Source organism: Manis pentadactyla, chromosome 4 (assembly GCF_030020395.1).
Source record: "Manis pentadactyla isolate mManPen7 chromosome 4, mManPen7.hap1, whole genome shotgun sequence".
Classification (NCBI taxonomy): Eukaryota; Metazoa; Chordata; class Mammalia; order Pholidota; family Manidae; genus Manis; species Manis pentadactyla.
The window spans coordinates 15,409,398-15,553,161 of NC_080022.1; the positions used below are offsets into that span (position 1 = coordinate 15,409,398).

Below are 143,764 nucleotides of genomic sequence, written 5' to 3' on the forward strand. Positions count from 1 at the left end.
TTCTTCTGCCAAGTTTTTGGTACTTTGTTATTGCAGCCCTGGCACTAATACACTCTGGTAGGAGAGGGAAACCTATGTGAGCCCACCTGACCGGGACTGGAGGTGAGGTCAGTAATGGCTTCCTAGAGGAGGTGATGCCAAACTGAGCATTGAAGGATGGATAAGAGTTTATCACACAGAGAAGTCAGGAAAGAGCATTCTGAGCAGAGGGAAGAATATATGCAAAACTCAGGAGGCGGCAGGAGTGTATGTCAGTCACTCATCCTTTGACTTCCTTGAATTTCCCTACTGCCCAGTCTGCCGGAGCACCTGAGGCCTGGAAACCCATGCTAACATCCTTTGCTCCAAGACAATAGAAAAATAATTTTTACCAGGAGGCCCCATGGGCTCAGGCGGTAACATGCATCATTCTCATCAGCAGGGGGTGCTCACATAGTCATACCTACAAAAGAAGGGTGGCTGGGAAGGCAGCTCTGTGCTGGTGGGGGGCCTACAGGACACACACCATCCAGGGAGGACAGTCACTCGGTACAAGTACTTTATTTCAATACAATAGTGCCACACCAAAACTACAGTAGCACAAAACATAATAATACAAAAAATAGATTCCCTGCCCCAAGCCCCATGTCCACGTACCCACGGAGAAGCCAGCCCTACGGCTCTGCGGGCCTGAGGGGAGGGGGGTCTCTTGGAGGGCAGCTGCCCATCTCCTCAGCCTTCTTTGAAGTTCTGGAGGAGAACTGGGATACTTTGCTTCCACCCCTGCAGGGCCCAAGCCTCCCCCAGCACGCCCTGAACCAGTGAGTGCACTCCCTCTGGCTGGACCCTCAGCCCTAGGACAGGTGCTTCTGGCTGGGAGGGAATAGGCGTCCTGCCGACTGACACTTGAGGGAGGTGGCCCTCCATAGGGACGGCAGAGAGGCGAGGGTCCGGGAGAGGAGGTGCATGGAGGGCAGCAGGTGGGGAAAGCTTACCTCCATGCAGCAGGTGTGGTGGGCTGGTGGCTCTAGCTCCTTCAGCTCCTGTCTGACCTTCCCTTGGAAGAACTACCAGGCCTGCCACTTGGGGACCAGGGGCCACACCTGGAGGTCACTCCCCACACTCCTGTCCTGGCTCTGGAGCTGAGCTGCACTGGTGAGGCAGTTGCTGAGCTGTAAGGATTATGGCTTCCCGGGCAAGGCAGGTGCAGGTGGGAGTGGGGCCTGGCCAGATGGCCTGGATAGCCGGGATGGGAGAGCAGGTGGGCCCTGGCTGCTCTTGATCGGTCACAGGGGCCTGCTTCCCCAGAGGCCTCGAGTGGGCTACAATTAGCTCCATCCTCTAGTATTGTCCTGATTCAACCCAAGGGGCTGGGGGTGGATGGAGCCCAGGGCAAGTTCAGGGGTTCCTCAGCCTCCTGACCTCAAGGCCACTGACCTGCAGGCCAGAGCTCTGGGCTGCACCATGGGGCAGCTCTGTGGGCACTGGGCGCAGGGTTATGGCCTTGCGTTCCAGTCAGGACATCTGAAAGCCTCATGGCGAGGCCCTGCAGCCCCTGGTGGCAGCGGGGAGGAGCTGTCTCCTTGGGGTGGAGCTTGGGGCTGAAGCCTCAGATAAGGCACTAGAGAATGGAGGGTGGGGCTGGCTGCCGTCCTGGGAGCCAGGCCCAGCAGGTGGCAGAGGACCACTCCGAGCTCAGAGGGAGGATTGGGGCCCTATGGGAGGGGAGAGCTATTTTCTCTTTCCTCCTTCCCTTGGGGAAGAGAATTGGCAAGGCAGGCCCCGAAGTGGCTGGGATGGGAGAATCACTGCAGCGAGGCAACAGCCCCCAGGACAGACACTGGCAGCCAGAAGGGGGACGTTAGGAGGACAGCTACAGCACAGCAGAGAACATCTGGTGGGGGCGGCCTCGCAGGCCTCCTGTGCTCTGGATCCGGGGAGTGTGGGTGCCCCCAGATGGGGTCTGAAGGCCCCAACCTGGCCTCGTTCTGCTGCAGCCCTCAGTCCCCTGCTGCCACTTTGGGGATCAGACCTTCCTTGCTGGGGTTCCCGCCGTTGGACTCTGGGGTCAGAGGCAGGCAAGCTGCAAGGGGAGGTGCCGTGGGCTGGCCCTCCCGGAGCTGCCCCCCTCTCTGCCGGGAACCCGTTCAGTAGCTGGGGATGGCTGCCTTAGCCCGAGTGAGGAAGAGGGATGGGTAAATCCAGGGGGCTTCCCTTGTCCACAGGTTATTTAGAAAAACAGAACATAATAAATATACCAATCTTTTCCCTTAAAAATAAGTTTTAAATGCATTATTTCCCTGAAGATTTCCAGTGTATTCCACAATGTTTAAAAAATAGTTTCCCCAAAAATATATCTTTAAAGCATTTGACACAGTGGCATTTGTGGTGTATCTGGCGCTGGATGTGGGTGGGGGCTGTGTCCCTTTACCTTTGTTGGTACGGGGCCCAGAGCTGGTGAGCAACCAGCCTGACACCCAAATGCCCATTAGAGTTGACACACGTGTGCTGGGACGGCAGGGTCTTCACAGGGGATCGAACCTCGGACTACGTTGAGAGCACACACAGTAGGCTCGGTTCCAGCTGAAAACCCTCGGGTGTGGGGTGGGGAGGCCCTGGGGGGCCAGGGGGCAGCCTTGTTCCCGCCCCAGGGGCTCGTCCTCAGCGCCGCCCCCTCCTCTGTCTTGGCTCTTGGTGCCCCGCCCCTCACCAGACTTCACACTTGTGCTGAGGGTTCATGGGCGAGCCAGGAGGGCACTGGAAGTGCTCGGAGAACTCCTTGGAGTTGGAGACAGAGCCGATGACCCGGAAGCGGGAGGGGCTGTGAGGGTCAGTGATGAGGCCTTCGTGGGAGCTCTCGGGCGTGCGGACCGAGCACCAGACCTTTGTGAGGCAACAAAGTAGGGGCCGGGTCACTGGGGGGCCCTGCGGCGGCCAGGCTGCCCCGTCCACGCGCCCCCACCCGGTTCTGAGACGCCCGGGAGTCAGGAAGATCTGCCCAGCAGGTAAGGAAGAGACAGTGGGCGGCAGTGTTCCCCACCCCTGCCTCCACTGTGGCAGTCGGCCCTGTCAGTCAGTCGGCCCTGTCGGTCGGCCCTGTCAGTCAGTCGGCCCTGTCGGTCAGCCCTGTCAGTCCCAGGCATCTGCATTAAATTTCACCTGAACAAAGGATTCTGCCCCCAAACCAGTTTGAAGACCTCAGCCTGAGTGCAGACCACTCACTTCCTGGGCAAGAGAAACCGGCTAAGGGCCTGGCAGCTCTGGACACCAACAGAAGGCTGTACACTGAACACCAACTCAAAGGATAACTTGGGGCATCTTGAGTTTAAGAAATTTTTAGAACCTTAGGAAAAGAAGGGTCCTTAATGATTACCTTGTCCTCTCATCTACCTGATGTGGAAACCTTTTTAATAGCATTTTTGGCCCTTCCTCGACTCTAATGACAGGAAGCTCGGATTCTCACAGGGTGGATGACCTGTGGACGGTCCATGGAGCTGCAAGGTTCTCAAACAGGGGGAACTTGCCGCTTGGCCCTCAGAGCCCTGGAACATCAAGATGGCAGCATGCATCTAGGTTTGGCGTTGTTTCCTATAATGAACTCACCTGTGCAAACCCCAGGAAGAAGAGCTGGTTATTGGTGAGACCCAAGGTGGGCAAAGTCTGCTCAGCCCCGTTCTTCTTCACCCAGTTCTGGTAGGCCTGGCAGGAGAGAAAGCAAAGCCCGGGGTTCCCGTGATGTAGGAGCAAACAGGGCTGCAGTGGGGGACTGGCGTGGGAGAGATCGGGAAGCTCTGTTGGGGCAGAGACTGGTTTCTGGGGTCCGGGCCTCAGCTCTCTGATGGCCCAGCTCAGCCTGGAGGAACCGTCTTCTTTACTACACTCATTCTTCATTTTATCCGCACCTCAAATTGTCTTATCTGTTTAACTACGTAGGGACTTCCTTTCCCCTCCCCTGCCCGCTGACACTATGATGTGAGCTTTATGAGAGCAGGACCCCCATCTATCCTGTCACAGAGACTCCAGTGCCTAAAACGGTACATGGTGGGGAGAAGGCCTGCAGTATATTTTCACTTACTAATGGACTCTAGGCAAGTCACAGAATGTTTCTGGGCTCAGTTTCCTCATCTGTGAAATGGGGGTGGTGACCCCTAATTGTAAGGTGGGTGGGGGTCCTGAGCACAGAGCCTGGCACGTAAGGCCTCAATAAATGGCACCCCATGGCACCCCTGCTCTCCCCACCACCACGAGGAAGCTCTGTGCTGCTCTGAGAGCGGCCTCCCTCTGTTCTCTCGCAGCCTCTGTTTCCTCTCCTTCCAACTCAGCCAACATTTCTGAGGGCCACTCCGGCTCAGGCCTACGCCCACATTGTCTGTGCCATTGTGCTAACACCCCAGTGATGCCGGGGTTAGGAAGTCACAGCCAGGCACACCGAGGCCCAGTTCAGCTGAGTGACTCACTCCAGAGCCAGGACTGGAGCGCAGAACTGACTCGGACCAGTGGCCCTCTTTGCTCCTTCCTGAACTAGCATGGCCTCCCCTGCAAAATGCAAGCACAGGCTGGTCTTCAGGTGGGTCCAACCCAGGCCCGCTCCTGTGCCTCAGTCAGGCCGGACTCGAGCGGAAAGCCTGCGTGTGCCGGGCCCTGGGCGAGGTGCTCTCGCAGACACACAGCCTCAACCTGAACTCGCTGCCCCTGTTCATGCAGGAAGAAGCTGGAGCTCACAGAGCAGCTGCAGCTGGCCCCAGCTTGTCTGTACCGACGCTTTCCCGAGAGGGCATCTGGACAGACCCAGGCCTGGGCCCGGCTGTGGTGGGGAGTGGACCTCTCACCCGATAGGCCGCCTTGAGGCCCCCGTTATCGGCAATGTTCTCCCCAAGGGTGTGCCGGCCGTTCACCGGCTCCCCGTTGACGCTGTAGTTGCTGTACTGGCCCACCATGCACTCGGTCTGCTGCTTGAAAGCCTCCACCGACGAGTTCTTCCACCAGGGCCGCAGGTTGCCGTCCTTGTCGTACTCGCGTCCTGCAGGGTCAGAGGAGGCGCCGGGTCAAGGGGAAGAAGAGGCAAAGCCAGAACCTGGTGCTGCTTATGCGCCTCTCCTCCCAGTGGGCAGTGGGTTCGCATGTCTATCGTCCACCTACCCACCGGCTCTGGGGAGATGCTGCCGGTCCGAGTGCTAAGCAGCCAACACAGGCATAGGGGCTGGGTGGGCGGGGGAGAGAGGACGGCGGACGGTGGTGCAGGCAAGGATGTGCGGGTTTCGGTGGAGCGGGGTCCCTGTGAGGCTGACTGAGGGCCTGCGACTGAGCCCAGAAGGGCTAATGGAGTCAGCAGCTCTGCGGTCACAGGACAGGCCTCAGCCTCTAAGGTCCTGCCTCTCCCTCTTGGGTCTTGGGGTCCGCAGGCAGGAGGGAATGAGGAGGATTCTGGACGTTTGTTGGTGAGGAGGGGACTGACTGCAACTCCCCTGAGTGTGTGTGGCCAGACCAGAGAAGTCTGCTCTCCCTGCTGAACACTAATACCCACCCCGAGTCCTGGACAACCCCAGGGGCAGGGTGCCCACTGATCTGATGCAGTCCTCAAAATCACCAGGTGAGGCTGGAATCATCAAGCCCATTTTACAGACAAGGAAATGGAGGCTTGGAGAAATGGTGGGACTTGCAAAACCATATAATCGGCAGGAGGCAGAGGCAGGATTTGAACCGAGTTCCATCTGTCCCCAAGGCTAAGACACTTGGAAGGGAGTGGAGCAGAAGCAGAAGCAGTGGGGCCAGGAAGCTGATGGGCCCTGTCGAAAGGGGACTCCATGGAACCCATACCTTGGTCATCGAAAGCATGAGTCAGCTCATGGCCCACGACGACGCCAATGCCACCAAAGTTTAAGGCCCTGGAGGGGAGGACACAAAAGTGAGGGCAGTGCCACAAGGGGCCGTCACTTCTCGGCCCAGAGACACAGAGGGGTCCCGTGGGGCTCTGTGGGATGTGACTGCAGTCTGGGTCTCCAGCCAGGCCCCGGAAGCCAGCCGGAGGCTGAGCGAATCGGCTGTGGTCAGCCTGTGTCCGAGGCTCACCACGCACTATGCTGGGTGCTCCACAGGGCCGCTCTGTTCCCTTGGGTCATCTCAGAAGAGTTAGGTACTAGTAACTAACTCAGCATCTGAGCAAAACACGGCTTGGAGGGGGTCCAATCCCTTTGTCCAAGGGCCCCAGAGTCAGCAAAGGGCAGACCTGGGATTTAAACCAAGGACCACGTGGATTTCCTTTATGAGACAGTGCCCTCACACTCCCTGCTCCCCAGCTGCGACTGCTGTACAACACTGATAGAGGGGCACTCCCCTATGCAGGGCTCCGGACAAACGCCATGCCCCTACGTTCCCACTGTGTAGGGACTTCCAGATCCCAGAGACCCCTGGAGGGAAGCAGAGAGAGGAAGGACCTTTGCGATTTCTGTGCAAATCCCAAGCTACCTGGGCCAGTGGGGCACAGAGCACCCAGGGATACTGGCTGGAACGTGGTCAGCTGTGGGCCACAGGGCTGGGCTGAGTGGGGGTCCACTGAGGGGCAGGGGGAGATGGGGCGAGAGTACCAGCAGCATCCTACTTGGGGGAGGAGCGGGTGTAGAATGGTGCCTGCAGGATCCCAGCTGGAAACACAATCTCGTTCTTGGTGGGTGAATAGTAGGCGTTCACCATGGGTGGGGTCATGCTCCACCTACAAGCAACACACATGTGAGAGCTCAGGCACGCTGGTGGGACAGTCCATCCAGAGGCATCAAGAGCCTTAAAAATGTGGATTCCCCTTGACCCCATGCCCAAGGACATCCACAGAAGGGTTGTTTTTGAGAGGGGAAAACCAGAAAACACCCAAATGTCTACAAGGAAGGGATCATTTAAATCTGACATCATACCACACAGTGGAACACTTAGGTTCTTACAAAAAGCCACATGGATCACATGGAGCTATATGGTCATCGGTGATTAAGCTCGAAATGTATCTATGAGCAGTTACCAAAGTGTGATCTATGGACACCTGGTGGGGGCGGGTTCTCAATTCCCTTCTAGGGAGTCTGTGAGGTCAAAACTATTTTCATAATAATATGAAGATGTTATTTGCCTTTCCCTGAGTTGACATTTGCACTGACGATGTAAAAGCAACAGTGGTAAAACTGCTGGAGCCTTAATAGGAATCAAGACACTGGCACTAGGTGTTCAAATGGCCACTGTGTTCTTCACAAGAAAGAAAAAAACCATTTCACTGAAGAACATTCTTGATGAAGTAGCATAATTATTGATTCATGACATCTAGAGCCTTGAGTGCAAGTGGGGCCAAAAGGGAAGCACACAGAGGCCCACTCCCCACCGCACGGAACAGAGACCCACTCCATGGACCACCATTTGAGCTGGAGAGAGTGACTGACAACATATGGCACTTCAGACTTGGGGATCTGGCAGATACTGTCTTGGAAATGAATAAAGGTAGCTCATCACCTCAAGGAAAACAAATGACACCACTTGTTACCAATGATAAAAATGCAAGGTTTCAAAAAGAAAGTGACGTTTCTAGCAAAAGTTAAAATTTTGAGGAACCTCTGTTGGCCACTGTAAACCTGACAGGTTCCCAACACTTCAAGACTCTTCTCATTAGGTTAGCAGTGAAAGGAACAAATACTTATTTCTGGGCATACTGTATAATGAATGTATCACTGTTTGGAAGGTAAGTACAACTTGGTGGACCATTGTTCTCCAAATGACCAATGCGTGATGTTACAAAATTGTGCACGAGTAAAAGATCCATTCTATGAGTAGGACAGACTGACTGATTTTAGTGTAACGGAGTATGAAAAGTTCAAGGATATGGTTTCAGATTCTACAGGCAATGAACCTTTAAGAAATTACCACTTGTTGAGTTTTTGATAGAGTATCAATGAAGAATGTGTTTAAGTGTCAGAAAACACTATTGAGATATCCTTCCCTCTTCCAGCTATAAATCTGTGTAAGGCTAGATTTTCTTTATATATTTCAAAACAATACACGGTAACAGATTGAATGCAGAAACAGATATGAGAACCCAGCTGTCTTCTATTAAGCCAGACTTGAAAGAAATCTGCAGGAAGTAAAACAATACCTCTCTTCTCACTAAACTTAAAAAAAAAAAATTTCTTTTTATAAAATTTGCATAAGAAATGATATAACCTCCACAAACAAAAAAAGCTCTTTGGGGTCTAACAGTTTTTCACAGTGTAGAAGGGACCCTGATGGTACATTAGCAATAAAATATTTGGCCTCTCAATGATTTTTCTTGTGTGGAAGAGAAGGACCAGTAAGGAGTAGAGAGAGACAGAAACTAGACAGCCACTCTGCCTCCTCCAGGGAGCCCTCAGAGATATATTAAGGGGTGCCTGAAGCCACAGAATGAGAAATTGAAAACATTTATATTCTAATAAGCATGGATATGTCAATGAGTAGGAGACAATATTTAAATAAAAAATTGTAAGCGACATTAAAAGACTTTAGATAAATTCGGAACCTTGTGGCAGTACCTATGCCATATTCTGGAGATAGAAGACTGCCTTCCTATGCGTTGAAGGGATACCCTGGTGGAAGATGGGAAACTTAACAGGAAACAGAGATGTTCAGACCCCTGTTGTCCACAAGAGGGCACCAGAGGCAAGGAGAAGTTGCATTAACCTTTTGGTTAGATTTATTCTGTGGTTTTAAGGGCATGGTGGGAGCTTAGCCTGAGAACTAGTACTAGGCGGACTATATCTTAGACTGTCAAAAAAACCAGATACTAAGTCTCACTCCAGATTATTTTAAGAAGGTCTGGGGGACAGGCCAGGAAACTAAATGTTAAAAGTTCTGATGTGCAGTGAGGTTGGGAACCACAGCTGTTGGGGGTCCACCCAGCATCTTCCCTAGCCGAGGGCCTCTTCTGTGCCAGACACTCCCCAGAAATTCTCAAACTTGACTGTCACACTAGCTCCTCCCATTCTATCTGTTTACAATGAAGCTAAAGCTCCAAATGCTGAAGTGGAGGAGCTGGCATGTGATGCCAAGTCCACTCAACTCCGGAGGCCAGGTACTCTGCCAAGGGGCTGGGTGCTGGGCGCACACAGACTAGGGGCGAATCCCAGCCCCTGGCTGGGCAACACTTCCTGGGCCCTTGGTTCTTACCTGAAAAGTGGAATAACAACAACCCACTCCTTAAACAGTTATATCTGGCACATGGTATGTGTGCGAGCTCAGCCCAGGGCACCCCTGTGTGCTGGGAGCCGGCACCTTCCCAGCAGAGGCCCAGGGACTCACTGGTCTCTGTTGGGAGCTTTCCTGAGCTGGTCAGCAGTGACCCTCCACGAGAAGTTGAAAAACCGCATAGCGTTCTCGAAGTAGAGGTCTGGAACGGCGGTGTACTGGGCAAGAGAAAGCAAAGCCACAGGATCAGAACGCGACCAGGATGGGAGACATCTCTGCTCCTCAAATGCCAACTGAGAAACTGAGGCCCTACATGGTAAAGGGGTCGGTCTGCAGGTCAGCGGCTAGAAGGGAGGCTCGGGGCTGCAGGCTTGGGCTTTGCCCTCGGCCCTCGCTCCGCTGGGGCCTGGCACTCTCTCCTCAAGAACACACTGAGAGCTTCACCCACAGCCTCCCAGCACCCGGCAGTGTCACGGGGCTAAAGGAGGCCCCTGGGCCTTCAGCAGGAAGTAGCCCCAGTACTGTCCAGCAGAACTCTCTGTGGTGATGGACATGTCCTGTGCCTGCGTGGTCCAATAGGGTGGGTGTTACCCACATGTGGCTACTGAGCAGTTCAAATGTGGCCAGTGAGGCTTTTAGATTTAATTTTAATTGATTTAGAGTACTTAAATAGCCATCTGTGGCTAGGAACTACCAGAGTAGACAGCACAGATCTACCGATCATAAATCAAGCTAGGATCTATGTGAAATGTCAGGGGACAGGCATTATTGAAAATGGTCCTCACCACTCAGCCCAGCCTGTCAGCTCTCTTCAGGTGCAAGGCTCTCCCTTAGATCGGCTCCAGAGCTTTCTGGCTTCTGTCAGGGCTCTGGTAAAATGCTGGGCCCGTGGGGGCAGGACTGATCCTGTGCGCTCTGCCTGGGCTGTCTCCAGGAGGCCCAGGATCTTGAATCAAGACACCCTGGAGCATCTTAAATTACTCTCAAGGAAAAAGGCTGCAGAATGAGTCCCATATATTCAGAAGTAATTTTCTTAGGTTTTAAATATAAACATGATAAGAAGTTGTCATAATTGCATAGATATCTGAAGTCACAAATTTCAATCACAAGAAGATATGAAACTTCATCTTTCAGGGCAGAAGCACAATCCATTTAAAGAGTGATCTGCCAAATGATCTAACCTCCAGGGATTTGTCAACTAGCCTTGTTGCCTAAATTAAGCTTAAACGTGCATTTGGGATTTAGGTTACTTGTTTTCCATTAGCATTTCAAGGACCAAGTGAAAAGTCCAGGTTTCTCAGGGAAGGTAGGGGGAGGACCCAAGAATTGGAGGCAACTCAGGGGACTAGGAGGAGGAGTAGGGCTCCACTCTTCTCCCCACCCCCACTGATGTTTTAGGGACACCACTTCTCTGTGCACCTCATAGGAGCTGCTTGCCTTCATTGTTTCCCACTCTTTAAATGGAGCTAACCACTTTCAACAGGGCACATGGTCTCTGGCTGGCCCAGGAGAGGGAGACCAGGGAATAGCTTCCTTTTGCCTGATCCATCTCCAGACCCCACACACCAGCATCTTGAGCCATGCTGACCATTGTGGTGCCCCACAAAATCCCATCAGACTCAGCCTGCCTCTGTTCTTTCCAAGTGGGGCCTCCCAGGGGCATTTGGGAATGCAAAGGGGCAGGGTGGGAGCCACTCACGTCATTGAACACTTTGTCGAGCTCCTTGGGTTCCATGATAAAGTTGGGGTAGCCTATCATGTTGTAGATTGCATCTGCCTGGACAGGAGAGATACAGAGGACAATGAGCACCCAGCAATGCTGGCCAGTATCAGCGTCTAGGCCAGGCTCTTCCCCACTCAGGGTGGTCACATGTCTTTCTGGAAAGATTCCTCTCTTACTTAACCTCTGCTTATCCTTTGGATCTCTGCTTAAATATCACTTTCCAGGGGAAGTTTTTCCTGACCAACACCGACTGGATTGCATGTGATCCTTTACTGTCTGTTAGACATGTCATGTTTCCCAGCATTTTCCCTGGTACCCTTAGTCATTAATGCAATCGTGTTCAAGGCAGTCCCTCCATCCTGCTGAACTGTTCACTTCCCGTGGCAGGTCAGCACCCGTGCCGTGCTCTTCAGATAACACTTGTCTCTCCTCAATCCACCCTCCACTGTCTGGCTGCTGCCCTCTGCACATGAAGCCTCTATAGCTCCCTTCAACCACCTGGCCAGCCTTACCTTTTCCTTGGCTGATTTACGAGTGTCTTCATCCATCCACTTCAGGGTGCTCAAGCTTTCCTCAAATGCCTTCTTGATCTCCAGGATTATCTCGCTGGCCTGAGGAGACAGAAGCTGAACCAGTAAGGTCTGGGCCCTGGGCAGGCACCACAAGCAGAAGAACGATGCTGGTCCGGGGACTAAACTCAGGTCTCGGCTCAAAGCTCCTAGGTGCTGGGCTGGGAAGGGCAGCCTTAGCCATGCTTCCCCCACCTTGCTCCTCAGACACTAAAATCCTGTAAGACAAGACTGGACCTTCATAAACAGGGCTCCAGGGTCAAATATGCTTAGCACAAGCTTTGGGAAAGCTGTAAATATCTCTTTGCTTTGGTACTTTCCAGAGTCTTAAATATATAACATGCACTGTGATTCCTTCTGGAGAGTGCTTGAAAATGTAGCCTTTCAGACATATTGGACAGAATTCCTTTTTGATAGATTGGGCTTTAAAATCTGAAGAGCTTGAGCTTCTGAGAAGCTGCCCTTAGGCTCTAGATGAATGGCCATTCCTGAGGACAAGTACGTCACAGGAAGACCTGGAGGCAGAAGATTCTAGAGCAGGGAAGGTGGAGTCTTGAAGCAGAAAGAGCAGAGGGGCTGACGGGCAGCCAGAGCTCACCACACAGGTTCTGCATCAGCTGCTCAAAGGCAAGTCACGTAATAGATTTGAGTCACTGTTTGCCATCCTTTGGAGATAATATCTACATAATTAATAATAGTAATAAAAACCATTACATAGAAGAAATGGACAACTTTCTAGAAAAATGCAGCCTTCTAAGACTGACTCAGGAAGAAACAGAAAATTTGAACAGACCAATTACCAGCAATGAAATTGAATCGGTAATCAAAAAACTACCCAAGAACAAAACTCCCGGGCTAGATGGATTCACCACTGAATTTTACCAGACAATTTAGAGAAGACATAATAGCCATTCTCCTTAAAGTTTTCGAAAAAATAGAAGAGGAGGGGATACTCCCAAACTCATTCAATGAAGCCAGCATCACTATAATACCAAAACCAGGCAAAGACACCACAAAAAAAGAAAATTACAGACCAATATCCCTGATGAACATAGATGTAAAAATACTCAACAAAATATTAGCAAACCGAGTTCAAAAATACATCAAGAGGATCATACACCATGATCAAGTGGGATTCATCCCAGGGATGCAAGGATGGTACAACATTTGAAAATCCATCAACATCATCCACTGTATCAATAAAAAGAAGGACAAAAATCACATGATCATCTCCACAAATGCTGAAAAAGCATTTGACAAAATTCAACACCCATTCATGATAGAAACTCTCAACAAAATGGGTTTGGAGGGCAAGTACCTCAACATAATAAAGGCCATACATGACAAACCCACTGCCAACATTATACTTAACAGAGAGAGGCTGAGAGCCTTTCCCTTAAGATCGGGAACAAGACAAGGATGCCCACTCTCTCTGCTTTTATTCAACATAGTACTGGAGGTCCTAGCCATGGCAATCAGACAACACAAAGAGATAAAAGGCATCCAGATTGCTAAGAAAGAAGTCAAACTGTCACTGTTTGCAGATGACATGATACTACAGATAAAAAACCCTAAAGAATCCACTCCAAAACTACTAGAATATCTGAATTCAGCAAAGTTGCAGGATACAAAATTAATACACAGAAATCTGAGGCTTTCCTATACACTAACAATGAACTAATAGACAGAAATATCAGGAAAACAATTCCATTCACAATTGCATCAAAAAGAATAAAATACTTAGGAATAAACCTAACCAAGGAAGTGAAAGACCAATACTCTGAAAACTACAAGACACTCAAGAGAAATTAAAGAGGACACTAACAAATGGAAACTCATCCCATACTCTTGGCTGGGAATAATTAACATTGTCAAAATGGCCATCCTGCCTAAAGCAATCTATAGATACAGTGCAATCCCTATCAAAATACCAACAGCATTCTTCAACGAACTGGAACAAATAGTCTAAAATTCATATGGAACCACAAAAGACCCTGAATAGCCAAAGCAATCCTGAGAAGGAAGAATAAAGCAGGGGGGATCTCACTTACCAACTTCAAGCTCTACTACAAAGCCATAGTAATTAAGACAATTTGGTAGTGACATAAGAACAGACCCACAGACCAATGAAACAGAACAGAGAGTCCAGATATTAACCCAAGCATATATGGTCAATTAATATATGATAAAGAAGCCATGGATATACAATGGGGAAATGACAGCCTCTTCAACAGCTGGTGTTGGCAAAACTGGACAGCTACATGTAAGAGAATGAAACTGAATTACTGTTTAACTCCATACAAAAAAGTAAACTCAAAATGGATCAAAGACCTGAATGTAAGTCATGAAACTATAAAGCTCTTAGAAGAAAACATAGGCAAAACTCTCTTGAATATAAACATGAACAACTCCTTCATGAACATATCTCCCCAGGCTAGGGAAAAAAAAGCAAAAATGAACAAGTGGGACTATATTAAGCTGAAAAGCTTCTGTACAGCAAAGGACAACATCAGCAGAACAAAAAGGCATCCTACAGTATGGGAGAATATATTCATAAATGAGATATCCAATAAGGGGTTGACATCCAAAATATATAAAGAGCTCATGCACCTCAACAAACAAAAAGCAAATAATCCAATTAAAAAATGGTCAGAGGAGCTGAACAGACAGTTCTCCAAAGAAGAAATTCAGATTACCAACAGACACATGAGAAGATGTTCCATACTCCTAATCATCAGATAAATGCAAATTAAAACCACAATGAGATTTCACATCATACCAGTTAGGATGACCACCATCCAAAAGACAAACAACAACAAATGCCGGCGATGATGTGGAGAAAGGGGAACCCTCCTACACTGCTGGTGGGAATGTAAATTAGTTTAACCATTGTGGAAAGCAGTATGGAGGTTCCTCAAAAAACTCAAAATAGAAATACCATTTGATCCAGGAATTCCACTTCTAGGAATTTACCCTAAGAATGCAGGATCCCAGTTTCAAAAAGACATATGCACCCCTATGTTTATCACAGCACTATTTACAATAGCCAAGAAATGGAAGCAACCTAAGTGTCCATCAGTAGATGAGTGGATAAAGAAGATGTGGTACATATACACAATGAATATTATTCAGCCATAAGAAGAAAACAAATCCTACCATTTGCAACAACATGGATGGAGTTAGAGGGTATTATGCTCAGTGAGATAAGCCAGGCAGAGAAAGACAGGTATCAAATAATTTCACTCATCTGTGGAGTATAAGAACAAAGCAAAAACTGAAGGAACAAAACAGCAGCAGAATTACAGAACCCAAGAAAGGACTAACAGTTACCAAAGGGAAAGGGACTGTGGAGGGTGGGAGGGAAGAGAGGGATAAGGGGATTAAGGGGCATTACGATTAGCACACATAATGTAGCGGGGGCACGGGGAAGGCAGTATAGCAGAGAGAAGACAAGTAGTGACTCTATAGCATCTTACTATGCTGATGGACAGTGACTGTAATGGGGTATGTGGTGGAGACTTGATAATGGGGGGAATCTAGTAACCACAATGTTGCTCGTGTGATTGTATATTAATGATACCATAAAAAATTACAATAATATAATAGCTACCATTTAATGAGCCTTATTTTGTGTCAGGTGCTCTTTATGTGTGGTATCTCATCTGATCTCCCTCTATGGGATGGGCACTGCCTCCTCCAGGTGGAGGGTGATGTGAGGATACTGTCCCAAGTCGCCCACCCAACCAGGAAGTGCTGGATCCGGGGTCTGAGCTGGGGTCTGGCCATCTGTGTGCACTTAGCCTGTCACCCTCCGGGCCAGAGCTGTTCTGCTAACATTACCTCGCCGGGTCCTTTATAGCCCATGGGGTTAGAGATAGGAACAAGTTCTCTGTGTGGCCATGAGGGTTAAGCCGGATGATACAGATAAGGTACCTAGCTGTCAAGTTCACCAGGGGCCCTCGTGTGCGTGAGGTCATAGTCTCTGTCCAAGGGGGGCACTTACTATGTTCTTGCTGTCCTCGGCGAAGGTCGCTTTGACAAACATGGGGCCCAGCGCGAAGCCTAAGTTGTTTTCCGTGTCGCTCACACAGAACTTCCAGCGAGGAAGACATGTCTAGAAAACACAGGACGGAAGTTACTTAGCCCCAGTCCTTTTTCTTCCCACCCTGTTTGGGAGGTCACACCAGCTGGGGCCTGTGCTTCCTTCCAGAACTTCAGAGAGACCTCTTCCGACCCAGTGGAAGTTATTTTAGGCACTGGACCAAGAGGCCACAGAATATCCCTCAACGCCACATTCACTATTTCCCGAATGTCGGGCTCTGTGCACAGCGCTTCCCAAACAGCACCCCATCGAGCCGTCAGAACGAACCTGGGAGGCAGGGATGACAGGCCTGACAGATGAGGAGACAGAAACCAGCAAGGGGAAGTCACTGGTCCCTGGCCCCGTGGTGAGGAGTGTTACTGCGGCTGAACTCCACCAAGCCCGACCCCACGCCCATCCCGTCTTGCCCTGCCTCCTCGAGGAGCCTTGGAATCCTGGTCACAGAGAACCTTGGGAAGTTCCCTGCCCAGCCTGAGCACAGAGAGACCTTCCCAAAAGGCCAGGACCCCAACCCCACAGGAAGCCTCCTAGCGAAGAACGGGCACAGTGACACTGCAGGGCTTTACATGTTCACCTGTCCTTGGCCTCACCCACAAGCCCACTGGCCCTGGAACAGGCGCCCCGGGGGGCTGCAGCCTCAGGGAGTCTGTGCCCCTGCCCCAGCAGCTCTCTGGGAACAGAGACAAGTGGTGGCCCTGCTCCTGTCAACCCCCCATGCTGCACAGGAAGTGGAGTCCTCTGAACTCTGAAGAACAGGTGGTAAAAACCAGCCGGGCTCAAGAAAGCCTGCTTTCTAATAGCCTTCAACTAAAAAACAGCCCAAATGCCCATCAGCAGGCAGGTGGATAAATAAAATATGGTATTTTTATACAACAGCACGCGACTTGGCAACAAAAAGGAATGAATTACTGATATACACAACCTAGATGAACCCCACAGCCATCATCTGAGCAAAAGAAGCCAGCCACAAAAGACAGAGCATATGGTCCCCTCTACACCCACCTGGGGGTGCGGGACTGGGGAGAGGATGGAAAGGGGGAGGAGGGAGCTTTCTGCTCAGAGGACACTGGAAAAATAAATGGCTGATGTGATGTTCTCTATCTTGATCGGGTGGTAGTCACACAGGTGACTTCATCTGTCAAAACTCACTGCACTGTGTACTTACTGTATGTTATTACTGTATATGTATGTACTTACTGTGTATTATTACATTATAATGTATGTAAATGATACCTCAGTTACAGAAATTTCTTCTAGGCAAGAAGGATGAAAGGAAGTAATAGGTGCCAGCCTTCTCCAACTTTAGCAGCCCAGATTCCTAAGCTTTCACACTCATGTGTCCATTCAGATGCCTTCCCCACCCCCAACCCCATGTCCACCCCTCCTCAACTTCAAGGCCAAGGGCTGGATACAGGCTGTGCTTAGACCTGGCTAAGGCTGAGCAAGTAGGGGGTCAGGAGCAGGCGGAGGCCCCAGGCTGTGGGGGCTGAACCGTGGCCAATTCCTACTCACCGTCTTCTCAGGAGATTCTTGGCATAACCCATTCATTCATGCGTGCATTCATGAACTGATTCCCAGAGATCCCTGAGCAGCTACTCTACACCCTGAATGTGCTAGGCCTTTGGGACCAAGAGATGATGGCCAGGACCCTTAGGGGGCTCAGTTGAAGCGTCCAGAACAGCCAGGGGGAGAGACAGACCCACACCAAGAATAGGCGCAGCAGCTATGATAGCAAATGCTTCTCGAGTGTTTGCTGGCCACTGGGCTCTATCCCGTATGATCCTCATAACAGCCCACAAGGTGGGTATTCTGCGTGCTCCTTTTACAGATAAAGAACGTGGTGTGGAATGCTTTAGCCTTTAGAACAGATTTTGTGGGGATCCCCTTATGTGATCCCAGACAATCCTCTGGTAAGCAGAGCAGGGATACACTCCCCCTTTGCACAGATGGGAAGATCGAGCCCCCTCCTCCAAGGCCATGTGGTATTTCAAACTCAGATCTTCTCATCCAGAGTTTGGTGCTGCTTCCTTATGCCACGTTCCCTCTCTGTAAGGATGGACAACTGGACACTCTACCCAGTTCACAGTTTGAAAGTGTTTTGTCAAATGGTGGAAGTCAGGAATGATCTTAAACAACAGATGAGAAAACTGAGGCTCAGAGAGGTACAAGGTCTCCCCGAGGTCACACAGCTGGGATGTGGCTTTGAGTTGTGCTGGACACAAGCTGGACAGACCTGGCCTGGACCCAGAAGGAGCTACAGTCGGGGTGGGGAAGACTGAAGAATGAAACATGAATGAGCAGCACTCTCAGCCCCTCAGCCCTGGGGCACCTAGCGAAGCCCCACCTCCCCTGGCAGAGCCCCTCACCTCCAGGGTCTCCCAGCTGCCCTGGATTCTGCCAAGGCCTCTCTGTGCCCCGATGGCCCTCGGCGCCCATGGTTAGAGCTGCACTCTGCACTTTGAGCCTGGCCCAGGGAAGCTCACTTGTTCCAGTTATCTATTTATAATTGTGGTAAAATACACATACGATTTACCTTCCTAAACCACTGTAAGTGTACAGTGTCCAGTAGTGTTAAGTATATTCACATAGCTGTAAAACCAATCTCCAGAAATTTTCATCTTGCGACTCTGACACTATCCCTTAAACAGCTCCCCATTCCGCCCTCACTGCTCCCAGCCCCTGGCCAGCACCAGGAAGCTCTGTTTTCAGTGTTGGTTCTCACAGGTCAGAGACTGAGCAGTGCAGAGCTGCGAGGAGTGCGCTGTGGAGTCAGAGAGCCCGCTCCCCACTTAAGAGCAACAAGTCCCTTCCCCTCGCTGAGCCTTGGTTTCTGCATCTGTAAAATGGGATGGTGATAACAGTTCCTAACACACACAGCTGCTGTAGGAACTTGGCAAGGTAATGCCTATAAAAGGCAAACATCCAGTAATTATATACTTATTATTATTATTATTAGCGAGTAGCTGAAGCTGCTGGAAAGTTGCAGTCATCTATACCTGGATGTGAATTTGAGCTTGGCTGCTTCCTTGTTGGGTGACTTGGGAAATCCCTTTGCTTCCCTGAGCCTCAGTTTCCTCATCTGTATCCTAGGGGGTGAGCCACAATGCAGGTATATACTCCACACAGAGCTGTCACCCTGCTTATCGTCCTGGTCACAGACGAGTGCTCATGAGGACAGAGTCCATGCCTTGTCACATCTGTGACCCAGCAGCTCACACCTGCAGGTGGGGCAGGAAGGCGGGTCAACAGGCAGGGCGGCCAACTCTTCCCCGTGTCCTTCTCTGCGGGGCAGGGCTGGCTCTCATGGCTGAGGCCCCAGCGTGTCTGGGAAGCCCCTTGTCAGGAGCTGGACTTGTTCGCAGCCACCCTCTCCCTCAGTTCCTCCTTCCTGACAGAGGTGGAGGTATGTGGAGATGGGACAGAAAAGGAACTTTTCCCAGGGTGAACCCAGGGCTGGAGGCAGGCGCCCACCCGCTGCCACCCTCCACCAGTCCTTATCAGATGGCCCACTCCCTGACCACTGGGAAGGGCCAGGGGGCAGGGTCCAGCTGGAGCTGCTGCCAGTCCTCTGGGGTCTTGCGAGCTGCTGTGCTGGGTGGGGCCAGCAGCATGTGCTGGGGGGACTTGGCACCCCAGTCTCTACTGCTCTGTAGCTGGGGCCCTGGCTTGGTGTATTACACCAGCACATAAGGGGTCTGATGAGTGTCTGCCACCTCCCTCAGCAGATGCAGGCTCTTGGGCACAGACCCCATCTCACCTGTACCAGTATCCCCACTCTGGGCTCAGAGCCTGGCGTATGGTGGCAGATGGTCACTGAACACACACCTGTGGGCTGCCGAATGAGTGACTGCTACTTTCTTGAGGAGGAGCTGGAGGTGGCTGGCTGGGGAGCCTTCCATGGATGGAGGTGGGGGTCGGGGAGAGGGGAGCCCTGGGGCTTCTGAAAGAACAGATCCTCAGGGGTTATGGTGGGGCATCTGAAGGTGCGAGACCACCTGGCCTGGGCCTGGGTGAATAAGGTCAGTGAGCACTCCTGTAGTCTTCACCATGAGTGGGTGCAGAGCTTAATGTTTACAGGGAAGAAGTAGCACTATTGGGGTCCCCTGTGTAAAGCGGGATGGTACTCAAACCCACCTTACAGGGATGTGAAGATCACATGAGTTACACAAGGAAAGTGCTTATTGTCATCACCACTGAGGAGTAGGAAGAGGAAAGAAGCCGACTTTTGCTGTAAATTAGCTAAATTGCTAAGACTCTACCCTTTAAGATTTATTGTAGTCACCACCTTCTAGAAACTTCTGTCCACCCCCAGCTGGCTAGGTCCCATCCTATGCACCAGGGACACCAGGGCAGACCCCTTCAATAGCCTTCTTCATTCTCTGCCTGCCACCTACCACCCTCAGGAGTTCCCGGGCCCTGGCAGGGACCATGGTCAGGGAACACGGTAGGCGCTCAGCACGTGAATGAGAATGTACAGCCAGCAGGCTCACCTTCTTGGTCCCGTACATGACTTCCATGAACTTCTCATCAGCATCCTGAAAGCGCTGATCAAGGAAGGAACTTGTCTTCCGCACCAGGTTCCAGATCATGTAGTTGTTCAGCAGGCTGGGGCAAGAGGACACCAGGCAGGCTCAGAAGCACGGGGGTGGGGTGGGGGAGGGGGCTGTAAGCGCCGCAGCACCTCCCCCACTAACCTCCTGGGGGTGCTCAGACCCGGCCTTCTGATTCCAGGCTCCTTCCCCACCTGCCCCAGTTTGGCTGGTTACTGCTCTCTGAGCACATGCAATGTCAGCTCTTCAAGAAGGGCCTGGGTCTTCTGTTGAAAACCCCTTAGTGTCTAGTGCAGTGACTTGTACAGTGCAAACGCTCAATAAATGTTTGTTACTTAGCTGCTTTTTATCTGGAAGCTGTAAGCAGCAGCTTGGAGACTTACCTGGGTGGTGTGTGCTACTGGGCTGCAGCCAGGAGAGGGAAATTAAGAATATGGAGGGCAGCTTTTTAGGAAAAGCTCTGGGCAGCCAGGCCCAGGTCTCTTTGAACGAGAGCCCTCGCTGCCCTTCCCCAGACACACAGAACCAACCGTCTTTGGCTGTGCTCCCCTTTGCAAGGAAGTCACCTTAGCCCAAAGAGATCACTCCAGTTGAGTATCTAGCCTCAAACTGGAACCAACCTAAATGCCTGGCAACGGGGGAAGGGGTGATAAATAATCTTATATGTACTCATGGAATACTATGTAGCCATTTTCCTCATCCACCACATGGGGACACAGCCCTTACCATGTAGGGCTGTTGTAGAAAAATGAGATCTGCAGAGGGTTGATATAGGATATGGGGAAAATGCTTATGATGAAGGTCAAGTGAAAAGTAGACTCTACATGTAGTCTCAGGGATGGGAAAAAAGGAACCATGTATTAGAAAATTCATCTCTCTCTTCTATACATGCTTTCTTTACAAATACACCCCCCCCCCCATAAAATCAGTAATAGTGTTTTGGGTACTTCTGACTTTTTCTCTATTTCTTTGGTAGTTTTTAAAAGTTTGTACAACAAATCTTTAAAAAAAAAAATCATAAAAATGAACTACAAACATTAGCTCACATTTACTGAGCCCCATCCCACATCCAGACACTATGTTGAAGCCCCTCACCAGGGTGCTGCACGCAGCCAATACCCTCACAGCCCCACACGGCAGGGGCGGAGCCCTCATGTGACCGACATGGAGAGCGGGCCTGAGGAAGGCTCAGAAACTCGTCCATGGTTTCCAGGCGGTGTGCGAGGAGCTGACATCTGAACTGCCTCTTGTAAAAGGCAGCCCCCGGGTCCCTCTCCCTGGGTCAGGGTGTCAGCTGCTGCCCCGCCCGTCCTGCCTCCCTGGGCACCCTTACCATCTGTCAGTGCTGTTGATGAGGGTGGACACCTGGCCGAGGTACTCTTTGTCATAGACAACGACAGGCTCAGATTCATTGATCTCCACAGGGTAGAAGATGGTGTTGAGAAAGGGCAGCCAGTTGATGGCGGGCGCCAAGGCCTGGAAGGGAAGCGACAATGTAACTGGCTGGGCTGCTCCTCCTCAGGGCCTTGGTCTCCGGGGTATTGTTCTGAAGGCGGCGCCATCATGCCTTCTGCCCGTGGACAAAGCAGAGCGCTGGGCGCTGCCTGACGGTGCCCTGGGAAGATGTCAAACTAAGGCTGGCTGGCTTTTGTCAGATATGCTGGAGACAGAATTCTAAGGCGCCAAACACCAGACTTGAGCACGACGCAGAACTAGGTGGGTACGGGGAGCCGTGGTCTCGGGACTTCAAGCCCTGCTTGTGCTCTGCTCCCAGGTGCCACTGCAAATGACCCACATGTCTTCTCTCAACTGGACTCATGCCAGGCCCAGGCGGTTGGTATATTATGCCCCCTTTATTGATGAAGAAACTGAGCCCAGACAGGGCCGCCACAGAAAAGTGTGTCAAATCAGGAGCTAAACTGCCTTGGTTCATCTGCCAGCTCTCTAACTAGCTGTGGGACCTTCAGTACACTGGTGAGCCCCACTGTGTCTTGGGGTCTCATCTGAAAAGTATCATCACACAATAGAACCCACCTCATGGGATTAGTGTGAGGATCAAACAAGGAAAGACTGTTCTACACACATGGCCTTCTGTAATGGCAACTAGCATCCAAATGACCGGTCTATACGGTTGGCAAATTCAAGGCAGCACTGTAATGTGTAAAGTACTTTGGTCCACAGGTGATTCTTCTCAGGCATGGGATCTGGGAAAGCAAGCTGAGGATGAAAACCCTCAACAGGAAAGGAGAAGCCCTCACCTCAGCTGATGCACACCCAGGAAGCCAGTCAGCTTTATTTTAAAATAAATTAACACAAGCACCAGCCACCAGGGCTCCCTTCCCAGAAGGCATACAGGCCTTGCATAGCTCAGCTCCAGGCCCACCCTGACCGCAGCGGCTGTCCACAGGGTCTCAGTGTCCACACCCAGCCTTTCCACTGCCCCCCAGGCAGCCTCCAGCCGTGCCTGCTGAGCTCTCTCTCCGGGTTCCAATGATTGTTTTGTTAGTGTTTTGATTTCAAAGTTACAAAATTTTGAAAACAATTAATGGTAAAATACACATGACATAAAATTTACCATCTTCACCATTTTCAGTGTACCATTCAGTGGCATTAAGTATGTTCCACATTGCTGTGCAGCCAGCACCACCATCCAGCCACAGAGTGCCTCTTGCAAACCTGAAACTCTGTACCTATTAAACGTAAATCCCCCTCAGGGAAGCCTCCTCCCCCAGGCCTAGATAGCCACCACTCTCCTTTCTGTCTCTAAGAGATGACTACTCCAGCCACCTCAGCTAAATGAACCACACAGTATGGCCCTTTTATGAGTGGCTTGTATCACTTAGCGTAACGTCCTTAAGCAAAGTTACACAGCTTTTGAACAGTCTGCCCTAGTCCCACTTTCCCCGGGTCTTGTTATTTGTAGTTATTTTTTGCTGTATAATTTTAAAGAAGGCAACATTTTTCAGGATTACATAAGCTGTGTTACAGCGGAAATGCCTGCATCAATCACTTAGAACGGTATCTGGCTCTTAGCAAGTGCTCCGTCAATATTAGTTACTGTAATCAGTGGCAAGATCTGAGAAGGGGTCTGAGCGTCTCTGACTCCAAATTCTGTTCTCTGTTCCCTTGAAAAGGGGCAAAATGCAAGACAAATAAAGGAAGTGAGAGATGCATTACAAATGGCCTTCATGTGGGAGGATCAATCAGTAATGTAAAATCAATATATAACATCAGATGAATCTATAACCTGTTGGCAAATACCTATAATGCCCTCAGTGAGGGGAAGTCAAAAAATCTTTAACTTGACAGCTGCTGAATTTGTAGATGAGCTACGGTGACTTTCCTGAGGCCACATAGTGAACTAGTGACCGTGCAGGTTTATTACTTATTTTGGGGGGGCACTGTGTCTGTTTTTGGATTATAGTTGATATACTGTGTAGGTTTAAAACCCAGTCTCGCTCATGTATTTTAAGGGCAGCTTGGTGGCTGGGAAACAAGGACCTCAAAGGACAGGAGAGGGCAGCTCCTGCAGGCAGTGGTGTGCTGGTAAATGTTAACAACTAGCTCTCAGTTGGGGGTTGATTTGTACTCCCACCATGACCCACTGCAAACTACCTGCAGAGTTGGGAAGGGCTGTGCCCAGTGGCAGACACATCCCTGCCCACCTGGCAACAAGATAAGCTGGGAAGATAAGAGTGAGCCCTGGATTGGAGCCCCCACCACAAAGGAGAACCAGTTCTGGGCCCTCGAGCCATTTTGTCATCTTTCTGTAAAATGGGGAAAACAATCCCACTTCCCTGCCCAAGGCTGACAGCTCAGTGTCTCGTGGAGACAGCTTGCTCAACCAACCAGTTTCCTTTCTCCCTGGCTGGTCTGTTCTGCTCTCTCCTCCTGGCACGAGGGCCTCAGGCAGGTGACCTCTGGGGCTTCTCTTTAACATTTCTCTGGCCACAAAACTTGGAGGTATCCACGTGAGATGGTCAAACAGGGCTCAACACTTACAGCTACCTACCTGCATGACCTACTGGCAAAGACTGCTGGGGAATTCACCAAGTTTACAAAATGTCATTGTTTATACAGTCAATGAGACCTTCATAGTCGGCAGGCAACTGGAACTCTCTGATCAGGGTACAGATATCAGGTGGTGACAAATCCCTATGTACTTAACACAAGCCTGCTCCTTTAGGGAGAGCAGGTGCTCTGTGCAGGTAAATTCCGGTAACTCTGAGGTCAGGTGTGTGCTGAACACCAGGGTATTCACATTTTCAGTCTTGCCATCGTGAATGCCTAAACTCATGTGCCTAGGTCCGTCTCCATGGACTGGGCTGTTTCAACTGGAGAGGACATTCCATTTGTGACTCACATCCTCTGGGGCACATGGATGAGCTCCATTTTCCACACCCACGGCCAAGGAGTACTGCTGGTTGCCACCAGCTCCAGAAGGCTTGCAATATGGGAGGAAAAGGAAGATGCCATCAGGCTTTACCTCCACTGGGGAACTTAGAGCAGAGGCTGGGGCTCATTCCCAGACAACTTTTGGTGTGGAAAGTCCTAGAAAGGAATTTTCAGGTTCTCAGGCCCTTGGAGAAGCAAGGGAAGGATGTTTGATTCATGGCTCTGAATTCAAACTCTGCTGGGTCTAGCCTGGATCCACTCTTTACTTCAGCAGGGCTGGCCTAGAGCCACACTGTGAAGGCTGAGTGCCTTTCCCCGAGTCACCTGTAATATGGAAAGAAAATCAAGCTTCCAGATACCAGGGAACAAGACAATCTCTGTCAAGGGCAGAGTGAATCAACTTGGTTTAGTGCTGGAGTCGTGGGCTGGCATCACCAAGAATAAAGGAAGAATGTAATGCTGATCACTACCATCCATGTGAATTGCACATGTCAATTTACAAAGTGAAATCTCACCCTTTGCCTCATCTCTCCCTCTCTCAACCCTGTGGGCAGGCCAGGACACTGGGCTTCCAGAGTCCAGAACTTCTTTAAATGCTAGACATATTATTTTATATGTACATAGGCCCACTTCTTCTGGGAGATATTCCATTGGTTTCAACCTGTTCTCAAAGAACTCTGTGACTCAGAGTTAAGAACCACGATACCTTGTGAGGGCAGGGGCTGCCTCTAACTTTCCATTCTGGAATGGAGGTGTGAATGAGCAGGCAAGGCCCCATTTTACAAGGAAGGAAACCAAGGCTCAAAGATGGAGATACATGACTTGCCCAAGGTCACACAGTTCACGATGGGGCTGGGCTGGAGTAGTCTTCCCACTCCAAGCCTGGGACTCGCACTGTTCCAGGCCGCTGCCTCTACTGAAACCCTCCCCTGCAGAGGGGAGGGAGCTCTGCAGCAGGGAGGGAGGAAAAGCTTTTCCTTTCTTGCACAGAGGAACAGAACAAAAGCACTGGTGAGAAGGCACCCAGGGGGAGCCTGGAAGCCACGCTCAGGGCTACTGTGCCTTCTGTGGCTGAGACGTGGGCAGCTGCAGCAAACATGCAAACAACATCTCCCTCAGCCTCCTGGCCTCAGAGCGGAAAAACAGTGCCAGCTGGTGTGCACACAGGCTGCTGATCTCCGTAACAACCCACCTGCACCACGTACCGTCATGTCAATGTCTCTGGGGACCTAACAGGCAGCTGGTGCCCAGAAGGAGGCTGTCTCTCCTCATCCCTAGCCTTCGCCTGGGCTGCATCTCCACCTGGGCCACCTGGTCTGCCTGGCTGTAGCGCGTGCATTCGTTAGACGCACCTTCCCTGGCTTCCCCCTACTCTGTTCCTAGTGACCTGCTTCTCCAAGCGCTCAGCAGGGAGTTTGGGAGATTGTTTCCTCCTCAGTGTCCCCCCCTGGCCTGAAGCACCATCGGCAGCCCATCAGCACTTCTCAGAGGGAGGAATGAAGGAAGAAAGAGGAAGGCACCTGGGTGTGCTTCGAAGGAAGAAAGAGGAAGGCACCTGGGTGTGCTTCCTGAAAGGGGAGGAAAGGAGCCAGACTCTGAGGGATGGGCAGGACTCGGCTGATCAGAAGGTGGAGAAGGGAGGGGACATCTTGGTAGAGTCCCAGTACAAGTGCCCAGACATTCTCCCCAGTGGGGGAGCAAGGCCGAGCCAAGTATTCCTAGGTGATGCTTGGCCAAGGTCACTCTGCTGATTCTCCTGTGATCCCAGGGGTCTGGGATAAGACCGGACACCAACACCCCGTGGACAGGAAAGACGGACCTGGCACACGATCAACTCACCTCCTGCAAGTCCCAAGCAGACACCAGGGGGCAGCCTCTGGCAGAGGCTGAGCTACAGAGGGGGCATCAGCTCCTCAGTGGGGGAGCACTGTTACAGAGAGTAACCCCACTACACCTCCAGGAGGCTGCCAGGGGTCAAGGTCAAGAGCAGAGCTTCTACGAGCCAAGCCTGACTCCAATGCTCAGCTCCCCAGCTATTTAGGCAGTCTTGAGGCCTTGACCGTGTCACTTAAACCCCTTAGCTTGGAAAAGGAACAAGTGACCATAGAGGCTACCCTTCACATTTACCGTTTGCGGCATCCCAGCCTCTATGCGCTTGGTGCACGAGAGGCCGCAAACTCACAACCCATGGGAGCTACTCTCACGGCCAGTCTCCCCAGGTAAATGCTGTTACAGAAAAGCAGCTTGGTGTGGGCAAGAGGCTAGTTTTGGAGTCACTAGCCTTATGGTTTCAGCAGCAACTTAACCTCCCTGAGCCTCAGTTTCCCTATCTGTGAACTGGGTTGTACCATCGGGTTGTTCTAAGGTTCTGATAGGTGGGTGTAAACCCCCCAGCCCAGTGTCCTATGTCCTGAAGCCCTGTGGCTGCCCCAGCCTCCCCATCAGTCAGAATTCAAGTTACCTGCAGCTCGGCCGCCGTCACCTTGTGGTAGATGAGCTCCTCGTCCCGGCGCTTCTCCTGGGGGATGGTGATATTGGCCAGTGCCGTCTCAAAGTCCAGGATCTGCTGCATCTGTGGCCGGATGGAGTCCTCATCCCCTCCACCCAGCAGCTTCCCCAGCTGGACCATGTAGTTCAGGTATCCTGTCAGCACCTGGGGGACCCAGCACCCCCAGTCTGTCAGTGGCTGCCACCCACTGCCCACCGAATAGGGTGGCAGGGCAGGGCACGGCCAGCTGTGACCCAGTGCAGAGAGAGAGGGGGCTAAGTGCTGTGCCCAGGAATCCCGCCAGAAACGAGCTTCGGGAGCCACTTCGGCACTGCATCTCTTTGCAGTTCCCCACGGCACTCAGGGGAAGCCCACGGGTCCCTCCTGGGTTGGTCCCTGCTGTTCCGGCCCACACGCCGTCCTCAACACAATGAAAGCAGCCAACGGAACCATCCTTCAGTCCCTGGATCGCACCTTCTGAGCTGCCCTGCTCTACCATGTCCCCAGGTCCGAACTGGTTACAGTGTTAAATTTTCTTAACTCACCCTTCTCTTTCCATCTTGTCCACTCTAACTGGGTGGTTGGTTAATTAGCACCTACTTCTGCTACTGGACACTAAGCTCTGTGGGGGCAGGGACCAAGTCCATCTTATTCACCATCTCCCCCCATCAGGCACTTAGTAGGTACCTGCTCAATACAAGTGGGGGGAATAATGCACAGACAGATAATGAACCTCAGGCAAGGTGTCCCAAGCTCATTGTGAGAGGCAGCCAGGGTTGGGGGGAACAGGCATGGGATTTCAAGTCAGTGGATCTAGATGTGAATCTCAGCCTCACACTTAGTGGCTGTGTGACCTTCAGTAAGTCACTTAATGTCTCTGAACCTTATTCCCCACTCTGTAAAAGGCAAGGTAAAACTAACACCCAGGTGACAGCTGTGGCAAATGAAGTTCAGAGATGTCCAGTATCTGTAGGGTTACTGGGTGGGCCAGATGTGATGTGTATAAAAGGCCTAGTGCCCACAGATGATAGTGGGTGTCACCACTCCCTCACTTTAGAATGGGGACAAATGACACACGTATTCCCTGCCTACTGTGCCCATAATGCCTGAATGTGAAATAGCCAGCCTGGGGGGTCCCTCTTCTGCAGGGACTGCCTAACACCCATCAGGTAAGTGACATCTTTATGTAACTCTAGTTTCAAAGACGCCTGCAGGTGGGGACACTGAGGGGACACCAAGGGGGTGAAAGGCCGTGAGGGGTGGGCTGGGGGTGGGAATTGCTCTCTCTGAAGAGACACACTCACCTTCTCATTTTCAGTTTTGTTCAGATAATAGTCCCTTGAGGGTAGGCCCAGGCCAGACTGGTCCACCTGGAGAGAAAGGCCAGCGTGAGAAGGAATCTCCCATTACACACACACACTGCCTGCCCTAGGGGCAGCCGGCACATGGCCACAGAGCCCCAGCTTGGGTCTCCACGGGAACACAAGCTGGTAAGCGGAGGCTACCCCTCGGATGGGTCCCCCAGGAGGGGAACAGACACTGGGGCTGCATCCTGCCCATACGCCCGGTCAGCTACAGGGATGCCGGGCCCTTCTGAAGGGCCAGATGGAGCCACCCTCCTCCTTAGACATGTCTTAGGCTCGGCAGAACACCTCTATTTCACTGAACACTTCCCAGAATGGCGCAGTGGCTAAGAGACACTCACAAGCTGTGTCACTTTGGTCAAATTCATGAACCTTTCTGATCCTCAGGTTCTTCATGTGGACAATAGGGGAAATAATATCTAATCCTCAGAGCTGGAATGAGAATTCAAGGAGACAGTGCCAGTAAAGGGCTTGTTGAGTGCTGGGCAGACAGGGCAGGGGTCAGGTTCTCACAGCTACTATCAGAGCCTCATGGCCACACCTTGACATACCTACAGTAGATGTTATTATAGTTCATTTGATTGATAAGGAAACTGCAGGACAGGACAGGGCTCTTGCCCAAGGTCACACAGTGACTGGGTGACAGAGATAGTTGGGAACACAGTCTTCATGATTCCCAGCCTGGGTGTCTCACTTCTGTCTTTGAGGGTGAGCAGACCAGTGCTGGGGCTCCCCTGGGTGTGTTGGTGCTCAGTCTGGGCCAGGCTCGGACAGGAGCTGCTAGACTCAAAGCCATCCCCAGCAGGGCTGCAAAGGCCAGAGGACAAGGCGGTGGCTCCAACTGTGCCAGGAGTTGACATCACTCCTGGGGCACACAGTGACCAGTCAGAACCCTGAAGCACATCTATGCACAGTGACCCCACCTACCCAAGGACAACAGCCTGTTGCTCTTTCAAAGCTGTTCACCTGCAAAAATCCAACAGATGGGAGTTTCCAGAACTAACCCAAGCTCAGAAACCAGAAGTGGGCCGCCCCCGGCAAGTGTGCCCCAACCTTGGGCATTTGCTAAATTCACAGCGGGCCACGAGGTAATGCCCCTTCCTCTTCCCGGGGTCCCAGGCCAGCTCACCTGGATCACATTACTATTGGAATTCTTGGAGTCAGCACTGACATAGACGGAGAAGAAGGGTGAGGTGCGGTAGTGGGAGGTGACCACCTGCAGCGTATCCTGGAAGTTGTTCTTGTCCCACGGCCCTGTGATGTTCCAGCCCCCAAGCTGTGGGGGGAGAGAAGGAATGGGGAGGTGATAATTTGACAGGAAGACCTGGGTATGAACTCTGCACCTGTGCTGACTTGCCCTGTGAGCTTGGAGCAGTCATCTGATCTCTCTGAGCCTCAAGAGCAAATGAAAGAGGGGGTCTTCATTAGGGGTTTCTACCCAGTGAGCAGGAGATGGAGATGGAGCAAAGGCTTATCCTGGACAAGTGAGCCACAGATCCATATGGTGGCTGCTCCCTGGGTGGCTGTGGGGACGGAGATGGGAATCTTCCTATGCATGCTTCACTTTTTGAATACTTTAATTAGGCGAATGTAATTCCTGTGAAAGCATAAATTCAATCGTGCCTATGGGGGGAAAAGGCTCCATTTTTCTTTAATAAAATGTTAAGTTGTGGTCTCTAGTTTCTCTCAGAGTTGGGATTTTCTAAATCTCCTTGATCCTCTCTGGCTCAGCACATGTTGGCATGTGGGGCATGAGCTAGAGAGGAGGGACTGTACCATCCCCAGTGCCCATACTCCCAACTGTGCTGCAATGCCTTCTCAGAGCTGAGCTAGCAGGCAGGGCCTGGAGGGAGCACGGGACAGCCAGAAACCTCCATGGCCACCCTTCTGTGGGCACCAGGCAGCCCGGCCAGCCTTGGGCGGCCTCCTGAAAGGCAGACTTCCCCCGCAGGAGGATGGGGAGAGCCCAGGTCAGTGGGGCCCTCCTCACAGGGAGGGCTCTGCTTCTGGTCCAAGACTTTCTGTTGGTCCTTCAGGTGCACATGCATCCTGACCCAGAAATATGCCCTCTGAGGAGAGGGAAGCGGCAATGTAGAGGAATCACTGGGAGTCCAGCTGGGAGAATTGCTGAGGGTGCGAGATGGCCAGGCCCAGTGGTATCTGAGAGCTGGGGTGGCATCAGAGGGGCAGGCAGGTACAAGGGCAGGGGAGATCAGGAGAGTCTGCTCCAGGAACCCACCTTCTCAATCAGCTCCATCAGGGGCTTGGCCTTGAGCTCCTCAATCCTAGTTTCATTCATACATGAACGGTAATATACTTGGGCCTTCCTTTCTGCCTCACTCACACTGGCCGTGGAATTTTCTGGAATGACAAGAGACAGCAGTTTGCAACTTGCTCCCATTTGCACACTGGGTGGCCTTGGGTGAGTCCTCAGATCTTGGTGCTCTCAGTTCTAGAAAGAGCTAGACTTCTGCCTGTCAGGGCAAGTGGGAAACTCAGTCACAGTGGGTACGTATCTGCTCCTGGGCAGAGCCTGGCAAGCTAGAGTTGTTCCCTAATTTTAGCTGACTGCAAATCAGAGTATACCTGCCACCTTCCCCTCTGCCGGGTGGGTCCGCAGACATGTCCCTGAGCTGTGGCACGGCCACCCACCAAGAGGAGTCTGCTTTCCCTGCCAGCCAACTTGTGGCCCAATCATCCCTGCTTGATGGTGGGGCACAGACCTGTCTTGATTTTCAGATCTTAGATGACCCACCTGTCTTGTGATAAAGACCAGAGCTGGGGAGAAACTTTAAAGATCTTGCTGTGAATTTACTTCTTCCTCCTCCTCAGAGGGGCCAGGCATGTTCACAGCCTCACTGCTGACAGTACCGGCTGCCATACCCCTTCCCTCCCCTAGCAGTCAGTGTTCCAAGCCCTCACACTGGGACACTGGGACACTGGGAGACTGTTTCGCTTCTGTCTATCCTCAGCGTCCTGGTCTGGATGCCACCTGCTGAGGGCTGTGGCACTTCTGTATGTGCACAAGCAGGGTCAGGGGCCCATGGGCACCCAGTGAGGCAACCACTTCCTGCTGTCCAGGTCACGGAGGACCTACTATGTGCCAGGGCTCCTGTGCTTCAGCCTTTGTCTCAGAGCCCTGCCCCAGACCACTCCTGGGTCCCTGACTGCTCAATTCCATCTGTCCACCTTGCTCCCACCCTGGGACACTCCTCACTGCTCCGGCAGCTTTTGTTCATTTTCCAATTTGTTTCTCATGACCCTGAAACTCCTTCCTTTGCTTTCTTCAAAGACTCCCGCAAACCCCAACTCCTCCATGAAGACTTTTCTGCAAAACTTTACCCATTTTACCCAGTAAACAGATACTAGATGTTTACCGTGTGCTAGATATTGTGCAAGCTCTGAGGACACAAAAGACAATGTCCCTGTCCTCATAGAGCTTCCTTTCCAGTGTGAGGACACAGACAAATGAGTAAACATAAAGCAAAAGCTCACCCTGGCCCTTCTGCACGGGACACTGTCAAAACCCTAGAGCCTTCAAGGCCTCTCTCAGAGGCCATCTTTCCTATGCAGCCTCTTCTGAGATGCTCATACATGAAGGCCCTCAACATAGGGCACCTACAGCCTGGACAGGGCACTAAGTTTTACAGACAGACAAATGCTCATGTCCCATCCCCAAGGTGCTCGTGGTGTAACGGAGAACACAGACAGGCAAAGAAATGACCTGGTGTCACAAAAGTGCTTTGATTCATGCAAATGGTTTTGGTTCAGAGAAAAGCCACACACACCCATTGGTGGGGTGCGGGCAGGGGACTCCAGAGGACAGTCTATGTGAGTAGGTTCTTAAAGTTGCCAAGTTGTTCCCCAGGTAGAAATGAGGGGAAAGGGCACTGGTTAGGGGGAGATGGAGAGTGGGAAGAAAAGCAAGGAAGCATAGGAGGGCTTGCCGTTTGGGGAAAAGAAATCCTTCTGGCCCAGCCAGTTGCTGCAGAGGGCATGAGTCACCTCCTGGCCAGGGCAGTCAGCTGTCCCGGCCCTGGCCCCAGGAGCTCTGCTGCCTCCCAACTCTCACCATAAACAGCATCAGGGCTTTCACTGCTCAGAGAGCATCAATCCCTGTCCTGTTGAAGTCGGAGCGACAGCCCTGAAAAGGGTGTGGGACCAGCCTGGGCTAGTTTGAAGGGAGATGTAGCAATAGGAGAACCCTGAGAGAGACAGGGGAACAGGGGTGTGCATGACAAGGGGCTATGGAGGGTACACACAGTCCTGGAGACCACGGGAGAAACACCTGCACGTCCCTCATGCCCCACTGGAGTGCGAGCAGAGGTGCCCCCGAGGGGAGGGCAGATGCGGGGAGGCTGGGACTTCTCCCTGCCCCACAGACCCATCAGGGACAGCAACAGGGGAGCTCCCCATCCCTCTCCCAGGGGCCCTGTTTCTATGACAACATTTCCCAGCAGCTGGGCTCTTGGAAGGGAAAGGACAAGGATCATCATTGCTCTCCAGGCCCTGGAAGCAGCATCTCACTGTCCATATCTGGCTCTGGCCACGACTCTGAAATGCTAGGCCCATTGCAGGGGGAGGTGCACTGTGTGCTCTGGCCCATCAGAGGGCCTGGCTCTCCTTCCCGGGCAGCTCCAAGGCCACCGAGATAAGAGGCCCAGGGAAAAACTCCCGAGGAACAGCCTGTGCTCATTACAACGAGTTCCACGTGCTCCTCCCCACTTTCCCAACACCTATACCCAGTCCCCTAATCATCACTGGTAGGAGAAGGAGCGCGTCCTTCAAGCACACCTTTCCTCTCTCCTTTGCCGAGAGGCTACCCCCGATGAGATCAAACTTCCCTTCTCCACGTTCCACACCCTGGGTGTCACGTCTACTTGTTTTGCCACAAATGTTTATTAAGTTTCTGTGGTTTGGTGGTTGCTGGGCTGGGTGTGGAGGATGCAGTGGGCAGCAGGAGGTGGGTCTGTCTGCATAAGGCCTACAGGCTTGGGGGCAAGACAGACAGCAATGAGGCTACCACAAGGCATCTGACTGCCGGGGGGCGGGGGAATGCTCTGAGGAGGAAGACCAGGAGGCCCTGAGAGGATGGCAGGGGGTGGCCCTGGGGAGTCCTTGGCTGAACTCTGGGGTGAACACTGAGTTCAGTGTGGACTGGACACGGGGGCTGTGCCCAGGCTGCCTCATTCACTGGTCTGTGTCCTATTGTCCCTGTTTTCCAGCAACAGGCAGGGACACAGCAGCCCCCAGGAATATCTGCTGAAAGAACTGAGCCCAGTGTTTGCTTCTGATGAGGAAGGATGCCATATCTGGGAGCCGAGAGGGTGGTGAGGCTGGGTCCTGCCCGAGCCTTGCATGGGAGGAAGCGGCAGGTGGGACAGGAAGGGACAGAAGTGGGGGCCCCACTAGGAGTTAGCAGTCATAAACCCTGCATTCCCACGTTGATGCTGGCTGGGGTAGGGGCCCTAGGAGAAGATAAAGCTCCTCCACTGCTCCACCTGCCTCCCTCTGGTTTACGGAACCCACTAAGATGCTTGCAGCACCTTCTCCCACCTCCTCTCCTTCATCCTCACTCACAGGGCACCTACTACCTGGCAGGCACTGGAGGGACAATAGCTGATGCCAGGAAGTCAGGTGGGAGGCTACTGCAATGGACCAGGTGAGTGATGACATGGGCCCGGGGCAGGGTGGCAGCAGAGAAGAGGCAAGAAGCAGCTGGAGTGTAAGAGAAAGAAGTCAAGATTACTGCCAAGTCTCCCTGGCCTGAGGAAGTTTCCTTGCTGCTGACTGAGATGTAGAGGACTGGGAATGGGCTGAGGGGAAGCAGGTTTGGGGAGCGGCACGAGCTGTTCAGTTTTAGACATTTTAAGTTGGAGATGTCTATTAGACATTCAAGTGGGACCCTGGGTGGGGAGTTTTAGAGCTGTGGTCTTGAGCTGCTTTGAGTTCAATTAGGCTCTAGAATATACCTTAAATTTAAGGACTAGAATATAGTCCTTAAAATTGCCTATAAGTCCCTATACCATACATACTCAAAGGGGTAATACTGCCTTTGAAGGGGAAGAGAACTGATTCTTAGAGGGATAGAAACACCTCACTCTTTTTACAGTACACTAAACAGGTATACAGTATATCTGTGGTATTAATTTTTTGGCAAGCAAAATGAAGAAAAGAGGATTATGTTCCAAATAAAGAACAAGATAAAATATCAGAAAAAAACCTGAATGAAATGGAGATAAGTAATTTACCTGATAAAGAGTTTGAAGTGATGGTCATATAGATGCTCACTGAACTGGGGAGAAGACTGGATGAACAAAGGAAGTTCAGCAAAAAGATGGAAAATATAAGAAAGTACCAAACAGAAGTCACAGGGCTGAAGAATTTAACTGAAATGAAAAATACACTAGAGGGGTTCAATAACAGACTAGATTAAGAAGAAGAAAGGATCAGTCAATACAAAGACAAGGCAGTGGACCTCACCCAAGAAGAGCAGCAGTAAGAAAAAAGAATGAAAAAAAAGTGAAGATAGCTTAAGAGACATATAGGACAATGTCAAATGGACTAATATTGCATGACAGGGCTCTCAGAAGGAGAAGAGAGAGAGAAAGGGGAAGAAATCTTATTTGAAGCAATAATGGCTGGAAACTTTCCTAATCTGGGGAAGGAAACAGACATCCAGGTCCAGGAAGCCTAGAATTCCAAATAAGAGGAACCCAAAGAGACCAATACCAAGACAAATTTTAATTAAAATGTCCAAAGTTAAGGACAATGGGAGAACATTAAAAGCAACAAAAGAAGAACAACTTGTTACATACAAAAGAACCCCAAAAGACCATTGGTAGATTTTTCAGCAGAAACTTTAGAAGCCCAAAGGGAGTGGCACAATTTATTCAGAGTGTTAAAAAAATAAATTGCAACTAAGAATACTCTACTGGCCAATACTCAACAAATTTATCACTCAGGATTGAAAGAGCAATGAAGAGTTTTCCAGACAAGCAAAAGCTTAAAAGAGTTCATCACCACTAAACCTGTCTTATATGAAATGTTTAAGGGACTTCTTTAAGCTGAAAAGAAATGGCACTGATTAGTAACAAGAACACACAGGAAAGAATAAATCACACTGGAAAAGTAAATATATAGTAAAGGTAGCAGATTAATCACTTATAAAGCTAGTATGAAGGTTAAAAGATAAAAGTAGTAAAAATAACTATGATTAAAACAATTAGTTAAGGGATACACAGGACAAAAAGATGACATCAAAGACAAAAGGTGGGGGAGTAATAATATTGAGCTTTACTATAAAACTGAAGTTGTTATCAACTTAAAATAGATAGACCGTTATAGATATGTTGTTATATGGAAGCCTCATGGTAACCACAAAACAAAAACCTATAGTAAATACATAAAAGATAAAGAGAAAGAACTATAAGCATAGTACTAGAGAAAGTCTTCAAACCACAAAGGAAGAGAACAGGAGAAGAAAAAGGAACAGAGAGGAACAACCAGAAAACAGTCAACAAAATGGCAATAAGTACATACCTATCAATAATTAATCTAAATGTAAATGGAATAAATTCTCCAATCAAAAGACATAGAACAGATAAGTAGATAAAAAACCAAAAACTGTCTATACGTTGCCTATAAGAGACTCATTTTAGATATGAGGACATACACAGACTGAAAGTGAAGGGTTGGAAAAAGAAAGTCCATGCAAATGGAGACCAAAAGAAAGCTGGAATAACTATGCTTATATCAGACAAAACAGACTTTAAAACAAAGATTATAATAAAGACAAAAAAGGGCATTACATATGATAAAGGGGTCAATCCAACAAGAAGATGATACATTTGTGAATATTTATGCACCCAACATAGGAGCACCTAAATATATAAAGCAAATATTAACAGACCTAAAGGGAGAAGGAGACAGAAAGACAATACTACTAGGGCACTTTGTATTCCACTTATATCAATGGATAAATCATCCAGACAGAAAATCAAGAAAGAAACATAGGCCTTGAATGATACATTAGACCAGATAGGCTTAAGAGATTTATAGAACATTCCATCTATAAACAACAGAACACACGTTCTTTTCACATGGACATGGAACATTTTTCAAGATAGAGCATGTGTTAGACCACAAAAGCAGTCTCAGTAAATTTAAGAGGAGTGAATCATATCAAGCATCTTTTCCTACCACAATGATAGTAAACTAGAAATTACTTACACCAAGAAAACTGGAAAATTCACTAAATGTGAATATTAAACAATATGCTACTGAACAACCAATGGGCCAAAGAAGAAATCAAAAGAGAAAAAACACCTTGAGACAAATGAAAATGGAAAGGTAAAATACCAAAATTTTGGGGATGCAGCAAAAGCTGTTCTAAGAGGGATGTTCATAGTGATAAATGGTTTCTGCAAGAAACAAGAGAAATCTCTAACAAACTACCAGCATTTCCACCTCAAGAAACTAAAAAAGAAGAATAAATGAAGCCCAAAGTTAGTAGAAAAAAGGAAATAACAAAGATGAAAGCAGAAATAAATGAAATAGAGTCTCAAAAGACGATAGAAAAGATCAATGAAACTAGAGCTGATTCTTTGAAAAGATAAACAAAACCGACAAACCTTTAGCTAGGCTCACCAAGAAAAAAGGACTCAGATAAAATCAGAAATGAAAGATATGTCACAACTGATACAACCGAAATACAAAGGATCATAAGAGACTACTAACAACAATTATATGTCAACACAATGGACAATATAGAAGAAATGGATAAATTCCTAAAATATACAATCTAGCATGTATCATGATGAAATAGAAAACATGAACAGACTGATTACTACTAAGGATACTGAATCAGTAATCAAAAACCTCCCAATAAATAAAAGTCCAGGACCAAATGCCTTCACTGGTGAGTTCTACCAAACAGTCAAACGATTAATATCAATTCTTCTCAAACTCTTCCAAAAAGTGAAAGAGGAAGGAACTCTTCCAAACTCATTTTATGAAGTCAGCATTACCTTGATACCAAATCCAGATAAGGATGACACAAGGAAAGAAAATTACAGGCCAATATTCCTGATGAACACAGATGTAAAACTACTCCACCAAATAATTGCAAACTGAATTCAGCAATATATTAAAAGGATCATACACCATAATCAAGTGATATTTATTCCAGGGATGCAAGGATGGTTCAACACTGACAAATCAGTCAACATGATATATATAACATACCACATTAAAAAAAATGAAGGATAAAAACCATATGAACATCACAATAGATTCAGAAAAAGCATTTGACAAAATTCAACATCCATTTATGATAAAAACCTCAGCAAAACTGGTATAGAGGGAATATACCTGAATAAGAGCCATATGTGACAAACCCACAACTAACATCATACTCAATGATGAAAAGCTGAAAACTGTTCCTCTAAGATCAGGAACAAGACAAGTGTGCCCACTCTTGCCACTTTTATTCAGCATAGTATTGGAAGACCTAGCTAGAGCAATTAGGCAAGAAAAAGAAATAAAAGTATTTAAATTAGAAAAGAAGAAGTAAAACTGTCACTATTTGCAGATGATATGAAGCTATATACAAAAAACACTAAAGACTCCTTCAAAAAGCTACTAGAACTAATAAAGAATTCAGTAAAGTAGCAGGATACAAAATCAATACACAAAAGTCTGTTGTATTTCTATACACTAATAATGAACTATTAGACTGGGAAACAATCCCATTTACAATTGCAACAAAAAGAATAAAATATATAAGAATAAATTTAACCAAATGGAGACCTGTATATAGAAAACTACAGGAAATTAATGAAAGAAGTTGAAGTCACAAATAAATGGAAAGATATTCTATGCTCACGGATTAGAAGAATTAATATTGTTAAAATGTCCATAGTACCCAAAGTAATACACAGATTCAGGGCAATTCCTATAAAAATCCTAATGGCATTTTTCACAGAAATAGAACAATCATAAAATTTGTATGAAACTAAAGACCGCAAATAGCCAAAGCAATCTAGAGGAAGAATAACAAAGCTGGAAGCATCAAGCTTTCTGTTTTCAAGATCAAAGCTACAGTAATTAACTTGGTATGGAATTGGCATAAAAACAGATATATAGATCAATGGAACAGGACAGAGAGTGCCAGAACAAACCCATGCATATATCATCAATTAATTAGTGACAAGGGGGGCCAAGAATACACACTCAGGAAAAGACAGTCTCTTCAACAAATGGTGCTGGCAAACTTGGACAGCCACATGCAAAAGAATGAAACTGGACCACTATCTTACGACATACACAAAAATTTACTCAAAATGGATTAAAAACTTGAATGTAGAGGGGCGGAAGATGGCGGCGTGAGTAGAGCAGCGGAAATCTCCTCCCAAAACAACATATATCTATGAAAATATAACAAAGACAACCCTTCTTAGAATAAAGACCAGAGGACACAGGACACTATCCAGACCACATCCGCACCTGAGAGAACCCAGCGCCTAGCAAAGGGGGTAAGATACAAGCCCCGGCCCCACGGGAGCCGAGCGCCCATCCCCCCAACTCCCGGCGGGAGAAGAGCAGGCAGAGCGGGAGGGAGACGGAGCCCAGGACTGCCGAACACCCAGCCCCAGCCATCCAGGCCAGAGTGCAGGGCCCTCGATACTAGGAAAACAGGGCAGCAAGAACAGTGAGCAGGCACTGGAGGCCGGGCGCCAGAGGACATAAGAAAAGCGCGCGACCATTTTTTTTTTTTTTTTGCTTTTTTGCTGTTTTGTTTTGGCGAGCGCTTTTTGGTAGTCTTAAAGGGATACGGGCCCCAATACTAGGGAAACAGGGCAGAAAGACCGGTGAGCAGAGGCCTGAGGATGGCACCGGAGAATAAAGAAAAACGAGCGACCACCTTTTTTTTTTTTTTTAATTAAAAACATTTTTTTTTTTTAATTTAAAAATTTTTTTTTTTTTTTTTTTTTTGTGGTCGTCGTTTTGTTTTGGCAGGTGCTTTTTCGAAGTCTTAAAGGGGCAGGGCAGGTCACTTAATCCAGAGGTAGGGAATCCGGGGATCTCTGGGCACCCTAACCCCTGGGCTGCAGGGAGCACCGAGGCCCCTTACGGAGATAAATAGTCTCCCAGCAGCTCCTGCTCCAACGCGACTCCACCAATTTGGAGTAGCTGCCCGAGCCAGGCCACGCCCACAGCAGCAGCGGAGATTAACTCCATAGCAGCCGGGCAGGAAGCAGAAACCCTGTCTGCACACAGCTGCGCAGCACAAGCCACTAGAGGTCGCTGTTCTCCCAGGAGAGGAGGGCCACAAACCAACAAGAAAGGAAGTCCTTCCAGCCGTCACTCATCCCAGCTCTGCAGACTATTCCTATCACCATGAAAAGGCAAAGCTACAGGCAGACAAAGATCACAGAGACAACACCAGAGAAGGAGACAGACCTAACCAGTCTTCCTGAAAAAGAATTCAAAATAAGAATCATAAACATGCTGACAGAGATGCAGAGAAATACGCAAGAGAAATGGGATGAAGTCCGGAGGGAGATCACAGATGCCAGAAAGGAGATCGCAGAAATGATACAAACTCTGGAAGGGTTTATAAGCAGAATGGATAGAATGCAAGAGGCCATTGATGGAATTGAAATCAGAGAACAGGAACGCATAGAAGCTGACATAGAGAGAGACAAAAGGATCTCCAGGAATGAAACAATATTAAGAGAACTGTGTGACCAATCCAAAAGGAACAATATCCGTATTATAGGGGTCCCAGAAGAAGAAGAGAGAGGCAAAGAGATGGAAAGTATCTTAGAAGAAATAATTGCTGAAAAGTTCCCCACACTGGGGGAGGAAATAATCGAACAGACCACGGAAATACACAGAACCCCCAACAGAAAGGATCCAAGAAGGGCAACACCAAGACACATAATAATTAAAATGGCAAAGATCAAGGACAAGGAAAGAGTGTTAAAGGCAGCTAGAGAGAAAAAGGTCACCTATAAAGGGAAACCCATCAGGCTAACATCAGATTTCTCAACAGAAACCCTACAGGCCAGAAGAGAATGGCAGGATATATTTAATACAATGAAACAGAGGGGCCTTGAACCAAGGATACTGTATCCAGCACGACTATCATTCAAATATGACGGTGGGATTAAACAATTCCCAGACAAACAAAAGCTGAGGGAATTTGCTTCCCACAAACCACCTCTACAGAACATCTTACAGGGACTGCTCTAGATGGGAGCACTCCTAGAAAGAGCACAGCACAAAACACCCAACATATGAAGAATCGAGGAGGAGGAACAAGAAGGGAGAGAAGAAAAGAATCTCCAGACAGTGTATATAACAGCTCAATAAGCGAGCTAAGTTAGGCAGTAAGATACTAAAGAGGCTAACCTTGAACCTTTGGTAACCACGAATTTAAAGCCTGCAATGGCAATAAGTACATATCTTTCAATAGTCACCCTAAATGTTAATGGGTTGAATGCACCAATCAAAAGACACAGAGTAACAGAATGGATAAAAAAGCAAGACCCATCTATATGCTGCTTACAAGAAACTCACCTCAAACCCAAAGACATGTACAGACTAAAAGTCAAGGGATGGAAAAACATATTTCAAGCAAACAACAGTGAGAAGAAAGCTGGGGTTGCAGTACTAATATCAGACAAAATAGACTTCAAAACAAAGAAAGTAACAAGAGATAGAGAAGGACACTACATAATGATAAAGGGCTCAGTCCAACAAGAGGATATAACCATTCTAAATATATATGCACCCAACGCAGGAGCACCAGCATATGTGAAACAAATACTAACAGAACTAAAGGGGGAAATAGACTGCAATGCATTCATTCTAGGAGACTTCAACACACCACTCACCCCAAAGGAGAGATCCACCGGGCAGAAAATAAGTAAGGACACGGAAGCACTGAACAACACAGTAGAGCAGATGGACCTAATAGACATCTACAGAACTCTACATCCAAAAGCAGCGGGATATACACTCTTCTCAAGTGCACATGGAACATTCTCCAGAATAGACCACATACTAGGCCACAAAAAGAGCCTCAGAAAATTCCAAAAGATTGAAATCCTACCAACCAACTTTTCAGACCACAAAGGCATAAAACTAGAAATAAACTGTACAAAGAAAGCAAAGAGGCTCACAAACACATGGAGGCTTAACAACACGCTCCTAAATAATCAATGGATCAATGACCAAATCAAAATGGAGATCCAGCAATATATGGAAACAAATGACAAAAACAACACTAAGCCACAGCTTCTGTGGGACACAGCAAAAGCAGTCTTAAGAGGAAAGTATATAGCAATCCAAGCATATTTAAAAAAGGAAGAGCAATCCCAAATGAATGGTCTAATGTCACAATTCTCGAAATTGGAAAAAGAAGAACAGATGAGGCCTAAGGTCAGCAGAAGGAGGGACATAATAAAGATCAGAGAAGAAATAAATAAAATTGAGAAGAATAAAACAATAGCAAAAATCAATGAAACCAAGAGCTGGTTCTTTGAGAAAATAAACAAAATAGATAAGCCTCTAGCCAGACTTATTAAGAAGAAAAGAGAGTCAACACAAATCAACAGTATCAGAAATGAGAAAGGAAAAATTACGACAGACCCCACAGAAATACAAAGAATTATTAGAGAATACTATGAAAACCTATATGCTAACAAGCTGGGAAACCTAGGAGAAATGGACAACTTCCTAGAAAAATACAACCTTCCAAGATTGACCCAGGAGGAAACAGAAAATCTAAACAGACCAATTACCAGCAACGAAATTGAAGCGGTAATCAAAAATCTACCAAAGAACAAAACCCCCGGGCCAGATGGATTTACCTCGGAATTTTATCTGACATACAGGGAAGACGTAATACCCATTCTCCTTAAAGTTTTCCAAAAAATAGAGGAGGAGGGGATACTCCCAAACTCATTCTATGAAGCTAACATCACCCTAATACCAAAACCAGGCAAAAACCCCACCAAAAAAGAAAACTACAGACCAATATACCTGATGAACATAGATGCAAAAATACACAACAAAATATTAGCAAATCGAATTCAAAAATACATCAAAAGGATCATACACCATGACCAAGTGGGATTCATCCCAGGGATGCAAGGATGGTACAACATTCAAAAGTCCATCAACATCATTCACCACATCAACAAAAAGAAAGACAAAAACCACATGATCATCTCCATAGATGCTGAAAAAGCATTTGACAAAGTTCAACATCCATTCATGTTAAAAACTCTCAGCAAAATGGGAATAGAGGGCAAGTACCTCAACATAATAAAGGCCATCTATGATAAACCGACAGCCAACATTATATTGAACAGTGAGAAGCTGAAAGCATTTCCTCTGAGATTGGGAACTAGACAGGGATGCCCACTCTCTCCACTGTTATTTAACATAGTACTGGAGGTCCTAGCCACGGCAATCAGACAAAACAAAGAAATACAAGGAATCCAGATTGGTAAAGAAGAAGTTAAACTGTCACTATTTGCAGATGACATGATACTGTACATAAAAAACCCTAAAGACTCCACCCCAAAACTACTAGAACTGATATCGGAATACAGCAAAGTTGCAGGATACAAAATCAACACACAGAAATCTGTGGCTTTCCTATATACTAACAATGAACCAACAGAAAGAGAAATCAGGAAAACAACTCCATTCACAATTGCATCAAAAAAAAAAAAAAACCTAGGAATAAACCTAACCAAAGAAGTGAAAGACTTATACTCTGAAAACTACAAGTCACTCTTAAAAGAAATTCAAGGGGACACTAACAGATGGAAACTCATCCCATGCTCGTGGCTAGGAAGAATTGATATTGTCAAAATGGCCATCCTGCCCAAAGCAATATACAGATTTGATGCAATCCCTATGAAACTACCAGCAACATTCTTCAATGAACTGGAACAAATAATTCAAAAATTCATATGGAAACACCAAAGACCCCGAATAGCCAAAGCAATCCTGAGAAAGAAGAATAAAGTAGGGGGGATCTCACTCCCCAACTTCAAGCTTTACTATAAAGCCATAGTAATCAAGACAATTTGGTACTGGCACAAGAGCAGAGCCACAGACCAATGGAACAGACTAGAGAATCCAGACATTAACCCAGACATACATGGTCAATTAATATTTGATAAAGGAGCCATGGACATACAATGGCGAAATCACAGTCTCTTCAACAGGTGGTGCTGGCAAAACTGGACAGCTACATGTAGGAGAATGAAACTGGACCATTGTCTAACCCCATATACAAAAGTAAACTCAAAATGGATCAAAGACCTGAATGTAAGCCATGAAACCATTAAACTCTTGGAAGAAAACATAGGCAAAAACCTCTTAGACATAAACATGAGTGACCTCTTCTTGAACATATCTCCCCGGGCAAGGAAAACAACAGCAAAAATGAGTAAGTGGGACTATATTAAGCTGAAAAGCTTCTGTACAGCAAAAGACACCATCAATAGAACAAAAAGGATCCCTACAGTATGGGAGAATATATTTGAAAATGACACATCCGATAAAGGCTTGACATCCAGAATATATAAAGAGCTCACACGCCTCAACAAACAAAAAACAAATAACCCAATTAAAAAATGGGCAGAGGAACTGAAAAGACAGTTCTCCAAAAAAGAAATACAGATGGCCAACAGACACATGAAAAGATGCTCCACATCGCTAATTATCAGAGAAATGCAAATTAAAACTACAATGAGGTATCACCTCACACCAGTAAGGATGGCTGCCATCCAAAAGACAAACAACAACAAATGTTGGCGAGGCTGTGGAGAAAGGGGAACCCTCCTACACTGCTGGTGGGAATGTAAGTTAGTTCAACCATTGTGGAAAGCGGTGTGGAGGTACATCAAAATGCTCAAAACAGACTTACCATTTGACCCAGGAATTCCACTCCTAGGAATTTACCCTAAGAACCAGCAATCAAGTTTGAGAAAGACAGATGCACCCCTATGTTTATCGCAGCACTATTTACAATAGCCAAGAATTGGAAGCAACCTAAATGTCCATCAATAGATGAATGGATAAAGAAGATGTGGTACATATACACAATGGAATACTACTCAGCCATAAGAAAAGGGCAAATCCAATCATTTGCAGCAACATGGATGGAGCTGGAGGGTATTATGCTCAGTGAAACAAGCCAAGTGGAGAAAGAGAAATACCAAATGATTTCACTTATCTGTAGAATATAAGAACAAAGGAAAAACTGAAGGAACAAAACAGCACCAGAATCACAGAACTCAAGAATGGACTAACAGGTACCAAAGGGAAAGGGACTGGGGAGGATGGGTGGGTAGGGAGGGATAAGGGGGGGAGAAGTAGGGGGGTATTAAGATTAACATGCATGGGGGGGTAGGAGAAAAGGGAGGGCTGTACAACACAGACAAGGCAAGTAGTGATTCTACAACATTTTGCTATGCTGATGGACAGTGACTGTAAAGGGGTTTATAGGGGAGACCTGGTATAGGGGAGAGCCTAGTAAACATAATATTCGTCATGTAAGTGTAGATTAGTGATACCAAAAACAAAGCAAAACAAAACAAAACAAAACAAAAAGGGCAGTTCCTGTGTGGTAACCTCCAATGAGTTCTACACAAGGGTATAAAGGGCATATAAAAGTGTAGGCAAACGGTCTGTTTGCGTCTATACAGAAGATCAAAGCCTAATTGGGCTACCCCGAAAATGAACTAAGATACGATATGAAAGAGAACTTCCAACATCAGCACTCTCTGGAAGACTCATGCCAGAAGATGATCATCAAAAAACCCCAACAAAGATCCACACACTGCTACAGCTGTAGATGCACTCATCCCACCAGTTCCTGGACTTGCCATGGGAATGAGGAAGGAGATATTTAAGCTGGCCTGTGCATACAGTAAAACAACAAATTTGACTGGATCTATACTGTTGGAATTCAACCAAGAATTAGGAGAAGTGCAAATTGTAGCGCTCCAAAATCTTACAACTACAGACTATTTACTGTTAAAAGAACATAAGGGATGTGAACATTCCCCAGGAATGGGTTGTTTTAATTTGTCTGATTTCTCTCAGACTGTTCAAGTTCAGTTGGACAATATCCACCATATCATAGATAAGTTTTCACAAATGCCTAAGGTGCCTAACTGGTTTTCTTGGTTTCACTGGAGATGGCTGGTAATTACAGATATGCTTTGGTTATGTAACTATACTCCTGTTATGTTAATGTGTGTGCGCAATTTAAGTAGTAGCTTAAAACCTATACATGCTGAAGTTACTCTACAAGAAGATATGTCAAAGAAATAATCAATCTTCCCATGTTTTCTTCCGCCTGCTACTTCTATAGCTTTTCTTCTTCCTTCCTAATTACAACCCTTAAATAGAATTCGTGCCTCATATCAAATTTACCGAGTATCATAATTCTTCCAAGTGGTAAAGATACCTCAAGACAAATGCTGGGCATAGAAGCCACAGGGCATAAATATGCAAAGAAGTAAAAAGCTAACCTTTTCAAACAATAAGGCTTCCCTCTCACTTACCAACTTCACATTTCCCTGTATGGCCCCGGAAGATGACTGGTTAGCCAGAGACGGGTAAGATTCCTCAAGGGAGGAACAACCTAAGACAGGCACAGTCGCAGGGGGGCCATCAGGTGAGAAATTGGGGATCAACAGAGGTGAGGCTTAGAACCTCACCCCCCCTGTTCTGAGAGAAATCTTCTGCATACGTGGATGTTTTATTGCCCTGGTCTAGCTTGGATTAACACATAGTCTACAGGCACACACCTGATCATCTACATTTGCTCTCTTACAACACTAAACTATGTTTTCTACCTTTATCTTGTATCTACCTACCACTTCAGCATTTTATTAAAAATAATAATAATAAAGAGAGAAATGTAGTATCCACATATAAATCAAGTATAAAAACCAAATGAGTATTCATATTTGATCTGACTGTTTATAGTTCATAATGCATGAGCAAAACCGAAAGTTTCTGTGATGACTGCCCTTGTACTGTTCACTATGTAACTTATTCATTATGTAAGAATTTGTTCTACATGTAAGAACTTGTTTGTTATGCCTCAGAAGATTGGAGACTGACGAAAATTAGGCTTGGGGTGGATTAATGATTGTGCGTTGAGCATTGACTCCCCTATACAGAATTTTATTGTCATTAACAACCATTTGATCAATAAATATGAGAGATGCCCTCACAAAAAAAAAAAAAAAAAAAAAAAAAGGACAGACTTCCAATGGTAAAATAAATAAGTAACCGGGATGTAATGTATAGCATAAGGAATATAGTCAAGATATTGTAACAGCTTGGTAGGCTGATAGCTGGAACCTAGAATTATGTATATAAATGTTCTACCACTGTGTTGTACACTTGAAACTAATGTAATGCAATACTGTGCGTCAACTACCCTTCAATAAAAAATAATTATTTAAAAAAAAAAAAAACAAAAAAAAAACTTGAATGTAAAACTTGAAACCATAAAAGTCCTAGAAGAAAACATAGGTGGTAAACTCCTTGACATAGATTTTGACAATGACTTTGAATATGACACCAATAGCAAAAGGAACAAAAGCAAAAATAAACAAGTAGACTACATCAAACTAAAAAGCTTCTGTGCAGCAAAAGAAATTATTAACAAATGAAGGAGCAACCTACTGAATGAGAGAAGATTTTTGACTGTGTGGGGTTTGACATCCCTAACCCTCACATTTTTCAAGGGTCAACTGTTAATGTACAATGGAATATTATTTAGCCATAAAAAAAAGAAAGAAACCTGGCCAATTGCAACATGGATGAACCTCAGAGGATATTGTACAAGTGAAATAAGTCAGACAGAGAAAGACAAACATCATATGACCTCTCTTATATGTGAAATCTAAAAAATACATATATGTAAGAAAAACCAAGCTCACAGAACTGATTAGTGGTTGTCAGAGGCAGGTGGTGGGGATAGAAGAAATAAGTGAATTTTTTTTTTAGTTTAAATAAATTGAATACAAAAATAAAATTAAACAGAAAAAGAAATGTCAAGGAGGGTACAATAATGGAAAAATTTTGAGAAATACTGCCCTGGATGACCTGGGCCTTGTGGTGGCCCAGATGCCACCATCCTAGCCTCCACCTCTTGCCTGTCTCCTGCTTCTTCCCATCTTGCTTCCACACCCCTGCTTCAGGGACAATGGCCTCACTGTTCTTCCTGCCTTGCACACCCTCCCTCACATCCATGTGCTCTCACTTAATTCAAGTTTCTGCTCAAATGTCCCTCCTCTGAAACTTTTTCCCTCCCTGACTGCTGTAGCTACAATCACCTCTTCCTTTTCTGGCCCTGCTTCCTACCTGGTTTTTTTCAAAGCCCTAACTCTTCACAACGGTATTATTTATTTACTCACAAATTTGTTTATTGTCTGTCTCTCCAGCTGAAATATTAGTTCCAAAGAAAAGGCTGTCTTATTCCTGACACAATCCCCAGCACCTAGTGATGTCTGGCATACAGTCAGTGTACAATAAATAATTGTTGAATGAGTGTTCTGGGAGCTCCACAGAGAAAGATGCTGATCACTCCAGCCTGACAGAGAAGGCTTGGTTTCAAAGTTAAATCAGCCACAGACAGTTTCTTGTAAAGAAAAGCTTGGTTTCCTTTAAGGCACCCCTGCTTGTGTTTACTTCCCAGAAGGTTCCACAGGAACAGGCTAGCAGGAATCAATAGGGCAGTTCCCAGGCCTGAGCTGGGGGCCACATTTTGGAGATGGTGACACTTCTAGGGCCTCAATGGTACAGAAATAATCTGGGAACCTGGGGCCAGACAACAGGACTCCCAGCTGCCTGGGTACTTCCTTCCAGGGACTCCGAGTTCCAGAAACTTCCCCAGTCACTTCTCCAAACTCCCAGAGAGGAAAGAGAGCACACCATTTAATCAGTCCACTTCTTCCTCTGGGAGTTTTTATTGGAACACCCACTCTCCTATCATTCCCTGGGAGGAAACTAATGCTCAGGCTGCCGGGCAGGCTGCAGGGATGGGATTTACTAGGAATTCTGTAGCCCCTGTGCTGCAGCAGGACCATCTGGCCAAGAGCATGTGGGCCCCAACTCCACATCAGGGAAAGACCAGAGTTTGTTTCAGATAAAACCATGGATTCAGTTAAGACAGTTACAAGCCTCAGGAGCCCCATCCTGTGAGGGGAAGTGGGGGAGCTGATAAAGGAGACGCCTTTTTCTGCAGAAAATCAAAATAACAGTAACACCATTACCATTTACTGGGCTCCACTGCAGGCCAGGCCTGTGCTGAGATCTCTTTTCATCACCACGCCGATGACCTGGGGTGGATATTATCACCCCATTTCATAGAGAAGGAAAATGAGGCCGAGGGAGATGAAGAAATTTGCCTAGGGGGCAGAGCTAATCCTCGGCACACTGGAATTTGAATCCAGGTATTCTTAAGCCTCCCTGAGAAAATGAACAGCTTCCTCTGTGCGTGGGTGTGGCTATGTGTGTACAACTTGTCATAACAGTTTCCACTAGTGGGTGTTATCAGTATCACTCCCAGTTTATAGGCAAGAGGCACAGTAACTTGTCTGAGGTCATACAAGTGAGAGGCTGAGGCCAGGCCAGCTTTCCTTTCCGTCCCTGCAGGGAAAGCCAGGTTGACCTGAAGCAGCCAGTCCAGCCACCCCAAAGCAGCCCTGGACACCCACTCCCATAATCAGATCAATTCATTAATCAGTCCACTTAACCATTCCCCATTGCAGCAGGCACAATACTGGATGGAAAGCATTTCAGAGGCAGATCTTGTCCATACAGTTTCCAATATGTATAGGAAGATGAAACTAAATTAGACAGTGAATATTGGAAAAACAAATCAAAATAAAACTACAGAGATGTCACAGGGTAACATAATTAACTGTCAAGTCACTGACATGGACAAATTTAATGCTAATGGAATGTTTCTGTCTGGTTTCTTAGGGAGACTGGCATTGGCATAGAAGGAAGGGAAACTATTGTTTCTTCATGGAATCTGTGTTGCTGGAATTGTTACAACAAGCAGGCATTAAATATTTTTGCATGCATTAATCATATAATGTAAAATATAGTACATATGAAAGGCACATAAAAGATACTTGCAGCTCAAGCCCAGAGAAACCCTTTGCCTGCCATGGAAGACATAACAGAGGAAGCAGGTTTTGAGAAAAGCCTTGCAGGATTGGGAGGGGGTGAGGTAGGCATTCCAGATGGCAGAAATCTGTGCTAAAAGCACAAGCTGGACAGTCTAAGGCAAGGCCCAGTCTAAGGGGTGGTCCAGCTGCATCCTTCTCCTGATGAAGCCAGGCCACACTCTCTTCTCCCCAAAGCCTGTGAGGACAGCACAAGCTGGCAGCTTGGGCGAGTGGCAGAGCATCTCTTGTGTGAGGCCTCTCTGTCTCATATCACCCCTCCCCAGCCAGTAGGCTGCAAGGATATGCCGCGGTGGCACTTGTGCTAGTTCAACCATCTGCTACACATCTGCCTGGATTTCCTCTGAGGGGCCAGAGTGAATTCGCCATCCAGAGAAAGGGGCAGCTCTCCTGAGGTCACACGGCAAGCTGATATAATAGCTATTCTGCCTGGTCAGCTGACAATCCTCGCCCGCACTTCATTCCTTCTCCTAGGGAGGCCCACCCCGGGCCAGCTTGGACAGCCTGGGCAGCCGCCTGCATGCTCCAATCCCCATCAGCTCCAGCTCCCTCTGGAGGCCTGCTGGCTGACCCCTTTGTCTCAGGGAAGCCGAAACCAACCTGGCCTTAAGCCCAAGGATGCAGGGCCCATGTTCCTGCCTTTTTGGTCACCCACTTACCTGCTTCCTGCATTCAGGGGTGTCCAGGTATCAAAACTCCAGCTCACCGACTGAGGGGGGCACTTACAGACTGTTCCCAGGAGTGAGCTGGAGGGAGGGAACCCCAGGATGTCCCTTTTGGGGAAGCTCCTGGTCAGTATGACCTGGGGGTGACACCAACTACCACATTCATCAGGCCTGGGTTAGGTCTTCCCCAGCCTGCAGAGATCCATCCAGCAGCCACTGAGGAAAGGAGGTCAATGAGACACACTTCTAGGCCACTCTGTGGCCTCCGTGGGGCAAATCTGACTCAGAGGTATCAGTAAAAAAGAATGCAGGTTTGAGGACCCAGAGGTCTTGGGCTGAATCGCAGCCCCGCCATTTCCTAGGAATCATATTTCCTTTGTATCTGTGAGTCTCATCTGTAAAATGGGATTTATATCCATGGCTTAAATAAAATAAACAAGTAAACAACCCAGCATGGTCATGGGTATGTGCCTCCCTCCCTGGTCACTGGATCCACATCAGTGCTTCTGTAAGAAATAAAATAAGCGATAATTAATCTTTCTTTCACTACCCAATTAATCCTTAGAACATCCCTACCAATGCTGAGTTAGTTCCCACTTTGTAGGTGAGGCATGGAGGCCCTGAGAGGCTCACACAGCTCGTTAGAGACAGATCTGCACTAGAATTCACCCAATACTCCCAAGTAGGGCAGCTCTGCTTTGCTGAGCACTTCCTAGGTGCCAGGGTCTGTGCTAAGCACTCTAACCCATCACATGCAAGACAATACTCACAGCAACCTTGTGTGTTAGATGGCATCATTATTCCCATTTGACACATAATAACACTAAGCGGGAGGGGACCTGGGTCACTCGTCCAAGGCCACACAAGGATAAGCTAGCATGCCAGGGCTGCCTGCCTCCTGATACACCAGACCCTGGCCCCGGGCTCAGGGGCAGGAACACATGGTTCTGGATGTTCTGCACCCAGCTCAGGGCAGCTCCCCCACTCCACCTTGATCCCTAGCAATGGTGTGGCTGTAAGGCCAGAGCCCCGAAAACTGGAGGCCACTCTTAGGCCCTGCTGTCTGGGGGTGGAGTCAGGGATGGACTCACTCCTGGCACAGACTCAAGGTCCTTCTGATAAGAACCAGCAGGATCAGGTCCCACAGGCAACAATACAAGGGCCAGTTCTGAGCCTCTAGTGGAGAGAGAACCCATCTGCCTGTCTTCCCTGTCCCCTCTTGGTGCTAACTGCTCCCCAGGGCTGGCAGCACTTACTTGACAAAGTTAGTTAACTTCCCTGAGCCTCAGTCTCCTCATCTATAAAATGGGAGCAATAGTCCCCAAGTCCCAAGGTGGCTGTGAGGACAAAGGAGGCAGTGGATATGAAGAGCCTGGTACAGAGCACAGCTGATAGCAGACATTCAACGTCAGTCTTTCCCTCTTGCCTTCAGACCCCTCAGTGCAGTGCTTCCTGCAGGCTCTCTCCAACACTATGTGAAGGGAGCCGGGCCTGCCCGTTGTACTTGAAGGAGGAGGTGCGGGCCAGGAGAAAGGGCACCAGGAGTCAGGCAAGTCCCATATCTGCCACCTGCTGGCATGTCTTGAGGATCCCTCTGAACTTCAGTTTCTTCATCTATCAAATGGGGTGAATAATACCTTCCTAACTCCCACCCGACAGGAACAAATAGGATGGCATATACAAAAGAGCCCTGTAAACTGTAAAGTACTGTGCAAAGGTCAAAGGTGAATAGTGACAGAACACTAACATAAACAGCAACCACCATAACGTGCCATGCCTAGGCAAAATGCTTTAAATATATTTTCCCACTTAGTGTTCATAACCTGGAGAAGACATGGTTCCATTGTACTCATGAGAGAAGCCCAGAGAGGTTATGTAACTGACTCAAGATCACACAGTAAGTGGCAGAGACAGATCTGCACCCAGGTCCTGGTGACTGAAGCAGAGGCTCCAGACCCTCTTGTTACCCTGCTTGGACTATTGATCTGCGTTGGTTGATGGTTCCTGCCAAGTCCCCGCCTGTGTCTTTAGGTGCTATGGAAGGGACATCCCTGAGCTCCAGTCTGGCTACCAAAGACATATTTGCCTTTTATGCTTCTAGTTCTGAAATGAAAGGCTGTGTCCCCTTTCAAAGGCACTTGGGTGGGTAAAGCAGGCAGGGGGCTCTGCTGTTCCTCGTATGGGGATTTCTCTCAGCCCCACCTCCACCCACCACCCTGCTCTGATCCTCAGGGAGACCAGCAGGAGGCTATGCTGTCAAGGAGCAATGGTGGGTGGGTTCCACCCAGCAGCAGCCGCACCCCCTGGGTCCAGGAAGAAAGGAAAGGTCTCCTTAACCCAGTTTGCTTTTTTCCACTTTTATCTAAAAGACGCAGTTGCCTGAAATTCATAGTTGTCAAATAGAATCTTTTCCTATCTCATAGGAAGGTTTCTGTCTTTTGGAGATTTGTCCCCTTTAGGTGTCCTCTATTTGACCTATGTCTGAATATCTTCAGGGTTTTATAAAAACTTGATTTAAAAAGTATTTGTCAAATCTATGCTCTGTCATTGATCAATTGGGTAGTTTTTCATGACCTAGTTTCTTTCAGCATTTAGGGTCCCAGGATGGGGCAAGTGTCAGCAGGAGAGAGGTATGGCAAAGGTCCTGCCTACTAAGGGGTTCAGGTCAGGGCCTCTCTCTGCTACAGCTCGGGTGTTGTGATTTTACATGGAGGAGGACCCCAGTGGGCAGATGCTAATTCAACAAACATTCCCTAGGGATACACCTGCAAACAAGACGACATGGGATTCTAATCTAAGGATAAAACTACAATACCAAGGTCATCTAGAGGTGCTAAAGGTATAACAGGTACAAAAAGAAATTTGGTTAGATGGCTTATCATGCAAGCTGCATTAGCATGTGGCCAAGGATGATTCCTGCCTGCAATGAATAACTCAGCTACTAACAGTTGTTCTAACTTGTATCTGCCCACAACCTTAAATCTGATCTAGTGCACTCAGCCTTGAGTCCTTCTACTCACTACTTTCAAGACTCATAGACAATATCAGTCAAAAAGTATGAACCTACTATGTGCCACACATGCCATGCTAACACTTAACATGTGTGCTCTATAGTTCTCAAAAGTCTGCAGTTGGGGTCTTATTAGTTCCATTTTGTTGATGAAGGTAACTTGCAGGAGCGACAGGCAGACATTCTTCCCCTGTTCCATCTGCTCTGAAGCCTCTGGTCTCCCCATTTTGCCAAGCTCTTCCTTTAACTGGGCCTGGCTGGGTAGGTCCAGCTGAGAGCCCTTCTCTGCAGCCCGTTCATTGGCCCTGCCCGGTTCTTACCAAGGAGGTGCTTGATGATGGCTTGGTTGTGTTCCCAGAGGTTGCTGAAGGTCCCCCAGCGGGAGTGGCCATCAGGTACCGGGTTGGCCTTGATCCATCCTCCACAGGCATAGGTGAAGAAGTCCTGGCAGGGGTCCACCGTGGGGTCCATGGAACTCAAGATGGAGCTGGTCACTGAGATGCAGGCCTCACTTAGGCACACGGGAGGGTTTCCTGCAGGGGTCAAGGACAAGTGGCCAGTGAAGGGCAGGCAGGGAGGAGGCTGTGGGAATACAGATTCGGAACTGCGTGGTCTCTAGACCCCGACAGAGAAATGATTCCAGTAGATTTACAGTCTCCTGACTTATAAAATAAGACTTCTGTTGGCTGCCTCAAATCCTTTCTGCAGCTTAAAAAGTACTCAGGACCAATGTTTTTCTTAATCAGCCCTTCCTTCCACAAGTATTCACTGATTTTTATTATCCAATTCTCAGCAAATTCATTCACTCATTCATACATCCATTTATTTAACAAAATATTTACTGAGTTTTCTAGGTTCTTCACTGAGTGAAGGGTGTGTGTATGTGAGGTGGGGGGGATATAACAGGCATTGTCCTTCCCTTCAAGAGCTAATGATTTAGTTAGGAACACACATTATATAAGAAAAACCAAAAGACAACAGTGGGAGAAATGTATGTCGTGTATACTGCAAACATAAACTGAGTATTTTGGTCCTTGCCAAATGGGGGAGGCAGACAATAAGGTGCCAGGAGTCAGCAAGAAGGAAAGACCATCAGGAACAGAGGGAACTATTAAAACAGAGGCATGGGTTAGAGTTAGGGCAGGGTTATAAGCACAAGGCACGAGAGTCATCTCATTGCAATTTCAAAGAAACAAAAACGAGACAACCGGAAGAGATCACTTTGCTTAAGGCCATTTTTATATACAAGGAAAGTGAGGCATAGACAGGCCACATATTGTGCTCAATAGCCAGTGGGATCTGACCACCCCCTCCTTCCACTATGCCTGCTGTGAGCCTGGAAGGGAACTGACAGCCCCACGCTGCCAGGAGGCAGGGCAGCCCTACCTGCCAGGTGCTGCCCTAAGGAGGGACAGCAGTTGGTGCAGGTAGGCAATGGGCAGGGCTGCCAAGTCCTACCAGGGCCTCCAAAACACAATGAGCAGAGAGGTCAGCTTTCTCCGAGCTGGTTTGCACAGGACACAGGGCAGAAGTAAAAGCAGGGGCTAGACCCCTGCCTCAAGATTGGTCGGCAGGCTCAGCAAAAGAACCAAACCGTGGGCACCTTAGCAGTGGCCCTGCCCGAGCTGGCAGGATGAACCACCACCCGCAGGAGATGGACGCAGGAGATCCAGACCCAGGCTAAGGACACAGGCCCAGTCAAATCGCTGCTGACACGAGCTACAGTGGCAGCAAGAGACACTTCAAAGACATTGGTGACCTTGCTTAGGCCTCACTACAGGCATCAGACACAGGTGACACCCCTGTTTAAAGAGAAGGGAATGGAGGCTCTGAGTGAGCCACGGGGACAAGGCCATATGGCTGCGTGGGAGAGCTGACATATCGCGGCAGCTCCCAGGTGGGGTTTCTCCTGATTCCCCCCCCACCTCCTTGCCGGGCACGCAGCGGGCTGGTACATCCCTTTGGCAAGTTCAGTTTCCCCAGTGCACTGGGCAGGGTAGGTGTTGAGGTTCTTAGACATGGGTCCAAATCCTAGCTTTCTGCTTCTGACTGTAGGCCTTGCACAAGTGACCTCATCTCTTTGAGCCTCAGTTTCTCTCTCTAGAGTTAAGGAAGAACAGTAGGACCCATCTCACAATGATGATAAACACCTTCATGGCTGAGCATGGGGGCTCAGCGCTCTCCGGTCTTAGCCTGATGTCCCCAGGCCAATCGTTAGAGAGCAGAAAAGGATGCATGGGCTGGCACGGGCAGGCATCACCTCACTCAGAAATATAATGCCAGCCGGGGCAGGTGTGGCCTGTGGGCTTATAACATCAATGACAAATACAAAGTTCGGCAGGCTGACAAAGAGCTCAGAGGAGCCACACGACAGTGCAAAAATCAGGGTGACTCAATTTTTTTTTTTAGGGTGACTATTTTTAAAGGTTATTACTTGTTCTGGGATGACTATCCAACAACTAATTAGAGAAAGGAAATGGTAGCAGATATGGTGCCATTTTAAATATCCCTAGATCAGATCATTTTAATCAGAGTTGTATGCCCCACTCCTCAACTTGAGGAATGTACCAGAATTTTTTTGGGGGGGTAGGGGTTGGGGAAGAGAATTTCTGTCGTTTGAAAAAGACTATTCATTATTATAACTTTGTATTTGGAAAAGAGAAGAATACCTATTGTTTTTACACAACAAACTGCCGGAAGTAAAGCTTGATGCAATCTTGGCTGGTGGAAATGCCCAGCAGACCAGGAGAGGGTCTGTCTCACAGAGCAAGTTACATCAGAGTTGGTGTGATTTTTGTAATTATCATAAGGGAACTTGGGTTTGAAAACAAACTAAGAATCCAGTCCCCAGAAACTATTCAGAGAGGTTTGAATTCTTCACTAAACACCCACTTTGCTAGGCACAGCACAAGGTACACCTAGGTGGAACTTCAGCAATAATTGTTCGGTTATTTAACTATTTAATGGTTTATAGATTCTTTACCAACTATTCCTGACCCAGGAGGTGCTTAACACATAATTGATCAATTAATTGTTTCCAGGACCCCCTCATCTAATACCAAGGTCAACAATATCTTCAAAACCCAACTGAGGTTCCCTTTCATGATGGGTCCCTTGCTTATCTACCTAGGTGTCCACTATTCAAGCACAGATTATGATGTATCGTGGCCATCTCCCCGTCTACCTCCTCCACTAGAATGTGAGCTTGAGAGTAGGGCCATCTTACTTGCATTCATGTTTCCTTTGCCCAGCATTGTATTTGGCACCTAGTAGCTGTCCAATACATGCTTGTTGAATGACTGAGTGAAATGAATGAGTGAATCTAAGGGCTTTGTCCAGCATTCAGTCACCACCTGCAGAGGCAGAAAAGATTTCTTCCCTTTAGGACATGCATGATACAGCTGAGAAAGGGGAAGCAAGTCCCAGATCTAGTTCACAGACACTCATCTGGACAGTGGCAGGCCTCAACACTGAGTAATAAACGTTGGAATATTTTCTGGGAAAATGTATTGTTTGTCTTGCTGCTGTTGTTTACAAAGCACCTGTAAGTTTTTGGAAAGGATGGTGCAGCAGGAAAGTGGATAAATATTTAGTTAAGTGCCCAGACATAACTTAGAGGTGAATCTATCAGAAGCATTAGAGAATTTGCTTTGACTGGCCTGATGTTTGCTCAGAGTAGCCAATGCCAGCTCCTGCTGCTGGGAAATGAGGTTACTGTCAACACCCAGGGTGGCCACTGGTTTCCCAAGCTAAGGCAGCTGATGAAGATACATGGGCTGGCTCACAGGTCACCTGATCCTCAGCCCAGCTTCACACTTTGGAGAAGAGTTCTTTTCACCCAGGTCCAGGCTGGGGAAAACTCTTCTGCAGTCTTGGGGGCTAAGATAGAGGCAAGAGCGGATTCCTCCCAAGGGCACCCTTGTGGGTCCAACCACTAGGAGCCAGTCCTGGGGCTCCATTCTAGTTTCCAAGGGAAAAAAATCTTGAGAACTCCTGGGGCAGTCTCAGAGCAACTCTGGCTGCTAGAGTGTCACCTGTTCCCCATGCACAGGGCCAGGAGCTGGGCAGATAAGGCGGGCCAGGGTCCACACTGCCCAGCAGGGTGTTCTGAACTGAAGTGATTTATGATAAGGTAGATGGAGGCTGCAGGCCAAAGGTGATCAGCAGAGAAAGGCTGGTCCCAGCTTAGTCCTCCTCTTTGCTCCTTTGTCCATTCAATCATTTATTTATTCACTTTGCAAACTATTTGCACACCTGTGGCATGTAGACACTGTACTAAACACATACAATTAAGAGGCTGGAATAATTAATTACACAAAAATACATTTAGCCCCTGTTGGGCCAGGTACATTTGACAAAACATCCACAAACCACTAAATAGTTAAATAATCAAGCAATTATTTCTTAAACACCATCTAGGTGTCTGACTTAGAGTAAGCATTCATTAAATGTTTGTGGAATGAATGAATAGGTACTTGATACAGGAGGGATGGAAGGGTGACTCAGGTGAAGTCCTGCCCTCTCTCCAGGCCCCCAAACTCCTTCCCCAGCCCTGTCCAGCAAGGCTGCCCACTCAGGCCAGCGACCTCACAGCAGGAAGGCTAATGCAGCCTGGGGTGGATGTGCCTAAATGTGATGAAGGTTCACAATCCCTCTGATCGGATGAGTGGCCAGGTGGCCAAATTGGTGGTGTTGGACCCTGAGCAAACACCCCAGAAGCTGCTCAACTAGGTGGACTATCTGCCTCTGGAAAGCAAAATGTCAGGCCCAGTGCAGTGAGACAGCCTGGAACTAGCTGGAACCCCCATCCTCATTTTTAATTTGGATCCGCCCTTTCAAGTTTCATAAATGCTGACTGAACATCGGCTCTGCGTGAGGGACTCGGCTAGACACTCAGCCAGACATAGAGAACCAGCCTTAGACCCCTGATGGCAGGATCAGAGGGGCCAGATCATATCACTATACAAGGTATAGTGACTATAGAGGCATACGCAGGGCCACTGGACCATGGAAGGACAGCTTTTCTGGGGGAACTGATACACACTGGGCACGCTGTGATTATTAAAAAGGGAGGCAGAGCCTTGCTCTGGGCCTTCCAGCCTGTGGCTGAACTTCAGCTTTCCCATTGCCTTCCACTCCAGCCATATAACTTTGGGCAAGTCACCTAGTCTTACTGCCTCAGTTTCCTCATGTGTAAAATGGGGCCAAAGGTATCCACACCCCATAGGGTTGCTATGAGGAGGAAATGAGAATACAGCGGCAAAGAGCTGCAGTTATTTGGTCTGTGGACAGTATTAACTAAACGGAAGCCATTACTGTTATTTTGTCGGAACTAAGGATGGCAGACAGTGCCAGTCGTGTGTCCACCCAGCCCACATACTAACACCAGCAGAACCCAGAGCTAAGGTTAGGGAAGCCTCATAGGTGCCAGGTATGTGATATACATTATCTCTAATCCTCAGAGCCATCCCCAAACTAGGTACCATTTTCCCCATTTAAATTAGAAAAGACACAGGTTCTGTGACATTAAGTGATTTGTCCCAAGTAACACAGACAATACATTGCTAGGCCAGGATTCGGACTCATGTTCTTCTGACTCCAAAACCTCCCCGTGACCTACCACCCAGGTCTCGGTCTGTCAGCACCTGAGCCCTCCAGACCTAGCTGTCTCCCTGGCCTTGGAGGCCAGTCCTGGCTTGAGCAGGGAAGCCCCCCTGCACAAGTGGACTGAGCTGAGGGCAGGTACGCGCCGAGCCCATGACGAAACCCCGAAGTACCTACTTGTCCGGTACTGGATGCCCAGCGCTGCCAAGCAGGCCACCAGTCCTGCCGCCAAAAGTGCCGCCAGTACCACCAGCCGCTTCTCCACCTGGGTCCGCGTGGACCAGCACCGCTGGCCGTTCCTGGGGCTGCGGAAGTTCACCTGCAGGGAAGGAGGCAGGTGGGGTGGGGAGGATGTGAGCCCAGGGCCCTCCTTCCTCAGGAGGAAGGGGCTCTGAGGCAGGCCCAGGCCTCGAGGAGACATCAGGGCCCCCCCACTCCTGCCTCAGGGGTGGTCTGCTTCCCACGAATCAGTCCTAATCCAGGAAAGAGCTGCTACCCTGCTTAGCAGCTCCGAATTACTCCTAAACGTCAGAGAGTCAAGGAGCTCAATCCAGCCGGGCTTAGGTTTTTTGTGTCACCCGATACGGGTAGAAGAAAAACAAAGAAGAGCCTTTCCCTGTCTCTGCAGTAAGAAGTCTAAAAAAGAACAGGATGTTTGGACTTGCAGGCATCCAGTGAGCGTGCAGCTGGGCCCTCCTGGAAGGCCCCACAATCAGTGGACCGGGATGACACAGCCCCAGCTCCCACTTCCCAGCAGCACGGACATCCTTAGCTCATTAAACCTCACGTCCCCTGAGGGTTGTGTTATTAGTTCTCATTTTTTAGATGAGGAAACAAGTCTAGAGAGGTGAGACCCTGGCCTCTCGTCACATAGCTACATGGGCAGAGCTGGGATTTGAACCCAAGTCTGTTGACCCAGCAGGGGGTCAGAGATTTGAGTCTTGGGAGACATCTGGGGAGATGCAATGGAGAAATAGCTCCATTCAGGCAGGTCATCAAAGGGAGGGGAAAATGTCCCCAGCCTAACAGTCTAGCTAAACAGGAAGGGAGGCACAATGAGAGGAAGTGGAGGGCATGGCAGGGCCCTTGGGGCTGAGGAGGGCCATACAGCCAGGCACTCAGCCCTCAGCCCAGGCCCTCACACCCAAGGCCAGCTTGGGGCTCCCCTCTGCTCCAAGAGGGCTTCCTGCAAAAGCTGGGGCCACAGGACAGGAGGGGTCTCCTAAAGGTGGGGCCTGGGTCCGTGAGATTGCAGCCATTGTGCACACAGCCGAGTACCAGCTTTGGGTGACACTGGAAATACTTGAGAGAAAGACTCCCTCACTGTCAGAGGGAGGCTGCTCAGAGACCAGCAGGGAGGCAGATAAACCGACTAGGGTGGGCAGGGATGCAGTCAGGGAAGGCCTCCTGGAGATGGAAATGCTTGGGCTGGGTCTTGAAGAGTTAAGAAGGAGCTGGCCAGGTGGAATGGGGAAGGGGAGAGGGAGGCAGGGCTGGATCCTAAGGGGCACTGGAAGCCAGTTTAAGGAATGTGGACTTCTTCCTGAGGTCTGGGGTGACATGATTAGATTTGCCCTTTGGAAAGGCCAAGGTGGAAGGAGTAAGACTTGGAGGTGAGCAGGCATGGCAGCAGGGGGGCCCACAGCCTGCCAGGAGATGGAGAAAAGGAGGGAGCTGCCGGACACATCCCCTGGCAGGGGAGATGAGGAGATGAGGAGATGAGGGGGGATGAGGGGACCCAGACTCTGATCTGCAAGTGCCTCACCAACAGGTGAAGAGGTGGCTGCCCCAGGAGCCAGGTCACAGCCCTCAGGGAGCCTCACACTGGCCCTTGGGGATCTGAGCCTGGTTACCTTAGAGAAGGAAACCAAGTGGCCTTGTGGTCATCACTGGGCATTTCCTGGGCAGGAAATGACTGGGAATTGCCACATCAGAGAAGGGGGAACACAAGAACTTTTCGCGGAAGAAAAATTGAGTTCTAAAACCAAGAAAAGGAACTTGGGACCTAGTCATATTTCCATGGAAGTGCAGGAAGCTGGGACACTGAAGCAGCCGCATCAGGTAGAGGGAGGTAAGCCGCCTCCTGAAATCCTTTCAGAACCTTTTTTAATGTGAGAAGTAAAGACTGTGACCATATGCTGCCGCCAGTAAATTAAAACTTTGGGCTGGGAGGGCCTGGGGCAGAGCGAAGGAGCCTGGGACAATGCCTGCGTGTTCACAGGGATGGTTTACAGAGTGCTTTTTCTGAGGCATCATTCTCTCATGCAGCTCACGTTGGGGACTGGTATTCAGAGGGGTCCCAAAGGGTTTCAAGCAAGTACTGCCTTGCCTGGGGGCACTGTCCTGCCTCTGGACTTGTCTTATCTTCTGCCTCCTCCTCTAGGCCTCCCAGTGGCCCCACTATCCTGGCTTAGCTGGTGGGCGGAGACGCTCAAAGACAAAGAGGCAGGTTGACCTTGGTTTCCAAGGCACCCCTCTGCCTGGTGCTGGCTTTTGGAAGCCAGGGCGCCCAGCCCTCAGACTTGGGGGAGCAGGAAACCTCACCTTATGTGGACAGAGTAAGACCGAGGTGTGGGCAATTAGAGGAGGTGAAAGTAGATGAAAGGCAGGGAGAAGATGAAAAGAACAGAGGGAAGGAGGGAAGGATAAAAGAGTAATAATGGCAGCTAGTATTCAAGAGCTTCCCACGTGCCTGGTGTCACGTTAATTGTTTTGTTTCCAGATGATGCTATTCAATCTTCACAACATCCTTAAGAGTAGGTACTAGTATTAGCTCCAGAAGAAACAAAGGAAGTGGCGGTGGGGAGAGATCGGTGAGAAAACCTGTGTGCCTCCAGACCCGCAGCCTCAGCCCTACGGCCGTGTTGCCCCCAAGAAGCAGAAAGTCGAGCTAAGCCTCGTTGTTTGATGTCAAGCAAACAGATGGTGTTCCCTGCAAAATTTAATTAGAATTGTCAGAATTAAATTAGAAGCTCATAGTTCCAGGCAGAAATGGTGAACAGAATTTGAAAATAGGGTTTTTAAACCTTGGTAATGTTCTTTGCTCCGCCCGTGTTACCTAGCTGAGGGCCTCTCAGTTTCTGGACAAGCCTTATCTCTGGGGCAGAAAGAATCCAGAGGCATTCCCCTGGGGAGGAGCAGTCCCCTGGAGGCACTGTGCTGGGATCAAGAAGCCTCTCCAGGAGCGGCTGTCCATTCCTGGTGCAGGAGACAGGGCTGGGGCTACCAGTCCCTTCTCTTCTTTGAGCCCCTGTGGTCCCAGCCCTGCCTCTTTCAGGATTCTCACTTTCCTTTTGGAAATGAGGGTACGTTGATCACCAGAGATGGTGTGCAGCGACTCAGAGGGCTGAAGCATAGTAATGGGGAGCACGCTCGGTCTTGGAAGAGATCGCTGGGAAGTGGCCACTAGCCAGGGAGCGGCACTGAGGCTTGGAACATGGAGTCGGGAATTACTGCAATTGCTCAGCTCACTAGTGGGCCTCCTATCTTATTTATTTTCATGTGAGACAGAAAGAAAAGGATGCCTGTGAAAGAGAGGTGGAAAGGGAGGCAGAGACGGAAAGAGAGAGGCAGAGAAACAATTGAATTGTCCAGCCTGAGTTCCCACAGCCAAGCGAACAAAGCCCTAAAGTGGGATAAATATTCAGTTACAGAAGTAAGTGCTCGGCTCGCCTAGGCTTACAGCAAGAACGAGTTCTACAGGCAAGCACAGGATACCACTGCCTGGGGCCCAGGAGACAAACCAGCAGGAGAAGGGGTAGGGAGGCAGGCAAAACCTGGTTTCCAGAGGAAGCAGGGGGTCGGACAGGAAGGTAGGGACTTTTCCAGAGCCATTGCCAGGTCCCCTGAAGACCTGGGCTGTGTGGAGCAGCAAACAGCAGTCTGGCCAAGGGTTTGGCGTGGAGCCCACCCCCTACAGTCCAAGAAGCTGCTTCGGAATCAGCCTTTCAGAGCAGACAGACCACGAGAGCCTGGCCTAGGGAGACACCTTGCCTCTGTGAAGGTGTTAGCTTGGGGAAGTTTCTTCCAGCGAAGTTTCCATATGGTGGACTTCCGGCTGAGACCACTGGGGCCTGCCCATAGCAAACTCTAATGTCCTCTTGTCCTCCCCCTCTCTTCCCTACCTGCTCCTCTAGCCCCATGTCTGACTCTCTTCCAATGACTGATAACAGGTTAAATTAGTACCTGTTGTGGGGAAGGGACTCTCTGCACCTAAATAGGAACCAAAGTCTAATATTTAGAAGAAGCACTTGCCAGCAGCTCTTTGCTTCCCAGAAGGAATACCCAGCTGCCTATGGCACAGGAGAAAGGACACAAACCAGAGAAGTCAAAGGTCGGCCTTGACTGTATCAAGACCCTGTGTGTGTCACTGGGCAGCCTCTGGGCCTCAGTCTCCTATCTTTAAAGTGAGGAAGCTGGATGAGGTTCCAGGTCTGACAGATTCTAGAACAACTCTAAGGCCAAGAGTATAAAGCTCTAATGGGTGGATGGAGTTGGGAGGACCTCCTGGTAAGCAGAGAGGCCTTTTTAAAGTATGAGTAGGACTGTCCTAGAAGTCACCCTCAAAGGACAGCCCTGGGCATAGTGGAGAAAATGAGAAAACCACCACTAAGAATGAAATATCTCAGCTTTCTTTTTTCTTAAAAAAAAAAAAGGTCGGGGGGGGGTGGAGATTTTTAGAAGTAACAGGATGAGTTTCAAAGGTTTTAGTGAACAGCCATGGCCCTCTGCTCCCATTTAGAGAACAGGTGTGACTTTAGCTATTTCCCCTTGAGCCACTGAATGGTATGTGGTGGGGTGTAGGGAGGCCAGGCAGCTGGTTTGAGCAGAGGAGAGGCTTCCAAGGAGAGCTATTATATTTAGGGTACCACTGAGATCTCATGCCTGGTGAGTTTTGATTATAATCCTGATAACAACTAAATCCATTTTTTTGTGCACTATGCAAAATGCTTTCACTTGTATTGTCTCATTTCAATCTTTGCAACTGCTCTGAGAGCTGGATTAAAAATATTAATCCCATTTCACAGAAAAACTGTTTACATGAGTTGCTTTCAAGTCTCACAGCCCATGAGAGGCAAGCTGGGCTCCACATTAGAGCTATCGGGCACTCAATCAGTAGTGACTAATTTTTATGGATCACAATTAACTTGCGCCCAAAATATAAGAAAAAAGGGGAAAAAAACTCTTTCAGGTCAGGTAAAGGTAGAACTTTGCTCCAGCTGCATTCAACATTTTCTCAACATATTCAAAAATAAAGGTGGCAAGTCTAGCTGAAAGATAGAAGTTCTCACTTATTAGTATTGGTATCGGTAACTCCTAGAACCAATGGGCTTCAAAATCTTCAAAAATCAAGTAGCTTATTTTTATAACTGACCATCAAGAGAGGAAGATTTACGGGGCCTGGATCCATTTTTAAGCCTAAAATTGAAGAAGCAATTGTGTTTCTTGGATCAGCTCATAGGAAATTAACTGAAAGGATAAGAGATGGTCACCTATACGGTTACAATTATTGGACCTATTGTCTAACTATAGCAGATTGAATAAATATGTTTTTACATATTGGTGCCATGAGGTGTTGGCTTTTAATGGCATCATGTTATAGACGTTTTTAACAACCTAGAAAAATGCTGATGAAGTGGCAGTAAGTGAAAACAGCAAGACCCAACATTGTGTACTCAGAGTGAGTTCAATTATGTTTAAAAATAAGTTCATACAAATACAAAAACTAGAAGGAATTATTTCCAAGCAGGGGTAATACTGTCTCCTTCTAAGTTTTTTTTCATACTTGACTCTCTTTTTCTTCACAAGTGGGCATGTAAAGTTTTTATATGGAAAGAAAACCCCAATAATTAAAAACATAAAATTAATATAAAATTTTGCTTCATAAGTTGAAGTGGATAGGTTCATCACTCTTAGGAGAACAAGCACTGGCTAGTTCATGTTTGCTCCGGATAAGTCACAGGACTCAAGGCAAGCCAGGCTGGGTACTCCCAGAAGTGCCCCAACCCTTGGGGCAAACTTTTTGGCTTTTCCTGTATCAAACGTATAATATACCCAATGTGGCGGTTTAGTGTGGTGGTACCAGCACTGGACTCCAACCTACATGATAGCTCTGCGGCCACAGAAATATCCCTAACCTGAGACTCAACCTCACCTGTAACACAGCCACAGGGGTTCTCACCTCACAGACATATACGAACGACACCCAGCAGGCCCTGTAACATATTTCACATCTACTTTCTCTAACTCCCCTCTTACAGATGAGGGAATTGCGGTTTAAAGAGATTAAGCAGTTCACTCACAATCATGAGTGGAGTCAGAATTCAAACGTGGGCCCCCAGCTTCAGAGCCTGGGCTATCTCCAGTCTGCCAAGCAGCCTCAGGCCGATGAACACACTCTGTGACCTGGAAAAGGCTATACCCATGTGGGCTGCTGATAGGAAGATAACAACATGGCATTTTATTTTGTTGTGAATTCTGAAATGCTTTTGTGTTGATATATTTAGAACCTTCTGTGAAAGATGAGACTGAAAAAGATTGCTGATTAGATTCTATTTTGATTTGTGAAGGGAAAAGTGCCTGCTACAGAAATCTCATTTCCTGCTGGATTTAGCCTCTTAAGAAGGGTCTGCAGAGAAGAGGTTCTAAACAGACTGGGTTTGATTTCTCACTCCCAAATTTCTGCTCTACAATGTAAGGTGAATTGTATCCCCTTTCAGAGCCTCAGTTTCCTGTAAGTGGGAACAGTAATCCCTACAGCTCATGGGGGTTACCCGGCCCTGAAGGTTATGTGGGATGATGTAGACAAAGGTGCCACATCCCCGTGGGCAAATACCCTGGGGTCGTGAGTTCAGATCTCCCTGGGTCTACTTAACTAGCCTGGAGGAGAGACTCGATCAGTGCTATTTCTTTTTATTACTGCAATTATTCCAGCTTCTAGGAGGTGTGCCTGAGGAAGGCTGGGTTTGGCAGCCTGAGTTTCCATGCACCCTAAGCCTACACCCTGGATAAGTTGTAGCTCAGTGTCAGTTTACTGGGAAGCCCAAGTACCTCCCCTAATCAATCTGGCAGAAGTCCTCCTGGACTGAGATGCCCCAGCTCCTCTCTATGTTGGTTTCTCAGGAGCCAGATCAAGGGTCCCTGTGGGCATCCTGGACATTTCCAACTCATTCCAGTCCACTGCCTGGGTCCTAACCCCACTGGGGCCAAGGTCCTGGTCAGGACTGTCCCAGGTCGGCCCCACAGGGAGAGATGAGCATAAGGCAGCCATAGCTGCTCTGCCACAAGGCAGGGAGGTGTGGGCATATTCGAGTCCCACAGGGGCAGACACTTGGGAGGGAAGGAATTGGGCTTCCTGAGCAGGCTGAAAAGGGGCAGAGAAAGGGAGGGCAGAGGAGAGCTTCCTCCCCACAAGGGAATTCAGGCATTGTGGGAAAAGAAGAAGAATGGGGTAATGCCTACTAGACAGGGAGACCAGCTGTCCTGGTTTGCCCAGGACTGAGGGGACTCCAGGTATGCAGGGCTTTCCATGCTAAGACTGGGACAGTTTTAGACTCTGTCAGTAATGGGCTGAGTGACCCCCGGCAAGTCCCTCAGCACTCAGGGACCAGTTCCTCTCAGCAGTGTGCTTCAACTCTGCCTCCTGAGCTGCAGCCCCATTAGCAGGTGGTGGGGAGGATTTGGGGACAGCCAGAGTTGGGGAGGGGAGGCCAGTGCGGGGAGCCCGGTGCCTCGGGGACACTACTCCGGCCCCAGAAAGGCTCCCTCTCCACAGAGGTGCCCAGAGCTGCGGCGGGCCCTGCCCGGTCCGGGAGGGCAGGACGCTGCAGGGGCGGGGCGGCACCGGTGCGCATGCCCGGCCTCCACTGGGCCGGGGGCTCGCCTAGGACCAGGGCTCCTACCTGCAGGCCGTTTGGGTACCCGTCGCCCTCGGAGAGCGAGTCCATCAGGTCCTCCTCGTCCAGCGTGGCCCTCTTGTAGGTCGACATCTGCAAAGCCAAATGCAGGACGGACTCCCTCAGCGTCTCCATGGCTCTGGCACCCGAATGGGGAGAATGGGGAAGCGGCCCCGGCGCCGCGCCCCGCCCCGGCCGGCCGGGACACCGAGACCGGCCCACGGACTGGCCCGCGGGGTGGGGGTGGGGGTCCCCGCCTTCCCCGCCCCCATGCAACGCCGCGCCTCACCCCCAGCGCCGCCAGCGCCGCGGCCACCGGCAGCGGCAGCCACAAGCTCCACATGCTGCGCCCTGCGACGCCAGGGTCCCCACGCCGCAGCGCGCCCAGCTGACCGGAGCGGCATCGCGCCACCCTCGCGGGCAGGACTAGCTCGGCGACGGTTCCCGGTTCCCTCCTGGCCGGGCGGGAGACCCCAAGGCACAGAAGTCGAGGCTGCTCCCTTTCCCAGGGATTGGGGGAGAAGCCACCACGGCTAGCCCCTGGCAGGCAGGAAAAGGCCGCACGGCAGCCCCTCCTGTGAACCTTAAACCCCCTTCAGTAGGCGGGTTTCCAGCGGCAGATACTGAGAGTTAAGTATTAGGAGAGTGAGCCTGATTTGGTCCACAACAGCAGAGAAGGGGGTTCCTCCCACCACCGGCCCTTAGGTGCATCAAGGGAGTCTCTCCATCAACTAGAAAGACTGCGGTGGGGTGGGGAGTGGGGGAAGAGGTGGAATAAAAAAGACAGGGGTCTTTAAGCCAGAGATTTTCTGAAAATTTCAGAAAACTCCCTGACCTACAATGAAAAATGCTGTGTTTGTACATTTGGGCAGCTAGAGGGGAATCTAACGTTTACCTCCAGGCTCGATGGTGTGGCCCTCCCTCCAAAACGTCAAAAAACTCCAGTTTGGGCTTTGGATTGGTCAAAAACCGGGAAGGTGACCCTTCTGCCACCTTCTCTCTCAGGAGGCAAGCCTCAAGCAGGTGCTCCCTCCCCAGCCCCTGCCACCTCTCAGGGCCCCTGACCTAAGCTGGAAAAGTAGGCTCTCTCAGATGTGGCGTGCTCAGGCAGGGGCTCCGGGCACCCAGCATTCTGCCTCCCACCACAGAAGAGTCTAACACAGCGGACTTTCCCAAGGGACCCTTCACTCCCAGTGAGACCTGGAATCCCCTGCATGTATACATTTCTACAGCTTTCCAAAGTGCGCTTCTGTTTGCTCTCATATTTAATTCTCAGACACACATAACATGTGAAGGAACAGACTCAGCGAGTTGAGGTGACTGCCGGGGGTCACAGGCACAGCCTCGGCTCCTGCTAGTCTCTGGTTCCCTCGCCTGGCCTCTTATCACAGCCCCCTCAGTGCCCAGAGAGGGCTTTTAATAGGGAATGCTGCTCTGTGACAACACGGGTGGACCTCGAGGGTATTATGCTAAGTAAAGTAAGACAGTGAAAGACAAATAGTGTGATTTCACTTATATGTGATATCTAAAAAACAAAACAAACCTCCACAGAAACAGATTCATAAATAGAGAAAACAAACTGGTGGCTGCCAGAGGGGAGGGTGTGGGGGAGACAGGAGAAATAGGTGAAGGGGATAAAGAGGTACAAACTTCCAGTTATAAAATAAATCAGTCATGGGGATGAAAGGTACAGCATGGGGAATATAGTGCATAATATTGTAATACCTTTGTATGGTGACAGATGGAACTACATTTATCTTGGTATTTCATCATGTATATAAATGCTGAATCAAATGTATACACACATACACCTGAAATTAATATTATATCATCTATACTTCAATTTAAAAAAATTCTGATCTTGCTACTACTCCTTGCTTAAAACTCTGCAGGGACAGCGCCTTTACCAGTACCCCTGGCCCACTCCCACCCTCATCTCCTGCTGCTCCCCACCTAACTCACTCAGGCCCCAATTTCTTTGGCCTCCACTCAGTTTCCTCAGATTCTCTAAGTTTCCGTCTTCCCCCAGACTTTTACAGCTGCTGTTCCTTTCATCTGGAACATTCTTTCTTCATCTGTACTCCTCCCATGGCCAGTTCCTGCTTCAGATCTCAGCTTAAATGTCATCATCTCCTCAAACGTCCTGATCCCACCCTAAGTAGCCCCTCAAATTCTCTTCTACGGCACCTGATTTTTTTCTCTTTATAGTATTTACTGCAGTCTTTTTTTTTTTTTTTTTTTACATTTACCTCCCACCCCCTCCCTAGAATTATGAGCTTTTATCAGGGCCGAGACCTTGCCTGGCAGAGAATCCCCATCACCTGGTATACTGTAGGTGCTCAATAGACAGTTAAAATGAAGGATGGAACAAGTGGAAGGGAAGTGAAAATGACTCTGGGGCAGTGCCTTGAAATCCTTGTGCGTCTAACTCTGCAATGCCCAAGGACGTGGGTCACAGGCCCTGGGGGAGGCAGGAGTTTTAGGCCTGGAGTCTTCTGCCACACTCCCACTGGGTGGAGGAGGTCCCTTTACCCGCTGGAGAGAGCGAAAGGGCTCCAGGCTTCTTCGCTTCACCCTGGGTTACAGCTGAGTTTGTGAAAAGCAGGACACTTTGTTACATTAAGTAACAAGTATCAACCGCCCAAGGAAAAGAATCTTGAAAAAGTTCAAGTCACTGAACATCTCCCCAGCCTGGCACAGCAGCTACTATTTCCTGGGCACTTAGGGGTGTGAGGTATTTATCAGTTCTTTTACACCCATCATCTTGTTTAAGCCTCTCAAGCCTCTTGCCCTTGTATCGGCCCCTTTTACAGAACCTGGAACCGAGGTGGGAAGTAACTAACTGAGGAGCAGTGAAGCATGGCCCCCTCCTTCCATTCCATTTGAGATCCCCCCTTCTGGAAAGCTCTCCAGACCACTGTGCCCTGACCCCAGTGTCTGGTGCCCTGCTCTGTGTTCTGCCCCCAGCCCCCGCTCCCATGCTTCCTTCTACTGAAGCAAATGCAAGAACTTGAAGGCAGGTTCCCAAAGGCCTAGTCTGGGGCTGGAGCCTCTACAGGTGTGAAGGTGGGAGGCAAGGACGGGAGGCTGGAAGGCCATCCCAGAGGCCAGTGCCAGGCTGCTCCACTGTCCATCCCACTGTGGCCTGTCTATGGACGGGTGGCGAGGGAAGCTCACATACCTCTCAAGCAGAAATCCGAGGAGATGGAGAGCTGTTTATTTTTCAGCACACAAAAGATAAGGGGCACTTCCTGAAATGCCTGCCTCAGGCCCTGTGGTGAAAGGGAACCCACCTCAGACGTGGGAATGGCTTAGCTGGGCTCCGCTCTGCTCCAGGAGGCGCACAGTGGGCCCCAGTTGGTGAGTGACATTCCGACAATGGCAGCCCTATATTTGTACCCGCCCAGCCCAGCTGGAAGGGGCCTTACATTCACCGTCTGGTTGGAACTCCACACCCACCCGGTGCCTCCACCTCAGCAGGTATCACTTCCATTTTACAGTAGCGGGGGAGAGCAGAGGGAGGAGGAGGCGCTGGTCTGAAAACCCTCTATGTGCTGCTTGATCAAATGCATCTCTCCTGACCCATGATGCTCTGGGAGGTGGGAGTATCCCTCTGCTTCACAAATGAGAAGACCAAGGATTAGGAAGGAGGCAGGAGTTGCCTTGTCTCCACAAGTCACCTGGCTAGAGAGTGAGAGACCCAGGATGTGAACTTCACCTGCCCGACTCATTATGCTGCCTCCCGGAGAACCCCGGCCACACAGCTAGTAAGCGGCAGAGCTGGCCTCAAACCTGGATCCTGGGCTCCTGGTCCTGTGTTCTTTGTGGAAGGGGGAACTGCTTCTTCAGGTGGGGACCTCATGGTGTCTGGGGGTACTGAGCTGGCAGGGTGGCACCCTCTTGACCATCCTAATTGTTTCATTTGCAGTTGTGGGGGCCACGCCTGGCTCTGTGAGCTTCAGGAAAAGGGGAGGGACCTCTGCTGCTTTGTGGGAAGTCTCTGCTTCCATCTGCTCAATCCCCTCCTGGCCCAGTGGAGAGGAGGAGAATTCTGGGCCTGGCATTCAAGACAAGGGCTTGGCGGAGACCAAGAATGAAGGAGTGGGAACCAGCGCTGTCCCCAGACCTCATGTCCTGCTGCAGAGAAAGTGATTAGAGCCAGATGAGGGCGCGATGGTGCGTGATGGTCACCAGCTCTGGAAACCCCACCCTGTGGCAATCAGAGGCCTGGGGTGAACAGAAACGAGAACTACCGAAAGTGCTCATGTGTTTCTGATGACAAAGCCCTCTGGCCCACAGGTACCTGGGCATGACCCCGTGTGTCTCAACTGCGTCAGTCACTCAGACGGCTCTCAAGGTTGGTTTGCCCAAGGCGGGGGATCTCCAAGGAACATTGGAGTGTGTCAGAGGCAGGAAAGAGCAGCCTGTGAGTGAAATTCGGAGGCCTGGAACTCCTTGGCCACACCCTGCCAGCTGTTTTCACACTCTGTGTCTAAGCCTCAACTGCCTTAGTGGCCAAAGGCCCCGGCAATACCTCCCTCTGGTGCTGGCAACTGGCTGGGGTCCTTTAAATCCTCACATGTCATCTAATAAATACACACTCATGTAATGATGTAATACTGTATTTCACAGGCACAATAGACTGGATAAAAGCTCTAGATCCAAACCCCAGGTCAGACGTCCCCTATGCCACTTCCAAGCTGTGCAGCCTTGGCAACTGACAGCCTCTCTGGGCCTCATTTGTCTCATCTGCAAAATGAGGATGATAATAATAGTACCTCCCTCATAGGACTGTTGTGATACTTAAATGAGATGATACTAAAGGGCTTAGAACAGTGTTGAGCACACAGCAAGGGCTTTATTGAGTATTATAGCTGTTATTATTTGTATCATAAAACACAAGGCTTAAAAAACCTTCAGTTGATCTCCACCACCTAAAGAACAAAATCCAATATATACCTTCCTCCACAAACCTTCAGGTGTAAGGCCATCACCCTGACCCCTGATCTATCCCTGCAGGTGGTAGCCACTCAACAGGAGTTCACTGAGTCCTTGTCAGGCCTTGTGCTGCAAGCTGAGGGGCAGCTCTAAGTAGGACTTGGCCCCCACCCTCAAGGGACCTGCACCTGAGACCTCTTCTCCCAAGACTGTGCCCCTCCATTTCATCTCTAGCCTCTCCCTCCTCCATGAAGGGAGGGATTGCTGGAGCCTTTGACCACTAAAGGCAGCATTCCTGAGGATCTGAGGTTTAGAAACAGTGTGAAAGCTGGCAGGGTGTGGCCAAGAAGTCCCAGGCCTTTAGAAAGAAACCATGCCCTTCTATCTAGTGTGTTCCTAGTGTAGCACCTGCATTATGCCCAGGCTTTTGTCTAGGCATCTTTACCCCTGGGATGGAGAGGACCTGGGGGCCGGGCAACAATCATGTTATTACTCTCCATCCCCACTGCCCATCACAGAAGCTGCTATATAGAAAGCTGTTATTTGTATCCCAGGTTTTCATTACAGCATAGGTATCTGTGACTTCAACAAAGAAATGCTAGTTTAGTTGCTTAATGGCAATCAAATAAAATTCAAGTAGGACAACTTTGGGCAACGGGCAAGATAGTAAAAATATGGCCAGCATGGCTGAAGATGATACCATGTGACATTTACTGGGTTAGTCAAAAACCAGGAAGGTGACTCTTCCTTCCACCTTCTCTCTCAGGAGTCAAAAGCCTCAAGCAGGTGCTCCTTCTCCTGCCACCTCTCAGGTGGCATCCATTACATTGCTTAGTGTCTTTTACATGAGAAATTTCCATGTGACTAATTTCTTTTTAAATTTACTCTGAAGTTCCTGAAGAAGTGAATTGCTTTTTTGCTTTTTGATAATAGGAATCATAGGAATTGGCCAGTATACCTTTTATCCTTGGCTGCCAGGAAGCTCACAGCCAAATCAGAAACTCACCTGTGGGCACTTGCCTGGCCTTTATGTTCACTGTTTTCTTTGTCCACATTTTCCACTCTATTTTCTCTGATCCTGATTTTCCATTTCTGTTGCATATCATTTTACTGAATGTGTTTTAGTCATAACCCATCATGAATCTTATGTGGAATAAAGTGAATTAGAAACAACCTGTATTGGGAACACCCCTCCCCTAATCCACTCTCCTGGGAATGCTGCTTCAAGGTATTTATTCAATGGTACGAATGAGGCAGTAAAGACGGAGGGCCCAATCCCAGGCTCCTGGCTCATGTGAAAATGTCCTTTTTCCTCTCAGGCCTCAGTCTCTGCATCTGTAAAAAAGGGTCTTTATGAAAATGAAATGAGCTAAAACATGAGCTGCCCAACATACAGCATCCATCCCCAAGAGAACCGTACCCGGGGACACACTGCAGACAGCACCACCTCACACCTGCTTTTCTTTATTTTCCATCCTGCTTTTCCCACTGGCTTCTGCCCTCGTCCGCATTTCCTGATCCCGGCCTTAGCTCAGCCCATGTTCGGCATTAATCTAACCCTGCTGCTGTACTCAGGACAAAAACTTCCTGGGTGATCAAGGTTAACATCAACAGCAATAAGTCCAGTATGATTTACTCATTGATAGTATGTACTCTCGATTTGAAGTGATGGAAATGGTACTTTATCTCTGTGGCCTTTCTCCCAAAAGTGTATCACTCCAGTCTAATAACGAGAAAAACGTCAGACAAATCCCAACTGAGAACAATCTACAAAATACCTGTCCAGTACTCCCTAAACCTGTCAAGGTCATCAAAAACAAGGCAAGTCTGAAAAACTGTCACAGCTAAGAGGAGCTTCAGGAGACATAATGCCTAAATGTAATGGGGTGTCCTGGAAGGGATCCTAGAACAGAAAAAGGGACTTAGGTAAAAATTAAAGAAATTTGAATAAAATATAGACTTTAGTTAGTAATAATGCATCAACATCAGTTCATTAACTGTGACAAACGTACCACACAAAAAAGACATTAATATCAGGGGGAACCAGGGAGGGTTTATAAGGGATTCTCTTCTCAATAGTGCCATGAATCTAAAACCGTTCTAAAATAAAATGTTTATTTAAAAAAACTGGCTGCCCCCCTAAAACAGGAAACAGAGTTGTTAACACCACATAAGTCCAGTTCTCCCAGTTCCCAAGGCTCTCTTAGACCTTCATCTTATCTATGTCTCATGCTGGGCTGTGCATAGCCCTGGGATCCCCATTTCAGGAACAGACTGAGATCAGCGACAGGCTGCAGCCTGCCAGTGGGTGGCAGTGCTGAGACTCAAACCCAGAACTTTCCGACCTTCTCTGGGTTTCTTCCCCTTTTCTTTCGCCACCTCCCTGGGGCCCTGCTCTCTAGGCCAGCTACCTCTGGAGACTACAGGCTGCCCATCTGGGTGGTGGGAAACAGGGAGGGATATAACTGGGGTGCCATGGGGGAGGGAGATGCCCCTGGAGCTGGAGGCCTCAGCATGGAAAGGGGAAAGTTGGGCAGGAGTCAAGGGGCAGGGGAGGCCTAAAGGTGAGATTCAGGGAGAGACTGGAAGGCCAAGGGCACAGAGCACCCATGAGAGGTCAAGGCTGCCAACCGCCTACTCCGTGCCAGCCTTTGAGTCAACCACCCTGGTCTGGACCAGAGTGCAGGCAGGGCTCCCCTATTGTGCTGGCAGCGGGAGACTTGCCCACACACGCAGGCAGCTAGGAAACACTCACCCACTTGGCCTGGTGTTGACTCACCTGCCTGGAGGCCCTGGGAGCATCCAGAGCCTTACCTAGTGCTGCCAGCCAAAGGCCGTAGTGCCTGCTGGGGCTGCCATCCCACACCCAAGCCCCAAACCTGGCCAGCAACCTCTTCCTTACTCCCTGGGCCACTCAACACATGGCTGGCGAGCCCCAGCTGGCCTACCATGCCTCTTTCCTGCACAGCTCCTACCTCGCCTCTCCCCTCACCACCCGGGCCAACAGCCTCCACCTCGGCCCTTCAGTCCAGGTCCACTTGGCTCTGTCTGCCCCTCCCCTGATTAGGCCCCTGACCCCCTTAATCTCCAATTGTCACTCTCCCAGCCCCTCATCTCCCAGCTGACTCCACGCAGAATCCCTAATCGATAGGACCTAGTAACTCCGATCCTTCACACATTGGTTCTCTGGAACTGGCAGAGGAAAGCGTGAGCCTTGGCCAGGCTTCCAACCTCGCCTCCCTGCAGAGATACAGCTCCTGCTTCCTCTGGGTCTGCAAACTCCCTGTCTTCCCTCACGTGCTCCAACCTCAGTAAAATATGCAGTTACTCCCTTCAACAGGCAGTGCTTCCTGCTTCCCAGCCTTCGCACACCCACCCTCTGCCTGCGAGGCCTCCCTTCTCCTCCTCCTGGTTAACCCTTCAGCTCAGATGCACCTTCCTCCAGGCAGCATTCTTGGACTTCACTGTGACCCTTCCTCTGCTCCCCAGCAGCATCCTGCATGACCTTGTAACAACTCGTCCCAACAGGGATGGGTACCCAGTGTAGCTGTGTGACCTTGACAAAGTCACTCCACTTCTTTTTCATGCTTTGGTTTTATTATCTACCAAATGAGGGGATCACAGTACCTGCTCCATACGGTCTTTACACGTATTAAATAAAATGAGATACATAAAGTCCTCGGCCCAGCTCTCACAGAGAAGCACACCCAGTAAACGCCAGTGTGTGTGGCACTGGGTTCAGAAAGGGCTGGCTCTTCAAGCCATACTGAGAATGACCAAAGAGAAGCGGGAAGAAATAACTAAGGGGACCTATGACACGCCAGGTGGGCCTGGTGCTTGCTGGCACATATTATCTCTTTGACTTCCCTGTTGCTTAGGGTGAAACAACCAGAATAGAGGGAGGGTTAGTAACTCGGCCGAAGTCATACATCTGGTAAAGAGCGAAGCCTGGATTGGAACCCAGGTGCGTCTATCCCCAAGCTTGTGGTTTTGCCATTACAACAAGTAAGACGCAGCCCCAACCTGCTCCATTCTTGCCACTTCCGGCATCCCCTCCCGGCCAGGTTAAAGGGGCTGAGTTGTCCCCTCTCATCTTCTCTGAGCACCAAGGTCAAGACAGACCAGAAACCTGCAGCCGGGCAGGATGACCAGGCTGGGTAAGTCCTAAGCTGAGGAGACCAAGTACACCTGAACAATCTGCTGACCTAATCACATGAAACTCAGGACAAAGCTAATCTGTCTCACTTAATGATATTTATGATGGTGATGACTGAGCTGCCTAGTAATTAGGCTCAACCAGGAAGTAGCGCATGGAAATGGTTGTAATTAGTATTTGTGAGACACAGGTGGGCAGGCAAGGGCTGGGGAACGGGAGGAAGAAACAGGTGTGGCAGGAAGCTTTGGAGACTCCCTGAGTCTGTGAACTGAGGGCAGCTGAGGCCCTCACAGTTTACATCAGGCCCTACGCCAGCCAACTCATGTGGATGATCCTGTTTAGGTTTCATGATAATTCCATGACGTGGGTCCTATTATCTCTTTTCTGAAGTGAGGAAACAGGCTCAGAGAGGTGCATTCACTTGTCCAAGGTCATACGGCCAATGAAGAACAGAGCCATGTTCACACGGGCATGCTCATCTCCCCCTCCAGCCCGGGTGATATCCTGAGCAGGAGGCGCTAATTAGGACTTGGCTTGGGGGACTGGAGATGTATTTTCTGGTCCCAGTTTTAATATTGCCTTACCCTGGGCCTCAGCAAGTGACCTCCCCTCTCCAGAACACAAAAGGAAGGTGTGCCTGTCAGGCTGAGAGTGCAGACCTGGGAGTCAGGCTCCTTGGACTTCCACTTTGGATTCCACTTCAGATGCCACCTCACCATCTGAGCCTCAGTGTCCTCATCTGTAAAATGGAGACAACATGTGTTGCCCTCAGAGAGTTGTGAGGGGTTAAATAAGTTTAAAAAAAAAAAAAGAAAACCCTTAGAACAATGACTGAATTGTTTATTAAGGGGAAAAGCATGGACTTTGGAGTCAGTTTCCCCATTTGTAAAATGGCGAGGTGGTTGCTAGATTGGAACAATAGTTCACAGGCATATGTATTTTTAAGCCCGTAGAGCCCTTTATTCTAAAAACATGGCAACCCAAAACACAAAAGAGATATGAATGGAGCTGCCACTTATGCATTCAATGACCCCGTATCCTGACCCTGACCCTGGCTTTCCTAGAGGTTCTAAGGAAGAGAGTTTGAAAACCACTCATCTACGTTTCCCTCTGAGAACTAATGGTTCTAAAATTTTGAGACTGAAGGTGAGGTGGGTGAGGAAATGGTAACTTAGGGCTGGGATGATGCTTGCCCAGCAGGGGTAGGCACAAGGGGGCTGCAGAAGGCTGGGCCACACCCATGGCAGAGTTCACTGGAGCCTACTGGCTGCCACAATTCAAGCTGAATAACTGTCTCCCAAGAGGCAGCTGAGAAGCAGGAGGAAGAGCACTGGACCCACATTCCATCCCAGCTACATGGCCTCAGGCAAGTCATGTCACCTCCTGGGCCTCACCGTCAACTGTGAGATGGGGATGATAACATCATTCTCATCTGGTGGCATCAGTACAAAACTGAATCACATGCATGTAAAGGCTTTGCAACTGTGAAGACTGCCCCAAATTAATATTTTCACTTATTTCTGGTAGATATTTCCCCCTCCTAAGAGCACAGAATCTGGAGACAGAGGACGCAGACTCAAGTCTCAACTCCACCATGCACTGGCTGAGTGCCCAGGATTCAGCTAAGGAGCCTGTTGCCTCCTGTGTAAAATGATGACATAAAGGGCTTAGCAGAGTGCCTGGCACACAGGGAGTGCTCAGTAAGTGTTTGCTGCTCTTGGCTTTGTAGGAACAATAACTAAAGGCAAATTTGCTCTCCAGCACCCTTGTCCAGTGCAGACACAGCTGAAGAGGGGTGAATGGCTACTCAGAACCCTTTAAAGCAGGTTCAAACACAAAAGTTGGGACTGTTTGATTCTGTGCTGAAGTGTGGATCTCACTTTCCTGGGCCAGACTGTGGACAGGTCTGTCCTCTGTCCTAAAAAGACCAACTCAATTCAATAGCTGTACCTGGAGGCTCTGTAATGCCTATTTGCTGAGCACCTATCATATACCTCAACCCTCCATGGTAGACAGCACTGTTGCCATTTGGCAGATGAGGAAACTGAGGCTCAGAGGTGATGGGACCATCCCAAGGTCAGGCTGCCCCTTTGCAATACATAGGATCTGGAGTCAGGCCTAGAGGGCTCCCCCAGGTGTGTAGGTTGCCAGAAGACTTGGGAGGGCCCTGAGATACCAGCCCACATTACTTAGAGTTCTGGTGTAAGTAGAGTCCTCAGAGAGGGAGACCCAACTGGCGTTAGGTCTTACTCAGGAAACAACCTTGACCCCAGGGGATCTAGCTGCCTGAGAGGTTGAGTCCCCAAAACTCAGCCCTATGTCACCTCCTCCAGGAAGTCCTCCTTGGCTGACCCTGCCACCTCATCCCTCCTTGGCTAACTGCCCCTCACCAGGTTCTGGTGCTAAGCACTCCATATACATCACTCATTGTGATCTTTACCTCTGAGCCTGGCTTTCTCATTGGTAAAATGGCTGATGATAAGAGCACCTCTCTCAAAAGTGGATGTGAAGATCAAGTTGGGAAAAAAACATTAATAATGGCAAATTTAGCACTAACCTCATGCCATACCCTGATTCAGTGACACAGATTAGATAAGGGCCAGACGGGCGGGACTGGCCTCTTGTCATTCCCCTCAGGCTTCTGGAATATCACCCAGCCAGTGACCACAGACCCTTTCCCTGTGTCTCAGGTCCTGAGGAATGCAGCCAACGGAGCAGAAAGAACCCTGGTGTGGGACTCCGGGGTCCAGGTCGGCTCCTGGCTATGTCCTCTCCAGACCTCAGTTTCCTCTCCTGCCCTCCAACCCACATAACGGGGGAGGAAATGATGGAAATGTAGCATTGCTCTGCCTGGTGATCATTTTCCCTTCTGAACCTTCCCCAGGTGAGAGGCTTGTCTGGACAAGCACCAGAGGAGAGGGCGGGGATGCCCCAGCCTCCAGCCCCCCTGGCAGCAGCAGCCTGGCCCAGCCCTGCCAGGCCGGCTAATTCCTCCCCTCTCCCCTGCCACCCTCCAGGGCCTGGGCTCCTTCCTGCCAGGATCCTTCACTGCTGCGCCCACTTGCCTAGTGCTCCTGGACACCCTCATCAAGCATCAGCCTATTACCCTCCTCCCAACCCCACCCCTGGCTGCTTTCCCAGCACTTCTTAAAATTGGGGCTCCACCAACCGACAGCTGAGGTGCCTGAACATGAAAACTGCCCGTGCCAGGGCAGCGCCCGATAGGGGGCTGAGGCACTCGCTCACTGCTTCTTCGGCACCCCCTAGCTGGCAAATCTTCACCCTGAGTGGCAATCAGCACCCCCGGCAGCCTCACTCCCCAAGGAGAGTATGTTTTTGGGGTCAGGAGCACAGTCTCGGGGAACCAGGCAGTCAGGGTTCAAATCCCAGTCAAGTACTCAGGTGGTAACCTTGGGCAAGTCACCTAATTCCGCTTTGTGGCTCAGCTTACTCATCTGTAAAATGGACTTATTAATAAATTACTAGGAGGATTAGATGACTTAATAACCTCAGGCACTTAGAATAGGACCTGAAACAAAGGAGCCTCCACTCAACAACTATCAGCCATTACTACTACTAACATTCTGATTAGCCCAAGGCAGAACTTGGAAAGTGGCAGTCCACAGGTCAGGTCTGGCCCACAGATGTGAATTATTTGGCCTGCAGCGCTGTAAAAGATTTTGAAATGCCAACACTTAGATTTTACATGAAAATCAGTATTTTCAGCTTTCCTTTAAAAAAGAAAAGAAAAGAAAAGAAAAAGGACTTGTCAATGCTGGGCCCACACTCTCAAATGGCAATAGCCAGCTGGTGCTGAGTGGCTGCCCCTCGGGACAGACCCCGAGTCCGCAGAGCAGCCGTCACCCTCACCCAGTCACCCCGGTCCTCTCCTTCCCGGCTCCTCCTCACTGTGGCTGAGGGCCAGCTGCCGCTTTTCATTATGCTGGTGCTCTTTCTGCTAACAATGAGAAAAGAGAAATATTTCTTATTCTCTTGTCTCAGTCAAAAGTGGAAGAATAATTTTATGTAAAGCTTAAAGACAGGCAAAACGAATCTATGGTGATAGTTTCCAGGAGAGGACTTCTGGGAAACGGACAGGTAGAAACTTTCTGGGGTAATGGAATGTTCTGGAAATGTCCCATATCTTGATTCTACTGTGGCTACATGGGTTGTCTACGTTTGCCAAAAGTCACCAAACTGTTTGCTTCCGGCCTGCATGTTTTACACTATGTTAAGTTGCACCTATTTCAGTAAGAAAAAAAAGTAGAAAAGTGAAAGATGGGTCAGGAAGGTCTCATGTTTCAAAGAAAACAGTGACTGACTCCCCTGTGTGAATTTCATATACTGACAGCTGCAAAAGAAGATACTCTGAGAATCAACCCAGTGCCTCTGCACACACTTGAGTTTGAGATGTACAGTCTACAGCCATGATCAACTGATCTTCAAAGAACTGTACGCATCCATGATGTCCAACACAGTACACAGTAGCCATTAGCCACATGTGGCTATTGAAATTAAAATTAATTAAAATAACATTAAAAATCCAATTCCTCACTAACCACATTTTAAGTGCTCAGTAACCCTACATCGTTAAGGGACAGCACCAATACAGAACATTTCCATTAGCACAAGAAGTTCTATTACACAGTGCTGGTGTACACGCTGGCTACCCAGCTGGGCTAACTTCTTGGTCCCTGGCCAGGGCAGGCACCACGGTCACTGCTGTGTAGCACCTGACACAGAGCAGTCTCAGTAATTACGAGCTGAATGAATGGATGGAGGTAGAAGAAGAAAACAGAGAAACCTGGATTTGAGTCCCAACTCTGGCCCTCAGCAGCTGGGGGGCCTCCAGCAAGCCTCCCCTCTGAGTCTTGGTGTTGTCTGTACAGACAATGGCATAGCAATCCTTGCTGCTTCTCAGTACTGGGCACATAATGATGTCCTCAGGGCTGCTTATGTACCAGGAGCCAAAAAAAGGCCTGCAGGAGAAGTGATGTGCCAACAGTTCCACCCTGAATTCTAGAACAGGAGGCAAGCATGGGAGGGGTGGGAGGGGCAGCTGGGGGTGTTTCTGTTTGTGAGAATAGCTTTAGAAAATGGGAGGGAGGGTGGCAGTGGTAAAGATAAAGCAGGCTGGGCCCACCTCTGCGGGTTAAGGAGTGAGGGTTGCTGAGCACAGGGAAAAATCTACGTTAGCCCCCATGCCTGGCCACTGGAATCTGAGCTGGGAAACAGCATCAGACACCCACAGATGCTGCTGTGTTCACGGTGATTGGAACAGAGAATTTGTGGATTCCTGGAGAGACTCTTTTGTCCAGCCGTGTGTGGACCCCCATCAGGGCAGGCCAGGCTGGGGCCTACCAGGAGGCTATTGGGAGCTGAAAGATCTGGCAGGGCCCTGAGCAAGGGTCTGGCTCAGGTTCATCTTCCCAGCACCCATCCTTCTCCATATCTAGCCATATGGAGCCTCTTGGAAGCTGGGAATGTCAGTGCTTACATGTATCTGTTCATTCAGCAAATATTTATTAGGTACCTACTATATACCAGGAAATGAGCTCCATGCTTAATATACATCATTGAACAAGACAGTCTTTGTTCTCAGGAGCTTGAATTTTAATGGGGGAGACAGACAATAAACAACATTGCTAAGAGTTATAATAATAATAATACCTAACATTTATTGAGTGCTTACTGTGTACAAAGGATTCTAAGTGCTTTTTAATGCATTTCCTATTTAATCCTTACAAAAATATGAGTAGATATTATTATTGACCCTATTTTATAAGTGAGGAAACTGAGGCACAGAAAGGTTACAGCCAAGATCATCCAGCTCTAAGTGGTGGAGTTTGGAATATGAACCCAGTCGATTTGACTTGAGTCCTTAACCTTAACCAGTACTTCACTGCCTCACTGCTGAGAGTGATTCGTGTTATAAAGAAAGGAGAGCAGAGTAGTATGGGAGAACACCTGCGAAGGACGTGAGGAAGGCCTCTGTGAGCAGGTGACATGTAAACTGAAACTAGAATGATGTGGTGTCATCCATGAGGGCACTGTAGGCAGAGGAAACAGCAACAGCAAAGGCCCAGAGGTAGGACCGAGCAGTGTTCAGGAGGCAGGAAGAAGGGTGGTGTGGTTGGAGGGGAGTGAGTTTTGTCTGTCCCCCACCCCATCCCATCTACAGATGCACTGAGGCCCACAGAGGAAGCCCCCTGAGTAGGCTGACTCCAGGACACAGCCATCACCAGAAGCCAGGCCTCTGGACTCTCAGCACAGTGCTCCTTCCAAAGTCCCACACTTCTCTGCCACGAATGGTAAAGGCTCAGTGATGAGGACTGAGCCAGCCTGGGCTTAAGATGATGAGAGCAGTTGGTGGCCCGCTGTCTCCCTGCACCCAGATCCTCCCCTTCCTTGTAGGCTTGCTGCTCAGGACTCCTGTCCACAGTCCCTCAGTTGGGGCCACGTAATGCTGGCTGCCCTGCTTCATCACTCCCAGGTTCAGGCTTACTCTCCGTAATTCTCCTTCGCTTTTCACAGCAACTCTGAGGGGTGGGAGTTAGGATCTCCATGTCATGGATGGGGACAGAGACTTTGAGGTCAGACACATGGAGCTTAGCCATTTAGGACCTGACACTGACTGAATAATGTCACCTCTTGGCACCTCAGTTTCCCCCCATACAATGAGCCTGGTAGTGGCTTCCTTGCAGGGTTGTTATGACTGTCATATGAGACACTATGTGGAAAGTGCCATGTGCAGTGGCTGGCACAGGCTGTTTCATAAAAGGCAGCTTTCAAATATCATATTACAGCCACTGATGTGAGGATGTCAGGAGCACAAGGGCACCAGGAGACCTTTCCTTGTACCCCCGGAATCATTCTGGTCACTGTCCCCACCAGGTCTAGGGCTCTGGTTCTTTGAACATCTGAGGGAAACAGCTGAGGGCTGGAAGTGGAGGCTCTGCCTTGGCAGCTGAGAGATGCAACCTGCTGCCATCGCTGTGCCCAGGCGGGGGCTGCTGCTCCTGGGCTCCAGGCTCCAGACAAGAAATGAGAAGGGACAGAAGATAAGCTTTGGTGAAAGGCTGCCATGCACAGGGAGAGGCCTCTGCCCACTTGGGAGCATGAGTGCACCTTGAGCATCCTTGTGGGGCAGAGATGTGGGGCACGGCACACAAGAAGAGGCCGGCTCACTGTTTTCCTCATACTCCAGTGCTTTCCATCCCTCTGGATCCTCCCAGAAGGTCCAGAAAAGGTCACCTCTAGAAACCTGCCTGCTCTGTTCTTTGGAACCATAATCCAGCTCCTTCCCCTACCTAGAGCATCATGCCTTCTACTTCTCTACTCCTGGACCTTTGCATATGCTGTTTGCTCCACCTGGAGAGCCTTGCTCTCTGCTCTACTCTCAAAGACTAACTCTTGAGGCTCAGCCTTTCCTTTGCCCCCAGCTGAAGTGGCTCCTTCCTTGGAGCTTTAGGTTTACAAGAATTTGTTGAGGTTCTTGAGACTAGTTGGCCCCCTCTCTCACCTATCCTGCCAAGGCCCGGACATGGGAGCACATCAGAAGCCTTAGTCCCCAGTCCCTGCCCCAGTGGCCACCTGTGTAGGACTCCCAGGGGCTGTCGGGAGCCTCCCTCGGAGGAATGGAAAGGCACTCTCTCACTGGGGAAAAATCCCTTCTGTGGAACTGGGGGCAGGATGAAAGGTATCTTGTGGCTGGAGCTCTGGTGAGTGTTCCAGAAATCCCTCAGATCAGCCATGAGGCCAAAGAGGCAGGAGTGAGGCTGACCAGAGCCAGGGACATGGACCTAGGAAATCCAGCTGTGTGACCTTGGGCAAGTCACTTAGTCTCGCTGAGCCTCACCTTCTGGTGTAAAACGGGCTGAAACTCCCTACCTCTGTAAATAGAAGCTAAAAGCCCTTGGCACATGGGAGGTGCTTGAGCCTGGAGCCCTGTGGCTGATGATCCCCAGGGCTCCATTCTCAAATATTGCAGCTCAGAGCAGCTCTTCCCTCCCCACCAGGAGCAGTTTTTAAATCCTCCAGTACCTGGGCTAGAAGCCAGAGCTTCTTCAACTTACTGACCTCCTGCCAAGGGCTTAGTCTGACCCAGCTGGAGCCCATCATTCACCGTTTCTGGAGGTTATCACAGCTCACAGAAACAGCAAGGCGCCTGGCGAGAGCCTGGCCCTAGCTCCTCGCTAGCCGGGGCTGGAACTGGGCCAGGAGAGCACCCCACTTCCTCTGAGAGAGTCCACAGGACTTCCCTTGCCTCCTTGCCCATTACCCAGGATGCACTGGGGTTCTTGGATTCTGGGGTCACATCCCAAGTACGGACACTATAGTCTCGTCCCCACTGAGCTGTGAGATGTGGAGTTCCCAGGAAAGAACTCTGGGCTGGAGTTAGGGGGTGCTCACTCCCACTCTGTAGTTAAGAAAATAAGTTCTAAAGACAGAGACCACTTGGGTTCAAATCCTGGCTTTGTCACTTACCAGCTATGTGACCTTGAGCAAGTTACTTAATCTCACTGTAAAGTGGCCAAATAGTACCTACCTCACTGGATTGTTCACTTAATTCTTTGTAAAGTGTTTACAACAGTGCTTGGTACACAGTGAGGGCTGGCTGGCTGGCTGGCTGAATCAATGTATCCAAGCTCTGCTCCATGGCACATAAGGCCCTTCAAGATCTTCCCAGACCACCACTGCCATCCCCATGGTCATGATCATGCCCTTCCCACCAGCTTCCTTCACCTGGCAAAACCTTGCCTTTGCTGTTTGTCCCAAGAACACCTCCAACACATGGTTCAAATGCCACCTCCTCTGTGAAACCCCCTCAGTCAAGATCTTCAGGGTTGTAGCAAACCCAGCTCTAACTGGGTTTTGTAACAAAGCAAAAACACCTTGACTTGCATTGCCTGAAAGGGAGGGAGGCTCAGGCTTCAGGCAGGAGTTCAAATGCTCCTGCCCTCTCTGTGTTACCCCTGTTCTCATCTCCTGAGTTTACATGTTCTGCAGGCCAGGAGAACTGGGCCAGGCTCACCTCCTGGCAGCTGAGTGCCTTGGAGAAAAGAACCCTTCTTTCTCAGTTTGTAGGATTAGAGTCCCAGGGAAGAACTCTGACTGGCCAGGTCTGGTTCATGTGCACTTCCCCTATGAAGAGGCAGGGTCAAGATCCTGTGATTGGCACCAACCAATACCATAAAGGGTGGGGAGCAGCAGTTCCCAAAGGAAGGGGTCATTGGCAGGATGAGGGGGAAGGGCAGCTTGACAGGCATGAGCTGTGTCCACGCTATCACCGTGACACTACAGCCCTGCAGCTGCCCTTCCTCTGTGCTCCCACGGCGTGCTTGCACACCCCTCCACCAGACCCTACCACGAGGCTGGATGACTTGGGGACTGGTTACGTGGCTGTCCTGCCCTCTGGACCATTAAGTCTTAAAGGACCAAGGCTCCTGTCACCTTGGCCTCCCAGCACTCAGCTCTCTCCCTGGTCATAAACCACTTTCAACAAAAGAAGAAAAAGGGGCTCAAGAAGTCAAGGGAGCTGCCCCGGGGGCCAAGCAGGATGAGAATCTCGGTCTAGGCTCTTCTGACCCCCCACCCCCAGCCTCCTCCCTCTACCCACCATCATCAAAATCACCTTAAAAAAAAACCCTCTTCAACAAGGGCACTGTAACCCATCCTTCAAGAAGCAGAACATCCCCAACCTGCTCCTGTGGGGAATATGCCCCGGGTTTGCAGTCGACTGGACTTAATGTTCATAGCCAGCTTCTTCCAAAGACACATGCTATGATCTTGGTCAGCCAGGGTGTTTATGAAGATTAAATGACAGAGTGCAGACAAAATGTGTGGCAGGCAGCCAGGACCTGAGGAATGGGGGCTACTGTATTCAGAGCTGGGCTCCCTGGCCCTTTCAGGGCAACAGACAAGTCTGGCTGGCTGCCCAGACTTCAGGGCCCAGAGGGTCACAACCCCAGAGTCTCCCCGTGCCCAACGTGCAGGAATGTTCCCAACGTCTGTTCACTCCTCTATCCACCCGTTTGTAAGTCCGGGACGCCCACCCCACATGCCATCAGCAGCAAGAATTTCTGGGGCAAGAAAGAGAGCATGCGGCAGTGCCAGCTGACATAGCTCTTTTGTATATTGTCACCGAGAAGCAGGACAACATAGCAGTAGAAGCATGGTGGACCCAACACCCAAGCAGCCTGGGTTCAAATCCCAGCTCTGCCTCCTACCACCTGTCTGGCTTGGGCAAGTGGCATGACCACCCAGTTCCTCAATGCATCAGTAAAACAGGTAACAGTAGTACCATTCTTGCGGTGGCTAAGAGAGTGAGTTAAAATATGTAAAGCATCTTGAATGCTGGCAGTGCTATTTATTTCTCACTTACACCTGTGGGATAAGTACTATCATTATCTCCCATTTTGCAGAAGGTAAAACTACAGCTCAGAAAGCGGCAGTCACTTGCTCAGGTTACAATGCCAGAGAGCAATAGAGCCAAGACCGGACACCAGGTCTAACTCTGAACTCCCTGTTGTTCCCACTCTGCCCCCTTGCTCCCCATTCTCCCTCCTGGACTCTGAAATCCTGCCTCAGCATGAAGTGCTTGTCCCCACCTGCCACAGAGGCCTCATGGAAGGGCAACTCCCCACGTCCAGCCCCAGCCAATTAGGGTGGCCCCTCACCAAACCAGATGCTACTGAGCTGGCATTGCCTCAGTGACCAGGAATGTTCTCCTAACAAAGCCCACCCCGGGCTCAGCTTCCCATCTGGTCCCCATTATCCCCCTCACCATACATGTGTCATGCTTGCCTGGAGGGCTGGGGGAGCCTGGGAGGAAATGCCTGGCGGGGAGAGGAGGCCCAATTCCTGCTGACAGTGGCAGAGCGATGGCTGTATGGCTCAAGAGGACACAAGCTGCGCCATCTGCAGTCTTGGCCCAGAGCGGTCTCCCGGAGCAGAGCAGAACTTAGGGGTGGAGAATCAGGGATGGGGACTGGTGAAGGGGGCGGAGGGGTGGCTAAGGGAAGGAAACAAGCCACTCCCCCATTCTGGAGTGGGAAGACAGAAAGTTCTGGAACAGAGAGACCCAGGCTTGAATCCCTAAAATTTACTGCTGTGTGACCCTGGGCAAGTTGCCTCACCTCTCTGAGCATGCTGCCTCTTCTACACAATGGGACATGGAAGCCTACTTTATAGGGCTGTGGTGAGAAGTAAGGAGATAACCCAGGAAAAGACACACAAGAATTTGAGTCCCACCTCCTTGTAAGAGGGGCACCACCCAAGATACCGGCTGTGATGCTGATGTTAACATAATGGCACAGGGTGCCTGGCTCATGGACAGACGGCACAGGCAGCCAGAATGACCTGGGGGCTCAACCTGAGCAGTGGTGTGGCCTGGGTCATGGAGGCCGAACAGCAAGAGCAGAAGCAGCAAAAATCATTTCTTGAGCAACTGCTTCATTCCAGGCTCTGTGCTCAGCACTTCACATGTGTTTTCTGATTTAACCATTATAGCAACCCCATGTGAGAGACGTGGACATGGAGACACAGAGAGGTTAAGTAGCTGGCCCAAGGTCACACAGCTAGTGAGAGGATATGATTCGAACTGAGGTCCATCACATGGTCCTGCAGAATGGAGTGGGAGTTTGGGCAGGGGTTCCGGCTCAGGCAGGCAGGCATCTCTGCCTGGGACACTCACGCAGTGGCACTCCCAAACCCCCTCTTGGGCCCCTGGGCCCCTGGCTTTGTAGCCATCCAGCCCTGGCTCCTCCTTCCCACTTGGGGCTTGGCTCCTGCTCAGCCTGGCTCCAGAGCCAACTTGCAATTGCACAATTAACAATTAGGAACAACTTTTCTTCTCTCCCAAGGGAGAGAACAGCACAAGCCTTGGTGACAAGACACCACAGGGCTTCTGCCAGAACACAAGGTCTGTCCCCAGTTCCCCATTAAGCTGGGGAGGCCCCCTTCCTGACCTGGCCCAGCCAGTAAATCAAGAGTCAGGCAGCCCCTCTCCCTCTTGCCTTCCTTTCTCATCTAAATGCTGCCCCCACCCTCACCAGAAAGACTTCCTGAATGGCCCCACAGTTCTCAAATGTTCCTTTGGCCCCAGCACTGCTGATTCTTGATGCTTTGTCTATTTAGTCAGCACCTGGCACGCACCATCCTCACAGGGTCATATATCTCTATCAGATCGTAAGTAACTCACATTTATTTGTTTTTGTAAGCAACGGTATGATATCCCTCTCAATACCAACTCTAGTACAGGACACAGAGAAGTTGCTTGACTCATAGTCTACACCTTAGCTACTGGGTTCTGAACTCCTATTCACCCTTCAGAACCCAGATCAAATGTCATCTCTATGAAGTCCTCCTCCATGTCCCAAGCTGCCCCATCAGTGTGCTCCTCTAGTGATTTGTATGTATGTCTAGTAGAACGTCCTTCCCCCTGCACCATCATGAATAAGTACTATCCAGGCAATGTGCTAAAAGTAAGACTGTTCCCATATTCCAGGCCTGTAAGAATCCTCTCCCTGTCTACACAAGCAACTTCAGGGGAAACCTGGGCTCGAAAAGAGTGCAGGCTTTGGAGTCAGCCAACTTGGGTATTAGCCGTGGAACAGTGGGAACTTGGCCAATCTGAAGCCTTAGCTCAGCTGTGAAATGGAAAGAATACCTTCTCACAGAGGATTGATTACAATTGTGAACATCCACGCCTTACACAGTGCCCAGGATATGTCCACTCATTCAGTCAACAGATATTTATTGCACACCTACTATGTGCCAGACACTGTTCTTGGTTCTGTTCACAGCAGCAAACAACATAGTTACATTCTCATTCTTAAGAGGTTTTTAATGCTCAGAGCAGGACTCCCCCACCATATTATCAATCAGTTACCTCAGTAGAGTGCTACAATATGGTGGGCTGATCCAATCCCACTCCTTGCCGTAAATAACACACACACTTTGGAAACTGTCCCATGGGCACCCAGAGACATGTACAGAGAAGACCCAGAGCATCATCTAAACAGTGAATGAGAAATAATCTACAAGGCTGTCTACAACCGCCTGGTGAAACCACAGAAGTCCATGTGGTGGTCTCCTACTTAGCATCAGAAATGAACGGATACAAGTCAAGAGTGAACAGTAAGCTGCAGGGGAAAACATATAGCCTCCTGCCAACTATTTAAAGCTTTAAAGCACCTGAGCAAGACCATGTGTCATTTGAGGAGGCAGAAACATCTAGTAAAAGCAGTTCAGGCAGTCATTCAAGGAAGTAGTTTCTTCTGGAAGGGGGTTGGTAGGGAATGAGACCAGGTAGGAACACTTGGGAAGGATTCAACCGCATTCGGAATGTTTTACTTCTTAAGCTGGGTAGTTGGTTCACTTATGTTTGTTTTTACTGAACTCTATGCTTTTTATATGTCTGAAATATTTTGCCACACACCATAAAAGGCATGGGCTTGAAAGCAGACACACTTGGATGGAAACCCAGACCTGTGCTTTGCTATTGTGTGAGCTCAGTTTTCTCCTCTGTGAAGTGCGGACCTTACTAGCTCCCAAGACTCTTCTAAGAAGCAAACAAGCTGTGTTTGTCAAGGGCCTGGCACACAGTAGGGTGACCTGGCCTGTTGTTCTTGCTGTTGGGAGAGTCTCCCAAAATGAATGGACAGAAAAGGGCCAATCCACAGCCTCAGATAAAGTGTGGAAAAGGTTTACTTGTCCCAAGGTTACACCAACCTTCAATGATTCATAAGTGGTGATGCATCTGGGGCTCTGGGGGTTGGGCCATTTGGTCCCTTGACCAGGATACGTAAAGTCATGGGCCTAGGATAGCTGGGCTCCCTCCACCACCCCCCACCCCATTCTCAGACACTCTGTTCCTGGCCTCCTGGGGGTCCCTCCCTGCACAATTCCCCTCAGCCTCTCCTGAGACCCTGAGTTCCTCATTCTCAAGGTGAGTCTTAGCCACCTTGCATCCAAATAAATCCTCTGGAGGCACTTTCACAGGTGTAAGAGCTTTGACAGGTGTGGACCAGGTGTCTGTCTCCTGGCTCGAATCTAGGCTCCAGGTATAACTCAATGTCCTCAACCTTAAACTGAGCTGATGGGGAATACTTGCAGACAGGACCTGCACCTTGAAGGTATGTCGTCTCAAAGGTGTCACATGGCACATTCCAGGTGTCCAGTCTCTGGCTGCTATGACATTTAAACGATTCCTTTCTACTTTGGCACAACCCAGTGTTGGTTCTGTTAGACTCAAAGATGAACCAGGGCAAAGGGAAATGTGTCAGGATAGAGCAGGACAAGACCTGGGCACAAATAGCAGGAAGTAGGGATCAGGAGACCGCCCCCACCCAGGCTCTCAGCCACCCAGGCCCAATAAAACTACCCTGCTGGTACAAGCACGGGCATTTATCAGAGTTCCTGGGAGCCTGAGAGCATTTCTGGGGCACGGCTCCAAAGTGGGCAGCAGAAGGGAGTGAGGGTGGCTGTGAAATTTGATTTCAGGTTAGGATGCTTCTGGGGAACATAGTTATTTCATCCCTGCCCTTTCCTAACCGTGTCCCACCCGCATTAACAAAGGTCCGCCTGGACTAGGGGTGTCCCACCCCCATTAACAAAGGTCCCACCCCCATTAACAAAGGTCCGCCTGGACTAGGGGCGTCCTCCCCGGAGACCTGGGCCCCAGTTCTGCCTTGGTCATTATTCACTATGAGCCTACAGGAGCAGATATTTCTCTTCTCTGGGCTTCTGTTTCTCCATCTGTAAAATGGGTGGGCTGATACCTGAGGCCTACTGATCTATCAGACTCACTCCACCAGCCTGCATAACCAGGGCCAGCAAAATTCCCTTCCTAGGGGAGAAAGAGGCAAACCCCCGAGCTGGGTCAAGCTGGCCTTCCTCAGCCCAGACAGCGATGTGCTAAAAAGTAAACAGGGGAAGTCATTTGCAGCAAGAACTACAGCTGCTGGGTGCACATGTCTAGCCAGAGAGAAAGTGAATTAGGGTTCAAACAGAGTCTGCAGGGCAGGGTGGCATCAGCACAGGCCAATGCACAGGAATGTTGGCCGAGCTATGAGTTCACAAACTCACCGTCTCAGCAAATCAAAGGCTGCGGGCTTTTGATGGGGCTAGGTCTATATGCCCAGTGCTCAGTTTCCTCATTTAAGTAAAAATAGCAGGGCTGTCGTAAAGAGGTGATAAGATGCTGTGTGTAAATGACGTGGCATATACTAGGTGCTCAATAAATGTTGGCTTGCTGTTACCTCCCATCTGTCCACCAGCGCACCCCTGGCACCAGGCTGGCACCCAGGAGGCCCAGGTTGCTGGCTCCCCTGCTTGCTTCAGCCCCCGGCCAGGCTGAGAAGCAGTCCGGATGTTTACACTGGCTGGTCAAGGCCCCCTGCCTGCCTGGAACTGGCTGAATAAACACACGCGGTCCCACGGTTCCTGCCTCCAACTTCCCTCTGTCCACTTGCTTCCCAGCCTGTTCTTCATCCCGCAGGTGCCTCTGCCCTACTCCAGATCCTCTGTTTACAGATCCTCCCCACTGATTATGTTTGAGGTTGGCTGCATCCAGCTGCTACCTGGCAAGATACCCTAATCCAGTCCACAACTATGCCCAGGGCAGGGGCAAAGTGAGAAAGGGCCAGGCTCGGGGCCCAACAGCTGTGTGGGCTTGGACAGGTCACCCAGCTTCTCAGAGGCTGTTTCCTCATGTACAAAATGGGGATAGCAGGGCACAGTGTCGATCATATAGGGTAATGGGATGAAGCACAGGAAGATGCTGGGGAAAAAAAGCTCTTAAAAATTTTTTTTATGACTGTTTACTGGTTAATTGAGGAATTTGGCCAAGAAGTCAGTGGGCCCTGAGAGCATGTCTTAAAAGTAAACAATAGGAAATTCTTGGTCAGACCGTGCCAAGTACTTTCCATATAGTGTATTATCACCTCACACGGCAACTCCAGATGTGCATCATTATCCTGTTCTACAGGTGAAGAACTGAGGCTCAGAGAGGTTGAGTCACTAATATGCGGTCACACAGCTCATTAGGTGGAGGAAGTGTGTGCCTGATGCACAGCCTGTGCCCTCAGCTCCACACTCATCCCTGTCCCTGTAGGGGCCTCATCTGTCTCTCCCCTCCCACCTTTCCTTCCCTCTGGGGAGGCTTCCTGAGGTCCCAGTCTCTTCTAAGCCATGGGGCACTGGGAGCTGTCAGCAGCCAGGGGCTCAGCTGTGTGGCCACCCTTGCCCTTTGCCTAGATGGAGACTCATCTGTGATGCTCTTCCCTCGCCCTGGGTCAGAGCCCATAGGATCCTGCTGCTTCTGAGCCTCCCGGTTTGGAAAAGGGGACAGGAACTATCGCTGACTCATCATCCTCGTGCCAGACACTGTGACATCGGCTCTCTCGTCATCTTCGAGGCCATTAGATGGAGTTATGATTGTCCCCATTTTATAGAGGAGGAAACAGGTTCTGAAAGGTGAAGTCACTTGCCTGAGGCCGAACAGCCAATCAGTGGCAGAGCCAGGGGCTCTGACTCACCAGGCTGCCCCTATGCCCTGGGGGAGATAAGACGGACACAAACAACGTTACACAAACCAGAAATTGATAAGGACCTTGAGGGAGAGCCAGATAGCAGGCAAGGGACACTTACAGAGAGGGGCTCAGCCTTCCTGGGGAAGTCTCTGTGTGACTAAGACAGGAGGAATTCCCCCACCCCAGGGGAAGAGCATGTCCTGGGGGCTCAGGAAATATCTGTTGGGGACCCAGGCCTGGGCAGGCAGGGCCACAGGAAAGACCCTGCCCTGTGCAGCTGTGGCTGGTCAGTGCCTTTACAGGCAACCAACACTTCATGCGCACCTCCTGCATACTGGCCAGGCACCAGGCTTGGCACACCACATATTTCTTATTCTATTTTCCCAGCAATCCTGACCTGCAGGAAGAACTGTTTTCATTTTAAAGAAGGAGAAACTAAGGAAGTATAGCACAGAAGACAAATAAAAACTCTATAGCATCTTACTATGCTGATGGACAGTGACTGTAACGGGGTATGTGGTGGGGACTTGATAATGGGGGGAATGTAGGAACCACAGTGTTGCTCATGTGAAACCTGAGCATAAGATTGTATATCAACGATACTTAAATTTTTTTAAAAAAGGAGAAACTGAGGCCTACAGAGGGAAGTGTACTTCCTCAAGACCATACTGCTTAGAAGGGGCAGATCTGTCTGCTCCCCAGGTCCTAATGTAACAGACCTGTGTCCCTGGCCACTTCTGTTGGTCTGGTCCTCCCTCCTCTCTCAGGCTCCCAGGCCAGCTTCCCCAGGCTCACTGACCTCTGCCCCCACATGGCTCACAAGGTCAGCTGCATAATTTCTGAGCAGCCTTGTATTCCCATTTTATAGATGAGGAAACTCAGGCTCAGAAATGTCACAGAGCAGCTTCCCAGTGAGAAGGACTGGGGACAGGAGAGTGTGTGTGTGTAAAACCAGGAGACCCCACGCCCCACTGGATCTGGGTGCTGCTCCCCTCCCTAGGTGTTGGGGACAGGCCAGTGCTGCCTAGCTCTGGCCTCCTAACGGATGCTTCCTTGCCACGACTGTGGGCATCCTGTGTGGAATTTGGTGGCCCTTCACCCAGCAGAAGCCAAGAGTTTCTGGCTGCTCGGCGGCCGTGGAAGCACCAGAGGATGCTCTGGGGGCCGGAGAGCAGTCAGCCTTTCTCAACTGGCCAGTGCAAAGGTCAGGCCAAGGGTGCAAGCTGGGATGGTGCCAGAGCCCCTCCTTCTACGCACCCCACAAGGCTCCAAGCCTTGTGACAACATTTCGGTGCCAACTACTGGCATAGTGGGAAGGAAGTTGTTACTTTATGGCCCTGGGAGTAAGAAGTTCGCCTAAATACCTAGCCAGGTGAGGAGAGAAAAGCCAGGAACAGAAAGGAGCATCAGAAGGAGGACAGAAGAGGGACAGAGAAACCTTGGGAAGAACAAGCAGGCTAAGAGTTAGCAAACCTTTCCTGAGCCTGTAGGACATGCCTGCTATCAAGCTCGCACTTTGTTCATACTAGTGTTTTGTCACCTGATCCTCTAAACTGTTCCACCCCACAAAAGATAAGGATAATTCCTAAGAATGAGGACAGAAATTGAGGCTAGGGGTAGGGGTGGTGAGCCAGCCCAAGGGCACAAGGTTGGGATGATGGAGGGAGAGAGAAGAGGTGAGGGAAAGGGGATGCAGGCAAACAAAGGGTCTGGGTGCAGGTTACAGTGGTGGACCAAGGCTTCAAGGCCAGGACCCCAGGCTCTGGAGGCAGAATTCCTCCCTCAGCTGCAGGCCAGTGGCTCCTCTTGCCATCTGCCAGCAATGAGGCATGTCTCTGTCCATCTAAGGATCATGTGGAATGAAAAGAGCACTGTTCTGCAGGTCCTGAGTTCCAAGAGCCCTGATGCCCACATGCTGTGTGACCTTGAGCAAAGCAACTGCCTTTCTGGGCTTTGTCCTTAAAACAGAAGCTCGAGTTCAAATCTGGATTCTACCATTAACTAGCAGAGTGATCCGGGGCAAATCACTTAGCCTCTCTGACTTTCAATTTCTTCATCTGTCAACTGGGTCTATTAATGGTACCTATATCTGATAAGATTAAATGGATGTAGGTTAAGCATATAGCCCATACTAGGCCCCTGATTGGCTGAAATCAGTGTTACCATACTTTTTATTGGATTACCAGCAGGTCTCAACCTAGGGTAGTTCTGCCCCTCTAAGGGACTTTTGAATATATGTGGGAGCATTTTTGGTTTTAAATGACATGGGAGTACTAGCATTTCATTATGAGGTCCACAGTTATTAACTTCCTACAATGTGTGGGACAGTCCAGAAAAAAAAATTGCCTCTGTCAAATGCCAATAGCACCTGCATGAGAAACACTGGCCGCTAACCTCAAAGGACCCTCCAGCATCCTTGATCTCCAAGTCCCCCAGGAGGCCGTGTGGGGTGGTGCGTCTCGGGGTCAGGTGACCTGCTTTCTGTCCATCTCTGCTTCCAACAAGCTATGAGACTATCACATCACCCAGGATGTAAATATCATGTCACCTCCTTGAGCCTCAATTTCCTCATTGTGAAAAGGGGACAGTGTCTTGTGACTTGCATGACTGTGGCTTAAACAGGGAAATAATTACAGAGCATCTATAGCAGGGTATTTGGGAATGGCGGCCTTCCTGCTACAGAGCAGAACGAACGGTGCTCTGAGGCCAAGTGGACAGGCAGCAGGGCCAGGTGGATTCCTGAGGTACCAGAACAGCCCTTCTGCACCAGACCTGTCAACTGAGCAGAGCAGCTGGCTTCCCCATAGCTCACTGGTCCCTGTGGGTCTCAGGGACAGGCAGGCCGTTGGGATCCTAGCATCTTGCTGCCTAGATCATGAGGCAGGCCTGGGTCGGGAGGGACACTCAGGCACTGCCTTCCAGTGATGGGCAGTGGGCACAGCCCTAGGCTGCTGAGATGGGAGAAATGAGGACCATGAGCAAAGAGGATGACTGAGCTGGGAACAAAGGCTTGTTAACTGGGGCGGGGTGGGGGGCAACAGAGGGAGGGAGGAAACCAGACATTTATCAGGCACCAACTGCACCACGATGCAGGGTAAAGTGCTTTAAGTTCATTTCATTTTACCCACCCAACATCAGCTCTGTCCCCATTTTACAGGCAAGCAGACAGAAGCTCAGACTGACTAGATGACTTGTCCAAGGTCACACAGCTGGGCCATGATGGTGATTCATTCTCGCCCCCTCTACTTTTCTCCCTCCATCTCTCTGTCCTTTAAACCCCATTCAATGGCCTCCACTGCTCCAAGGATAAAGACAAAACTATAAGCACCTCAGGCTTTGGCCCTGCCACGCTGTTCAGCCTCATTTCACACCATGTCCCCACTCTCCCTACCTCAGTACCCAGTGACTCGCCTTCATATTCCCTTAAACCACAGGGCCTTTGCACACACAGTTTCCTATGCATAGAATGCTCCTCCCTTCCTACCTGTTAACATCACCTCTCCTTCAGATCACCAAGTGTCACATCTGCCGAGAAGCCTTCTCTTGACTAGGTTTTACTAGGTCAAATCCTAGAGGCATGTGTAGCACCAGGACCCTTTTCAGTGGCATTTGTCATTGTTGCAATTTTGTGCTTGTGTGAGATTGTTTGATAAAGAGCTTTCTTGCTCCGATGCTCTCCTCATACTGATTAACACATATTTCTCAAGCACCTACCATGCCCTAGACACTATCCAAGATTCTGCAGGGACAGTGGAGAGCCAGCCAGATGAGGTTTCTACACTTGCAGAATTCACATTCTAACAGCAGGAAACAAAGAGGGCACCGCCAATGCGAAGGGGACGAGGTGGGAGAGAAGAGGACTTGTAGTTCTCTCTCTCTTTTGTTTGGCTGAAGCAGGGAGGGCAGTGTAAGGAAAAGCCAGGGATGAGGCTGGAGAACTAGGCAAGGACCAGATTGTGGAACACCCCAGAAGGCCCTTGGAGGAGTCAGACTCCCTCCAGGGTAACGGGGAGCAATGGAAGGGTTTAAGCAGGACAATGAAAGGGCTAGACACATGTTTCAGAGATGGCTGAGGTTTCAGTGTGGAGGAAAGGTTGGAGGCACAGGGCTGGAGGCAGGGAGGGCAAGGAGGAAGCTTTCCCTTAATCCAGGCAGGAGGGTGGCCAACAGAGGCCAGAGGGGGCAAGGGGTGGAAAAAAGTGAAAGAGGAGACAGAATATTGCTAGAACTTGGTCAAGGATGCATCTAGGTGCCAGCCTGAATTCTGTTCAGGCCACTAGGCACAGTGGTGCTGCTGACCTGGGTAAGCTGGGCAGGTGAAGAGCACACATGGGAGGTGGGAGGGTGGGAGCAGGGAGGCCTTCACCAGGGAAGGGTAGCATCAGCAGAAGAGATGACAGGATGAGTTCAGGGCAGAGGAAAAGACGATGGCCTTGAGGACCATCCAACATGTAGCTGGCAGAGAGGAAGGCCTCACAAACAGGCCCCAGGACAAACCCAGACTGAAGGACGTTCTACAGTACACCTGCCCAGTACTCCTCAAAGCTGTCAAGGTCATGAGAAACAAGAAAAGTCTGAGAAACTGTGGCAGGCCAGAGGAGGTTAGGGACATATGACAACTAAATGTAATGTGGTTCCCTGGACAGGATGCTGGAATAGAAAAAGGGAATTGGTGTAAAAACTGGTGGAAGTCCAAACAGAGTGCGGGGTTTATTTAACTGTAATGGATCTATGTTGGCTTCTTACTTTTGACAAATGTACCATCCGTGGTCATGGAGGGATTACCATTAGGGGAAAGTGGTGTGGCACTTATCATCTTTGCAACTTTTCTGTAAGCCTGAAGTCATTCCAAAATAAAATGCTTATTAAAAAAAAAAAAGGGTTGCAGGATTCTTGGTTCCAGGGATTGATTCCAATGAGAAAAAAAACTGGGGAGGGGGATTGTCAAGAAGGCTGGGGCTGGCAATGACATGTACTGGGATCCATACCCTGGTGGTGTCGTGCGTGTTTGCTGAAATCCCTGGCTGCGGCCTGGAGAAAGGGCAGGCCCTAGAGCTCCAAGGTTGGGGTCATTTCCAGAACCACGGCTCCTCCCACCTTCCCAAAGGTTCTCAGAGAGTGAGCCTGTCCTCACAGAGGCCTGAGGGTATAGCTAAAAGCCTTTGCTGAAGCCTCAGTTTTGTGAATCTTAAAAAGTCATGCCAATAGACTCACAGACTCCAAGAAGGGACTAGAGGTTTCCAAAGGGAAGGGGTAAGGAAGTGGGGTGAGGAGGAAGGGAGAAGGGGATTGAGGGGTATTATGATTAACATACATAATGTAGGGGGCGTGCAGGGAAGAGTGTATAGCACAGAGAAGACAAGTAGTGACTCTACAGCATGTTACTACGCTGATGGACAATAACTACAATGGGGTGTGGGGGGGACCTAATAAGGGTGAATGTAGTAACCACAATGTTCCTCATGTGAAACCCTCATTAGACTGTCTATCAATAATACCTTGATAATAATAAAAAGATCGCCATGGCAAAGCGGGCCCATGGTGAGACTCCACAAATGAAAAATAAAAATAAAAAGTCATGCCAATTCTGCATTCTACTCCAAAACAGTACCTTTCAATTTTACTATAAAAATACCCCCACCATATTATAAAATTAATTTTTAAAAAATACCCCCATCATATTCCCCAGGGCATTCTCATGCACTGGTATGAAATGCCCAAATATAAAAATGAAGCACGAAGCCTCAAGAGCATATAAGCTGCCCTGAAAATAGTAAGGGGGAGCAAGGACTCAGCCCTCCAGAATAACACAGCTGGAGAGAAGCAGGAAGAAGGGAGCCGAACCAAAATATACCTGGCCTCCATAACCCAGCTGCTGTCCCCGGGCTCACATTCATTCATTTGGGGTTTTTTTTCATCCATTTTTTTCACTTATGCTTTTTTTTTTAACACAAATATTTAATGTGCCTCCTATGTGCCAACACTGTTCTAGGTGGACATCCCAGGAAATAAGACAGACCAAAATCCTTATGTATTGGTGGAAGGAGACAGAGTAAATAAATAAGTAAAATAAGGAGTATGTTAGATTGTGCTCAGATAGGGAGGGGGGACAGAAAATGGGAATGGGGCTGGGGTTGGGGGCCGTTTTTAGTAGAGTGGCCAGGAAAGCTTCTCTGAGCTGACATCTGAGCAATGACTCAAAGGAAATGAGGCTGCTTGGCTGATGTTTTCTCATTTATTTTTCACAACAGTGGGTGGTAATTATTTGCCTTGTTTCAAAAGAAGGTAGTCCCAAAATGGTAAGGGACTTACTTATGATTGCCTAGAAAATAACAGGCAAAAATTGGGGGAGAACATGAGATGGAACCCAGTCCATCCTGTCCTTGCTAGGGAAGTGATCAGGAGCCCAGCCAGTCCCTCCTGGGTCCTGGCAGACAGCGCTGACTGATCCGAATCCGGCTCACCTCCCTCCCTTGCTGAAGCCACATTTCCAAATCCTCAGAATAGCTACTACTGATCAGTGGGAGTTTGGTACAGCCCCACCATATACCTCTTAACTTGCTTGGGTTTAAGAGAGGTTGAGGGGTAGAATGGACTGGCACACCCCCTGCAGGTGCTGGGTGGACAGACAGAGGGGGAAGCGAGGGGGATTATTTGGTCAAAGGAAGAGGAAGGGTCCACTATTTCAGCTGCAGTCTATTGACTCAGTGGGGTCTGGCTGCCGCATCCCACAGTCGCCCTGGAGTCATGGCTAGAGTGCTCCTCAGAGCTGAGAAACAAGCTTGGAGGGGACCGACACGGGCTCTCCTCTCCCCCATCCCTTCCTCCTCCTTCCCACATAGAGAGAGACATTTCAGGTTGAAATGAAAATGACTCATTTTCCCTAGAGAGGGTCAGGGCTGGGCTGAGTCAGGCTGGAGGAGCTGGAGGGTCACTAATCTGCCTGCCTGCGCTGGCTGAGATGGCCCTGGGCCCTGGCAGGCAGAGTAGAAATGGAAGCGGGGGTGGTGGAGACATGCAGCTAGTGGAGTGTGCCTGCCTCTCCTCACCCAACCTCAAGTGTGTCACGGGGTGTCACCAAATAGAACCTAGAAGAAAAATCCCTCTGGACTTTTCTGGACAAGCTTTATGGCTGACTCACCGCCACCTGGGGACAGCAAGAAAACTCACAAATCACCAAAGAAGGAAAAAACGGTTGCTATGAAGCAGGCTCTTTAATGTAGGGATCAGAGACCCCAGCAGAAATGCTCACTTATTTTGTTGCAGGTTTTGTTCTTTAAAGAAATGCATCACACAGCACATGGGGGTCAGATTCGATTGCAAAGTGCAATTTTATATGTTAAATTCTACTTCTCCATTAGCTGGCATTGAACACCTAGAGATGCATCTCTAATGACAATATGAACAATAAACAGGCTCCAGGACAGTCCACCTGGCACAGAAGATGTGTTCTGCACTGCAAGTCCTCCCCAGTTTAGCCCTGGGAGGTCATGCCCTCCCCCAGTCATCTTTCATGGGCATCTGCTGAGGGCAGATGTGCTGAGAGAGATAGCCAGGTCTCTGCCCGGGAGAACTTCCCCCAGGGGGAGAGAAGTCACAGTCACAATTAAGGGTGTGAGTGCCCCAACAGTGCCAGTTCTTCATCCAGCTCAAAACTTGCTTCCAGATGCCTGACCGCTCCCCAAAGGGCACCATCTGCTTCCCTCCAGAGAGACCGCCCCCCCATTCCAGATAGTATTCCAGAGCAACTGTCTTATCTTCCTTTGCTGGCCTCCTCTCTCCTGCCGATGGCCCTTCTGAGCCACAAGCACACCCAGCCTCAACCCTGAAGTCAGGTGCTCCATGGACATCTGCATAAAACTGGCTCTGGAGTCAGCCAGAATACTAGCTCTGGTACTTCCAAGCCTGTGGCCCTGGCCAAGTCCCCTCGCCTCAGCTGCCTGTTAAATGTGGACACAACAGGACCCCAGCTCTTGTGAACTGACTCCAATGAAATGAGTCAACACACACATTGCTTACTTACCCCAGGGCCCAGCTGAAAGTGAATGATCACCAGGTGGTGGCTCCTACCTTCTGCATAGAGGTAACAGTGCAATGGGAACAGGTGTTACAAAGAACTACAAGGGGTCCGGTACTGTCCTCCTCAGAACAGTCAGAGGACATGCTGGCTTCTCTATGAAGCTACCAGTGGCTCTCTGACCAACCTGCCTCGTTTCAAACCCTGCTGCCCATTTCCTGTGAGTGCGATGATTTCCGGAACTGTGTGCCCACTGTGGGAACGGGGCTTCTCTGACCTGCCCTAAGCTCACCTCATCCTGACCAAGTGGGATGTCGGGACTGGGGGCTGGGCTGCAGTGCAGAGGCTTTTCCTTCTGTCCTCATTTTTCTTCCCCCCAGTGTTCTGAGCCAGCAATAGCTGCTTCCCAGGCTGTTGCCACACAGCACACAGATCTCTGAGAAAAATACCCATGTGGGGGAGGGTGGGGAGGCTAAGGAGGGGCCTCCAAGTGGGGAGCTGGGAGGGGGTGGCAGGAGGAAGAGAACGCATTTCTCAAGTGCCTACTCCACGTGAGGGAGAGTAAGTCCCAGTCCCCGTAGTGATACAGAATCCCAGGAGACTACGCTGTGTGTGTGTGGGGGGGGGGGTTTGTCTGATCTCTGGCAGAGCAGATGCTGGACCTAATCCCCAGAGAATCAGTCCTGGGTCCAAGGCTGAGGGGCAATGCCCAGGGAGAAGGGTCCTGTGGGGTAACTGGGCTCTAGAACCCAGTGAGAAAAAGGAGCCAAAACCCTGAACAGAAATCCAAGCCCAAAGTAAGATGGGGGCTCAGACACAGAGGGGACGAGGCTCACGACAGGGAGTTATAGCACCATGGACCCCGGGAGCACATGGTTAGACTGGGGCAGGGGGCAGAGAGAGGCTGCAGAGCTAGAAATTCATTCACTTGAACATCTCAGAGGTCTTATTTGCCAGACAGGGTTAACTGGGGGAAGAAAATGGAAATTTTTAAATGGTGGCCAGCAGTTTCTAGCTCAAGAGATTGGACGAGGGCATGTCTCCCTCCTTCTGGAGAGCCCCCACTGGGCAAAAAGACCAGGCCTGGGCAGTGGCCAGCCTTCGGTCCTTATGCCTCCTCTCCACAACGTCTCCTCGAAGCTTTGGCATGCTTCCACCCCTGCCCAGTGGAGGCTGCTGTCCACAGTGGCTGCAGCCCCCACCCACTTGTGCAGACTCCTTCAAAGCCCAGGGAGAGCCTCTGGGCAGAGGTCACAGGGAAGCATCTGGAGGTCAGAGCCCACCCCTCCCCTGTTAGATGCTTCAAAGACAGCCTCTGTGCCCAGAAGCATTCCCCTTCCCTGAAGCCACCAGGCTCTCGGGAGGCGCACCGGGGCGGTGAGGGTAGGAGGAGGGCGGGCGGACACCAGGAGAACTGGAAGGACTCTGCAGACGCAGCTGCCGGGAATCTGGGCCCTGGGTCAGAGCTCCGCTGTAAGGCCCTGGGACAGGGGCCTCTACTGCCGACAAGCTGTGTGACTTGACCCGCAGCAGCTCACATACCTTCGTGGGCTCTGTTGTCACCTGTCAAAGCAATGGGCTGGGTCCCCTGCGCTACCCCAGATCAGTCACCAAGCCCCATCACTGACACCCCTCAGTCTCTGTGCCTGCCTCTCCCTCACCACTACCACAGGCCTGGCTGAGCTACCATCGCTCACCCCCTTTCCTAACCCTCCCCCCAGGTCCATCTCCACTGGGCAGCCAGAGGGATCTAATAAAAGGCCAGTTGGATCCTGTCACCTCCCTGATGGCACCCCTTCTAGGCCCCACCTCACCAGTTAGAAATTTTTGCCTTTTATTCCTTTACTGGCTTAAATGGGGTTTTATGGTATACAAGAAAATAAAGCCTAAAATAGATCTGAAAATGTGTGCATGCACACACAGTCACACACACACAGCCTATGGCTTTCATGCTGCTCTTGGGATGAAGTCCAAATGTCTCATCAGCCCTGCAGGATCCAGCTCTTGGCCACCCCTAAACCTCACCTTGGGTCACTCTTACCCCTGCTTTCTACTCCACCTACACTAAATGTTCTATATTTCACACACCCCAGGGCCTTTGCACATGCTGTTCCCTTGGCCTAGTACCATTTCCTCTCCATTGTTTTACCTGGTTAACACTTAACCATCTTTCAGATCTCTTCTCAAATGTTTCTTCCTAGATGTCTCCCCTGCCCCAGCTCTCCCTCCAGCCCCTGCCTGGGATGGGCTCCTCTGACATAAGCTCACCGAGCATCCTGCTCATATTTAGACCTGTACAATTACTTAAGACCATGTCTGTGTGTTCACCATTCCATACCCCATGCCCGGCACATAGTGGGTGTTCAATAAATGGTAGTTATTGCCACTGTTAATCTTCCACACTTACCTCCCCAGATCCACCTGGTTGGCAGCACTGGATTTTGTGCCTCTAGAAGCTATGTTTGGGAGTGCACAAAAGAGATGGTGTGGAGATGAAGAACACAGGCCTTGGCAGCTGAGGGATCTGGATTCTAATCGCAGCTCTGCTACAAGTTTGGCTTTGGGCAAGTTATAGAAGTCTTCAGTACGACTGCTAGAAATCTCATTCAAGACTCCCACCTGCTTTTGCATCAATCTCTCCCCATCCAAACAATGTTCTAATGGCTAAAGGACAAAACAAAATGCCCAGGACAGTGCTGGGCCCACAGCAGACATGTCATAAGTCAGGATTTTCAAAGTGTCATCTGTGGCTCACCACCATCAGAATCAGGCAGTTGGCCAGAAATGCAGGTTCTGGTACGTGACTCCAAACTTACTGAATCAGAACGTCTGGGGACAAGGGCAGTAAAATAAGCATTTGTGACTAGAATCCCTGATGATTCTCACATACATTGAATAAGATCAATGCAATTTTACTGCTGCTGCCACTAGCCTCCAATTCCTGGGGGCCCTGACTATAAGTTCAGAGGTCATCTGGAATGGGGCAAGAGCATCTGTCACTAGAGAGGCACATGGGCATATGGCCTATCAAGAACTGGTATGCTTCCTGTTGGCTTAAAAAACATGAGCAAAAATTAAAAAAAATTTTTTTTAAACAAAATTCCAGTCTCTCTACTCACTTGCTTAGCTGTATGACCTTGGATATGTGGTTTAACCTCTCTGAGTTGCCTTCCCCAAGTTTAAAATGGTGATAAATAACCTCTATCTGCCAGGGCTGTTGGGATGATCTGAGGAAGTACCTTATGCAAAACACATTTGAAGAGCTGGGTCGGGTGGAGAGGGGTGAGGGGGTTTGAAAAACAAAACAGGAAAGGCTTCCCTGTCTCCCCAGGCCTCCCCTATGCCTCAGGTGCACTGCAGGACACCACAAGTCCTGGCCACTGGGAGAGGACAGAGATCCTCCCTGCAAGGCTGGTCAACCACCCACCGCCCTTGTACAGGGGCAGGCAGCAGGGTTTTCGACGAGCAGAAGCAGGGGTTGGATGGGAAATGGCTGGACAGTCACCCAAGGCCTGCGCTGAGTGACCCAGGACAGGAAGAGTCATATCTCCCAAGGCCAGAGGAGCCACACATTCCATAGTGGGTGAGAACACAGACTACAGAGACAGACTTCAGGTTTAAATTCTGGCTCTGATACTAGTGGCTCTACCTGGCTGGCACATTATTCCTCATTCTTCAAGACCCAACTCAAACATCACCTCCTCGGGCCAAGTCTGTTGTCCATTCCTCTGGGCCTCCAAAGGCTCCTACCCACACACTCAAATACTATTCAGCAGTTTGCCTGTTGAACTCTCTCTCTCTCTCCCACAGGCCTGGGAGTTCCCTGAGGGCAGAGACACCTGCAATGTGGCACAGAAGATACATTCAGCAAATGTTGGTTCAGTTTGACTTCCAACTTTCTCAGCCTCTGAGTTCCCTTCCTCTTCCCACTAAATGCCTCCTGTTCTAACCCCTGTTCCTCTCCCTGATACAGGCCCTTTATTTTCTAGGGTTTTAACTTCTTCCTTAAGGTCTAAATCTGCTTAGCCCAGAGGCGATGCTTAAGGGAGGCTACATGCAGGAAAGACCAAATACTGATTTCTTCCCTTTATTGGCTGCAGAGGACTCCTGTGGAGGGTGAGGTGCTCAGAGTCCATGAGATTGCCTGGTCGAAGGGACTGTGTGGAAAGGGCTCTAGCACAGTGGTTAAGAACTTGTGCTCTGTTGCCTGGGGTTCCAATCTTGCTCTGAGACTTATGGACTGAGAGAAATATGTTAGCTCTCTGTGCCTCAGTTTCCCCACATATAAAATGGAGATAATAATAAATAACTCACAGGGTTGATATGAGGATTAAGTGAATTTATAACAAACATTCAGCACTGTGCCTGGCACACAGCAAATACTCAATAAACACCACTGTCATTACATAATAGCATAACACTGCTGGTGGGGAAGAAACAAAAGGATTATTGAAGAAAACCCTAATGTAGGAAGAATTTTGTATTATATCCTTTCCCCCAAGGAGTAATCAAGTGTCTCCGAACCTAGGAAGTCGTCTCTGAAGCAACTCGCTGAGCTCCAGGCTGATCATGTCCTGACTGCATCAGAGCCATGCTGTCTGGTTTCCCCCATGCACTGGGGGCTCCCTCAGGGCAGCCCTGTGCCTGCACCTTCTCCCATCCTGTCCCCATCAAGGGGATGCAGAGCAGGGTTGTGCCAAATGTCTGCCAAATCAACAAGCTCACAATGTGACCCAAGGCCTTGGCCAAGGCCCCAAACACTGTCTTTCCAGGGATCCCCATTTCATTGGTAAATCAACTCTCCACTGTCCACAGTGTAAACCCTTAGAGACCCCAACTCCCTTCCAAGTCTATTCTTGCCAAGTGCTGGGATTACAGAGATGAAAAGGCAGGGGCTCTGCTCCGGCGGAACTCCAGCTGGTAATAAAGTCAGCTAACATTTACTAGGCACTTACTGTGTGGCAGGCACAGATCCCAGCACCTTACAAGAATTACCTTGCTTCTTTAAACAACTCTATGAGTTGGGTACTATGATTATTCCCATTTTACTTAGGCAGGAATAAAGGCTAAAAATTAAGGAATTTGCCTGCGGTTGCTCAAGCCAGAGCTGGGTCTCCAACCTAGGTGGGCTGGCCCCAGAGCTCAAGCTTGCCATCTGTGTTAGCGCAGGGAGATTAGACAGAGGGGGAAATTTCATCCAGGGTGACTTGTGCCCCAGTAGAAGGCAGTCCAGGGTGGGAAGTCAAGAGGGTTGTGGGAAAACACGATGGATGGGAGGGGGTTGGTCAAGAAAGTTTCTGAGAACAGTTATGGAAACAGAACAGGCTTAACAGGTTTGGGACATATGTCAGTGTTGTTAATAGTGATACCCACCTCTTTGAGTCAAGCACTGAATCTGTACCACACACACTCCAGGCCTATCTTTTCTCCTTTAATGTTCGTCATCACCCGGAGAAGGGGTTGTTATCCGCACTTTACAAATGAGAAGCCCAAAGCTCACAGAGGAAAACTCACCTGCTAAAAGATCCTTTTACAACAAATAAGCAATGGAGCCAGGGTTCAAGTTCAAGTTGATCTCATAGCCCCTGCTCTTAACTCCTAGGCCACACTGCACAAGCAGGGATCAGTGAGTGTGTGGCAGGGACCTGATGCAGAAGGTGCGGAGTCGCCAGTTTCCCATCCTGGGTTGAAATTTTAGTGCCTGTCTGCCCCCATTAGGCTGGAGGCAGACAGAGCCTCTCCAGCCCATCTAAGCCTTGCACATGTGCACACATGTGTGCATGTGTGTTATGTGTGTGTTGGGGTGCTGGTGGTGGTAATTAAGGGCCTTGTTAAAGAGTTCCCCAACTATATGGGGAAGTAAGGTAAACAAGCTGCAGTGAGATGGACAGACCATCAAATTTTCTCACCTCCCTAACTGCAATCACCAGATGGAAACAGCTTGAGCACAGGCTAGAATACAGCCATCCTCCCAGCTCCTCACAAGGCTCAGAATGACAGAACCACAAAAATAGTAACATTAAAAACAGCTCCCATTACTGAGGACCTACTACGTGCACCATCCTATAAGCATTACACAAATCACTTCTACCACTCTTCTAACACCACCATGAGAAAGGTATTGCTATCACCCCATTCCACAGGGGAGAAAACTGAGGCTCAGAGTTGGTTACTGGCCCAAGGCCACCCAGCTAGACCAACTGGCAGAGCTGGGACTAGAACCCAGGTCTGTCTGGCTCCAAAACTCACCTCTTAGCCAGAAAGAGCACTAGATAGGGAGTCCCTGAGCTCAGGGTCTATGCCCTGCTTCTTACTCCCTGTGTGGCCATAGGTAAGTCTCTTTCCCTTTCTGAGCCTTTTTCTCCCCAAAAAAGAGATATGATGTCTGAGTTTCACTTCCTCCCAGACCTTCTGTGACCGGGAACTCCCATGCCCTCCTCACCCACCACACCCAAAGCCCAGTGAGATGCCGAGGAATCACCTACTTGACACTCAGCGGCAGCGAAAGATGAAGTTCCGCCTTCTCGTGCCTGTCTCCTGCCCCAAACCAGCCCAGGCCACCCAGGAGCCACAAAGCCACAGGACTCCCAGAGCAGGGCCTGAGAGCAGCAGCCCAAGGGCAGAGGGGCCTCACTTCCTCCGCTCTCACTTCTCAGCAGGGTGTGCGGAAGTGGGGAGGAAGGCTCTGGCTCGATGCCCTCTTAGCCCTATTTCTCTGGGTCGCCAGGGCCTGGGGTGATGGGAACGTGGTCACTCGGAGAATGCCAAGTTCATCCTGGAAGGCTAAATTCTAAGAGAGGTTTTATGATGTCTGTCTGGCTCCAAAGGCAACTTCTGCCCACCATTCTCTCTGCCAGAACATCTTGCAGCATCTGGGATGCCTTCCCCATCTACCTTTCCCATCCTCTGAAGTAGCTGCTAAAATCCCAGATCCTGGAATAGCATAAGCCTCCTGGCCCTCAGGACAGGTGAATGTACTGAGGTCCCTCTCAGACACCAGCCTCCCTGCCTCACTCCTGCCCCCTACAGCCCTTCCTCCACACAGCAGCCAGGGCCTTTCTAAAACATAAACCAGTATCCCTCTACTTGGAGTTCTGCAGTGGTTTCCCATCACTCAGAATGAAATGCCACTTACCCCTGCACCTGACAAGGACCTGTATGACCTGCGCCCTCCATGCACACCTCTTCCTATCCCCTTTCCTGCTTGCTTCCTCTGCCCAGACATATCAGCCTTCTTGCCACCCATCACATGCCAAATCCCTCATCCCTGTCTCAGGTCCTTTGCACATGCTGTTTCTCTGCTCATCTCCCACATCTTTGCCTGCTGCCCCCTCCTTATCCTTCAGGTCTCAGTCAGATGTCACCCCCTTCCTTGCCCACCCATCTAGAGTAGCTCCTCCCCACCTCACAGCCGCTCTCTACCACATCACTGTTTTATTTCCCTTCCTCTCTGAAGTGATCGCTCTGGTTTGCTGATTTGCCTATACGGTCTCTGGCTGCCCCCCCTAGAACACATCTCCTCAAGGGCAGGGGTTTTTGCTGCCCATTTTGGTCACCACAACGAGATAGGATTTTATATCGTTCTTACAACGCTATAGATGAGGATGCTAGAGCTCAGAGAGGTGGAGTGACTTGTCCAAGGTCAGAGTCAGGAAGTGGCAGAATACAGACTGGGTCTCCCTGACACCAATGTCATCTCTGCAAAGCCTCCACAGGGGGAGCTCCCATGGCCAGGAGTCCACTTTGGGGGGCTCTCGCCCAAGGAGGACTGATTCACAATGAGGCTCTTAAGGAGGGTGCCAAGAATAAAGAGCCTACCCCCTTTCACAAATGGGCCTTCCTGGGAGGTATGGGGTGCCTGGAGCTTACTGGTGGGGCAGGTGTGATCCTGGAGGTGGAGAAGCACAGCAAACAGGAGCAAATGGCTCCCGAATGAGGGGAGACCACACGAGACTCAGGGGCTGGGGAAACCTTCAATCCACCCAATGTTTTACAAAAGGGGAAACTGAGGACCAGGGAGGGGAAGGGACTTGCCCATGGTCACTCAGTGGTAGAGCCTCATGGTCTGGGGTCTCTAGGGCCAAGACCCCCTGGGTGTCCTGAAACCCAAAGCTCAGGGCCCAGCAGAGCACCTGCCCAGAGCTGTAGGCCCCAAGGGCAGGGGCACATCCCACGAAATGGATCCAACGTCTTAAGACAAAGAAGGGACCCAAATTCCTTTCTTCCTTCATAATGCACTCAAGAATCTACTCCAGGCCGAGACCTTGGGCCCAGAGGCAAAGAGGTAATACACTCTGAAAAGGCAAGGCAGTTTCTATGAAAGTTAAACACACATGGACCCTGTGACCCAGCAGCTCTGCTGTTAAACGCCCACCCAAGAGAAATGAAAGAGAAAAAGAGAAATGAGAACTTAGGACCACAGAGAGACACACACAAAACTGTCACAGCTGCCCAAGCTGGCTTCCACCCAAATGTCATCTGCAGACAGATACATGTCCATCTACCTAGTGGGATACTATGCAGCCTAAAAAGGAGCAGATACTGGTGCAGGAGGCAACATTTTAGAACTGAAAAACATTCAGTGCTGACGGAAGCTGAAGGAAACCAGACCCAAGAGTACATATACATGAATTCCTGCAGATAATGTTCAAAACAAGGCAAAACTAGAGTGGCAGAAAGCAGGTCAGTGGCCACCCGCAGGGGTGCACTGATGGGAGGGGACACGGAGGAACTCTCTGGGGAGGTGGACATGTTCTATATTTTGACCCAGGGGGTGGTTAGGGAGGTGTGTGCATTTGCAAAAATCAAGCTGTACAAAACAAGTGCATCTTATTTAGGAAGATCATACCACAATTTGTAAAAATGCAGTCTTGCCTTCAAGAAGCACACAGGCTCGCAGAACCAGGACTGGCATGTGGTTCTCATGATCATGATAGTAAGAGGCTGGTATCAGGTGAGACCCCTGTATGTGCCAGGACTGAGCTGGGTTCTTCTAAAATAGCATCTGATAGAATTCTTCCAACTACTGTACAAAACAGGCCCAATATCTCCATATTAGAGACAAGGAAAATGAAACTCAGAGAGGGGACAGACTGTCCAAAGTGACACAGCAGAAAATGAGGGGCCTGGTCTGAATCCAGCTCCTCTGGTCTCTAGGGCCTACTTCTGTTGCTCAGGCAGCCAGCACCGTTCTCCCCCTGCCCCGCCCACCCCACACCCTAAGGTTGCCAGTCCCTGCCCCACACTCCCTCCTCTCCAGGACCGGAGGGAAAAGCTTGTGTAGGTGCTGGCCTTGGAGCTTCTGTGAAAGAGCTGCTTAGGAAATGCATCCTTCTTCCCTCTCCCACCGCCTCTGCCCTCCCTCACCCCTCTCACAGCTACATATCTCTGAGCTTATTTCAGTCCTGGACCTCCACCCAGTGAGGAACGCCAGAGGCTGGGCAGCTCTGGTGTGCGTGGGGGCGTGGGGGTAGCAGGGTGGGGCTTGTGGAGCTGACCAAGGGGGCTTTCTCAACCCCTGGGCCCCCCAGCCCAGCCCGTGGCCCCAGAGTACCATGAGGGTGTGAGGTGAGAGTCCCCACCCCTGGCTCCCATTCCCGAGTGATGTCATTCAGTCTCTTCAGGGAATCATAAAATGTTTATTTGAAATAACCACCATCATCACCATCACCATTACCCACTCAGTTCTGAGCCTGTGCCAAGGTCATCTCCTTATCCTCACCAATGACTCTCCCAAATAGGTACCATTAGGATCTCATTTTAGAGATGCAGAAACTGAAGCTCACAGGGAGAGGGTGGCAGAGATGGATTTGAACCCAGGGCTACCCACTTCGAGCCCATGCTCTGAACCAGAGTCTTATGCTTGTAATCCTACATGTCATTGCTGAAAATGGGTCTGTTCCAGCCATGTCGTTTTACAAAAGGGAAAACCAAGGTTCAGGAAGGGAGCAAGTCTTGCCCAGGGCCACACAAAAGTTATTGGCAGAGCTTGGGTTAAAACCTAGATTCTACCCTTGACCTTGCTTTCGGTGACCAGATCAGAGCCCCAGAGGAGGCCACCGTGCACCTGGATGGGCAGCATGTGGGAGGCAGGCAGAGAGGCAGGAGGGAGCCTTGGGTTCCAGGCAAAGGTAAATATTGACATGACAGTGTTTACACTGTAACCCTACTCCTCCTGGCTGCCACCCCAACCCACCCTCCTGCCTTCCCCTGCCAAGGAGGCAAAATAACTTGTGGGGAGGAGGATGGGGGAGAGGAAGTTTATGGGCCAGGGGCTGCTCTTCATGCTACAGGGGCAAGTGGTGAGGAAGCTGAGACAGCTACAGTCAGGGTCCACTGGAGACCTGGGCAGGGCCCGGGCAATGCCAGGAACTGGGGAGATGCTGGTCCGTGACGGAGGGCACAAGCCTGGGTTTAAGTCCTAGCTCTGACACTGATTTGAAGCGGGACCCAAGACCGGTTGGTGAATGGGAAGGAAAAGGGCTTCACTAACTATCAAGGGCTGTGCAAGGGTGAAAGATAAATAACATTTTAGCCTGGCCAACAACCAGCTCCAATCAGCCCCCAAGGCCTGTGGCCACTGCCCCATAGTCCCATCTCTATCCCCAGGAGGTTCTCCCAGGAAGGCAGAGTTTCTGCTAAAGTTTCTGCAGCTTGGGACGGAAGCCAGAATCCTGAGCAATTCTGACAGCCCCTAATTCCCTACTAATCCTTGAGTCTCAGCTTTCCCTGCTCTACAATGGGGAAAAACCTACTTCCTGGGGTTGGTGTGAGATCTAAGAGGTTATACGTTTAAGTGTCAGGTACATGGTGGATGCTCATTTTGGCCCTCAGTCTTCCCACCTGTAAAATGGGGAAGCTGAATTCAATGATCACAAATTGCCTTTTAACACAAGCACTCTATCTATGATTTTAAGAAGATCCAGCAGCCAGGCCCACTTCCCTGGCTCTGGACCCTGAAGTTGGATCCTCTCTAAGCTAATTTCCTGAATGAGCTCCAGAAACTTGTTCCTCTGTTTACATCTTTCCCTCAGGAGCTCCCCAGAAGCCCTGGGGGAGGAGGGAGCCATTCCAAGGCTTGCCTTCGAGCCAAGGGAGGCCTGCAGAAATCCCCACCATACCTACTCTCAGGACCCCCAAGGAAAAGGGCAGGACCCCAGGCCCTCAACTCCCAGGGCCACCCCCTGAGGGGTTCAGTCAACATTGGTCATTCATTAAATTTTGCCCCAGACTTGTAATTTCTTAAGGATGGGGGAGTATCTCCTTGTTTTCAGAACTGGACTCCTAGGAAGCACCCCTTTCCACTACCTGTTGCCATAGGAAGCTCAAATGCCACCTCTTCTGGGGAGCCTTCCCTGATACACACCTATGACAAGGGTGACTCTGGGGCTGCATCTCCTCATTGGCACTTACATTTTCTACCTTGTTTCGGAGCCATTTGGGAGTTTCTCCTCTAATAGACCAAAGTTCCCAGAGATCAGGAGCCCCAGTGGTAATTTGCATGAAAGAAGTGGGGGTAAGCCTAATGTCCACAGGGGCTTTGTGCTGCCTCTGGGGCCACAGCTCCTCCCCTTTTCACTGCGCATGCTGGGCAGCGTTGTGGGGGTTGGTGTGGGGTGGAAGGGGCAGTGACCAGTGTCCAAACCACCTTTGCCTCTCCCAGGGCCACTCCACCAGCCTCCTAACTGGTTTCCAGCTGCCAGCCTCATGCCTCTTACCCATTCTCCACAAAGCAGCCCGTGTGGTCACCTTTGATGCCATTCCCCTCACTCTGAATTCCTGAGTAGCTCCCACTGCTCTTAGGACAGAGCCCCAAATCTTTAACATAAATCCTGCCCTGGCCACCTCCCAAGCATCATCTTCTGAGCCTCCAGATGAATTAACTCCTGAATGTACTGTCTTGTGCTGTCTTGCACTCACATCTACCTCTGCCTGGAATGCTCTTCCAGGTCCCCTTCGTGTTTTAGGCCACAGCTTTAATGTCATGTCCTCAGGGAGCCTTTTCTGACCCCTCAGTGAGGTTTCCCTATCTGCTCGACAGCACCCTGCGAGTCTCCTTGGTAACAGCAATCGCACTTGTAATTTCCTGCTCCATATCTGTCTGTCCGCCAGACTGTGTAAGGGAAACCTATCAGTCTCCTTCACACTGACTGCCTGGCATCGTGCCTGGCATCGTGCCAGGCAGACTTGTTTGGTGAATGAAGAAATGAATGAATGAAGTGCTCTGACTATGACAGGGGTCTTAGCTACTTAACTAAAAAGAAAAATTGAGCAGAAACACAAAAAGTCATAAACATGTGCTGCGGATTCCTCCCTCACTGTAGACATCAAAGTGTGGACTTTAGCCAAGCTGGTTACATCTTGACTAACGCCTGAAACTCTGCCGAACCCACTGTGTGGCTCTCTTACCCTTCAAGTCCTGTTCCTTCCCTGACAGGGCCTGGTCTCTCCAATTCTGTCTAGGAGACAATGTACTTATTCTTTAACAAACGTTAACATCATGCCTGTTTTATCAAAAGTCTTAGCAATGCAAGAAACACCAGTAACCAGCTACCTGCATAACACAGGTAAGGCTCTCCTGTGCCCTGGGAATGGCATGCATGCTGGTTCAGGGGGCATGTGCTGGCCTCTCATCTTCAAATAATACCAGTTTCCCTCCAGTTCTTAATTTGCCAAGCATTTCTACATTGCATCCTAGAGTGTGTCTTCATGATACCCTGAGAAGGGAGCTGATCTGCCCAACTTGGGAAGAAAGGAGGTGTAGAGAGGGGGAATAGCTAACCCAAGCTCACAGGCTAGTTGGTGGTACATACAGGTAGTGGACACTGTTGGACTCAGTCACTTACAGTAAAGATGATTCCACCCCCACCCCCTTTAAGCTCAGCCCCTAGTTTGGAATGTGGAGGAACATTTTCAAGGTGCCCCAACAGCAGATTGGGGATGTCAGGTTGGGTGGCCTTCCCCCAAACCTGCATGCTTGGAAACCCTTCAAACATCCAGGAGGCTTGTGCCAGCTCTGACACTCCCCTGCTGTGTGATCCTGGGCATCTCCTGCACCTTTCTGTGCCTGGTGCCGCCGGGTAGTATGAGAACTGGAGACAGGAGATACAAAAAGTCTCCTCTGGGATCCTCCTCCTCTTTTGCACCCCAAGCCTGCACTGGGAGGCTTTTAAGAACTGCGTTGACTCCCTGTCAAGAGGTTAGGGACCTGCGTAGGGAGCTGGGGACCATCAGGGAGATTCAGCCAAGAGGAAACAGCCCACATGCTCTCTGAAGGAGCCCCATTAGGAAGCCGGAGGCCAGAGGAAACTTGGCCATGCTGGAGGGGAGGGAACGCTGGATTTGTTTAAAACCCATGAAGCAGGAGGTCCAAGGAATAAACACTTGAGCAGCCCTGAATTACCCCCACCTCAGGAATGAGCACAGGGACTAGCGTTTAGGGGAAACCAAAATGACGGGGCGAGGAGGCCTGACGTCAGCCCCCACCCGACCTACACATGGTGGGTCAACAATCCACAGTGGAGATCCAGCTCCTCAGTCTGCCTAAGCCTTCAGCCATCTGGCCCCAGCAACATCCCCTGCCCACTTTCTCTCCTCTCTCCTGGTTCTCATGCCCAGGTGCCGCACTGGTCTCTCCCAGGGCACTTCCTGTGCTCTCACACCTCTGGTCCTCTGCTCACACAGGTTCCCCCGCTCACACAGGTTCCCCCACCTGGGATTTCTGTCCAGTTCGGATGCCACCTGCTCAGTGAAGCTTTCTCTCATCTCTCTAGCCAGGAGGGAGCCCTCCCCTGGCAGGGTATCTCTAGCTCTCCAAGAGATATGGAACCTAGCCTGAGAATCTGTGCAGACACTTAACAGACTGGTAGATGCTCCCTCAAAACAGTGGTTATGACGCTGTTTTCTCCTCTCTTGCACTGGGCTTGGCATATAGGGAGCATCCAATAAACCTCTCTAGAATTATGAACAAATGAATGATCCTCTAAGTATCACTGTCTCCTTCTCCCCACAACATGATAAATTTTAATCATCCTTCCAGCCTAGCAAATAAGTTAAATATCAGGCAAAACTTTCCAATTTAAGCCTAAGGTTGCACAAGAAAAGCCATAGTTGCATCTGAGCAAGCACTCTCACTGGGTGATCTCACCAAATCCCCACACCACCGTGTGAGATAAGGCCTATCATCTGGCTGCACCAGAAGGAAACGGATTCTCAGAAGCGATGATGTGACTTGACCCAAGTCCCTATGGGCAAGTGGAAGAGTCAGGCTCCAAACCTGAGTCTGTGTGATGCCAAAGCCTGGCATCTTCCTGATGAGCTGGGGGGCTTCTTGTAAGGCTCTGAAAAGTGCCATCGAGGCAAGGTGACCTCTATTTCTTTGGTGGTTTTTAAAGAGAAACAGTTCTCTTTCTGGATAACTTAGGTCAGGATGGGCTCAGAAACAGACTGGATGATCTGACCCCAAAGTCTCACCACCTTTTATTGCCAATATACTGAGCCCTTAAGCCAAGTGCAGGTCCACAGGGAGGGAGCTCCCTGCCACTGAAACTGTCCAAGCAGATCATTCCAGGGGAAGCAGGTTCTTGACAAGGAGGTAGGTTGGGTCCAAGATGGTCTCTAAGCAATAATTTCACTATCACTGACTCTGGAGAGGCAAGTGGTGGTGCAGGGAGAGACAGATAGTAGTGGGAAGAGAAGAGAGGGGAAAGGATGTGAGGGGGCTCCAGATCTGGCCAGAGCAGAGCTTGATCCCGGGGTGTCATGGCGGCACTCCTCCTGTCACAGGGGTACCACACTGCCCCCACCTGGGCCCCTGCAGACTTGGCAGCATCAGAGAAGTGGAGGCGGCTCTGTGCCTGGGATTGGGGCATGCCCTCCTCAGACCTACATGGTGACTTGTAGTCCCTTCACATGGCACAGAACAGGGCCAGGAGAAAGAATCAGAGGCGCCTGTTCATTGGGAAAGACACCAAAGAGAAGTAGGCGGCCTCCACTCCCAGACGGAGAGATGATCCTGAGGCCCTTGAGAGGTGATTGAAAAGTCAGGGCTTTCCTTCCAGGAACGACCACCCCTCCCTAAAACAACCCCCAAAAGCCCAGCCTGGGCCAAATGGGTTCCTCTCTTGGGGCTTCAGAATCCCCGTTGCCCAGTTCCTTCTCCCTGGTGCCGGTGCCTATCCCACTCAGTGCCAGTTCTCAGCAAACCCCTTCTCTGAGGACCCATTACTGGGAGACGCTGGGGAGACCAGATCGCTGGGCGCAGGGTCCCCAAGTGTCTCCTGGTCTCTGACAGCCGCCAACTTGGCTGTCCAGCTCCATTCTTCACCCCATTAGATCACAGAAAGATAGGCAGCCCCAGAGTGCCCCGACCTAGCTCTCCGAATGCGCCAGGCTCGGCCACCCACGACGCCTCAAGCCGAGCCTCAGCCGACCGGCCTCAGCGTCCAGGGGCACTCAGGTCCAAATGGATCCAGCCGCTTGGCAATTGTCCTTGACTTCCGAACGGGACTCAGCCCAGATGCCCAAGGTGTCTAAGCCCTCCCAAGTCCAGGACTTCTTGGCGCCCCAGGCCAGAACCGTACCAAGTGACCCCAAACCGAATCAGCCATCCCGAGCCCTCCAAACCCCACCAGGTCCAGCTGCCAAAACCGAGCTCGGCGCGGCCGGCCCCGGCGGAACCCAGCAGTGTGCGGCCGGGCGAGCCGAGCCCTGCCCGCGCGACCCCGACTCCACGCCCTCCGAGAGCTGCAGCCAGCGCCCAGCCCCCCCGCGAGCCCGGCTACCCCCGTCCCACCGCGGCGCCGCTGCCGCGGACCGTGAGAGGCCCGGCGGGCGCGACGCTCACCATAGCTTGCGTGCTCCGCTCCGGCCCCGTGCCGCGCCCCGGGCCCGACTCCCGGCTCTCGGCCGCTTTCCTCGGACGCTCGGCTCGGCAGGCTGGCCCCGGCGGCGCGCTCGGCTCCCCGCGGGCGAGCGCGGCTTGGGCGCCGAGTCCCGGGGAGGCGGGCCCGGCCTGGGGCCAATGGCGGGGCGCGGGGCCAGCGCGGCGCGGCCAATCACAGCCGGAGATCGGCGCCCCCGCCCGCCGGGCCCTTAACCCTCGGCGCGCCAGGCGCAGGGTCTGGCTGAGGGCGGACCCCCGAGGGCGCGCGGGCGAAGAGCTCGCCGGGACCCTCTTCGGAGGCGGGCGGAGGCCAGGCAGAGGCTCTGCTGTGTCCTGCGCGCGGTCCCGGGAGCCTGGGCGACCTTTGTCTCCAGCCTGGCGCCCGCACGGACTGTGACCCAGGGCGCTGCAGCTGCGTGTGTGTTTATGTGGGGTGTGTGCGCGCACGCTCGTGTGCAGTGTGTGTGTGTGTGTGAGGAGAGAGAGAGAGGGAAGGAGACAAAAAAGCGGGGAGGGAGAGATCCCGCGTGCCGGTGTGTTTAGATTTGAGGGAAAGACAGAGACTGACAATATTTGGGGTTCGTGAGTGTGTGCTTCGCCGTGCGTTTGTGTGTGTATGGGCGAGAGAGGCGCCGAGAAGGGAAGGCGGCGGGAAGGCAGCCGAGAGAAGGACCGAGGGCTCTCCATGCCTGCGCTTATATGTCGAGGGGAGAAACCGTGTGTACATGTACGTTGTGTGGTGAGTGAAGGAGGAAGGAACAAAAAAGCTGTGTGTCTGCATTTCCAGGCTGTGTGATCCGTACATTTGGGGCCTGCTGTACATGCACGGTAGAAAGCGACTTTGTGTCCCTGTTGTAAACAAACAGAGACCAAATTCCTGTAGTTTTGTGGTGGTGTGTGTGTATGTGTAAGTGTGCACACATGAGAGGGGCATGGCTGTAATTTGAAACACTGTGTATGTGACGCAGTTTACTAGAAGGAGGGAAAAACGTGTAGTGAAAGTGTGTTTTGTTTGTGTGACTTTGTGACCATCTATATTTGTGTTGTGTTGACAAAGAGAAACAAATTATGCCAGTGTACAGAGGGCATAATGAATGTATGTTCAGGAAAAACAGAAGACATCTGGGAGCTGGTGGGGTTTGGGCTTTAAAGGATGTGTAAGAGTTCATGAGGCCAGAAGGAAAGGTTTAGGGAATCTTGCCTACCAGCGGTGGGGTGGGAGAGGGATGAGGAAGGTGAATTGCCTGGGGACAGAGGTGCATGCTGTAAGAGAGGGTACCTACTGTGCAGCCACCCCTGCTTAGGAGCTGGCTCAGGGTGACTCGGCCCCCAGAGGAGAGACGGCCAAGGCACAGAGCACCAGGTTCCAAAGGGGGCCGTCTGCTCCTGGACAGTGTGTATGGCAACCTGGAGAATTGGGAGGCAATTGTGTGGAAAGAACTCTCCCTGCTCCTATTCAACAGCACTCTGAATTCTTCAATGTGGAGGAAAAGACACTGGGTGGAGGGCTACTTGTCAAAATTCTCAAAGCATGTTGAGTGCCCCAGATGGGGAGCATGATGGAGAGGGGAGGGTTGGGCCGTGCTCTAAAGGTGACCAGGTCTTCTGTGGCCCAGACACTCTCTCCATCCTGGAGGGTAGGTAACTTATACCATCAGCTGTCCAGGCCTGAGGCTTCAATGCCTGACCATTCCTTGAGTATCTTCCTGGGAATCACAGCCTGATACCTAGAGGGACATTCTGAGATGTAGGGAGATGTGAAAATGGAACCCAGTTATCCTGGCTCTCCACTTGGAGACATGCTAACAATGTAATGTGATCATGGGGAATTCCCTTCTCCTCTCTGGGCCTGTTTTCTCCTCTGTAAAATGGGATTTGTAATTCCTGCCCACCTTCCCATATTAATGTGAAGATTTAGTGAGTTAATGTACACGTGAGCTCTCTGTTAAGCATTGCTGCATTTACATGAAGATAAAAGATAAACAACTAATCTATGCTATCAGAAGTCACGCTAGTGTTACCTCTGGGGAGAGAATAACTAGAAAGGGAGTAGCAGGGGGACTTTCTGGGTGCTGGTAATGCGGTCTCAGGACAGAAGGGCCGGGTTCAAGGATGTGCCCAGTTTGTGAAGCCTCCTTAGAATGCGGGTGTTTTCTCTATATGTTATATTCCAACAATGAGCTCTGAAAAGAGAAAAGAAATTTGCATATCCTGACCACCTTTCATTCACTCACACAATGGGCAGCAACTGAGTTGAGTTTGGGGATACAGCAGTGAACCGGATGTGATCCTGGCTCCACGAAGAACACTGAGAGGCTGTGGTTCTCACTTCGAAAGGAGAACCCTGGCTGTGGGGAGGAGCTTGCCCAAAGCCCCTCCCTGGGCTGGCAGCAGAAGCAGGATGAGCCCTGCAGCCTCCCAGTGTCACTGTGGCTGTGTATTTTCCATTGTGCCAGCCTGCTTAGGGACTCGGGGGAAATAAGGTTTGCTGCCAACTCTGACCCACACCCAGCTCCTTAGGGATCTCCAGATCTCCTCCAAATAGCCTTCTGCGATCAGTTCTACACAGTAGATGCTGTGATTCCCACCCCACCTCCTATTGCAGATGAGAAAAATTAATGTTCAGAGAGGGAAAGTGACTTTTCCAAGAAGGCACAGCAAGTCTGAGAGGATTTGCTCCTATGCTGGCATCGTGTTGCTTCTGTTGGTATTTGTGGGTTCAGTGTCCTCTCTGACAGACATGAGCAGTTGTGTGGCAGGAGAACATGTTTTCCTTGTCAGATTCCTAGAGATTGGGTGGTGACAGATGCTTCCTTCAAATATCCAGGTCTCTGGGCACCACCGATTGCTTAGAGCATTAGGGCTCAAGCTGGCAGGAAACCCAACTTAAAGTGGAAAGTACAGGAGTAGAACTAACTTTAGGTATGTGTGTGGAGAAGCTAAGATGATGTCATCAGGATTCAATGTCATTCTTTCCATCTCAAGATGGTTTCCTATCTGGGGGCTTCATTGTCTGGTAGCCTCTCTCCTCATGATCACAAGACGACTGCCAGCAGCACCAGCCATGCATCCTGGTCTTTCAGGAACTCCAGCAGAAATAGGAACTCTCTTTCTCAACAGTTCCAGCAACATTCCCGAAACTGAGTTTCACTGGCTCTTATTGAGACATGTGTCCATTCTTCAGCCAGTCACTGTGGCCAGTGGTTCTGACTGGCCAAGGCACACAGAGCAGAGTTAGGGCCTCAGAAGCACCTGGCATTTGCATCTAGGTGTGGTTTCTGTCTATCCTCGCCTCAGGATTCACTAGGGTACAAGAAAAATCTCTGAGAATTTGTGGAGAGGCTTCTTTTTCATAGCCCTTCAATAAATGGCAATGGTTGTTATTGGTATTATTCTTCCTGTTTTGTCTGTGTTATCACCTTGTACAGAATAGATGTTTGGTAATGTCTAGTATACAGTAGGTGCTTGAAGAACCCTTAGTGGTTGCCTTTTATTTATTTATTTATTTTTAGACTTATGCCATGGTCCAAGTCACATTGTCTGGACAAACTGGGCAGCCCACAGGCATGCAGACAGAATGAAACTTGTTATAAGAGCTTTGCACTTCTTTTATCTTGTTTTGTCTTCCATAACTGAACTGAAATGACAATCTAGAGCTCTGGACAAGGTCGGGGGTGGGGGGTGGGAGGCAGGTAATCAAACTTTCCAGCAACAGACTCCCACGACGTACACATTTACCAGCCTGCCTGGGAGGATATTGTCAGGAAGGCATTGGAAGAAGCGCATGAGAGGCTGACAGGCAAGGGGACTGGCAGAGCTTGTCAGACCTAATTAGACTATTTCTTGACCCATTCACTCCTGCAGAGAGGTCACATGGGGTGAGTCTGGGACCAGGATGTCCCAGCCTGACCCCTTCCTATTGGGCCACCAGCTACTCTGATTCAATTGGGCAGTTTGAGTTTCTATGAGGGGTCAGAGGTCCAGTAAGTCCTGATCTACAATAGCTGCTATTTAGCAAGTATGTGCTGGGCCCCATACCAAGCACTTTACATGATTTAAATCCAGGACCAATAGAATATATTTTGGATACTTTTATTAACTGTGCTCTTGCTTTACGTTTTTCTACTGTTTTCTCCCTTTGCCCTTATTTCTAAACTTAATTTCAAATATAAAATAAAATAAGTCTTTTTTTCCAATTTCAAATGAATTCATATATGTTCACTGTAAAATAATGTGAACAAGACAGAAATAAATACAGTGGAAAAAAATCCCATTTCCCTCACCTCAGGTATTAACCACTGTTAACTCCTTGGTGTGATTCTGCATTTAGCTGTATTGATGGGTGTGCCTGTTTTGTGAAAGGAAAACCATTACCCACCTGTGCACAGCCTCTCTTCCTCCCTGCCTTTGAGGAAGGAAACTTGGTAGTTCAGGCAGCTTCAGCCTGGCGTAATGCTGTGAATTGGGGGGATGTAACAAGGGAAAGGAAAAAAACAAGCTGAGAGAGGAAGAGCAGAGGTTGCTGGGGTGGAAGAGATGGGGAAAGGCTGGGGCAGGGGCCAAGGACGTGAGAGCCAGGGGAGGCTGAGCTCTCTGGGGGGCTTGAGGGAATCAGAACACAGATATGGGGGCTGCTGTGCTGTTCAGATGGTGGGAGGGAAGGCCAGAAAAAGAGAGAGAGTGGGGAGAGGAAAGGGAATTTTAAGACGTTTTATTGATATTATGAATGAAATCTGCTTTAACATTTTAAAAAAGAATAAATATTTAAACTACTTTTCAGTGTTTTTTGAGGCAGAGCAACTGGTGTTTCTAATTCAATAGGTCTCAGTTTTCCCAGATTACTTTTTTATAAACAAAAAAATGAGATTATGTAGTTACAATGTCAACGCTAAAATGAGTTTCTTACTTTCTATATGCTAGGCACTGTGCTAAGTACTCTCCCATATTAATTTTTTAAATTCTAGAATAGCCCAGCAGGGATAGTTACTACTATTATCCCATTTTACAAGTGAGGAAGCTGGGGCTCAGAGAGGTGAAGCAACTTACCCAAAGTCACACAGCCAGCAAGTGAGGCTCTGAGATGAGATAACTTGTCTATTATTTTAATCTTCTGGTAAATACAGTTGTTCTCCTTGTCTTTTTATAAGCAACTTCAAATCCCTTCCTGTCTGTGATCAGGCAGGGATATACTTCAATAAAAGTCAGGCATACATGTCACTGAATGCACCCCAGCATTTTCTACATTAAGAACCAAAAGCTGACTGGGATATACATGGTCACTAGTCCAGGGTAAAACAGCTTTTAAGTTGTGTCATGGGATCTGAACTCCCTGTGTCTTCTCTGAAGGTCCATACAGGACTTGGAGTTGTTGTGGAATCTGAGCTGCATCTCAGTTACTTAGGTACAAATTCACAGCCCCTAAAGGCTAGACCTGAACAAGATGTGAAAAGTTTATTATTTATTCCCATCCCTTCTTCAGTTTTGAATCTCTTCTGCAGTTTCCCCTGCAGAGGTCACCTGGCCAAGTTTGAATACCTCTATAGATGGGAGACTCACTACTTTTGCAGATCTCAGAGCCAGGGAAACATAACTGAGAAAATAGGCCAGGCTGGAGCAGCAAAGCAGAAAAAACGCCTGAGAATTAGCTGAGATCAGCAAAGGGAGATAGTCAGAGGGGACAGGAGTGCAGAGAGAGTGGAAAACTATTTCCCCAAAGGCTTTTCCTGATAAAAACAGCCCTTTAATATACAGCCCCTCTCAGTTGAGTGAGTAAGGATATGGTTTTTTTCAAGGAACCAAGTCATCCCAGAACCAGACTACCAAAAATCCAGCATAATTCTTTTTGCCTTGGCTGCTAGGAAGCTCTTAGGTAAGTTATATATTCAACCTCATTAACTAATTCAATCCAGATACCTGATAGATTTCTCCCTTCCTCTTTCTAATGACTTTCAATCTCTCTTTTTAAATTGATGTTTTATAATGTTTTCTTTAACACTGAGCCGTTACCTTGTTGCATTTTTGTAAATGGAGGAAATATTGATTATAAACAAAAGCACCTTGTAATGTGGATTTGTTGGTTGACAACTGGAGAAAGTCAGATCGTGGAGGAATGGGATGGGACATAAGACTGGGCCAAGGTGGGTGAATGTAAGAGGGAAAGGATGCTAAAACCAAATTAGCAACAGTGATTGTTGATCATATGGGGAAGATGTGCTTGGTGCTGGAGATATTCAGCATGGTCAGGGGTGCTGAAGAGGGAGTAGCTGAGTGTGAGGGATGGAGTGTGCAGGTCAAGAGAGAAGGGAAGAGTGTTCCAGCAGTGGGAACAGCCTGTGCAAAGACCCAGACATGGGAAGGGAGCTGTAAGACAGTAAGAAGTAGCTGGAGCACGAGGGCAGTGAGGACAGTAGGTGAACTAGAACTGGAGGTGGTAGAGCCAGGCCAGGCTTTTATCCTAAAGCCTGAGTGTTCATGTTCTCAGGAAAGCTTTCCTGGGAATCTGGACTCACGGACAAGGCCAGGCCTGGGAGACCCAGATCAGGGGCTGTTTCCCACACCTGGGTGTCTTTGACCAAAGCAGCTACAACCGTTGGACTGTGGGTGCAGGTAAGGGCAGCAGAAAGGCATCGAGCCAGGGGCTCTTGAAGAACCAGGTCACCCAGCTCTGCTGACATGAGTGGGAACTCCCCATGGGCTGCCTAGCCAGCTAGAGCCAAGGATGCAAACTCAGGGTTTCATCCAGGCCAGGAGGTGGTCAGGAACCCACAGAAAGACCCCATCTGACCAGGACTGGGGACCATGGGATGAGCTTCCACTCTGGAGTCATACTCTTTGAATGGATTCTGGCCTCATCTGAATGAGCCTGGGCAAGGCTCTTTGTATCTCTGAACTTTCTGTCTTAAGTGAGAGTAACATTACCTGCACCAAAGGGTTGTTTTAAAGTTTAGATGAATGAAGAGAAGTGAAAGGTTTATCATAAAGTATTATTCAACAAATATTCATTCCCCAAATTCAGGGAAAGAGGTCCTTGATGCAGCCACTCCTGTAACCCACACCCTGTCTACATCTCCAGTCCAATTAGAGCTCCTACATCTGTACCCCCACAGCCTCTGGTATTACTTCCTGCCTAACACAGCACTTCCCACTCTGTCTAGTCTGCTTATTCTGTTGGCCTTCCCTGTCTGATCCCAGCTCTGTAGCCCTGGAAACAAGGGCTAGCCTATAGTTGATGCTCAATTAATGTCTATCAAATTGTATTGAAGCTCTCTTCTAAAGAATGCAACCTGTTTAATGAGCACCTCCTCTCTGCATACACTAGCTTGTTCAGCCTTCACATAAACCCTATTTTCATAGATGAAAATCCTGAGAGTCAGAGAAGTGAGGTGACTTGCTCCAAGTCACATGGCCTGTAAGTGACAACCCAGGATTGAACCCACCCTCTTTCAGATTTCAAAGTTCCTGCTCTTTACTGTGGCTTTATGTGTCCTCACTGTAGTTCAGAGGGGAGAATCAGAGCTTCCAGCAATAGCCACAAATGGCTGGGGGACCTTGGGGATTGTGATGGTCACTCAGAATCTGTGGGTGTTAGTCTCATCTATAAAATGAGGGGTTGGATCAGTGATTCTCAACCTTGGCAGCCTATTTAAATTATCTAGGGAGCTTTTAAAGCATACCAGTGCTTGGGCCTCACCTCAGGTCAAGTAAACCCGAATTTCTGAGGGTAGGTCCCAACATTTACGAAACTCGCAGGTGATCTGATTGCACAGTCAAGGCTGAGGACCCTGAACTAACCCATCAGTGAGGCCTGCTGCAAAAAGCCAGTCAGTCTGGCTGGTGCAAGGAGCAGGGCCTCAGAGCCAAGCAGATGTGAATTCTAATCCCAGATCTGCTCTTTCCCATGTACCAAGTAGGCTCCGTGAAGTCTGAGGCCACACGACTAGGAAGGGCATTGTGGAATTTGAATCCTGGTCTGCACTCAGGAACATTAGAGCCTAGACAGAGAGATCAGGAACATTAGAGCCTAGACAGAGAGATAAGGGGCAGCAGGCAGGTCCACTTGCAGCCCGTGGCTCCCCTGGCAACGTGGCTCCCCTGAGTGTGGGCCAGATCTGTTGTGCGGATCCTGCAGCCACCCCTGCCTTTGACTCATGCTTTGGGCAGCAGATGTTGGGACAGCATGACATCACCCACACTTCAGCCATCTCCTCGCCTACCTGTGCCCGGCACCTCGCTACTTGCTGAGCCCGAGGCCCTGGACAGCAGGAGGCTCGTGGAGATGCTCAAGGCAGTTTGCATGTGACTGGGGATATTGGCATACATTACAGGAGCACGTTGGTGGGGAGGCTGATGCCAGCTGAAGGCACAAACAGATCTTGTTATTAAATACCTGCCCTGCCACTCACATGCGATGTGGCCTTGGAAGACCAGGGCACTTCTTTGAAACTCTACCAAATTTGTGTAAACATGCAGCTCACAGGCTTCTCACCCAGTCTTTGACCATGCTGTTCCTTCACTTGGGGTGCCCGGCCCATCTCTCTTTCCTGTAGGTCATAGACCAAATGCTATCTCTTTAGACAGTCCTTTCCCCGTCACCTAAGGAGGCCCCCTTTTTATTCTCTGTCACTGTGTTTCCTTCATTCTGTTTGTCAGAACTTATAATTCACTACTTAGTTGCTTGATTATTTACTTACTGTCTTTCTCCTCAATCAGATTACAAAAGCCCACAAACGTAAGGACCACATCTTGTTCTGTCATCTCTTACAAGGTATAACTAACATGCCACAAAATTCATCCATTATAAATGCATAATTTCATGATTTTTAGTAAATTCACAGAGTGGCAGACCATCACCACAATCCAGCTTTTAGAACTTTCATTGCCCCCAAAAGATCCCTCAGACCTGTTTATGTATAATCCTTGTTTGCACCCTCACCCCAAGGCGATCACTGATCTGCTTTCTGCCTCTCTAGTTTTGCCTTTTTTGGAAATGTCACATAAATGGAATCACACAGTCTGAGATCTTCTGTCTCTGGCTTTTCCCACTGAGTGTAAAGTGTTTGTACTTCATCCATGTTGTGCATGTATCAGTAGTTGGTTTTCTATTGCTGAGTAGGTTTCCATGGTATGGATGCATGACATTTTGTTTATCCACTCGCCTTTCCAATCTTTGGATTGCTTCCAGTGTTTGTCTGTAGAATAACGCTGTTGTGAACATCTGCCTGTAAGTCTTTGTGTGGACATAGCTTTCATTTCACAATGGTAGATACCTAGATATCTATGAGCAGAATTGCCAGGTTGCATGGTAAGTGTATGTTCAGCTTCTTCAGACTGCCACACTGTTTGCCAAAGGGATTATATCATTTTACATTCCCAACAGCAAAGCAGGGGTGGTACCACGTCTCTTATTTACCAAAATATCCCAGGATTTGCCTGAGTGCCTGGTAGACGGTAAGTACTCAATGAAATGAATGAGTAAACAAATGTTGGCTAAATTGGTATGAAAAAGCCCCTGCCAGGAGCCTGACATTGTGCTAACCACAGGGCCTGGGAGACTGTGCAAGGTACCCAGTGGGTGGGGAGGGTGAGGCGGATAAAGGGGCACAAAAATTTTCAAGCACAATGTAAGTTGGTCACAGGGATAAGTATTACAGCATGGAGAATAAAGCCAGTGATTCCGTAACATCTTCCTATATGTTGACAGATAGTAACTGCACTAGTGGGGATGTGGATTTAATAATATGGGTAACTGTTGAATCACTATATTGTATACTGAAACCAGTATAAGGTTGTATATCAACAGTGCTTCAATAAAAAAAAAAAGATTGTCCAAAACATCCAAAATATACATCCCCATAGCAGCACCTATGAGGCAAATCATTCTTATACTTTAACACAAGGTAAGGAGATTTTCCCAGCTGAAATGTCCTTCATTCTTTAATCATGAGTTGGAGACAATATACCATGTTTCCATTTTGCCCTGGCTGAGAGGATGCTCAGAGCAGCATTCAGTTGTTGTGAACTCCTGGAGGGCAGGGATCAGGGCTCCGCCCCAGTGAGCTTTCTCAGCAAATGTCAGGTGGGTAGGATGAAATGGAAATGCAGTAACTCCATTGACTCAGAATATTTTATTCAAATATTTCCCAGTGATCCATAATTCTTTTTAACAGTTTGTATGTGTATTTTACTGCAGATGCTATAAATGTTACTTGGTGGTATATAAATTATGAGTGATTAACCATGAAGAAAATAGGGTTCCTGCTCTTAAAAACATTTATATCTGGAAGGAAAGATAAATCACATACAAAAATGGCTGTAGAGGAAATCAGGAAGTGATGAATGCCTTACAGGAATTATTACGGTCTCTAGGAGTCCACTGGCCAGATGGCTAAGGGAGCAGGAGAAGGGGCAAAGACTGGGGAGGGTGTAAGGACAGCTAAGCTTTCCAGAGGCAAATATTTATAAGGAAGTAAATGGGTTGGCTCTGGGGGAAACAGGCCCATCTTCCCTTGTAGGAGGTGGAAACTGGTGATCCGAAGGATCAGCTGGCTTAAGAATTCTTGGGAAAGTTTGTCTTGAAATGCATATCCCTTTTGGTCCAGAAGTTCTGTCTTTAGGAATTTCTGTTGTAGAAACAATTAAAGATATGCACAAAAATACAGCTGCAAAGCAGATGCACAAACTCCAAGAAGGGACTAGCGGTTACCAAAGGGGAGGGATGGGGAAGGGTGGGTGGGGAGGGAGGGAGAAGGGGATTGAGGGGTATTATGATTAGTATACATGGTGTGGATGGGATCATGGGGAAGACAGTGTAGCCCAGAGAAGACAAGTAGTGACTCTGTGGCATCTTACTACACTGATGGACAGTGACTGCAATGGGGTATGGGAGGGCACTCGATAATACGGGTGAATGTAGTAACCACATTATTTTTCATGTGAAACCTTCTTAAGAGTGTATATCAATGATACCTTAATAAAAAATAAAAAATAAAAAAGTAATTAATCTCAAAAAGTAAAAAAAAAATACAGCTGCAGAGATATTCCCCCACAGAGTAGATTTTAATAGAAAAGAGTTTTGCCTATCATGCTGAGAAAATCTCCATAGCTATTTAAAACGTACAAGTGTGGGATAGTTACTGAAATGGAAGAATTTTCATGATCTGTGGTGGGATTAAGCAAAAACAGGGCAATGATACTGAATGCACCCTACAACTCAACAATTCTATCTTGGGTATTTACCCCAGAGGAGTTCGTGTTCCCATATATATAAGAAGACTTGTACTAGAATGTTCTGCAGTATGGTTTGCAAAAGCAATCATCAGTGGAATAGGCAAAAGACACCATGGTCTCTTTAGCCCATGCAATGCAAATGGCAATAGATGAATGAACGAAGCAGGGTAACATGGATCAACATGAACACACCTCTAGAACATAATGTTAAACTCAAAGGCAGGGTGCACGAAGACTTATGCAGAACTACACTATTCATCTGAAGTTCAACTATATCCAAAGCATGACTGGGAATAACAAACCCCAAACTTGGCTCAGGGTGGAGGTTGCAGGAGAGGGATTGCAAAAAAGAATCCAGAAGGCCTCAACCATATCAGTTAGGTTTCACAAAAAAAAAAAAGAAAGAAAGAAAAGGAAAAAGCTGAGGCAAACATGCAAAAAATGTCAAGATTTGTTAAAACTTGGTTGTGAGGATGAGTGTTACTGTGTTCTCTATACTTTTGTTTGGTCAGAGCACTTCATCTGGAAAACAACACTCATTTGACTTTGTTAATATAAATACATGCATGGAGAAAATGGAAGTTTGAAGAGTGCACATATAGCAAATAATCAGTTGATCATGACTCTGTGTGTCCAGATCACTGATTATTTTTATTGTATCTGTCCTTTCCGATTTTTCTACAGTGAACCTGTGCCATGTTTTAAGACCTTTAAAAAAGGAGAGTCTAAACAATTGTAGGAAGGGTATTTGTGGCAGAAACAACAGTAGGGTCAAAGGCCAGCTGTGGAGAAGCTCCTAGCCTATTTGGGTACCGGCAAGTGGAATGACGGGGACATGAAAGTCTGGGAAGGGGAGCTAACTGAGCAGCATGCAGGAGGTGAGTGCCAGGCCGAGGAGCTGGGACCTGACTCTGAAGGCTGTGGGGCTTCAGACTGTAGTCTTAGACCTCTGGGGAACCTTAGGTATGTTCCAGGAATGTGGTTCCACCGGGATTTTCATAATTTCGTAATTCCATTTCAGTGATGATCTAAAAGCGATGACTATAAGTGTATTCTTCCTCCTCTGAGTGACCCATGCCTCATAACCCAGAGCCTATTAGTGCTCATACTGGTCCATGGTTGGGGTCCACTGGCACCAACTACCCCACTTTAATTGTCTCAGGCTGTTGAGGGAAGAAAAATGCAGGTCTCAGCTTGGCTGGCTGATTTTCCAGCCATGAGCTCATCTCTTGGGCCTGGGAGGATTCCAAGGGCCTGAGAGATGTTTCAAACCTGAAAAAGCATCGAGTGACTTACAACAAAAGGAACAACAGCAGCCAAAATAACAAACACACACACACACACACACACACACACTCATACACTCACACACTCTTCACACAGTCACACATATACACACACTCTCTCTCTCTGTTCATTAAAATCATTTCAATTGCAGAATTATAAAAATAAATTCCTTTCTATAGCAAAAATTGATGTTTGATGTGGAGTGGGTATATTTTAATATGTTGATGAGAAGTGAGGTGGAGCCTCCCAAGGTAAGAATTCTGGACCTATGAAGGTCCTTAAAATAGTTCTGGGCTTGCAACATGGACGGATGGACATGCCACAGCAACGGAGGCAGAGCGATGAGCCTGTGTGCCCTTCTTAGGAGAGGTTTCCCCTCAGCCACCTGGAAATGAAGCAGGCAAAGTCGGCCAGCCAGCATTGCTGTGTAGGAGCCCCCAAGTAAAAACAAAATGCAAAAAGCAACACACTGGCCCAGGCAACTCATCATCCCAGGACAGTAAATGAATGGCATTCATCTTAACATTACCGGGTTTGAAGTTGTGTTTGTATCCCTTGTGTTTGTAACTTGGTGTAATGGTTGCATAGGAGCCCAAGAACTTGAACCTAGCTTTGTGTTTTAAGGAACAGGGTAATAACAACAGGTCTCATCAACAGTGTCTGGCCAGGAGAATCTTCTTCCCATTGGAGAGCCTTTATATATCACTCAAGTTTGGGGAACACTCCTAGGGGTGCAGGGATCTACTGAAGGGCCCTGGTGGGGTGCGAGCTGGTGGGAACATGGCTTCAGGAAAATGGATTGGGCCGTGTGTTCTGGAGATGACGGCAGCTACAGCAGGGCTGGCATGAGGCTTAGAACTCTGGAGGGCAGGGTGAGGGTCTTCTTTCGAGCCCCCACAGCGGTAAGGGTAGGACCGAGGTTGCCAAAGGACCCTGATGAAGACTGACCACCCCCCTGCAATTTCCTGTAGGGGGAGAGTGCTGGGTCAACGGGCTGAAGGCAGAAGATGTATCTGTCCTGGTCCCAGTGGCTCCACTGGGTCAAATCAGTACATGGAGGCCTCACTGTTTTGTTTGCTGAACTGAGAGGGGCCAGGAGGAAGAAGACTCCTCTCCTTCTGCCAGCCTTACAACCAGCACACCTGTAAATCATCTTGCTCTATCTCTAAAGCATACCCAGCCCCAGCCCCTGCCCTCCCAGCCTCCACCTCCATCACCTGGGTGGTGTCAATGTGCTCCTCACCCATCTCCCTGTTCTGCCCTTGTCTGCTGAGGGCCTCTTCTCCACATGCAGAAAGAGGGAGATATTTTAGAGTGTGAATGTTCTGTTCTCAAAACTTCAGTGGCTTCTCGCCAACTTCAGAATTAAATTCAAACTGTTCATAGCAGCCTTCAAAGACCTGAGTGATTTACCTCCACCTGCCCCTCCCACCTCTGTCTTCCTCTCTTCCCTTGCTCACTTAGCACCAGCCACACTGTTCTCCTTGTTGATCATGGAAAACGCCAAACTCAGCAGGCTGCAGGGGCTTTGCCCCACTCATCCCTGCACTTGGGATGCTTGTCCTCCAGGGCTGAGCTGGGTGGCTCCTTCTTGTCTGTTAAGTCTCATCACAAATGTCACCTCCTCTGAGGGGCCTTTTCCCTTGACCTCCTAGATGATGCGGCCCCACCACCACCACCCCTGCCATCCATTACTCTGTTTCAAGTGTTCATAGCACGTGCTGTTTCTGAACTTGTCTTATCAATGTATTCATTATCCCTGAATATCTAAATCTGTGGTAGCTCTTGAGTCCCTATGAGGGCAGGGCTATCTCTGTCCTGTTCATTGCTAAATCTCCAGTACCTGGAAGAGAGCCTGGCAAATAGTAGGTACTCAGTAAAAGTTTATTGAATGAACAATGAGACGACATTTTACCTCCACTAGAATAGCTAAAAGCAAAAGGTGAGGATGTGGGGAAATGAGAACTTTACACATGGCTGATGGGAATGTAAAATGACGCAGATGCTTTGAATTTCTCAGTTCCTTGAAGAGATTAAACAGAGATACCATATGATCCAGCAGTTGCAGTCCTAGGCACATATGCAAGAGAAATGAAAACATGCCCACACAGAAACTTGTTCATGAATGTTCGTGGCAGCACCCTTCATGATTGCCAAAAAGTGGAAACAGCCCAAATGTCTACCAGCTGACAAATAGATAAATAAAATGTGGTATGTCATTAACATCACAGTCTTATTCGGCAACAAAAAGGAATGAAGTACCGACACGTGCTATAACATGGATAAATCTCAGAAACATATACCAAGTAAAAGAAACCAGGCAGAAAAGGCCGCATATCATATGATTCCATTTATACAAAATGTCTAGAACAGAAAAATACATAGGAAGAAAGTAGTTTAGTGGTTTCTAGGGCCTGGGAGGGAGGGGAAAGTAGTGAGTGACCTCTAATGAGTACAGGGTCTTTTTTGGGATAATGGAATGTTCTGGAATTAGATAGTGGTGATGGTTGCACAAGTTTGTGAATAACCAAAAAACCTACTGAATTGTATTCTTTAAAAAGGTGAATTCTATCTCAGTTAAAAAAACTTTGTACACAGATGTTCATAGCAGCATTATTCACGGTACCCAAAAAGTAGAAGAAAACTTAATGTCCATCAACTGAGCAATGGATGAAGTATGATCTACCCACACAATGCAATATTCAGTAATAAAAAGGAAGGAAGTGCTGACACGTGCTACAGCGTGGTTGAATCTCAAAATGATAATAGTAGGTGAAAGAAACCAAACACAAAAGACTATACTCTATGATTCAATTTATATGCAATGTCCAGAAAAGGTAAATCTATAGAGACAGAAAGTGATTAATGGTTGCCTAGGGCTGGGGAGGGAGAGGAAGAGAAGAAGGTAGAGGGCTGGGGAGTGATTGTTAATGGGTACAAGGCCTCTTGGGAGATGAGAATGTTCTGAAATTGGATTATAGAAAAGGTTGTACAACTCTGTAAATGTGCTAGAATTCATAGTATGATATACTCCAAGTGGGTGAACGTTTATGGTATATAAATTATATCTCAGTCAAGCTATTTTAAGTTTATTGAATGAATGAGGAGATGATAAAGTAGGAGGAAGACAAGGGAGGAAAAACAGTTGAGGAACTCTTCCATCCCCACCCTAAGTCAGATTCTGGTGTAAACTGGGCCTATCTGGGTTGGGCGGGGTATTGGTCTGAGTCGGAGCACGGCTGCCCCCTGGTGGTGGCCTGATGTGAGCACTTGGGAATGTGGTGGAGGGGTCCGCCTGGGAGATGGGGTGAGCTAGGAAAGCTCTGGGGAAGGGCTGGGGGCAGAAGAAACTTTCCAGATGCCTGGAGATGGGAATGCCAGGGATGATGCCTGGAGGCTCTGCTAAGCTTCTGGGACTAACATCAGAATTGATCATTATTACTGGATTTTTCTCTGTGTTTCCTGCCTCCTCCTGCAGTGATGTGACGCCAGGAGGGCAAGGACGTGTCTGCTGGCTCACTTTGCTTCCCCAGCAATGAGCACAGTGCCTGGTACTCAGCAGGTACTCAATAAAAATGTGTGGACTGTAGTTTGTGGAAGTAAAAAGAACAGCTGGAGAAGCCAGGGTGTGAATGCAGTGTCCACTTTGACCCAGTGACTCTGGGTAAGTCACGTGAGTTGGGTGGGGGGTGGGGGCTGGTGGGGGGACACACATCCTGGGTCTGCAGGCACAGAGTGAGATCCCAGAGCTCCACTGACTTGTTGGGTGACACCAGTTTAAGTCCCTTTACATTTCAGACTTTTGTTGTATACCTTTTAAAATAGAATAATACCATTAGCTCTGCTCCTTGGACCCCTTTCATTGCACAGGGAACCTACCTCCTGTCAGGCATGGTGGCCAGTGCTGGGCTGGCCATGAACAAACAGCCCCCTGTACCTCTCCTCTAGGGAGCTTGTGTTCCAGTGAAGGGAGCCAGCAGCCGGTTATCACACCCCTAAACATGCCAGTATGTATGGAGGCTGAGGTCATGAAGAAGCCCAGGAGGCTGTGAGAGAGGAAGGAGGGGGGCTCTACCCCCACGAGGTCAGAGACACCCCTGCTGGAGAGGAGCGTTCAAGCAGAAAAACGAGGGGAGGTGAAGCTTGGCGATGTGGATGGTCAGACCTGCGCAAAAGCATCTGGGTGAGAAGCGGGTCTTCTAATGGAGTCACACGGAGGGGAGGCCGGGGCTGCCATAGCCCAGAGAGGAGAGGCGGGAGAGAGGGGCAGGCCCAGATCACAGCGGGGCCTGGGGCACCACCTTTAGGATTTGGATTTTGCTCCTAGTATGACAAGAAGTTATCAGAGGATCCTGAGGTGGGTTGAGTCTTGATATAACTTAGGTTTTGAAGGACCTGCTGGGGGAGAAGGGCTGGTTTGAGGGTGAGATGCAGATGTGCAGGTGAGTGATGAAGGCAGTTCAGACTGGGGTGATGGCAGTGGGCTGGAGAGATGTGGACCAAGCTAAGACGGAATCTGTAGACAGAATCCTCAGGCCTTGGGAAGGCTGGATGAGGGGTGAAGGAGAGGGCGCTGAGGGGTCCCCCCATCAGTCCCAAGCAGCTGGGCGAAGGGTGGTGCGACTTCTGAGCTGGGCAAGGTGGGGGAAGCAGGTTGGAGCAGGGAGAATGACAGTCTGGCTGTGGTAATTTTCATGTGTGTGCTAACTTTGAGATGTCTGTTCAATAACTGAGGGGGAATATCAATTAAGCAGCTAGAGAGCAGGGTCAGAAGAAGAGATCTGGGCTGGAAGCCCACTTGACATTTCAAGCAATCCCCTTAGCATTTCTTTTTTAATAGCAGAACTAGTACATGCCACACATCACAAGCTCAAACAACTCAAAAGGGTATAAAGTAAAGAAATGAAAGTCATGCTTCCTCCACCTGCTGCCTCACTCCCCTCCTAGATCATATCAATATTGACCTAATTCAAGAGAAGAAACCCAGTTGAGGGGAAGATGACTGCAAATCTCAAAGTGGTTGGCAGTATGGCCCCGTCAGCCTTATCAATGCGCAAGGCCACCCTAGGAATCAGCTTTCTGAAATAATTTAGGACCTATGCTAGGGCAGACATGAGGATTCTTACTGCTGCACAGCTAGAGTTGGATGTGTCCACCAAGCGAATCCATCCATCTAGTACCCAGCTAGTCTGCAAGGTCCACACATTGTGGCCTCTGGCAATTCTCCAGCCTCTCTTTGAGCCCCTGCCCACCCACCTCTCTGCACTCCAGCCACCATGGCCACTCTTGCTGCTGAGGGAGAAGGGCTTGAGGGTGAGATACAGAAGTCCAGTAATGAAGTAATGAAGGCAGATCAGACTGGGGTGATGGTGGCGGGCTGGAGAGATGTGGACCAACCTATGATGAAATCTGTAGACAGAATCCGCAGGACTTGGGAAGGATGCTCCCTTTGTGGCCTGAAATAGATGATTGGTTAAATGGGTGATTCCTAACCAGACATGCTCATCAAAATCTCCAGGGGAAATTTAAAAAGTAGCAATACCCAGGACCCGCCCAAGTCCTCCCAAATCAGAATCTCCTTAGGCATGGAGCTTGAAATGTGTATTTTAGAAAGCTTCCTATATATTCCATTGTAGCAGATCAGTTGAGAAAGAATCTATGCTCTTTACATATAATGGGATATTTTGCAAGAGAACAATGTTACAGAAATGTAGCTCCTGTCGCCTACCTATACGTGTTGTTCATGTTTCATTGCTCAGGGTGAAAAGCATTTTGTAAAATAGTACCTGTAATCAGGGTACTGAGAAAATAACTTTTGTTTGTTCTTCTTTTCTTATTTTTCCACAACAGGAATGGGTTGGTTTTGTAACAAGGATGGAATGGAAGCAATGTCTTTCAGGGAGAAAAGAAAAGGTAGATGACTCAGATGCTGCTTCTTGGTGTGATTCACTGTATGGCCAGGTGGAAAGATTGGGTTTCACTCATTCTAGCTTTCGGAGACTGCATTGACCCCTCTATATTCCTGGCCTCCACTAGGGGCTGGTGAGCAAGCACAGATGTGGCCCTGCCCTGCAGGACGCAGTCAAGTCGGGAGGCAGACATTAATCGAGTCACCACATAGGTGAGCAGGGGGTTTCCTGCAACAAAGAAACTTGGCTCTTTGTGAGGGTTTATCACAGAACTTGATCTAGACTCTGGGGTCATGTAGGATCTCCCTGAGAAGGTAACCCCTGAGGTGAGATCTAAAAGGAACGGAGTTAACTAGATGAGGAGGGGCAGGAAGGAAAGCAGTCCAGGCAGAGGGAAGAGCATGTGCAAAAGCCCTGGGGTGGGAGGGAGCCTGGTGGGTTTGAAGACCTGAAAAATAGGACCATGGTGGCTGGAGTGCAGAGAGGTGGGTGGGCCAGGGCTCCAAGAGAGGCTGGAGAATTGCCAGAGGCCACAACGTGTGGACCTTGCAGACTGTGTTGAGGTTTGGGGTCTTGATTCTAAGAGCCATGGGAAGCCATCTGTGTATCAGACAAGGAAATATCATAATCAGATCTGTATTTGGATGTGGGTCACTCTGGCTGCTGTGTGGCAAAAAGATTAGAGAGGCCCCTGAGACAAGGCTGGGAGACCAGACAGGATGCTTTCATAAGGGCCTCAGCCATAGATGATGGTACCAGAGGAGGGTGTGGGAGAGATGTTGAGGAGGTAAAATGGGCAGTGCCAGGTGATGGACTGGATATTGAGGTGAGGGAGAAGGACGTTTCCAGGATGACAACCAGGTTTCTAGCTCATGCAACGGCGTGCAACTTAGTTCAGTGGGGAAGACTGTGAGGGAATCAGGTTGGGGGAGATTATGAGTCTGACCGGCTTGGACAGGTTGAGTTTGAGGTATATTTGAGTCACCCAAAAGGAGATGTGGCACCCGTGGTTGGATGTACTGACCTGGTGGTCAGAGGAGACTATACTGGAATGGGGTCCTCAGCCTTGCAGTTGGCATTTGAAGCTGAATCATTCTGCGGGTCTGGGCACCCTGTGCATTGTGCGGTGTGTAGCAGCATCCCTGGCTGCTCCCCACTAGATGGCAGTAGCAGCCCTCCTTAGTGTGACGAACACAAATGTCCCTAGACGGTGCTCGGGGTCCCTTGGAGGGCCAGGTGGCAGCCAGCTGAGATCCTCTAGGTTCGGGGGTGCACGTCTGCGAGTCATCAGCATCTCTGTGGGCGTGGGTGTGATTGCCAGGGACAGAGAACGGCGAAAGGTGCGAGGATCTAGGATCCAGTGTAAGGAAAGCCAGCATTGGGTGGCTGGACAAATTGCTGTGGGCGATCAAAGGTGGCTGAGGAAGAGAAGCAAAAGCCAAAATCGCAAGAGAGGGAGTGTTTCCAGAAAGAGGGTGTGGCCACAGCATCAGGTGCTGCTAAGAGAGAGATTGAATGCCCCGCACCTGAGCAATGTCCGCTGCGTTTGGTGACATGGACCTAGTGGTGACCCCAGGATGCTTTGGTGGAGCTGCGGGCCAAAAGTCAGAATGGCCAGGGCTGCAGAATGGGGTGAAAACGAGGAAATGAGCACAGCGAGTGCACAAGGCTCTTCCAGAACTTCTGCTATGGGGAGAAATAGGAGGGTAGCTAGAGTTGGGTGGGGGTGTGGTTTGCTTGTACTGTGAAGATGAGAAAGCCTTAAACATTTAAAATGTCTCAGGGGGGAAAAGCTGGTTGGGAGGGTGGGGTGTCGTGCTCAGTGGAGAGAGGGATTATCAGTTGAAGACGGGAAGGAACAGGAGCCAGGGGACTGGGGCAGAATGGCCGGTGCTGGGTGGGGGGAGGAGAACTGAGGAAGGCTGCGGGGTGTGAAGCTTTTCGCAGGCAGCTGGAGGGTTCCCGGCTGAGAGCGCAGGGGCCCTGCAGGCCATTTGTGGAAAGGGCCTTGGAGGTGTGGGCCAGTGGAGAACTTTGATGCCAGGTTGTAGAAAGTGGGAGAGAAGGTTTAAGGAGATGGTGCATTCAAAGAGCCAGTGCAGTTCTGAATCCCAAGGAAGATCTGGGTCATGAGGGGCTCTCATTCTCATTACTAACTGCATCGGGTTCAAAACCAGCTCAACCCTTAGTTAAGTGGCTTACAGTCTCAGTGTCTTAGTTTTCCAATCTGTAAAATGGGAATGATAACAGTACCTAACGTTGCTGTGAAGATTCAATTCGATAAAGTGTGTTTAAGGGCTTTACTACTTGTAAGAGCACAGCACTGGGAAGGGCATCCCTGGGCCTGGAAGACCCATCAGGTTTTATAACAGGCTGACCAGAAGGGGGCAGAATGTCCACACAGGTAACCCCTTGGTGCAAACCTTCAGGTTGTACCTAAGAGAGCAACACATGGGCTGGTGGCGGGGGGGACCCAGGCCAGTGTGGAGCCCGCAGTTCAGTGGGGAATAGAGGTAGGAGTGGGGTGGGCTGCTCCAGCTCAGGTGGGGTGGTGAGCAAGCAGGTGAAGGCTCCTGGAGTGTCTCTGGGAGTAGTCAGGGTATCATTGTGAGCAGAGACAAGAAGCAGCCTCCATGTGCCAAGAGGGAAATAGACCAATGGATGGATACTAGGCATTTCCCTGCACCCAAAGCTGAACTGTGCTGGGTGACCAAGGTTGGTCGGGGAAGAATGATATGAAGGACCCGATCTAGCTTGAGAATGAGCCTTGCTTAGGCAGGTTTGGGGAAGGGAGGGGAAATTGTGCTGGGGTCGAAAGGACAGAGTTCAGGCTGGGGTTTGGAGTTGGAAGAGGGGAATGGAATGGGCTGGTAGGGTTTTGCTGGCTGGGAATTAGAAAGCAGAGCTGGCAGCCCTGAGTTGGGGCAGAGAAGCAGGATGGAGGAGGAGGGATGGGGAGAACTAGTCAGGACTCCAAGGGAGTAGGGCCCTAGATGTCCCCTTCTGGTAGAGTCCCAGACCCAAAGCAGCCTGAGCCAGGCTGAGCTGGCCTCACCAGGCCTATGAGGCCTCTGAAGGGCCAGGTCCTGGGGTAGGGCCAGCGCCCCTCCAGGACTGACCCCCCGCCAGTAGATAGGAAGGCAGCTTCTCCTCCCTCCTCTTTCTCCCAGGTCCCTTCCTTCCCCGGCCTGTTGCCTCAGAAGACACATCACTGGAGCCTATTCTCCCAGATGTGGAGATGTGCAACGGGCTGTAAGCACAACCAGGGCTAGGAGTACAAACAAGGCCGTGGCTGCCTGTGTGGATGACACTCCCACCAATATGTCCCTTCATCACCAGATTCTATCTGTGCCTCTGAAGCTTGGCCTAAAACCCCAAGGAGAGTGTCTGAGAACAAAGGCCTCAATGGTGAGGGACAGAACAGTCCTCAGGGTTGCCTGATCCCATGCCTCCATCTTACAGAGGAGGAAACCAATGCGGTACATATAACAATGGAATACTGTCCGTCAGTGTAGTAAGATGCCACAGATTCACTGTTTGCCTTCTCTGTGATACATTGTTTTCCCCGTGACCCCCCCAAACCATGTGTACTAAACATAATACCCCTCAATCCCCATCTCCTTCCCTACCGACCTGCCCTCCCCCACCCCTTCCCTTTGGTAACCACTAGCCCCTTCTTGGAGTCTGTGGGTCTGCTGCTATTTTGTTCCTTCAGTTTTGCTTCCTTGTTATACTCCACAAATGAAGGAAATCATTTGGCACTTGTCTTTCTCCACCTGGCTTATTTCACTGAGCATAATGTCCTCCAGCTCCATCCATGTTGTTGCAAATGGTACGATTTGTTTCTTTCTTATGGCTGAATAGTATTCCATTGTGTATATGTACCACATCTTCTTTATCCATTCATCTACTGATGGACACTTAGGTTGCTTCCGTATCTTGGCTATTGTAAATAGTGATGCAATAAACATAGGGGTGCATATGGCTTTTTGAGTCTGAGAAGTTGTATTCTTTGGGTAAATTCCAAGAAGTGGGATTCCCAGGTCAAATGGTATTTCTATTTTTAGTTTTTTGAGGAACCTCCATATTGCTTTCCACAATGGTTGAACTAGCTTACATTCCCACTAGCAGTGTAGGAGGGTTCCCCTTTCTCCATATTCTCCCCAGCATTTGTTGTTCTTAGTCTTTTAGATGCTGGCCGTCCTTACTGGTGTGAGGTAATATCTCATTATGGCTTTAATTTGCATTTCTGTGATTATTAGTGATGTGGAGCATCTTTCCATGTGTCTGTTGGCCATCTGAATTTCTTCTTTGGAGAATTGTCTCTTCATATCCTCTGCCCACTTTTTAATTGGGTTATTTGCTTTTTGGGTGTTGAGGTGTGTGAGTTCTTATACATTTTGGATGTTAACCCCTTGTCAAATATGTCATTTACAAATATATTCTCCCATACTGTAAGATGCCTTTTTGTTGTGTTGTAAATATATTCTTAATAGACAAACTTTAGGTGTCTCTAAGATCAGAAAGAACTCAAAATGCCTGATATCATGTCTACTGTTTTAGTTTTGGGATTGTAGCTGACAGCAACAAAGAATAATGGGGACATGTCAAAAGGATATGTCCCACTTGGAAGGGCTCCCCCTAGGCAAAGAAAAGGAAAAGAAATGTAAGGACTGGAGGATAAGAAGTAAAACTGTCATTACTTGCAGACTCTATAGTCACCTACTTAGAACACCAGTGTAATAATTACCAGATAAAGGATCTAATTGAAAAATTAATACATTTTTCCATATCAGCAATAACCAACTGGAAAATAGGAATGAAAATAAATGACTAAAGTATCTAGGGAATTATCTCCTTCTTCCTTTTTCTTCTTTTACCTTCTCTTCTAAAAAAATCCAGTCCTAAAGCCATTAGGTGGGACACAACAAGGTGATATCTGTGCAGACGGGCAGGCTTTGTGGGCTGTTTGGGCCCAAGTTGGGTGAGGGGGGCATTCAGCAAAGAGGAAGCTGGCATGAGATGTTGGAGCCCAAGCAGAGCGAAGGGAATGACATGTATTCTCTAGCTCTGTCTGGTGAGAGGACCTGGGAGTAGTGATACTCTAGTAGCAACGAACATGCCTAGTATTGAGACCTTGGCTTCTAAATATTATTCTCCACCGAAAGGAGCCAGGTGTTCTTGGATGAATGATGATTTCAGGATCGGGACAGAGAAAGCAGAAAAGGAGCCTAGATCATGTTGTTATAAAAGAAAACAAGGAAGTGCTCAAAGAATGATGGGGACATGTCAAAAGGATATGTCCCACTTGGAAGGGCTCCGCCTAGGCAAAAATGGGACAATTTTGAGAGCAAAATAATGACAGTTATGGATTGAATAAAATAGAAAACCATGAGTCCATATTGCTATAAATAAATGCATGAATAAATTGAAATTTTTATGAAAGTAAAATATTTACATTTTAAAGAACCATTCTGGGGTAAAAAAGATGGCAGACTAGGAAGACAAGGCAGGAATGTCTTCCCACACACACACCAAGGAAGCAACTACAGCAGATACAACTAACCCTGAAAATGACCTGAAGACTGCAGAGCAGACCACTGACACCTGGGGAAGAGAAGACCACACAGAAAGGGGCAGATCACTTGGGCGACCCAACCAGCATTGCTGCAGGGTAGGAAGAGGGTGGCCCTGCCCACAGTGGCCCCAGCAGAAGCACCACTGCTTTACAGTGGCAGAGCCGTGATTGGGACCCCAGTCCTTTCCCCACCCCAGCTCACAAGTGAGATGACGAGGAACAGAGCAGGAAGGGAATAAGCACTCAGGAATCCTGCACAGCTGGCCTTAGAGAACTGCTCCGGGATCATGAGTCCACATTGCATTAACCGGACTGGACACCAGGGAGAGTCAGAGAACTCTGGGAAGCTGATTCCTGCTGTTTGTGGAAGACAGGCACACTCCATCAGTCCTGCTGAGACACAGCAAAGAGGGGCCACTGTGGGAGATTTGTCAGCAGCAGGAAGAGAGTCAGAGGGCAAGGACTGGACAGAGCTCTCTCTGCAAGAGAAAAGGCAGGTGGATGATGCTTTCCCAGCCCTCCCTCAATCCAAGCGGCCAGGCGCTGGCTGGAGCCCCAGGTGTTCCGTCCCCATCACTTGGTGACTCAGCGCTAAGGCACTTGCCTGCACACTTGCCTGCCCTCCTGCCTGACCCAATGGGCCTGTTGACTTTGCTGCCTGGCAGGCAGAGGAAGGCTTTCCCAGCTTTCCTGGCCCTCTGTCAGCCCAACTCATTCCTCCTCTTGGGTGACCCAGCCAGCATTGCTGCAGGGTAGGAAGAGGGTGGCCCTGCCCACAGTGATCCCAGCAGAAGCACCACTGCTTGGCTCACAAAGGGCTGGTTCAGGCGAGCTTCCACCCACTGTGGACTGAGATCAAGCACTGTGAGCAGAGACAGAAAGAAAGCCTCACCCATAGCCCACCAAAAGCAAGTGGGGCTCCACTGCAAAAGGGAACCAAGCACTTGAGAGTAAAGAGTCTTGGGCTCCTGGGCACCACAGGACACCTTCTTCATAAAGCCATTACTCTATATACCAGGAAGCATAGCAGATCCATCTAATACAAAGGAAGAAACACAGAAACCCTGACAAAATGAGGAGGCAAAAGAGTATGTTCCAAACAAAACTACAGGATAAAACACCAGAAAGAAGGTTGAATGAAATGGAGATCATCAAACTTCTTGATAAAGATTTCAAAGTAACAGTCATAAATATATTCACTAATAATCTGCAGGAGTATTGGCAGTCTCAGAGAGGACTTCAACAGATAGAAGCATTGAAAAAGAGCCACTCAGAGCTGAAGAATACAATAACTGAAATGAGATATAAAACAGAGGGAATGAGCAATAGATTGCTGCAAGTAGAGGAGACAATCAATGAGATGAAAATTAAAGAACAGAAAAACAACAAAGCTGAAGACAGGGAAAAAAAGGATCTCCAGAAATGAGAGGGTGCTATGAGAACTGTGTGACAATTCCAAGTGAAACAATATTTGCATAATAGTAGCAGAAAGAGAAGAGAGAAACAGAGGGGTAGAAAGTCTCTTTGAAGAAACAACTGCTGAAAACTTCCCCAGTCTGGGGAAGGAAATAGACACCCAGGTCCTAGAAGCACAGAAAGGCACTAACAAACGGGCCCCCCAGGAAGACAACACCAAGACATATAATAGTTAAAATGACAAAGATTAAGGATAAGGAGAGGCTATTGAAAGCAGCCGAAGAAAGAGAAAAAAAATTACTTATAAAGGAAACCCCATCAGGTTATCAGCAGATTTCTCAGCAGAAATTTACAGACCAGAAGGGAGAGATATGAAATATTTAATGTATTGTAACAGAAGGACCTTCAACCAAGAATCTTGTACCCAGCATGATTATCATTCTAAAGTGAAGGAGAGATTAAACATTTCCCAGATAAATGAAAGCTGAAGGAATTCTTCATCACTAAATCAGCATTACAGCATATGTTAAAGGGACTTCTGTAGATGGAACTGTTCTGAAGCCTACATATTTTTCACCAGTGAAAATAAACCCACAGTTAAGGTAGTAGATCAATTACTTACAAAGAAAGTATGAAATTAAAACAAAACAGAAGTAGTAAAACCAGTTATATGCAAAATCAATGAAGGGATACAAAAAAAAATGCAGATTATGACATCTAATACAAAAAGTGTGGAGGAGGAAGAAGAACAAAAAAGAAGTACTTTTAGATTGTGTCTGAAATAGAGCAATCATCAACTTAAATATAGACTATTATATATTTAGGAAACTATCCATGAACTTTATGGTAACCACAAACCTAATGCCTATAACAGAAACACAAAAAATTTAAAAGAATTTCAATCACAATCCTAAAGAAAATCATAAATGACAAGAGAAGAGTACAAAAGAGAATGAAACGTATGGAGAGGAACTACAAAAACAACCAGGAAACAATAAAATGACAATAACTGCATACCTATCAATAATTACCTTAAATGTAAATGGACTGAATGCACCAATCAAAAGACATGGGATGGCAGAATGGATAAAGAACAGACTTACCTATATGCTGTCTACAGGAGGCTCATTTCAGACCCAAGACATATACAGACTAAAAGTGAAGGGATAGAAGAAGATATTTCATGCAAATAATAGGGAGAAAAAAGAAGGAATTGCAGTACTTTTATCAGACAAAATTGATTTCAAAACAAAGAAAGTAATAAGAGACAAAGAAGGACATTACATAATGATACAGAGGCTAGTCCAACAAGAGGATATAACCATTGTCAATATTATGTATACACCCAACATAGAAGCACCTAAATATGGAAAACAAATGCTAACAGAATTACAGGAGGAAACAGATTACAACACATTCATTTTAGTAGACTTTAACACATTCCTCACATCAATAGCTCAACCAGACCGAAAGCAAATAGGGAAACAGAGGCACAGAACAATACATCAGACCAGATGGACTTCACAGATATCTACAGAACACTCCACCCAAAAGAAGCAGGATACACATTTTTCTCAAGTATATATGGAATGTTCTCAGAATAGATCACATATTAGGCCACAAGAAGAGCTTCCATAAATTCAAAAAGATTGAAATTGTATCAAGTAACTTCTCAGACCACAATGGTATGAAACTAGAAAGAAATTACACAAAGAAAACAAAAACCCCACAAACACATGGAGGCTAAGCAACATGCTTCTAAATAATCAATGGATCAGCAGCTGCTGCTCTGCAGGCGGCTGCAGCGCTAGCATGAACACTCCTCCTGCTTTCGACTTATTTTTGCTCTTCAAGGGCAAGAAGAAGATCACCATTAACAAGGACACCAAGGTACCCAATGCCTGTTTGTTCACCATCAACAAAGAAGACCACACACTTGGCAACATCATTAACTTGCAGCTATTGAAGGACCCCCAGGTATTGTTTGCTGGTTACAAAGTCCCCCACCCCTTGGAGCACAAGATCATCATTTGTGGGC

At 49.0% G+C, this 143,764-nt stretch overlaps 2 protein-coding genes and 1 long non-coding RNA gene across 4 annotated transcripts in view; 1 reads left to right on the plus strand and 2 right to left on the minus strand.

Annotated features, from left to right (window-relative positions):
- Positions 1–524: 524 nt before the first annotated feature.
- Positions 525–117,012, minus strand: ECE1 (endothelin converting enzyme 1). Of its 2 annotated transcripts, none has more exons than XM_036914559.2 (19): positions 116,272–117,012; positions 66,788–66,874; positions 59,064–59,205; positions 53,603–53,815; positions 30,599–30,720; positions 29,489–29,635; positions 28,300–28,365; positions 26,969–27,160; positions 21,446–21,588; positions 20,053–20,167; positions 15,464–15,574; positions 11,404–11,502; positions 10,868–10,945; positions 9,283–9,386; positions 6,578–6,688; positions 5,797–5,864; positions 4,809–4,999; positions 3,583–3,678; positions 525–2,862 (listed from the first exon to the last, which is right to left on the minus strand). In XM_036914559.2, exons 1-19 carry the CDS (start codon positions 116,995–116,997, stop codon positions 2,686–2,688), a joined length of 2,988 nt encoding a protein of 995 aa, XP_036770454.2. In that variant the 5' UTR covers positions 116,998–117,012; the 3' UTR covers positions 525–2,685. The 2 variants fall into 2 exon arrangements, with proteins under 2 accessions (XP_036770454.2, XP_036770452.2); XM_036914557.2 differs by lacking the exon at positions 116,272–117,012 and adding an exon at positions 76,535–76,609.
- On the minus strand, positions 23,472–26,958 carry LOC130683313 (uncharacterized). The gene is made up of 2 exons (XR_008996913.1): positions 26,063–26,958; positions 23,472–26,027 (listed from the first exon to the last, which is right to left on the minus strand). It is a non-coding gene; the product is annotated as an uncharacterized LOC130683313 (long non-coding RNA).
- Positions 117,013–143,538: 26,526 nt separating the features above from the next.
- Positions 143,539–143,764, plus strand: part of LOC118926863 (DNA-directed RNA polymerase II subunit RPB11-a-like) — a 476-nt gene continuing 250 nt past the window's right edge. Inside the window, exon 1 of the mRNA XM_036914268.2 lies at positions 143,539–143,764. This exon is cut by the window's right edge and continues 250 nt beyond it. Coding sequence (XP_036770163.2) covers positions 143,539–143,764 — 226 coding nt within the window.

Bases quoted from the DNA above. Each gene is read 5' to 3' on its own strand.
- ECE1 (XM_036914559.2), bottom strand. From the start codon at position 116,997: ATGGAGAGCCCTCGGTCCTTCTCTCGGCTGCCTTCCCGCCGCCTTCCC. The intron at 59,206-66,787 runs GTAGGAGCCCTG...CCTTCCCTGCAG, and splicing joins GGTACCCAAACGGCCTGCAG to GTGAACTTCCGCAGCCCCAG. The intron at 30,721-53,602 runs GTAAGAACCGGG...TTGTCATTCCAG, and splicing joins CATCATCAAGCACCTCCTTG to AAAATTCCACGGCCAGTGTG.